Here is a 144,179-nt window from a genome sequence, read left to right as displayed (position 1 = left end):
CATATCCCTAATACTCTACTAATTTGTTTTCTGTCCTATTTCGTTCTTGTTGTTCAAATGGAGATTCACTTCTATTTGATCCTCAGATTCTGACTCTTTCCCCAGGCCTCTATGCTATGCTCTCTAGTGAATAAGTTGAGATTTTTCTTTCTCAGCTCGTGCAAGTTTTAGTTTAAAATTTTCCATTTGATTCTTCCTTATCACTTCAGGGGGGGGGGGTTGAGATTTTGCATTTTCTTAATTTGTTTCAAGCATTTTTGCAGCTGTTTCCCGGTGTGCATTTTTTTTTTTTTTCTCGAAGTCTGCTTCCAAGTTCTTGTCTACCAGGGTGAATTGTCTCTTCTCGTTCTGCTTGATAGCTCCCTGGTTCTTACTAGATGAACTTCTTTTCTCTCTTTTTTTGTTTCTTTCTTTCTTTCTTTTCTTTTTGCTTTTTCTTTCTTTCTTTTTTTTGTTTGTTTGTATTATAAACAGGACGTTTTGAGGAACGCATTTACAAGATTCCAAATGCTATTTGAATCTTACGTTTTAGCTCGCCTCTGCTGATCCTACAGGGGACCTGTAGACATTGCCTTGCTACTGCCAAAGGAAGGTCAAAGTCCAAGTTCTCCACTCAGCTTTTGTTGACTCTTGTGTGCATGCGCTGGGCTGACTCTGTGGATTGAACGTGCTTCATTATTGCCTCCACTGACGCCATAACAGGAGGTGACCTTATTACTGGGGAGCAAATGTCAAAGTTCGAGCTCTTCAGGTCTCATCTGACACCACCTGTGGGACGAGGGGGAGGAGCACCTGTTTCTGCCTGGCTGAAGAGGAAGCCTGATTTCAATTGACACAGGAGTGGGCACTTCTGCCTGTTCATTCCACTTTTCCCCATTGCACTTGGGTTCAGAGAAGTGTGTGTGTGTGTGTGTGTGTGTGTGTGTGTGTGTGTGTGTGTGTGTGTGTGTGTGTGTGTGTGTGTGTGTGTGTGGCTGGAGTAGAGCAATTATTCTCTAAAAGTTTTCTGGCTTTCTAGAGTGTCCTCTTCCTGGTTCTTTGGCTAAAACAAGTTGGCTTTTCTTGGAGGTTTGGTATTCTTTGGTTTTGTTTTTATTTGATTTTTTTTTTTAAGCAAATTTTACAAATAGAGAAGGAGAGGCAGAGATGTTTTCCATCTGTTGATTCACTCCCTAAATGGCTGAAACAGTCAATATGGAGGCAATGTGGAACCAGAGCTAGGAGATTCTTCTAGTCTCCCACGTGGATGCAGGGTCCCAAGGCTTTGGACCATCCTCCTCTGCTTTCCCAGGCCACGAGTCAGGAGCAGGATGGGAAGTGGAGCAGCTGGCTTCAGATCAGCGCAACCAAGGACACAAACTAGCAGCCCTATGGAGCGCCAGTGTTACACTGAGGAGTAGCCTACTTCCCCATGTCCCAGCCCTAGTGTCTGTTTCTTTTTCGCTTTGGGTTGTGCTTGTTGATGTGCCCTGTTTAGCTGGCTTCACAACTACCCAGTCTGAAAGGTAAGTTACAAATTAACACAGCCATGTTGTTCCTCACATCCCCTAACTGCCAAAGAACCTGCTTTTTTCTTTTCCCCCTTTCAAAATTTCCTTTGGCTTACTTTACCTATGAAATTTAGGATTTTCAGCTGTACTTGGCAGAAGGAATGTGGGACAGTATACTTATTCAATCCATCTTGCCAAATACCAAATAAGGCTACCATTTGATATTTCACTAAGGTCAAGAAAATGTTATTCCAAGCTCCACAGCTCTGTCTTAGGTTGGGTGGGCTTTTTCCAATGCAAAAGAAACTTTGTTTGAAAGAGGAATAGCCTGAGAAGATTAACTGTTAGGTTAAAAAAAAAAAACATGAAAATTCCTACATAAATTTTTCAGTTTCCCTGCTGGCAATATTGTGTAGGACATGGTACAGGCACCTGGCATAGCAGTTAAAATATTGTGGGGCACTCGGGGAGGTGATCCCATGGCATAGTAGGCTACATTTCTGCCTGTGGTACCAGAAATCCATATGGGCATTGGTTTAAGTTCTGGCTGCTCCATTTCCAGTTGACCTTCCTGTTTGCCCCTGGCCCAGTCCTAGAAGATACAGACATTTGGATAGTGAACCAGAGGGTTGTAAAAGCTCTCTCTGTGTCCATCTATGTTTCTCTATACCTTTCAAATAAAATGAAAATCATTCAAAAAATTTTGTAAATATTTTTTTTGGCCTAACCCAGTGTCTTATTTCCCTGTCTCTTTGTATGAGAAGTTATGTTTGACTGAATGGCAGACATTTTAAGTTTTACCTTGCTGTTTGCTGGATGCTTTTGTATTCCTATATTTTTTTTTAAAAAAAAATGTTTTTCTTTGAGGGAAAAACAAAAAGAGAGAGAGCACTTATATCTGTTGATTCATTCCACAAGTGCTTACAATAGCCAGAGCCATCGCTTCGGCAGCTGGAGCCCAGTTAGACGGGGCATCATTGCTACTTCCCGGAACCTGCGTTAGTAAGTAGCTGGAGTCTGGAGCCGAAGCCACGTATTGAATTCAGGTGTTCTGCTATAGGACATGCGCTCTTAACTACTAGTTTACATGCCTTCTCCTTATGGAATCTCTGATGTGGTGAGATATCAATCTATCATTTATTTTTGTGTTCTTTTTATTGTAAAGACAGATTTACAGGGCCCGGCACGGTGGCCAAGCAGCTAAAGTCCTCACCTTGAATTCACTGGGATCCTATGTGGGCATCGGTTCTAATCCCATCAACTCCACTTCCTATCCAGCTCCCTGTTTGTGACCTGGAAAAGTAGTCAAGGACAGCCCAAAGCCTTGGGACCCTGCACCTGTGTGGGAGACCCTGAAGAAGCTCCTGGCTCCTGGGTTCAAATCAGCTCAGCTCTGGCTATTGTGGTCGCTTGGGGAATGAATCATTAGATAGAAGATCTTCCTTTCTGTCTCTCCTCCTCTCTATATATCTGACTTTGCAATAAAAATTAAAAAAACCTTTAAAAAAAACAGAATAATAGAGACTACCATATTCAGATGTGGGGATACAATGCAATATGCATTCCTGCTTCTAAATCAAAGATGGACTCCCAATGAAACTGTTGGAAATGTGTAGACAATGGCATGCTGGATTGTTTGACATTGTACCAGCAACACAGGGACACACTTAAATAACAGACTGATGGAATCATGACTCCTTATGAAGGACTATACTATTGTAGCAACATGAAGAAAATCTGTTGGGGGGTGGAAATTTGGGGGGAATCCCAGTCTATATGAAATTGTACCATAAAAATAAAAAATTCAAAATAGAAATTTAATAACTACAAAAAAAAAAACATTTACAGGTAAAGAAGGAGAAACAGAGAGAAAGGCCTTCTATCTGCTGGTTCACTCTCCAAGGCCACGATGACCTGAGCAGAGTCGATCTGAACCCAAGACCCAAAAGCTTCTCCCAGGTTTCTTACAAGGGTGCAGAGGCCCAGCGCTTTGGGCAATCTTCCTCTGCTTTCCCAGGCCAGCATGCAGCTAGATGGAAAGTGGGGCAGTTGGAACACGCACCTGTGCCCATATGGGATGCAGTGCTTTCAAGGTGAGGATTTAACCATTGAGCCGTTGTGCTGGGCCCTTGTTGTTTGTATTTTATTTGTCTTATCTGCTCCATTCACTTGTTCCCCTTTTTCTGCTTTTGTTTTTAGAGGGTAGGCATGGGATCTGCATCAAGCAGTTTATATGATTCCATTTTATGAGTTAGTTGGTTAATAGCTAAAAAGGAAGTAACAGACTCAGTGCACAGGAAGGATGCAATATATTGTTGATAACTTGGATGCTAGGTACCACGTGTCAAGGGATGTGAGTAGCCTTTAGATACTGAGAGGGGTCCCAAATGGGCAAATCATAAAGGAAGTACATTTAAAGCTGGGTTTGACAAACACAGGAAATGACGTCTGTCAACAAGAAGCGGATTTTTCCTCAGAGCTGCCAGACAAGAACCCTGTGTCGCAAACGGCTTGATTTTAGCCTTGTCACACCCCTAAGCTGAAAACCTAATGTACCATGAATTTATGAACTAACAACTGAGTATTGTTTGAAGCTGTTGAGTAGATAGCAATTTGTCATGCAGCAGTGCATAAAAATACAGTTTTTAAATGAAATTTTAGTGGTTGTTGTAGGGTTTATAATAAGCTGGATAAAATTAAACCACCCTCAAGTAATATTCCATCACTTCACTTAGAGTAAACATGTGCTGTTCTCCCCTTGGCCCTTATTCCAATGTTGTCATCCACTTCACTTTTATATATGTAAGAATAAGGATACATTTTATATATTTTGTATATGTAAGATTAATAAAATATAGCTATTGTAAACATTGTGATTGTTTTTCATTTCAATAGTCAACTAGCTGTGCTGGAATTTACATAATGAGTCTTTATCCCTTTGTGTGGCTGCAGGTTCCCATTTGGTGTCACCTTCCTTCTGTCCGAAGGACTTCCTTTAATATTTCTTGTGGTGCAGGTGTGTTGATGATGATGATGGATACTTCCAACTTTCATATTTTGGAAAATGTCTTTATGTTGTCTTATTTTAAAAAAGAGAGATGTATGTATTTTTATTGCAAAGTCAGATATACAGAGAAGGAGAGACAGAGAGGAAGATCCATTGATTTACTCCCCAAGTGGCTATAACAGCTGGAGCTGAGCTGATCTGAAGCCAGGAGCCAGGAGCCTCTTCCAGGTCTCCCACACAGGTGCAAGGTTCTGAGGCTTTGCGCCGTCCTTGTCTGCCTTCCCAGGCCCTCAAGGAGCTGGATGGGAAGCAACGTTGCTGGGATTAGAACTGGTGCCCATATGGGATCCCAGTGCTTGCAAGGTCTGGACTTTAACCTCTAGGCTACAGTGCCGGGCCCTGTGTTACCGTCTTATATGGGAGCCATATTTCCCAGCTTCAGAATTCTCATTTTATTCTTGCTTCTTGTGGTTGGAGTTTGGTGAATTTCTAGGATCGATGGGTTTCTCATTTTTATCAAGTGTGTGATATTGGCTGCTGACATCTTCAAATGTTGTTTCTGTCCTCTGTGCCCCTTTCGGGGTTCCTACTATCATAGAATAACCACGCGAGGCTGTCAAACATCTCTCGGATGCTCTAATGTTTTTTAAATGACTTTTTATCTTTCTTTGAAATATGTATTTATTTCTTTCAGAAATGTATCTATAGAAAGGCAGAGAGAAAGAGGGGGCAAGGAGCCCTAGCTTGCTGGACCGAGCCAGGTGGAAGCCAAGCTTTGGGAATTTAATCCTGGGCTCCCATGTGGGTGGCAATAGTTCAGTGACTTGAGTCTGCACCACTGTCTCCCGTAGTCTGCCCTGGCAGGTAGCTGGAGCCAGGAGCCAAAGCCTACGGTGCACGTGGATATGCATGCACTGGAGTTGTGAGCTAAGTGTTGACCCCTACGTGCTGCGTCTCTGTGTTTTTAATTTTGGATACCTCCTGCTACTGGTTCTTCCAGTTCACTAATTGTTTTTCTTCTCCAAAATGATCAAAGATACCTGCAAGAAACTGATAGATTACAGTATAGGTGATGGTGAAAGACTGAACATTTTCTCCTTGAAATCAGGAAAAGGCAAAAATATTCATTCTTCCACAGTGTAAAGAGTTTTATTAATTTTAATTTTATTTTCACTCTTTTTACATATTTGAGAGGAAAGCACACCCATGTGGGTCTCTGATTAGGATAGGACGGTCAAGATATGCAGGAAGATGGATGGCACAGGCATTTAAATAATTTTTTTTCCCTCCTGTGTCTACGGTGAGGCAATGGGAGGGGCTCAATCCTTGTCATCAAACTACCCCAGTAATGGAGGATGGGGGACAGTCCTTTGGTGACAACTGAGAGACCCCGATGCGGAGAGGCGTTCTCTTCACTTTTGGTTAATCTTATACTAGAAGTCTTAGCTGGTGAAACAAGGCAAGACACACAGAGTATCAAAGAAATAATAAAAAGTCATGATTTGCAAGTACAATGGTTATTTGCTAAGAAAACAAACATTAGAGATTATACTCAACAACTGTTATGTTTTTTCAAAGCCACAGAACTCAAAATTCATGGTTGAAAAACTCAGATATATAGCTGTATGTATATATTTTAAAATATTTATTTATTTTTATTGGAAAGTAAGATTTAGAGAGAGGAGAGACAAAGAGAAAGATCTTCCATCCACTGATTCACTCCCCAAATGGCCTCAATGGTTGGAGCTAAGCTGAGTCGAAGCCAGGAGCCAGGAGCTTCTTGCGGGTCTCCCACGTGGGTGCAGCATCCCAAGGCTTTGGGCTGTCCTCAACTGAAAATGTAAAGTAAAATCTGCAATGAGTGCAAAAAAGAACAAAATTTGAGAGCTTACATGAACTAACTTCAAGAATTTTAAAAAACTGTGATCATCAAGATTATTTGTTTATAAGTTGATAAAGCAGAATGCTCAAAATAGACCCATGTGCACATAATCATTTGATTTTGACAAAAGCACCAAAGCAACCCATTGGGGAAAAGGCAATTTTTTAAAGACTTATTTTATTTTTTATTGGGAAGTCAGATATGGAGAAAGGAAGGGAGACAGAGAGGAAGATCTTCCGTCGATGGTTCACTCCCCAAGTGACTGCAATGGCTGGAGCTGAGCCAATCTGAAGCCAGGAGCCTAGAGCCTCTTCTGGGTCTCCCACATGGGTGCAGGGTCCCAAGGCTTAGGGTCATCCTCAACTGCTTTCCTAGGCCACAAGCAGGGAGCTGGAAGGGAAGCAGGGCCGCCGGGATTAGAAGCAGCTCCCATATGGGATCCCAGCAGGTGTGGGAAAGAATTTTAATCACTAGGCTACTGTGCCAGACCCGGGGAAAAGACTATTTCATGCAACAAATAATGTCTTTACAATTGGATATTGTAATGGAAAAGTATGAATTTCAGTCTTTATCTCATGCCATTCACAAAATTAATTTGAGATCAATCATAGACCTATATCTTATTGGTAAAAACCATGTATATATTTAGAGGAATCCTCAGAAGAATATCTTGTTCATGATTTGAAATAGGCAAGTTTCCTTAGCAGGTCCCAGAAAGCAGTGCAAATAAAGGAAAGCATCAGTTGGAATTCATCAAGGTTAAATTTTCTCCTCATGAAAAGGCACCATTAAGAATAGTGAGAGATAAGTCACAGTCTGGGCCAAATATTCACAGAACATATATTTGACAAAGTGCTGCTATTCAGGAAATATAAAAAAGTGTATAGCTCAGAAATAAAGACAAATAACCTGACTTCAAATTGGCAAAAGATTTCAACAAACACCTCCTGAAAGAAAACCGACAAATGGATACTAAGCACTTGAGAAAGTGACCAAGGTCATTAGTCATTATAGGATTAACACCATAATGAGACGCTGCTATTAGAATAGCTAAATTTAAATGAGAAACCTAAAGTAGGTGAGGAGACACAGCAAATGGAACTGTCAAGCCCTGGTGATGAGAAGGCGTAATTTTACCACTACTTCGGAAACCTATTTGACAGTTTCCTGTAAAATTTAGCATTTACTTCCCAGTGACTCGGCAATTCCATTTCTAGGTAATTACTCAAAAGGAGTAAAAAGCATTTGTGTTCATGAAGACTTGTGTATTAATTCTCTTTGTAGCTTTTTTTCATACTAGCCAACACCAGGAAACAGCCCACGTATTCATTAAAAAGACACTAAATAGACAAACTTTCATAAATTCGTATTGTAGAGGAGATAAAGCTTTACCTCTCTCCTCTTTGGATCTCTAGCTATACCAGAAAATTAATTGTGCAAAAGATAGATTAACACGGGTCCAGCACTGTAGCCTAGTGGCTACAGTCCTTGCCTTGCATGCACCTTGATCCCATAAGGGCACTGGTTTGTATCCACGCTGCTCCACTTTCAAATCCAGCTCTTGCTTGTGGCCTGTGAAAGCAGTAGAGGACGGCCCAAAGCCTTCAGACCCTGCACCCACGTGGGACACCTAGAGGAAGCTCCAGGCTCCTGGCTTTGGTTTGGCGCAGCTCTGGTTGTTGCAGCTGCTTGGAGAGTAAATCATTGGACAGAAGATCTTCCTCTCCATCTCTCTTCCTCTCTGTATATCTGAGTTTCCAATAAAAATAAAAATAAATCTTTAAAAAATATTTGTAGTTGTAGTAAAACGCAGGTCACATTCAAAGTGCCATGTAAGCGAATGTATTTAATGTACATTTTTGGTGACAATGGAAACTCCATGGTAGTTTAATCACGATTCCAAGAACTGACAAAGCCTAAATATTTTTAACTGGGTAGAACAAAAAAAGTAACTAAGAAGAGGAAGAAGTAAGGGGAAGAAAAGTAACTAAAACATAGGGAAAATTTGAGGAGAATAAAAATTACTTGAGCAGGACTGTTTGTATAGAATTTTCTGTTTCAATTTCCCATCCTAGATGGTAAGAGTTTTTCTGTATTTTTTAGACAAGGAGACTTTGATGTCAAAAGCTGAACAAACCAGACGGTAGGAGAGAGAGAGTCTTCTTTTTGCTGCCTCACTCACCAAATACCCGTAAGAGCCACGTCTAGTTCAGGTGGAAGACCAGAGCCCGGAAGTGTGGGCAGCAGAGATCCAAGTACTTGGGCCATCATCTGTTGCCTCCCGGGTGTGTTGGTAAGAAGCTAGGTCAGAAGCAGAGCATGAACTTCATTCCATTTGGCAAGTGGGCATCCCAAACAGAAACTTAACCTGCTGTGCCACAATGTCCAGCAAGTGTGTTTTTCTGTCAATATAGCAGAGGCGGTTGTCATGCAGAAATTTCATCCAATATTTTTTTTTTATTAAAGATTGATTGATTGGAATGATCAATTTACAGAGAACAGAAGAGACAGAGAGAAAGATATTCCATTCACTGGTTCAGTTCTAAAGTGGCTACAAGGCTGGAGCTGAGGCGATCGGAAGCCAGTTACATAGGTGTAGGGTTCCGGGCTTTTGGCTGTCCTCTACTGCCTTCCCTGGACACAAGCAGGGAGCTCAAAGGGAAGTGGATTAGCAAGGACAGGAACCAGTGCCCACATGGATGCTGGTGCATTCAAAGCAAGGACATAGGCACTGAGCTATCACAGCAGGACCTGTTTATATTTTTACAGTTTGCACTTTTTATGACTTATTTAAGAAAATTTCCCCTATAATAAGATCATAAACCTATTCTTTTTATATTATCATCTAAAATGATTCCCAGATAAGTTTGTGCAGATCCATAATCTGTATCCTAAGGAAACAAAATGACATCATGTAGACTGTTTTATAACCTGTTGTTTTGTCATGTAGCAATATATTTTCAACATCTTTTCATTTGAATAAAAGGATCAGAAGTGTTGTGGGTGGAGTTTCCCAGGAAACAGACTGTGAGACAGAGATTTGTGTGCTGGGAAGCTTATCAAGGAGTGCTTTCAGGATCAACATTTGTGGGGGGAAGGGGACCAAGTAGAATGAGACCAGAGGAAAAGTCGCGCAAGTTTGCAATAGCATCAAGGGTTCCTGCTTTGTGTCATGGAGGGGCCCTGCCAGGAGACTGCTGCACTGTTTGATAAGGGCTGCCCCAAGGGGAAGAGGTGGGTGTGACAATGGGCAAGGCAGCTGACTTGAACTTTCTTGCCGTTTCCATTTCCTGAGACAGCTGACAGAGGAAGGCTGTCCTAAGCCCGAAGTTCTCAGAAGGGGGAAATCACAGAATTCATCCGAGTTGGGGACTCTGTTGACTGCCAACAGCAGAAAACCTCCCGATCCCTGTTTAACAAGGGAGTTAGGCTCAGCAGGTCTCTGGTAGGCCATGGTTGCATTAATGCTTCTATCCCCTCAGCCAGGAAAGAACAACCTTTCTAACAAATCACCTGTAGATTTTTCCTGACACCTTATGGAGCAGAACAAAGGCACCCAGCCCTAGGTACAAGGGAAGCTCAGAGACAGAGATCAGCATTGTCATTCCTGTGTGCCTGCAATAGTGAAAGGTTTTTGCCTGAACAAACTTCTGGGTTCTAATAACCTGGAAGGGCTTAAGGATGTACCATCTCAACAGAAACCGAATTTTATATCGGTGATTTCAAGCTGAAACCACTAACGAGTTGTGACTTCATACAGGGCCACTTGGTCTCTTCTGCGTGCCACAAGCTGTAAGGATTCTTCAGGATTGGGGCTGCTTGATGGCTCAACTGGCTAATTTTTTGCCTATAAGAACCAGCATCCCCTATGTACTTCTGTTCATGTCCCGGCTGCTCCACTTCCCTTCCAGCTCCCTGCCTGTGTCTTGAGAAACCAGTAGAGGATGGCCCAAGGCCTTGTGATCCTGTACCCACAACAGCGGATGAAAGAGCTTTTTCTCTGTTTCTCTTTTCTCTCTATAGCCCTGCCTTTCCAATAAAAATGAATAGATCTCTTTTTAAAGATTTTTTTTTTTATTGGAAAGGCAGATCAGATTTACGGAGAAAAGGAGAGACAGATCTGCTGTTGTTTTTCTCCCCAAAGACCACAATGGCTAGAGCTGAGCCAGGAGCTAGGAGTTTCTTCTGGGTCTCCTACGCAGGTGCAGGCATCCCAAAGCTTTGGGCCGTCCTCCACTGCTCTCGCAGGCCACAAGCAGGGAGCTGGATGGGAAGTGACGCAAACAGGACATGGTACCAGAGTCTGTGTATGTTATCCCGGTGCTTGTAAAGTGGGAATTTGGCCTTTGAGCCATTGTGCCAGGCCCTAAATAGATCTTTATTTAAGGGGGAAAAAAAATTCTGTCGGCTGGCTGTCTTTTGCCTGCCAAGGCCAGAAAATAGCCTTGACCACCAGACTGCTAATCGCTGCTGCAGGGACCTTGAGTAAACAAACCTGTTGTAACAACCTTTGTCTTCCCTGGGCTTCCACATCCCAGCCCTCCCCGCCATCTCTTAGAGTAATCCCTAGAATTTTCTGCCCTAGCCCAGAGATGCATTTCACTAACAATCCTTTTATAAACTTTACTGTTCTTGGAGTAAAAAGTTATAGAAGTGGGCTTGGCGCCATAGTCTAGTGGCTAAAGTCCTCGCCTTGCATGCTCCAGGATCCCATATGGATGCCAGTTCATGTTCTGGCAGCTCTGTTTCTCATCCAGCTCCCTGTTTGTGGTCTGGGAAAGGAGCAGAGGATGAGAAAAAGCTTTGGGATCCTGCACCCACGTGGGAGACCCGGGAAGAAGCTCCTGGCTCCTGGCTTCCGGTCAGCTCAGCTCTGGCCCTTGTGGTCACTTGGGGAGAGAATCATGAAACAGCAGATCTTCCTCTTTGTCTCTCCTCCTCTCTGCATATCTGACTTTCCAAGAAAAGAATAAATAAATCTTGGGGGAAAAAAAGTGATTTGTTGGGACCGATGCAATGGCATAGGTGCTAATCTTCCACCTGTGGTGCTGACGTCCTAGTGTGAGCTCCCGCCTCTCCAATTGCAATCCAAGTCCCTGCTTATGGCCTGGTAAGGGCAGAGGAACATGGCCTAAGTGCTTGGGTCCCTACATCCACATGAGAGACTCAGAAGCAGCTCTTAGCTGTTGGCTTTAGTTTAGCCAGCAGGCTGTGTGCCATGCTATTTAGCCCAGCCCAGGTCTCCTACATTGGTAGGTGTCTTGGTCTGACCCAGACATGCCCTCCAGCTTCCCTTCATTAAGCCACCTGTTCTCAACTCCCTTGCCTAACTGTGAGTGCAGTGGCCTGGTCTTTGGACGCCCCTAGAAGTCATTCCTCCCCTGTCAAATATGCACCCAGCTGCTCCGATTCCAGTAGGTCCCCAGATTGCCTTCACTGGGCAATCTGCAGTTCCCCCTGCCTGGTGGCCAGTGTGACATATCTCTCACCTTGCCCACATATCTCAAAAGGTAACTAAGCTGGCACATCTGTGTAGTTAACATAAATTTGGCATTAACCAGGCCCAGGATGCCCACCTGGATGCTTTTCTCCCAGCAGTGGAACACTTGCCTAGGTACAAGCTAATGTAGGAAGTTGCCTTCAACTGAGGTGGATATTTTCTTTGTCTTCTTTTTTCTTTTGCATCATTTATATATTTATTTATTGTAAAAGTTACTTATTTTTATTGGAAAAGCAGATACACAGAAAGAAGGAGAGACTGAGAGAAAGCTCTTCCATCTGCTGGTTCACTCCCCAAGTGGGTGCAACAGCCGGGAGCCAGGAACTTTTTCTGGGTCTCCCACACAGGTGCAGGGTCCCAAGGTTTTGGATCATCCTGCACCGCCTTCCCAGGCCACAAGCAGGGAGCTGGATGAGAAGTAGAGCAGCTGGGACCCAAACTTGCACCCAGGTGCTATCTTGGGCATAGGAGGAGAGGATTCAGCCACTGGACCATTGCACTGGGCCCAGGGGTGGTTAGTTTCTACGTAGCATGCCCTACCCCCACCGTCAGAGGGATCTGCTCTTGAGCCTTGCAGGGTTTCAGGAAAACAGCTCGGTGTTAAGAATACCTAAATATATATTCACAATTAGTATTCACAAATAACTGCAGCAGATAGATGAAAAAATACTTTGTTATATGAATAAGTGTTTTATGGCCTAAAATTTGTATCTGTATACCTAGCAAATGTCTGAAATATTTTTTAAATATCACACAATAAGGTAGAAGGGGAAAGATGTGCTAACTAAAGGCAGAATGATGACACTTGAGCCTGAAAAAGACATACCACACCTATCGGGATGGGAAACATTGTTTCCAAAGCAGTGCCATTTCAAAAACATTACTGCATATGCACTTCACAAAAAAGCTCCATTTTATATTTTCTCAGGAAAAAAAAAATTAACAGGTATTATCCTAGCCAAACAAACCCATAATGCTTCAAATTTGACAAAATACCATGAATAGGTATTGGCCTTATATGCATTGGAATTCCATATCGGTGCCAGTTCGTATCCTGGCAGCTCCACTTCCTTACCAGCTTCCTGCTTGTGGCCTGGGAAAGCAGTCAAGGATGGCCCAAAGCCTTGGGACCCCGCACCCGTGTGGGAGACCCGGAAGAGGTTCCTGGCTCATGGCTTCGGATTGGCACAGCACCGGCTGTTATGGCCACTTGGGGAGTGAACCAAAGGATCGAAGATCTTTCTGTCTCTTTTCTCTGTATATCTGACTTTCTAATAAGAACGAATGAATCTTTCCAAAAAATATCTTGAATATATTATTCTTTCTAAATATATGACAGTATTATATGAAAATTGCTGGAATAAATTTTTTGCAAAAAATTATTGGTTATATAATCATTGTTGAACTTTACAATTTGTACAGATTTTATAGTCCTGCATGTGAGCACTGACTGGCATTTACTAGCTGACAAAAGTATTCTGCAAGTTCCCATGCACTTTGCCAAACATATAGAAAAATAAAACCGTCAAGAGTGGGATTTGTCATACATAATATAGTTTCTAACATAAGTTGTTACTGAACCAGTCACAAAATTACTACTACACTATGATGTGAAAATATACTAAAGGTGTTCAAAAGTTCATGAAAATGTATACCAGGATAGTACTAAATATTTGTTTAGTTTACTTGGAATGTCAGATTTACAGAGAGTAGGAGAGACAGATTTTCCATCTGCTGGTTCGCTCCACAGGTAGCCTCAACGACCAGAGCTGAGCCGATTCTAAGTAAGGAGTCAGGAGTTTCTTTTGGGGTGCAGGGTCCCAAATCTTTGTGCTTTCTTCCACTGCTTTCCCAGAGCACAAGCAGGGAGCTAGAAGGGACTTGGAGCAGCTGGGATACGAACTGGTGCCCATATGGGGTCCCGGCACCTGCAAACCCAGGATTCAGCTTCTAGGGCATTGCACTGTGCCCTGCGTCTGTGGCTGCAGTAAGGTGGATTTAGTGGGCCCATAGACCTTCAAAAGATTTTGCTCAGTTCTGCTGCAAGGAAGCTGACAATGTCTGAGAACTACCAAAACCGCTCAAGAAACTCTCAGGGCATTCTGCCCCTCGTGAGGAGCTCTAAGGTGTCATCAAATGACTGTCCCCTTTTCTTGGAGTTGATGTAGTTTGACACAATGGAGCAACCAGCTCCTTCCTCCTCCAGCAGATAGGGAGAAAAAAAACAACAACCTGTACACTTCATCCCACCCACCTTGCTCCTTATCTGACCCTGCCCGCCCTAATCAGAAGCCCAGGTAGGTGTATATCCCTTTTAGCTATGTAAACAATATTATAAGTAAAAAAAAAATTTTTTTAAACATGCAAACTGGGGCCCGGCGCGGTGGCGCAAGTGGTTAAGGTCCTCACCTAGCACGCCCGGGATCCCATATGGGCGCCGGTTCTAATCCCGGCAGCCCCGCTTCCCTTCCAGCTCCCTGCCTGTGGCCTGGGAAAGCAGTCGAGGACGGCCCAAAGCTTTGGGAACCTGCACCCGCGTGGGAGACCCGGAAGAGGCTCCTGGCTTCGGATCGGCATAGTATCGGCCCGTTGCGCTCACTTGGGGAGTGAATCATCGGACGGAAGATCTTCCTCTCTGTCTCTCCTCTCTGTATATCTGCCTTTCCAATGAAAAAATAATAAAAAAATAAATCTTTAAACATGCAAACTGAAACGAAATAATTCTAATTCTATGTCTTGTGGGCGGCTAAGCTACACAGATAATAATTATTTCAAGTGTCTTAAAAGCACAGTCTTTTTACTCTATGTCTCTAGTGGGCTAGATTTTAAGGACAAAAATAGCTGTGAATAAATCCTAAAAGGCATTCAGTGATCTAATTGTTATTAATAACCTTGGTATTATCATCTTGAAACTATTCTAATTATATGATGGAATAAAGCAGGTATTAATAATAATATCATTAAGAAACAAGATTTTTTACACATGAGAGAATACACATGTAGAACCATGAAAATAAATAAAAACCTTTCAGTCTTCAATTTAGATTGCAAATAGCAGTACTTATTCATAACTTCCTTTTCTTCTTCTGAAAAAAAGTCTGTCCTAGCTCTGTGTTCTCAAAAGAGCTGAGAGAAATGACAACATCAAAACAACATATTCCAAGCATCCAAACTGTGGTAATTTAATATAATTTAAAACAAACAGAGATCCTTAGGGAAATGGTACATCCCAATTAGGAGGCTGGAAATGCAAAAGTTGAACCTGAGGTATCCTTTGGTATTTGAAATTTGGGGAGAAATTCAAATCTATAAAGGTTACATTAAAAGGTTAGGGAAACAATTTTTTTTTAAGATTTATTTTTATTATTTTTTTTTTTATTGGAAAGGCGGATATACAGAGAGGAAGATCTTCCATCCGATGATGATTCACTCCCCAAGTGAGCGCAATGGCCGATACTATGCCGATCCGAAGCCAGGAGCCTCTTCCGGGTCTCCCACGTGGGTGCAGGGTCTTGGGCCGTCCTCGACTGCTTTCCCGGGCCACAGGCAGGGAGCTGGAAGGGAAGAGGGGCTGCCGGGATTAGAACCGGCGCCCATATGGCTGGTGCTGAGCACATCTTAAGCCAGGAGCCAGGAGCTTCTGCTGGGTCTCCCGCACAGGTGGATGGTCCAAGGCTTTGGGCGGTCCTCTGTTGCCTTCCCCAGGCCACAAGCAGGAGCTGGATGGGAAGTGGAGTAGCCGGGACATGAACCAGCGCCCATATGAATTGCTGGCATTTTGCAGGAAGAGGGTTCGTCAGTTAAACCATCCTTCCAGTTTCAACTGTTACATAGTGGTACCCACTTTTGATTGGGGGGTGGTTAGTTCTTTCCATCCACATTTCTACTTAGGCAGTGGCTTCCTCTTAGGGTCCGCCTGACAGGCAGGGGGCGACAGAGAAGAGAGACCACTAGACTGTTCGAACTGGGCGTGGTCCTTCTTGATTCCTTCCGGTTGCCGTACCCCTGGAACCTTTTTCACATCCCACGCCACCGGAGGCGTGGGCAGCGGAATCCAGTGGGCAGAAACTGCCTACAAGGGTTCACTGGCAAACAGCGGCCTTGAGGTGAGCACCCCTCTTCGGTTCTCAGAAGCACCTGTCTGAAGGCCCTTCTGAAAGTGTTGAAAGGGCTCCCCATCCCACCCTTTTGCCTTTACCTCAGTACTGGGCTCGGATGTCATTTTTTGGCGCTACTATCGCCATGTTGCTTTACGGTTCTTTTGTTATCCTTCGAGGTGATTTAACTTTATCCCTAGTTAACATTTTTGATATGAGATGTTGTTTTCGTAACCCTTGTGTCTTCCTTCTGGCTAGGCCGCCATTGCTAGCCTTAGCGACGCCATTTTGTCGTGGTGTGGGCCACTTCCGGTGGCCTGTGGCGGCGGCGTGGGGGAGGGGCGGCGTCTGTTCTGAAACGGTTCCAGTCTGTCCGGCCCACTGGGGACGAGACCACGGCGCCGTGGCACAGCAGGCTGGGTCTTTCCTCCACTTCCAAACCTGCCACCAAGCAGATGTGAGCTCCATGTTTTTATCTTTGTTTCTCTTCCTCTGCCTTTCAAATGAAATAAATATAAATGGAATACATGATAAAGTAACACTTTATCCTTAGGCCTGAGGTAAAGTTCATCTCCATCACAGTTCCAATCCTCATTCCTTCCCCAGAAATAGTCATCATTAGCTGTTATCACTAACTTATGTCTTTTAACATAGGAATACGCATTGAAACATGTCGTAATTTTGTAGGTTTGGGGCTGTATTTCGTGGAAGATGTTTAGTTTTGCTTTGTTCAGTAAATATGTCTTGGGAATTCATTTCATAATGTGACCTAGATGCCCCTCATTCTGTTTAACTGCTTCATAATTTTCTGAGTATACACATACCATGGTTTATTTCAGTGTTGCCATGTGTTCACTACTGTGTTTGTACCTGTTTAGCAATAGAAACTGTAGTAGAAATTGCATTAAATGCTTAAAATGTCCTTTGAGATCTTGTTCCAATTTTCGGTGTGCTAATTTGAGTGCCCATGCCCTCCTCACTGTACGATTTGGTAGCACTACCTTAGCCTACAGCCATCGCTTTGGGCAGTAGTGGCTTTGTTGATGCCATGTAAAATCACAGGCTTATCCCAAGCCTGGCATGATGGCTCAGTGGCTAATCCTAGCGTTGCAAGCACTGGAACCCCATTTGGGTACCAGTTTATGTCCTGGCTGCTCTACTTCCCATCCACCCCCTTGCTAAAAGCCTGGGAAAGTAGAGGAGGGCCCTGTGTGGCTCCTGCTTCGGACCAGCTCTGCTCCGGCCGGCCGTTGTGACCACCTGAACAGTAAACCAACAGATGGAAGATCTTTGTCTCTGTCTCTCTTTTTTTGTAAATCTGCCTTTCCCATATAAGCAAATTCTTTAAAAAGGTAAATAACTGTTTTAAAAAAAGAAGATTTTACTGTTAGCAGGTAATGCCACCAGGTAACATGAGGTTACCTGGTATATTACTTTATAAGATCAAGCTAAGCCATAACTTATGATGTCAGCTCCTCCTATCTCTAGTCTAATGGGATGACCTTGAACCTCGAGGAGTTGAAAGACCAACCACCTTAAAGCTAATCTCTTCACTGTGTTGTAAAGAAGCCAGTGCTAAAGTAGACTACCCCCAGAAGGCTCTAGTGTGCACCTGCTGCGAAGGAGTTGGAACCAGGGAGGGAGATGTCTCAGAAGTGGCCTTGTGACTGTCTGCCACAAGATTGGAACAGGAAAATACCTCAAACCAGTGCTTGTCCTTATCATAGCTTGCCGTAGGAGGAATGACAGGGCATAGGCCAGCTTTGGGTCGGACTGCATTCAAGCTTTGGTCATGTGGCCTTCATGAAGATGTGCAAGGTCACCAGCCTGCCACAAAGGAGCTATTCACCTGACTTGGTGAAAGAAAGCCTTTCTTCAGTCCATTCCCTTCCTTCCTGATTTGGGATACAGAAGCAGTCTGCTTTTCTAACCTTGTTTTTCATAATTTCCCAACGCTTACTGATTTTCATTTTTGCTCTTGCAGCGACCAAATCTTGCCTGGGCCTTTTCTCTTGCTTGTGATGCCTTGCTAAACCTAGCATGGAACTGCTAATGCAGATCTTACGTTGCTTTCCATTCTGTTTGCCTGAAATTACAGGCTTAGGAGTCACTTGGTCTGACTTCTCATTGATCACAGGTGACATTTTAATCAAGAACTTTGTTACTTTTTTGTTTAAAGATTTATTGGAAAGGCAGATATGAAATGGCACACATGTGGCATGCCAGCGTTGCAGGCAGAAGCTTTACGTGCTATGCTGCAGCAACAGCCCACATCCAATTATTATTATTATTTTAAAAGATTTAGTTTTTTTTGGAAAGGCAGATTTACAGAGAGAAGGAGAGACAGAGATTCTCCATTCGCTGAATCATTCCCCAAGCGGCCACAACAGTCAGAGCAGAGCTGATCTGAAGCCAGGAGCTTCTTTTGAGACTCCCATGTGGGTCCATGTAGGCTTTGGCCCATCCTCTACTGCCTTCCCAGGCCACAAGCAGGGAGCTGAATTGGAAAGTGAAGTCACCAGGACACAAACCTGGGCTGATGCATGATCCCGCACCCAGAGGAGGAGGATTAGCCAGTTGAGCCATTGCATGGGACCCTGCTTCTTTTCAATGTGAATTTTCATGTTTCTATCCTCCAATATTGATTTCCTCAGGGCTCACTGAGTTAAGCACAGGAATTACGTTATTGCTGATTTTGTAGTGCTGAGCGAGGGAAGCAGGTCAATGGGAAGTCCTCCTCCATGCAGTCATTCAGGGACACAGGCCAATAGAGGCTGTGCTAGTGGTGACACGGAGCCACCACCGGCATCCTCAGGGGCAAGGTGCACCTTCCTCTGTTGCGACAATGAGTGTCCGAGGTAGAGGAAAGCATATAGGGTTGTGTTTGGGAGTTCTATAGGAACAAGCTGAAAGATAGTGTGTGAAATTTATTCTCACATTGCTTTTTGATGATTTGGGTTGTAACTGTATGGGCAGTTGGGAAATGTGTGTCCAGGAAGAATCGAAAATCAGGGGAGTAGCCTGCGGTCGCAGCCCCGGGGGCTGAGGAACAGCACACTGTACTAGGGGCAGGGAGAGGCGGCCATGTTTTGAATTTATCTTGACGGTACAAATGTCAGCATTTATTGACCCAAGATTTTTCACCTTTAATAATTAGGAGAGTAGAATTGCCATATGCCAAGATAGCAAAGACTATTCAGAAAAATCTAGAGGAGCACAGACAGTGGGGACTGGTAGCTTAGGTCTGTGTTCTGGCTCTGGCCTTTCTAATCGTGTTTCTCTAGCTAAATGCTGAACTTTTCTGGGCCATAGTTTCCTCATGTCACCTGGGTTACTAGTACTATCTCATTTATAAGTTTATGGGAACGATGAAAAGAATGACTGCATGTAAATTAAAAGTGCTCAAATTGTTTCATGTCAAGGCTGTTAAAATATGGGAAAAACATAGATGGGTGAAACAATTCATTGTGGTATGCTCTTTAGTGCTTTTTGTTACCATGCTTGTGTTTTAGAGATTGTATTCTGAGAAAAAGAGATTGTCTCCTAAATAATGACAAAAGAAAAAGAACGTGCACGGTGATACCCCTTGGAACAGTTTTCTGAAATTATTATCGTTTATTCCAGCTTTATTTTTCTAACAGTTTTCACTGGCACATAAAAATTGTACATATTTATGAAAACATTCAAAATCCTTTATTTGAGCTTTTTTTTAAAGAAAAATATATAGTGCCTTAACATTATCCTTAGCTACCCTACTGTGCAATAGTTTGGGTTTTCTTCATTAGTATTTGCCATGGAATATTTTACTCCATGCCTTTAATCTGTGTCTGTACTTGAAATGGATTTCTTACAGACAACAAGTGTTTTTTTAAATTCCTTTTAACAATTTCCATCTTTTGTTTGGTGCATTTAGACCATTGATTTGTAACGTGAATAGATAGCTGTTCCTGTTGTCTACTTAGTCCTTGCTGGTTGATCTGTCCTTTCCTTTCCTCCCCTCACTCCTACCTGTCTCCCTTCTCGTTTTTCTGCCTTCCTGGGTTTTAATTGAGCATTTTGTAGGGTTCCATTTTCTCTTCTTCATATATTAGTTGTACTTCTAGAGGTCTCAATATACATTTACTAGTAGTTAAAGTTCACTTTCAAACAGCAATGTACCACTTCATGGGTAGTGCAGGTGCTTCATAACAGATAATTCTGAATTCCTCTCTTCTGTTTCTAATAGCATTCTTTTTTTTTTTAAAGACTTATTTATTCATTGGAAAGTCAGATATACAGAGAGGAGCAGAGACAGAGAGAAAGATCTTCCGTCTGATGATTCACTCCCCAAGTGAGTGCAACAGCCGATGCTATGCCGATCCCAAGCCAGAAGCCAGGAACTTCTTCTGGGTCTCCCACATGGGTGCAGGGTCCCAAGGCTTTGGGCCGTCCAGGCCACAAGCAGGGAGCTGGATGGGAAGTGGAGCTGCCAGGATTAGAACCGGCACCCATATGGGATCCCAGCGTGTTCAAGGCAAGGACTTTAGCTGCTAGGCCACGCCGCCAGGCCCTCTAATAACATTCTTGCTACTCATATTAGTTATCCACAAGCTATAACCACTGACTGCATTGTTGCTAGTGTTATTATGTTGAACAAACTCTTTTGTTAGGTTCATTATAATATTTTAGTTTCATTCATTTCTTTTCCTGAATTTTAATGGAGACCTGAGTTTCTGATCTATATAATTTCTTTTTTCTCTGAAGCATTTTACTAAAGCAAAAAAAGAAAAAATTCTTCCAATATTTCAAAGCAGCTTTACTAGAACAAATTCTGGTCAATATTTGTTTCTGCAAGTTTTTATTTGCCTTTTATATTTGAAGAATAATTTGGTAGGATACAGAATTCTATGCTGTTTTTTTTTTCAATACTTGAAATATTCCACTCTGCTGTTCTGGTTTTCCTAGACACTGAAGAAAAGGATGATGTAATGCTTGCCCTTGCTTCTTCAGAGTTAATATTTTTCCCTTTATGGCTTCTTTCGAGACTTTTCTCTGTCATTGTTTCTGCATTGTGAATGAGGTGCTGTGCTTGGGTATCCTTTTTTCAGGGGTGGGTGTTGGGTTGGGGTTGTTCTACCATTCCTAATGTGTTCTGAGCTGCCTTATCTATAGTTTGGTGTCGTGTTGAAAAATTCTTCACCGTTTTACTTCAACTGGTTTTTTCCTGTTCCTTTATCCATTTCTTCTTTTTTAGTATTCTCATTATGTGTAAGTTATAACTTCTGTAATTATCCCACAGGTCTTGATTGATCTGTTCAGTTTATTTCATTCTCTATATTTTTCTATTTTTGAAAGATTTGTTTTATTTGTTTGATAGGCAGAGAGGGAGGGACAGAAGGAATCTTCCATCTGCAGGTTCACACACCAAGTAGCTAAGGCTGGGCCAGGCTGAATCCAGGAGCCTCCACTGCTTCCACATCTCCCACATGAATGGCAGGGATCTAGCTGCTGCTGCTTGGACCACTTGCTGTTGCTTTGCCAAGTTCATTACAGGGATATGGATCAGAAACACTGGCAGTTGAGATTCAAACCAGCTGCCAAGTTGCAAGTCGCAGCTTAACCTATTGTGATGCCTGCGCATTAAAAAAAAATCTATTTTGTTTTCTGTTTGTATTAAAGCTTTCAACATATCTGTTGGCTTATCTTCCATTTTTTTCCCCCTTGATCACATACAGGCTACTAATAAGACATTCTTCATTTCTGATACAGTTTTCTTTTCTAGCTTTCTTTTGTGTTTTTTCACTTGCATGCTGATATTATTTAGTTTTCACTAGAACCTTAGCAAATTAAGCAGAATTCCTTTGGGCTTAGATAATCGCTCGATTATTACCCCACTTCAAGCATCGGAATCCCATATGGGCACTGGTTTGTGTCCCGGCAGCCCCACTTCCCTTCCAGCTCCCTGCTTGTGGCCTGGGAAAGCAGTTGAGGACGGCCCAAAGCCTTGGGATGCTGCATGCGCATGGGAGACCCGGAAGAAGCTCCTGGCTCCTAGCTTCAGATCAGCTCAACTCTCGTTGAGGCCATTTGGGGAGTGAACCAGGGGAAGTAGGATCTTTTTCTGTCTCTCCCCTTTGTAGATCTGCCTTTCCAATGAAGATTTTTTTTTTTTAAGATTTATTTATTTATTGGAAAGGCGGATATACAGAGAGGTGGAGAGACAGAGAGGAAGATCTTCCGTCCGATGATTCACTTCCCAAGTGAGCACAACGGCCAATGCTATGCCGATCTGAAGCCAGGAGCCAGGAACTTCTGGGTATTCCACACACGTGCAGGGTCCCAAAGCTTTGGGCAGTCCTCGACTGCTTTCCCAGGCCACAAGCAGGGAGCTGGAAGGGAAGTGGAGCTGCCAGGATTAGAACCAGTGCCCATATGGGATCCTGGGCGCATTCAAAGCAAGGACTTTAGCTGCTAGGCCATGGCACCAGGCCCTCAATGAAGATTTTAAAAAAAAAATTTAAACTGCTGGTCTGTTATTTCCGACATCTGTACCATATCTGAGCCTCATCCTGGTGCCTATTCAGTCTCTTCAACCTTTTTTTTCCCCTCTCAGTATGCCTTTTAATTTTTATTGAAAAGTGGACACAGTATCAGTAATAGGAACCGCAGCAGCTAGTCATTTAAGGGGAGTAGGGAGGGGTTGAGGGGAGAGGTGCTAATGTGGTGGGAAGGAGAGGCAGTTTCTAGTCCTAGCAATTAAATATTTTTTTCTTAAGATTTATTTGTTTTTATTGCAAAGTCAGATATACAGAGAGGAGGAGAGACAGAAAAATCTCCCATCTGATGATTCACTCCCCAAGTGACTGCAACAGCCGGTGCTTCACCGATCCAGAGCCAGGATCCAGGAACTTCTTCCCGGTGTCCCACATGGGTGCAGAGTCCCAAGGCTTTGGGCTGTCCTCCACTGCTTTCCCAGACCACAAGCAGGGAGCTGGATGGGAAGTGGAGCTGCTAGGATCAGGTCCGGTGCCCAAATGGGATCCCGGAGCAGTCAAGGCGAGGACTTTAGCTGCTAGGCCACGGCGCCGGGCCCCTAGTAATTAAATCTTAATCTTGCAGTGGCCTATGCAACTAGCTGAGCCAGTGGACTTCACTGGGGCTTCTCGTCCTTTAGGGGGCTAGAGGGGGCTGAGGATGGGCATTTTCCTTTCTGGAAGGCTAGAGAATCCCCCCAACCCCTCTGCTGCCTACAAGTTCCTTTCACCCAAGTAAAAAGCCTTCCCTAGACGGGGCATGTTTTAAGAATACTCTGGGTACATTTCAAAATGATTACTTCTCTCCTCCCAAGGAGAGATTATTTCTCTTGTCTACTTCCTGAGAACCAAGTAGGCGCCTGTACATAAAACTCACAAGACTGTAGCACCGGGCTGGCACAGTAGCCTAGTGGCTAAAATCCTCATCTTTCAGGTGCCAGCATCCCATACGGGCTCCGGTTCTAATCCCGGCAGCCCCACTTCCCATCCAGCTCCCTGCTTGTGCCCTGAGAAGACAGCTGAGGACAGCCCAAAGCCTTGGAACCCTGCACCTGCATGTGGGATACCCAGAATAAGTTCCTGGCTCCTGGCTTGGGATTGGCACAGCAGCAGCCATTGCGGCTACTTAGGGAATGAATCACTGGATGGAAGATCTTCCTCTCTGTCTCTCATCTTTGTATATCTGACTTTCCAATAAAAATAAATAAATATATATATATTTTAAAAAGACTGTTGCACCTTCTAGGTGTGGGGCTCTCGGGAGTTTTTACTCTGTCCATGTTAGTTTCATTCATTAATTACAATCTGCCTTTTCTGCTCTGGTACAGGTTCCAGCTGGAGGCGTCTGTTCCACGTCATGTGAGCTGGTAAGCTAGGCTTTGTTAGTATTCACCTGTGTCTCTGATTGCGGGGTACATTACCCTGTGACCTTGTATTTCTATATCTGAGAGGAGCTGTTGACTTTGAATTGGGTCAGCTTCTTGTTGTTCTTATTGTTGTTCTGAGGTCTGGAGTGATGACTTCCACGTTCCTTAGTTGTCAGCCCAGAAACCGCAAGTCAGTACTTAGAATAGCAAAAGATTAAGACATTCAAATGTATATCACTATAGGACTGGCTCTCTATGGTACACTGCATGCACCCAATGCTATACTATGCAGTCAAACATGTTGGTTCTAAATGTCATGATGTAGAATGATCTGAAATATAATTTAAGTGGAAAAAGTGAAAGATGAAAGGAATAAGAGCATGCTGGTATTTCCTGGATGTTCCCTGAAGTGATGAACGTTTCTTTTGAATAAGGATATGTCTATCCACCTGTTATTCTTCCGAATCAAAGAAGTAAAATTGAAAAAACGTAATGGGAAATACATCCAAATTGTAGGAATTACATTTTTTAGCTTGGTACAGTACATTTTCCTTTATTTCTTAATTTTCCAAAGTTCCTCCTCAAGTCTGTTACATTATTTTTGTAGTAATTTTTTTGTGTGTGTCAGGATGGTTTTTAAAGATAAACTTGGAAGAATACATACAAAAATGATACTGGCCATTGGTTTTGTTGGTACAATTAAGGACAGTTTCTCCTGAGTGCCAGAAATTATACAATGCCATCATGTTTACAATGCTGTATTTTTGTGTATGCCACATATGGAGGCTTTGTTTGGCTAAACCCCTGATGTCCAGATTAAGTAAAGTAAGTGAAAAGTTCTTTTATCCTGTGGTGCTTGAGTCAGGCTGTTTCTGTTTAGTTAAACCACCTGTTCCATTACCGTTTCTTGCACACGTTTAAAAGCCATCTTACATAGCTATTTCAACATGCAATCCCATGTTTGCTGGAGGACTTGAGTAAGCAGAAAAGACTGACTGGGTTGGAAACTGTCGTTTTTTTCTCCTGTCCTTAAACAAAGTGTGAGAGCACGGTGCAGCCATAAACAGCAGCACCTTCTGGAATCAGCCTCTTGAGTCAGCAAACCCAAGACAGGAGCTGCCATGTCCTGCACTAGCCAGGTCCTTTCCTCAAAGAGGTAAGATGCTTTGCAGTGAACTCAAAAAAATATGACAAAGGAGAGTGGAGCCTAGATGGTTGACAAATCCTTGTTTAATTTTTCTAAAAAGAAAACATTTAACCTTTTTAAAGGTGGTAGAAGGGAATATGCCTAAGATCCAAGAAGGAATTGCTATTTCAAAAAAGGCAATGTTTAGAATACAAAATTTAGCAAAACTCTTCAAATCTCATCAGCTTCAGTTGAAAGCTAGCCTTTTGGAAAAGTTTGCAGCTCAGAGTATCTTTTGAGAAATTACACTTTGTTGCTCTGTGCACGCATGTGTCTCTCCATCTATGCTTTTAGGCAAGGAATGCTGTTTTAGCAGTCCAAAAGGAAATACATTTCAATTTTTGGTAACCTGCAACAGACTCACCCAGGGGTCTCCTCTGACTTGGATCTTGTCCCAGTTCTCTGGAAAGATCTGTGTGAAAACAGAGCCTTTAGGTCATTGCTATGCTGAATCCAGACTCTGTAGAGAAGTAACTTTAATTACTACGAATGATGTGTGAGTTTAGTATTGTAACAGATTTCTCTGAACTATTCTAAGCAGCTGTGTTGAGACGAAAGTGTCAATAATTCTTTTATGGTTTTGCTTGTGCTGTTGATTTGAATAATACCTTCTTTTATTGTTCTTTTTGCCAATGGTGGGGCAAGCGTAAAATTCAAGACGGTTTCTATCTAGAGAACCATGTTTTAATTTAGTGAGATTGAAATTAGTGATGGTGTACTACAGGCATTGATATTAAATAAGCGTATTTATTTGTGAGTTTGAAAGTGTGCACTTTTTTCTGGGATATGGAATAATATTTCCAAAGAGAGTAGGTTTGGAAGAATCTCTAATGAAAGGAAAAGATGGTTGAACGTGTCTTTTACAAAACTGACAGGCTGGCCAAGAAAGAAAAACAGTGTGTACTTACAGCAGAAAGCAAGATGGAGGTGAAGCTTTCCAGGTTGTAGTGATATCCGGAGAGAATGTAGCAGAAATTTGACTTGATGTCTGACTTGAGTTACCGACTGTGTGGTCTGAGGGGCTGCAGGGCAGTTTTCATTGTGAGAATGGTTGGAAAATCAGGGTGTTTGCTGTATATGTTTAAATCATGCAGCTTATAGTTTAATGACGGCTACCTGAACCATTCGGGGGCCCTCCAGACATGTCCATGAGCAGAAACTGAGCTATCCCACTGTTCAGGGGCATTGAGTTTACCAAAACTAGCATAGGGTCAGGAGTCAGGCATGGTTTGTGTCACAAACAGGAGCTATCTCCTACTGGGAAGATACATATTTCTTAGGCCTAGACAAAATAAGCAAGACTGTGCTAGTAAAAACAGCAGAATCAAATGATTTTTTGCTGTGATGGAGTACACAGAATACAACTGTTCACATTTTAAACAAAACCCAAGAGATCCCCAAATTCCAAAGTTGAAAAGAAGTTCAGGGCCTGGCGCAGTAGCATAGTGGTTAAAGTCCTCGCCTTGCACGTACCTGGATCCCATATGGTCGCCAGTTCTAATCTCGGCAGCTCCACTTCCCATCCAGCTCCTTGCTTATGGCCTGGGAAGGCAGCCGAGGATGGCCCAAAGCCTTGGGACTCTGCATCCATGTGGGAGACCCAGAAGAAGCTCCTGGCTTGGGATTGGCTCAGCTCCAGCCGTTGTGGTCACTTGGGGAGTGAATCATGGGACGGAATATATTTCTGTCTCTCCTCATCTCTGTATATCTGCCTTTGCAATAAAAATAAATAAAATCTTTAAAAAAAGAAAAGAAGTTCAATAATACCTAAAATGCTGGCTGATATACTCATTGGTGACATAAAATGCTCATTGGTGACATATTACCAGTGTCACTTCTTGGGATAATGTGGAGGGGGGAGGATGGATGCTGAGAAATCACTTGGCTGGAAGTCAGCTCTGTGGTTCATCCAGCATTTTTCACATCTCCTTCCTCAAATCTTTAATACCCAGATATGACCAGCATCTAGTGATAACCTTGTATTAGCAGGTTGCAGGTGAGCCTTACAGACTGCTCACAATTGGAATGTGTTGATTTTCATTGGAGTCCCACTATTCCACAGCATCCACATTTTGGAATGCCAGTTGTAGTGGAATCACCATCCATCCGCTTGGGTGGCAGCCTGTAAGCATCCTCACTGTCTGGTCCTGTCTTTGTATATGTGACCTGTCTTGTCCCCTTCTCTGTGTCTTTGGAATTCCTGTAGGGCCATTCAGTTGGATACCCAAGCCCTTTGGGGCTTATCTTCTACTTCACAGGGCTCCCAGGGTTCTTTTAAAAATCAGAATAAAAAATGATTTTATCATCTGTCTTAATAGAGCAGACCTGGGTTTGGTAAAGCCTGACACTTAGAACAATCTGGGGAATCTACCTTAACAAAAACATTTTAGAATTACAAATGTAAAATTAGGTACAATTAGATCAAATATTTATGACGAGAAAAGAAATCATCACTAATTACAAGTTTTTAAAAGGTGACAGGTTAAAGAGTACAACATCCAAAATACCATCATGATTGAACACAGTTGCTTTTTAAGAAAAAAGAATTAATAATCTGGAACTTTCTTTGCAGCTTCACAACTTGCTAGTACTAAGAAGTACATGTTTAAGATTATCATCAAATATATGACCTGCAAGTTCCCAAGTGTAGTTATTAAGAGCAAATTTGAGGGTTCTGTAAAAAGCATATGGAAAATATAAAGTATATGTTTATTTTGCTGTAAGAGTATTTTGAAGTCCATGTGTAGCTTTTTTATTATTTGCATTTTCATGAAGGTTTTGAACCTCTTGCATGTGCATGGATAAAAAATGTCAAAACCAAAATAAATTAATCTTTTAATCCCATGTTTCTGAAGCACTTTTGCATTCTTTGACTTGATAGCGTTAAGTGACTTGTCCTTGATGCTCTGCTTGTTGTCCTGGCATTGCAGTTGGTCAGTAACCACGCATAGTATGCTGACTACCAAGCACATGATTCCCTTCGAGGGGGGCTGTTAGAACACTTTTGCTACAGGCCCCTTTATGTTTGTGGCACAGAGGGATGATTCAAGCTTGGGGTTACTTCTGATGTCCTTGAAGGACTTCACATTCAATTCCTTAGCTGGGAATAAGTCATTTTCAGGAGGGTTCCACAGGGCTTGAGGGACACACTGTTTCTAAGCATTCTGTTGGGTCCTAGTGTCTGAAGTTCAGTGGATCTCCAAGCACAGTAGCTGTGATCTTTCATATTGTCTCATTCGCCCTAGCTATGGTTTCTTCCTTTTGTCATGAAGGATGATGAGAATGGGACCTCCTACTTGGTTACTGCATTTTTATATTAAAAATAGTGAGTGTTGCAAACTTTCCTTATTTCATTTACTCACAAAACCTTTTGTTGGGGACAGAGTGTTCAGATTCCTCCCCTCTTTTATTTTAGTTTTTCCATTCTCCCAGAAGGCATTCCCGCAGGTATCAAGCTGCTTGTTCTTTGCTTACAGAATTGCCTTGCAGTTTGCAGCCCTGAAAGTATTCAATACTGTCAGTTTGTCTAGGGAATTCTGTGTATTCTTTACATGTCGTAGCACACAGTGAGTGTGCTACATATGAAATATTTCAGGGGCAGGAGAAGGAAGAGAGAGTGTAACAGGAAATTTTATGAGGAAATGTGACATAATAAGGTTTTGACCCTACGAGGCAGAAGCCGGAAAGAAAAGGTTGTACTTTTAAAGCTAAGGGACTGTTGTTAGGAGAGAGAAACCAAAACAAAGGAAGGATAATTTGTGGACTATACGAATTTTGATTTAAGTACGGTGCTGCAAGCAACGTAGGACTAAGTGTATGGTGAGCTTCACTTGAAACTGTAACCAGAACTGCTATGGACTAAGCTACGTAACATTGCCAATAATTTGGCTGGATTTTTTTCTCTCTAGTTTTTGAGTGTGCTAAAATGTGCATAACACCAAATTTATAAGCATGCCATTCAATGGTAGTGTTGTTGAGCCACTGTTTTTTTTCCCCCATTCCACAATTATTCATCATCCCGGACAATAACTCTGCATCGGTTAAACAAGATTGCCCCAACTTCTTTCCCCCCAAACCCTCATAGCCTCTGTGCTTCGTCTCCAGGAGTTTAACTATCTTAGGTGTGTGTGATCTCTCGTGGCTGGCTTCTTTCACTTAGAAGAATGTTTTCAAGGTTCATCTGCTTGACAGAATTCATTCCTTTTTAGGGCTGAATAACATTCCGCTGTGAGTCTATACCTCGCTTTTGTTTATCCACTTACTTCTTGGTGCATATTTGAGTTGGTTTATACGTTTTGACTACTATGAATAATGCTGTTTTGAAACTTGGTGTTCAAGTATTTGTTAGTGCTCCTGCTTCCAATTCTTTCGGGTATATAGGTGCTCCTGAAAGATGATTTATAAAGGTGTTATGTCCCAGTATGCCCAACATCAATTAAGACTATCCTGCAAGTGGAGAATGTGTGGAATGCCCTAATCCTGGGCATATTTCAGCTCAGCTCAGCTCAGCAGCACCCTGTGCTGCAGTGGTTGCTCCTGCTCATGACTGCACACACTGCTGCTGCCCAGTCGTAGCAGACACGAGCAGACCACCCAGCGGTAACCCAGAAAAGAACAAAATGCAATGCTGGAAGTGAATTTCTGCTAATGATGATCACTTTCCCACCATTGTAAAGTCAAGAAATCCTAGGGAGGACCATCTCAAGGGATTGTACTCCTACAAGTGGAATTGCTGGGGCATATGATAATGTTATGTTTATTTTAGTAATCTTATATTTTTGAGGGACTGCCACACTGTTGACCACAGAGAGGCTGTGCAGTTTTATATTCTCAACAGCTGTGTGTGAGCGTTCCAATGTCTCCACATCCTGGCTGACATTATGATTTTCCTTTTTGATAATAGCCTTCTAATGGGCGTGAAGTGGTATCTCATCGTTGTTTTGATGTACATTTCCCTAATGACTAGTGATTTGAAACATCTTTCCATGTGCTTATTGCTTTTTGCTCATTTGTGTGTCATCTTTGGAGGAGTTTGTTCTAATCCTTTACCTGTTTTTTTTTTTTAAGATTTATTTATTTTTATTGGAAAGGCAGAAATACAGAGAGGAGGAGAAACAGAGGGGAAGATGTTCCATTTGCTGGTTTACCCCCCAGGTGGCCACAGTGGCCTGAGCTGAGCCGATCTGAAGCCAGGAGCCAGGAAAGCTTCTGCCTTGTCTCCTATGCAGATGCAGGGTCCCAAGGCTTTGGGTTGTCCCTTTTCAAAATCATGATGTAGGAGCCATTCAACTTTTTTCTCCTTTTTCAATATTGTTTTGGCTATTCGGTGGGCTCTTGATTATTTATATGAGCATGAATTTGGTCATCATCTTGTCCATTTATGCTAAAATTTTCTGCTGGTATCTTGATAATGCATAGGAGTATTGTTATCTTAACACTATTACTCTTTTAATCCTTCCATATGGGCTACTTTTTCATTTATTTTGATGTTTAAGTTTTTGATGATACTACTTTTAGCATATAAATGTTGTACTTGTTAAATTTATTCTTGCGCTATTTTGATTCAATTGTAAATGGAATTTCTTTTGTTTTCAGATTGCTTATTGCTAGTGAATAAAAGTATAATTGAATTTTTGCATCAAAGTTAGATCTTGCAACATTGGTAAATCCATTTATTAGTTTTCAGAACTTCATATATTTGATTCCTATTTTCTGTTTGTAAGATCATGGCATGTGCAAGTAAAGATAGGTTTGTTTTCTTTTCCTAACGCCTTGCATTTCTTTTTCTTGCATTGACTATAACCTCAAGTTCAGTGTTGGGAAGAATTGGACATTCTTGTTAAAGGTGCACTTTCGATAGTATTAAAAGACCTGTATTTAAATGTGTTTGGTAGTCAGGGGCAAATCATTTCCCCCTTTTGTTTCCTTATGTACAGCAAAGCTACCTCAGAAGGTTCTGAGGAGGAAATCAAGCGGTATGTACTTAACAAATTTGTAGTCTCCGTGGGTGGCAGTGTCTATTCTTTTTGAATCCGTAAGATAGTGGAGAAAGCAAACCATTCACAGAAATAATTATAAAAATAAGATTACACAGGCTAAGAGTTACTAAGCAACGAATGATGTGTCTTGGACACCTCATTAGATAATTTTCTGAGGTGAAAAATGTAGACGATTTAGTGCTGTACAGAATAATGGTTTCAGAATTTATGATAGCAGTAATATTCTGGCACCGTGTCACCTAGTTTGGATTCTGTTTTAACATTCTTACTGTACATTAGTGTAATTACAACACACCGAAAGCTTGCTTACACAAAATGTCAAATTTTGTATGGTTTTAGTGTGGTTTTGTGAGCAGTTAGTGTCCACATGCATTTTTAAGTCAAAGGAGACTAGTCTTTTAGTTAGTACATGTTACTTCTGATTCATTTGAGCATCTCAGGTGCATTACATAGAATTATCACATGTTCCCATTTAGTTGAGATGAATCTGATGAGTTTTTTTCCCACGCAGTTCCCATTTTGGAATAGAAACATAAAAAATAGTCCATGATATAGCGGATGGGTTTATAAGGCCCTTCTGGGTTTTCACACCAAAATCGTGCTGGCGCTGTAGCCACAGGCTTATTTTGTACGTTTATTATTGCAAGAATGTCGTTATGCTGTCCTGGACAGCTTGCAATGCTTGGCTTTGTTGGTGTGTTTTAAGGGCGCCGTGGCCACAGACGAGAAGCTCTCGGGTTCTGATGCTGCCGCACCGTGTGAATGAGATTCTCACAGCGCCTCCCTCATAGGCTGGGGAGAGTGCCCCACTTCCCACTGCCCCTCCTCCCGCGGCTGGAGCTAGCCACACCTTCCCCCTATCGGCGAGAGCAGGTGGCCGGGCCCGGGAGACCTCGCGCCGCCGCCCCTAGTCGCGCATCACGTGACGCGGGTCAGCTGCGCCGCCGCGACCCCCCGCGCCTTGGCGGCGGGCGCCCGACGACGCCGGGTCTCAGGACCTCAGCTTTTCCCCCGCCCTTCCCCCACCATCCCGGAAAAGGGGAGGTTGGTGACGTCATCATCCGGGTACTCGCCGGCCGGGCCACGGTTCACAATGGAACAAAAACAAGCGGCCCGAGTCACACTCTGAAGGAGGCGGCGTGAAGCCCCGGCGGTTAACCCTCTGCTCGCCGGATTCCCTGCCGCTCTCCCCAGCCCGGCCCCTTCTCTTGCTTGGTAGGTTCCTTCTCACGCCTCCTGCCTCCCTCGGGCTCGTCCTCTGGCCACTTCAGCCCTCGCCCCGCTCCCGAGCCCAAGGCTCGGGCGCCTAGGTGCCGGAACGTGACCCGGCCGAGAGCCACCGGGTCCGCCTGAGGAGAACTCTTTACCGCATTGTCTGCCCCTCCCCCCAGCTCTCGGGGCTCCTGCCGTCTCACGCCTAGCCCTGCCTCCCGACGGCGCGCTGCGCCCCTCCGGGCTGAGGGGGGCCGGGGGGCGGGCCGCAGGGGGCGGGGCCGCAGGGGGCGGGGCCGCAGGCGCCTTTGGGCGGGACTCGGGGTAGTGGGAGTCTGCGCCGCCGCCGCCGCCGCCGCCGCTGCTGCCGCGGGCACCGCCGCGTCCGCCGCCGCCACTGGCCGAGCGGTTTTTTTTTTTTTTTTTTTTGCTCTGTGTATGTGTGTGTGTGTGTGTGTGTGTGAGTGTGAGCGTGTCTGTCGGATCCGCCATATTGACGAGGACGGGCATCCGCGGCTGCGGAAGCTAGTCTCCGCCGCGGCCGGAGCCGCAGCCTCTGCACCCGGCCCCTTCGGGCCGCTGCCGAGCCCCTCCCCGCCGTGTACAGCTCACAATCGTCGCGGGAGCCCGCTCTTGCCGCCCCCTGTCTCTGCCCCTCTCTGCCCCTCTCCCTCACTGTCTGTCCGTCTGTCTCTCTCGTGAAGCGGTCGCCTCAGCGCCCGGTGCTCGTGTCAGCGCCGGCAGCGCGGAGGCAGCCGCCGCTAAAGCGGCGAAGTCCCGAAGCGGGGGGACTGAGGCGGCGACTTAGGGGAAGGTGAAGTCGCCGCTGCAGGAGGAGGAGGAGCAGGAGGAGGTGACGCAGGAGAAAGCGCACCAGCCGGAGCCCGTGAGAGCCCCAGCTTGCGGGGAGAAGGGGGGAAGCGGGCCGTCGGCGGCCGGGGAGGAGGAGGAGGCGGCCGCGGGCAGCGGCGCTGCAGGGCGGGTGCGGGGAGGAGCGAGTCCGGCGCCCGGGTGCAGCCCGTCCGTTTTCACGCTTGCAGCTCGGAGCCCGGCGGCCGCAGCTTGGAGACAGACTTTGTCTCCCGGTCCCCGTCCCTCCCCCGGGCCGGCCTGGGATGCACCCCGGCTAGACGCCGTGGCCCCCAGCCTCGTGCCGCTGCCCGCCTCCGCGTGTCCCGGTTCTGAGGAGAAGCCCGTGTCGCGCGGTGAGTAGCCGCCCGCGGCCGCGCTGGGGCGACGCGCCTTTCCGGGACTGGCGGGCGGGCGGCAGGGGTTAAGGGAGGGGGCAACAGCTGCTTCGGAGGGCAGTAGGTGTGCGGGCGCGTGCGGGGCCTGAGGCGGGGGGAGGGGGCTCCCCGCTGCCAAGCGCTCGGTGGCGCGGGGCTGCGCCGGGCACCGCGTCGGGGTCCCGAGAGCGTGTCTGTGTGTTTTGGACTGTAAGGGAAAATGGCTGACGGCTCCGTCCCTCCCCCTCCTCCCCCTTCTCGTCCTGTCTGGGGCCCCGAAAGGAGGAGGAGGAGGAGGAGGATGGAGGCTCCGGGCGGGGTGTGCGGCGCCCTGCCCCCCCTCCCCGGTGCCCCCTCCCCCCCGCCCCGGGGGGCCGGGTCAGCGCGGGGCTCGGGGCGCCCCCCGCCGGAGCCGCCGCCGGCGCTCGGCCAAGTCGGGGCCGCCCGCCTCCCCGGGCTCGTTCCACTTGACACCGAACGCCATTGCTGAGGTGGAACGATTGGGAACGGCCGAGCTAGGCCCTGGCGCGGCGGGGCGCTCGGGCCCGACGCCGGGGCCCCCGTCCCCGCCCCCCGCGCGCCCCCGCTCCCCCGCAGCTCCTCGGCGGCCCCGCGGTCCGCGAGGCGAGGCCGGGTGCTCGGCCGGCTCCGCCCCCCGCCCCCGCCCGCTCCCGCCCCCGGCCCCGCCACTCGCCCGAGCCCGAGGCCGCCCCAGACGTTGGGATGCCGAGCGCCCTTCCAAGGCAGCTCGGACGTGCCACCCTCCTGTTTTTAACTATTTCTGCAGAAATCTAAGGCTGTGTGAGTTTCTTGATGTGAGGTCCTTCAGATACTCGGGATCTGGGGTTGGAGGCTTGAAAAACGGCTGCCTTTTCATTCATTCTGAAATACACGGAGTTAATAGAGAAGGCGGATCTTTGGAATTTTGTAGGGGCTGCAACCTTCATGGGCGTTTGTGACATCTTTTATCGAAGCTGTTTAAATGAAGCGTATTCTTTTCGAGAAGTTGCGTAGTTCTAGTATAAATTGAATTTTCCACAGTTCACAGGTGTGTTCAGTTGCTTCCGACCGAGGTTTGCTAGATGACTTGAGCTTTAAGCTGACTAGCCATACTTGATGGGGTGGGGAGAAATATTGATGGTATTCTTTAATCTACAAACCTACGGATTTTCTGTGTTTTCTTTATGTACTTTTCACTATTGAGGAAGAATAATTTTCGGTGCTTTGTTTAGGAAACTTTTCAGCAGGTATTTAATCATCACTTCCAGCTCATTATCTACTGTTAAGATAAGGACTCAACTAAAACCAGCTTGGCTTTCTTAACCTGTTCGTGTGAACTTAAAGAACGTAAACTCTTCTTGCACTGGTGTACTGATTTCAGTGGGTTGCCATTTTGGTTTCAGCAGACGCCTTCCAGATTCTTGGAAGATTGATATATTAAATGTACAAAGATGTCTGAGATTGTAAACTCAAATGCTTTGTCATACTTTATTTTAGCCCTTTAAATCTTACTGTTCCTGTGTTTAGAGGGGAAGCCTTAAGTGTTGAAATTGGTCTTCCCAGGGCGATCTCAAGAGGATTTTTATATTTTAGTTCTTTTGTTTTTCTCTAATTGGTGAAGAAGTCAGTTGGACTGTTTGGATTATCTTCTCTCTACCGTCTTTATTGTGTTTTTGCTCAACTGCATTTCTTAATGTTCTCCTGCTGTTTTCGTTTTTTGGGGGTGGCGGGTTTGTTTTTGTTTTTTTTCTGACCTTGATAATTCCTGAGAAGATTTCTGGAGGGAATATGTACCTTTGGAAACATCCTGTGCAAGTGATATATTCTTCAGAAAGTAGCTTTGAAGGGCAGAATTCTCTTTTTCAGCAGATTATTTCAATTTCTGATGTTAGATTCTCCTGTAAGTGCAGTGCCCGGATAGGATTTACTCTGCATCTTTTTTTTTTTTTCAGGATCTTGAGATTCAATTTGTGATACCTCAAGAGGATACAGGATTTTGTGGATAGCTCCTTATATAATTTCTCTTTATAACATGGTAATTAATACTGCTTATACTTTGGAAATCATGTGTTTTTCTGGAACTTGCCAGGCATCTAATTGTTCACTAATTGGATACATGCAAGCATTCGTTCAATCTTTTTACTTTATCAATTTTTAGTGTTTTTCATGCTTTCAGAATTTTGATATCAGACCAATCTTTAAAGCAGGTTAAAGTTGCTTGAAATTTACAGGGATATACATTAAAGATTTAGTCCTCTTGTAAGACTTCTGGCAGTAATCGGAGGAGGGGAAATCCCACCCTTGCGGGTATGGAATTAGTTGGTTTTTATTCTAAAGGAATATTTTCATAATTGCATTGTGTTGTCTCCCCTGCCTGGTTATACCTTCTGAATATTAAAATGTTGTGTTTTTTTTCTTTGCTTTTTAAATTTGTTTTTAAAAGAAAAAAATCTGAGAGATGTGATTTTAGTTTCCATTTGGTTCTTTTAGGAGCTATGTCTTTGAAAGTCATTTTTATTGCTGTGTTTCTGCATTTTAACCCAGAGACTAATGAGAAGTTAGTGCCTTGGACAGCAACTCTGATTGCATATTGGAATCACTTGGGAGAATTTAAAAAAAATACACTCATCTCTGTGTTTCAGCCCCAGGGACTGATTGTACTGTTCTGATAAATGAAGCATGGGTAAAGGTATATTTTTAAAGCAATGTGGATTATTCTTACATGGAGTCAAAAGTTGAAAACCACTAGCTAACTAGCTATTGTTCTAAGTTTGTTATAGAACTTTCAAATGGATAAATAAGGTGATTTTTCCTCAAGTATTTTCAGTTAGCATATTTTCAGTTAGTGATTAAATATGTCATAATTGATAACCATTTTCCAGTATTACCTTATATAGGTAGTATTATTACCATTACAAATTACTGAGAGCTGTTAATCAACTAGTGATGCCTCAACTATTGTGCCTTATTAGTGAAATGACAATGATTGTTCTTTTTATAAACCAGGTAGGATTTTTTTGTCTGCTGCACTGTTCTTTATAAGAATATTGAAATTGTTTGCAATTTGAGGAATACCTGGATTGGCCAAGGGCTGTATTAAAGCTTTACAGTAAACAGGTTTATCGCCTTTCACATTTTTTCCAATCTTTTCAGGCTGATAGTTTAGTTGCTTAGTTTGTTTAGAATTAAAAGTAATGTTAGGCAACTTAATATTCATTAAGGATATTTATAAAAAATAAGTATCTCCAGTTTAAGTCATCGATAAAGGAATAGTTGATTTCACATGAAATCGTTATTGAGATAATTTGGGATTTCTGAATTTTGGTTAAAAAAATCAGCTTAATTTTCCCAAAAACTTTCCAAAACTAAGTTTGATTTTGCATTTTGTAGTGTTATTTGGCAACTTTATTGGTTGAGAATTGTTTTTGCAATGGACAAAATAACAAACAATTTGTTGGTCCATTGTGCTAAGTTCTGTGTAAAGAGTGGAAATCTGAGCATTTTTAATGTGATATCAAATTCCTAAAGATGTTTCTGTACAATTTCATTCTAGAAAATAGGACTTCAGTGATCATTAAAGTTTATGCTCTTGAAATTATGGCACATAGTATCTTGGGGCTTGATTTATTCATTACTGTTTATAACATAATTACGTGATGTACTTTTAAGGAAAAAGGTGCTAAAAGACACATTCTTAGGATGAGATACTGTATGTAAGGTTTTTCAAACCTGCCTCTGCTATATTCTGTGAGCTTCAAAGGATTTGCACACACCCCCTGTATACCCTATGCATACATCCATCAGCAAATGGGTTTCCAGTGTTGCTCAGTAATTCCCTGAAGGTGATGTTATCAGAATCTTTGGTTCTGCTTTTTCAAAATATTTGCCTAGGTGTTACGCTTCTGACATTGTAATTGAGTACATTTGTGACTGGAACTGGGCCCTAAAAACCCCACACAACAGGGGCTGTGTGTCGCAAGGTTTTTTTTGTTTTGTTTTCAAGTTCATTTTGGGATAAGGGAAGATTTGAGCTCCCTTTGTCTTCAATGTCTATGCATAGTTTTTTTTTTTTAATATACATTTTCATGAACATTTTTGAAAAGATTTATTTATTTGAAAGGACAGATGGAGAGTTTCCAATTTGCTGGTTTATACCCCAGATACGGCCAGTGCTGGGCGAGGCTAAAGCCTAAAATTTCATCTGGGTCTCTTACATGGGTGGCGGGAGCTCAAACATTTGGGCCATACGCTGCTGCTTTTCCCAATTAGCAGGGAGCTGAGTGGCAGGTGGAGCAACGGGCACAAACTGACACCCACTTGATGCTGGCATTGCCATGGGTTGTTTTTGCTTGCTATTCTGTAACATCAGTCCTTCCTTAAACTTTTTGAAGACCTCTTATGCATGAACTTCAACTTCATTTTACAGCAAAATAAAATTAGCTTTAAATCCCATTTTCCTTGAACCGTTTGAGATACTCTGATGTATGTACTTTATGGGAAACCGAACATTTTAAGAAGTATTTCTTGTGCTACCACATAAGCCAGTGGAATTTCTCTGCTACCTCTTTTTAGTAGTAGAATTTCATTCTTAATTGTAGTGAGCCCAAAGTCAAGTTTAGGAGGAATAGTATCTTAATTTGGGGGGCAGAAATGGCATATTCTGCTACTTTTGCCATTCGTTTTCTGTATTGACGCTGCTATGAGTAAAGTTGCTCCAATGAAGTAATTTGGCCAACGTAGCATGTATAGACTGTCTTCTTCATGAAATGATTTCTGTGGCTAACATCGTATTAATGGTTAAATTATTCTAGCCATTACCTTTGTAGGACTCAAAATTTGCAGTAAATTCGCTAGTTGGCGTAATAATAATGCCAGGAAGGGATGCTGTCCTTTACCTTTGTGTACTGTAAACTAGTATTCTAGACTAATACTGTTCAGAAAAAATGGCGAAATCTCTGGTTTTGTGTATATATATAGTACTTTGAACTGTTCATGTAGAATTGGTCCATCTTTTTTTTTGAAGATTTTATTTTTATTATTGTTTTATTGGAAAGGCAGATATACAGAGAGGAGAGACAGAGAGGAAGATCTTCCATCTGATGATTCACTCCCCAAGTGAGCGCAACGGCCGATACTATGCCGGTCCGAAGCCAGGAGACTCTTCCAGGTCTCCCACGTGGGTGCAGGGTCCCAAAGCTTTGGGCCATCCTCTGCTGCTTTCCCGGGCCACAGGCAGGGAGCTGGAAGGGAAGTGGGGCCGCAGGAATAGAACCGGCGCCCATATGGGATCCCTGGCGTGCAAGGCGAGGACCTTAACCACTGCACCACCGCCTGGCCCGTAGAATTGGTCCATCTTATGATATCTTGCAGTTTATCCATTCTGAAATTGAGCTGGAACCTGTTAGACCCATGTTAGGAACTGTTTCCAAAGGAATTATTTTCTTTAGGATGATTTTGAACTGTAGACTTGGATATTTGGTCCCATCTATCATCTGAATTGGGAAGGCGAAGGGGGAGTAGGAAAAGGCTGTCTGTATATCCTGTAGAGCCATCTCCTTCTTGGCGAGTTTTGTAGCCATTGAAAGTTTTAAGTTCAGGTTGTCAGTTACATCTCTCTTTCTGGTCTTGTCTCTGAACTACTTAGTTTTTTCCTTTCAACTACTTAACACCTTTTCTTCTTTTTTGTAAGATTTATTTACTTGAAAGGCAGAGATCTTTTATCGCCTGGTTACAGTTCAGAAGGCCTCATCTGGTGGGGCTGGGCCAGGCAACCAGCTCACTCTGTGGGTGCGTTGGGCCATCCTTTGCTGCTTTCTCAGATGCATTAGCAGGAAACTGGATCAAAACTGCAGCAGCTGAGAAGCGAAGCAGCACTCTGGGATTGCAGGTGTTGCAATGCCAGCCCCTGCTTAAAACTTCTGAGTGAGCACAGAAGATGCCATGTTGTCAGACCTGTGTTCTACCTAATAGTATTTTGTCTGGTACAAGATAGTGCAGAAAGATTTAATTACTCTGCTCGGTAACATCTCCAAAGATCAGAAAGCTAACTTTTGTAAAGGGCCAGATAATATTTTGAACTTTGCTGGGAAAAGAGACAAAAATGAGGACATGGGACAAAGTTGTTTTTTTTTTTTAAATCAAATTAATGATATAATGACAGTTGAGTTAAATTATATAACTCAAGTCTAATGAGACAGTTTGGTATGTGCGTGTGGATGATACAGTTGTTTTGCTTAATTAGGATTTAAAGTTAGTATTGATTGCAAATGCTTCTGTGTGAAATCCTTCGTTAGCTATGGCTATCCATAAACAGTAGGCTGCATTTAGTCCAAGACCTATTTGGCAGGCATTGTTTATACTATCTGTTCTCAAACCTAGAGGACCTGTTAAAACATTGCTGGGGCCTTCTCCCAGAGTTTTAGTGGAACCCTTGAATTTCTAATAAGTTTCTTAGCTGGGGACCACTAGAATTGATGATTAATTTTTAGTTGGGTTTTATGATGCAACCAGTTAAGCTACCTGTTTGGATGTCTGCATAGCATATTAGGAGTTTGAATCGTTTACCACCTCCAATTCAACTTTCTGCTAATGTGTCCTGAGAGGCAGTAACTTAATGGCGCAAGAGCCTGTCCCTGCAACCCATGTGGGATAGCCGGATAGAGTTCTGGACCCCAGCCTCGCCGTTGGGAGTATTTGGGGAATGAACCAGAAGCTGAAATACCTGATTGTGTGTTGCCCTCCATTTACAGTAGATGGAAAATCTGTTTTTAAAAGTTTTCAGCACCTCCTGCTTTTCTTCAGGTTTATTGCTTTGATAATGTCTTGAATCTATATTTCATTTTAAGTGCAATAACTACGTTTTAAAAGGCTCACTGTGTGCTATATTGTATACAAGGTAACTGAATACAAGGTAAGTGAGATAGAATGGCTCATACGATACACAGCTTGAAGTAGTTTAAAAAATAGGCATCGGAGCTGATGTGGCACCTGTGTTAAGCTACCACCTGTGACGCTAGCCCCTCGTGGAAAGTTTCCTAAAGATACATCTTAGAGTTTTTAAGATCTGGTTATTAAGTTACTCTGTTGTTTAAGATGTTTGATGGAGCTGACATCATAGCACAACTGTTTAAGCTGTCATGATGCTGACAACCAGTGCTGTCCTCTACTTCCTATCCAACTCCCTGCTAATGAACCTGGGGAAGGCTGTGGAGGATGGCCCACGTATTTGGGCCCTTCTTAACCACATAGGAGAACTCAGATGCAGTATCAGACTCCTGGTTTCAGCCTGGAGCAGTCCCCTTCCTTCCTCTCCTTTGCTATGGGGTAGCAGATATCCTTTTTTTTTTTAAAGAAGTTTTTTTGAATTATGTGGTACAATTTCGTGTAGACTGGGATTCCCCCCCAAACTCCCACCCCCAACAGATTTTCCCCATTTTGCTACAAGGTAGCAGGTACCCTAAGTGGCTGCTTCAGCCACTGTGCTGTAACACCTGCTCCAGCTTTTTGGAATTAGCTTTTTTCCCCTAAGATTTTCACTGTGATTTGTTTTCGTTGTTGTAATTTGTGGTTCTAGTTTGTGTTTTCTCTCTTCCTTCTAATGTGTTGTGGCTTGGAAAATGAGATGACAGTGCATGTGTTACAGTTTGTGTGTAGTTACGTACAGTAGAGTCTATTTTAAGAATTTTGTAATTAGCTCTGCTTTCTGTTTCTTTACTTTTTTCCTACTATAAATATTAACTAGTCTTCTCTGAGGTGTATTTGAATTTTGTGGTCTCTTTCATGTGTTATAATAATATAGTACTAATCTTTGCCTCCCTTAAGTCAGTCTCGGGCTTCTGTGCATTAACTGACTGAAGGGTTTTTTTTTTTTTTTTATTGCAAGATGATAAATGCCTGTTGGAGAACAATTTGGTTTTTGCAGCCTCACTAAATTTTTGCATCACTATCTTACATATTTATTTTCCATTTTGTATGTAGTTGTATATAAAAGTAAAAGAAAAAAGTAAAAATGCATCCTCTGAAGGTCTTAAATACTTGATTTAGAACTGATAAGGGATGTGAATCTTTAATCTTACTAGGTTAGGTTTTGCTTGTTAACCTTGTTCAGTGGTGGACAAAATATTTAGAGTAAAATAGGAAATTACAGCAAATAATATAAAGCCTGTGTTTGAAAAGTGACGGTAGTCAGGAATTTTATAATGCTGTTTTGTGCTCTGAGAATGGGACAATCTTTTAAAAACTTGACTCTGGCTTTGAAATATTTGTCACATCTTCACAAAGGCATTGTGTTTTGAAGGAGGATGCTATACTGTATATACCATCTAGATTTTTATGGGAATAACTAGAGAAAATACTTATATGTATTGTTTCCTTTGTAGATATTTATTATCCCAAATTCTTGCAGCTTACTCAGTTTTGAGGCAGGAGGAATTTTGTGGTCAGATGAAGGGTTACAGGAAGAACCTAACATAGTACCTAAAGTTGTATTCTTTGTTTGATTTCAGTACATGTCATTATCTGAGCTATATAAATGTCAGCCGAGGATTTCTTTAGTTATTCTCAGTGCATCATCAGAAAGGGAATCATGTCAGTTAAAAAATCATGGGAAGATATTTTGGCTGCGTTTCAACTATACAAGCACAGAATCATGTTCCTGGGCCTGGCATGATGGCTCCGTGATTAAAATCTTCACCTTGCCACTGCTGCAGTTTCATGTCCCAGTTGCTCCACTTCCTATCCAAATCCCTGCCTCTGGCCTGGGAAAGCAATAAAGGATGGTCCAAAAGCGTTGGGACCCTGCACCCACATGGGAGACCTGCAAGAAGCTCCTAGCCCCTGGATTTGGATAGACCAGGCTGAAGCCAGGAATTGGGAACGTAGTGCAGGCTTCCTGTATGGGTTCCTAGGGATCTGACTGCTTGAGTCATCACCTTGCTTCCCAGGGCCCACATTAAGAAGGAAGCTACAATCAGCAGCTGGAGGCAGGGATTGAATCCTAACTCTGATATAGCATATGGGTGTATTCTGTGGTGTCCATCATAGGCCTGAAATGAGGTCATTTTGATGTGGTTTTCTTTTTCTTTTTTTCTTTTTTTTTAGTTTATTTTGACAGTCTTAACATAGTTGATTAGGGCACAAAAGGGTCCAGGGCTACAGGAAAGTGGGTAAGACTATTGTTTCCACTTATTTGTCTGTGTCTGGGGTAAAGGGGGAGAAAAAGGGAGAAGCCCCACCCAGCCTCCCACCCATCCCAGGTCCCTGATGTGGGGCATTCTCCGAGGGTCTTGCTCAAGTGGTTTCGATAATTCAACAGTTAGAATTGCTCCCAATCTTGCCAATCCAAGCACGATGAAATCGCTGCAGAATCCACTAGTTGACATAGTCCACTTACAGTCTCCGTTTGCCCAGATTTTGACTGCCAACACATGGTTGGGGTAGTTGATTGATTTGTTCTGTCCTCTATCCTCTGTTGTGGTGCCAGGTGTCCTCTGCAGGTTCTGATAGACTGCCATAGTCCTCCATGTGCACCTGGATATGCTGTCCACTGCTCCATCTGAGCGTCTGCGGAGGGTCAGCTCTGGCACTTGCACTCCATGGTCAGACCATGGAACCTGCACTTCATGGTTGGGGTTCTGAGTCCGGCAGTTCGATTGGGGAGATCCTCAAAGAAACTTTGTCTGAGGTGATCTCAGACCAGATTCTTGTGTGTGCTTGCCAGTACAGGGCCTGACACAGTCCATCACTCCAATCAGGTAGTGGTTGCAATTGCTGGGTCAATTCTGATGTAGTTTTCTTACATTATTTTTTATTCTTATACCCAAACTGTCCATAATTGATATCAGTGCTGAAGCTTTTTACATCTCAATGGCTTTTTTTTCCCTTGAAGCTCCTTTTCTGCCTTGTCTGTGGTCTAATGTTTAGCTCACATACTGTCTTCATGAAATATTTTCCAATTCTTTCCAGTTGGAAATGCTAATTCTTTTCCTGATTTTTATTAGCAAGGGATTTTTAAAGATATTTTATAGGGAAGGCAGGTTTTACTGAGAGGAGAGACAAAGATGTTCCATCTGCTAGTTCACTCCCCAAGTGGCTACAATAGCCAAAGCTAAGCTGGTCCAAAGCCAAGAGCTTCCTCTGAATTTCCCACACAGGTTCAGGGTTCCAAGGCTTTGGTCCATCCTCTACTGCATTTCTGGGCCACAAGTAGGGAGCTGAGAGGTAAGTTGGGCAGTTGGGATACGAACTAGTGCCCATACACAATCCCGGTAGATACAAGGTGAGGATTTAGTCACTGAGCTGTTGTGCTGGGCTGGGCCAGATCAGAGCTAGGAGCTGTTAACTCGATCTGGGTCTTGTAAATGGATGGCAGGATCCTAATTACCTTAGCTGACAACTGCTGAGGGTGCACTGTAACAGGAAACTGGAATTAGAAGCAGAGTCAGGACTGGAACTCAGGTATCCTGATGTGGGTATCCACTTAACTACAACTGTGGTGTGAAATTCCTGCCCCACATTCTGTTTCTTTGTGTTTCTTCAGAAACAATCCCTGAGAAGATGACTCTGGGAAATTTCCTGAGACTTACCTTGTCTACATCTGAACTATCCTTTGTTGATGACCACAACTTCTCTCAGCCCGGTTGAGTGTAGTGGGTAATAGTAAAAAGCCCTGATCTCAGTTAGAAGGCTTGGTTCTAGTTGTAACTATCTTACCAGCAGGAAACTAAAACAAAGCATATGGGCTGGATTAATTGCTGTCTTATTCTAACAATTAAATAATTGGATTGATTACTTTAATGCTATCTTAGGCACAGTGATATATAAAGATGATTAACCTCTGTTTTGAAGACTATAAGGTTTAGTGTGCCAGACAGTTAATTATTCCGTGTAATAAGAGCTGTATTAAATAGGGAAATGTAAAGTTCAGTGGTCAAAAGAGATGAAGAAAGCAGTTGAGTAAGATTTGTTGGTTTGGAGAGTTGTACCATTTTGATGGCCTTATGAATTAGAGCAAGAGTTTTCAGGCAAATGGAACAATTTGAGGTTACGCTGGTTTTCCTAACCTTGAAACTACTGACAGTTTCGGCCAGATTATTTTTTTCTTGTGGGATGCTATCCTAATCATCTTTGAAGTCTCTGCCCTGTAGGTGTCACTAATGTACCCTCTGTCCCCAGTGGAGACAACTAAAAATGTCTTCCGACATTGCCATATGTGCCCTGGAGGAAAAACTGAGGGTCATTACTTATAAATGGATGCCTGAAAGTATAGTGTTTTAGAGGAAGAACTAGTAGAATATGGAACTAACATTGGAGATTGGGATAGGACATATTGTGGAAGAAACTAGAGAATTTGAGTTTGTCTAACACCACAAGGAGGAACGTAGTGCCATTTTAGGGGACTTGGGTTTAAGTTTTATGTTTGCTTATTTGCATCGTATTTGAAAAGCAGAGAGGGACCTGTACTGTGGTGTAGTAGGCTAAGCCTCCACCTGCAGCATCAGCATCCATATGGGCACCCATTCGAATCCTGGTTGCTTAATTTCTTTTTTTTTTTAAGATTTATTTATTTGTTACAAAGTCAGATATACAGGGAGGAGGACAGAGAAGAAGATCTTCCATCCAATGATTCACTCCCCAAGTGAGTGCAACGGCCGATGCTATGCCAATCCCAAGCCAGGAGCCAGGAACTTCTTCTGGGTCTCCCACATGGGTGCAGGGTCCCAAAACTTTGGGCCGTCCTCGACTGCTTTCCCAGACCACAAGCAGGGAGCTGGATGGGAAGTGGAGCTGCCGGGATTAGAACCGGCGCCTATATGGGGTCCTGGTGCGTTCAAGTCGAGGACTCTAGCCGCTAGGCCATGCCGCCGGGCCCTTAATTTCTGATCTGACAGCCTGCTAATGACCTGGGAAGGAAGCAGAGGATGGCCAAAGTGCTTGGGCTCTTGCAGTCGTATGGAGACCTGGAAATAAGCTTCTGGCTCCTGGCTTTGACCTGGTTTAGCCCTGGAGGTTGCAGTAATGGGAAGTCAAGCAGCACATGGAAGGTCTTTCTCTTTGTAATTCTTCCTTTTTAAATATAAGTAAGTAAATCTTTAATAAAGAAAAGCAGAGTTCTTTCATCCATTGATTCATTCCCAAATGCTCATAACTGCCAGACCTGGGTCAGGACAAAGCTAGGGAGTCATTCTAGGTTTCCCATGATCATTGCTTCCTCTACCTCCCAAATGTGCAGGGACCTGGAGTCAAGTAGATGTCAAACTTGGGCTCAGAATTTTGATGTAAAATACAGGCCCCTCAGGTGGTTGATATAAGTGTCATGAGTTAAGTTTTGGAAGATAATTGTGCTAGGTTTGTTGGAAGAGATTTGGATAGTATGGGAATTGAGACTGCAACAGTATTTTACCAGTTGTGTTGAGAAATGGTAAGAGATAGTGGTGTAGGGAATAAAAGAATGGTATTAATGGAGCTCTCATGTGAGGGGGTGCTGCTGTTTTTGACTTGGGCTTCTTGTCACTGAATGGAGTACTAAGTTAAAAGTGAAACACCTCTGTTGTCTTTGAGCACTCTCCCAACCTCAGTTCCTTCATCTCACAGACAGCTGCTGTCTGTCGATATCTGTTGAAAGGTCATGGAGAAATGGAAACTGGGTTATAGAAGGACTGTACTCTCCCAGTGTGCCAGTGTGGTTTCTTTTGCTTAAGCAGTGGGATATCAAAGCATGTCTGTTTTTGCATAACCCTTGCCTCCACTCCCAAATGTACATGATAGAATCTGGCATCCTGAGATTATTACTATAGTTTGGTTGTATTTCTCTAATTTTTTGAAAGGCAGAAACACTGAGAGATCTCTTGCTGGTTCACTTTCCCAGTGCCTGCAGTAGCCAGGTCTGAGCCAGGCTGAAACTAGGGGACTGAAAATCAGTTCAGGTTTTTCACGTGGATGATGTGAACCTGACTACCTGAAACATCACTACTGCCTCCCAGGTTGTCTACTACTAGGAAGCTAGACTCGGGACTTGAGCTGATTTCAAACCTCTAGTATGGGATACAGCCGTCCAAGGGACGTCTTAGCTGCTGAGCCAACCATCTGCCCTTGTTTTTAAAATAGCTTGATACAAAGGTAGATAATTTTTATTGTTTAAATAGTTCCTTCAATTTTTTTTTCCTTTTTAAAAGATTTGCCCGTTTTTATGTGAAAGGCAGATCTACCAACAGGAGAGACAGTTTCGCTCTTCAAATGGCCATAATGGCCCGAGCCAAACTGATCTGAAGCCAGGAGCTTCTTCTGGGTCTCCCACGCGTGTACAGCGTCCAAATGCTTTCCCTAGCAGGGAGGTGGATGCAAAGTAGAGCAATTGGGACTAGAACCAAAGCCCATATGGGATGCCAGCATTAGGTGGAGGAGATGAGCTTGTTTAGCCATGACAGCCTGATAATAGAATTTTTCTTAATGTCCTTTCTATTTTTGTTACCACTCTCATCCAACTCGAGAGTTTTTTTTTTAAACATTTGTTTTTATTGGAAAGGAAGATATACAGAGAGAAAGATACTTCATCCGCTGGTTCATTGCCCAAGTGGCCACAAGGGCCAGAGCAGAGCTGATCTGAAGCCAGGAACTTCTCCTGGGTCTCCCACGAGGGTGCAGGGTCCCCAGGCTTTGGACCATCTCTACTGCTTTCCCAGACCACAAGCAGGGAGCTGGAAGGGAAGGGAAGTGGAACATCCACTTCCACATGAGATACCATCTCCTAAGTTTATGACTTTTATTATACTATTCGACATGAACACATTATTTTGAACTACTTGGATGTTTGCCTAATTATAAACAACAGTCACATCATTTCAATATTTTAGTTACTTTTCAATTGGAATGTCTTGGTGTTCAGTTGTACTATTTAATTTGTGACCTATTAAGAGCAACAGGGGTGGGCTTAGCATGTGAGTGCTATGTTTGATGTCAGGGGCAAGTGTGTAGAGTGGTAGGTCCAGTGATTCAAGTAGAAGAAAGCTGATTCTCCCATATGGCATATGATTGCAGTAGTATAGTGATACAAAACTCAAAGGAACTCATGCTTCAGGAGCTGACAGTTTTCCATCTATCACATTATATTAACATTAATATGTTTATTTGTGTTTAGTTTATAATTTTTGGTTTGCAGTTATGTAATAACTATGTATAAAGAATTTGATCCTGGTTTACTTGATAATTAAAGCAACATTAAATTAGAAAGGGTTTTAGAAATTTTGTTAGGGTAGGACTGGGATTAGCAAGCTTGTCAGCTTAATATTAGTAGAGACCTGGCACTTGGAATCAAGTGACTTTCTCTAATTATTAAATGATAGAGGTATTTCTACCTAAAAGTGTTCATCCTTTTACCCAACAGATAATTAGTAAGTTTTATAGTACTGCATAATTTTGGTGTTATTTATTAATGGTTTCCTGAATCTCCCTATTGTCGCATTTTCTTTAGAGCAAGTACAAAATATCTTATATACGGTGAGTTATCTTGGGCTTGAAACTTAACTTTTTTTTTAATTCTGTGAAATTCAGGAGAGTGGGAGAGAGAGAGAGTGCATCTGCTGGTTTACTTCCCAGATGGCCGCAAGAGCCAGGGCTGGGCCAAGGCAAAGCCAGGAGCTTCCCAGGCCTTTAGCAGGGATCTGCACTGGAAGCAGAGCAAGCCCTCATTCAAACTGTCCCCCTGTGGAATTCTGGCATCGAAGGCAGCAGATTTTTACCTGTTACATTATGATACTGTCCCTGAAACTTGCTTTTTTTTTTTTTAAGTATGAAATGTGCTTTTTCATATGAATATTTTTTTAAAGTTAAAGCACTATTGTAAAAAAAAAAAAAAGTGATGTTTCACCAATATTTCATTCTATTCTTAATGCAGAGGTCATGCCAATCTATTAATCCAGTTCACCTATTTGCTGCTAGAGCAGGCACATAAAATTTTGGTTTTTGGTAATAGGGTAATAAATGGATTCAAACTATTGAAGTTGTTCCTGTCTTTAAAAAAATCAAGGCAATTATGTATATCAGGAGCAGAAAATCCTCATAATCATTGTTGGAAGAATAATTTTTCCCTGGCTGATCTAGATACAATATTCCATGGGGAACCTCTGAAAGCTCAAAAATGAGAGTTCTCTAGAGTGAATGACAATCATCAGTTTCAGGAGCTTGATTGCTAACACTTGCTAAAATGCTTTCCGTTTATTGTGTGCCTTCTCTGTACTTGGGACTTTATATACATTTTCTTACTGAAGATTTCCAGTAGTCTGGAGATAACAGTTTCAACCTATATCATCTTAAGATAGAGAAGATGATATTTGGAGATTATGTATCAGTAAATTGGCTTGTTATATTGCAACATATGCGCTGCTTCAAAACTTGGTAGTTTCAAATTGTGCACCAGAAAGTAATGTGATTAAGCATAAAATTGATTGGGGCCAGTTCTGTTGCACTGTGGGTTGTGCCATCGCTTGTGACGGTGGCATTCCGTATTTGACTACTGGTTTGAGTCATAGCTGTTGCACTTACCACTGCGGATGTGTCTAGGAAGGCTGCAGAAGATAGTTGTAGCCCTGCAGCCCAAAAGGGAGAGCTGAATGGCATTCCTGATGGATTCAACCTTCTCTACCATTTGGCTAGTGACTCAGCTTATGGAAGATTCTTTTTTGTCTCTCCTTGTCTCTGCAACTCTTCAAAATAGTCTTTTTTTATATATGTATAACTTTTTAAAAAGATTTATTTTTATTGAAAGGCAGATTTAGAGAGGGAAGAAGACAAAAAGATCTTTTGTCAGCTGGTTTATTCTCCGAGTGGGGACAACGGCCGCCGGAGCTGAGCTAATCCAAAGCCAGGAGCCAAGCACTTCTTCTGGGGCTCCCAATGCAGGTACAGGGTCCCAAGGCTTTGGGCCGTCTGCTTTCCCAGGACACAAGCAGGGAGCTGGATGGGAAGTGGAGTAACTGATATATGAACTGGCACCAGTATGGGATCCTGGTGCTAGCAAGGCGAGGACTTAGCTGCTAGGCTATTGTGCAGAGCCTGTGAAGTCTTTTTAAAAAGAAAAACAAAACTGCTCATTATTTTGCAAATAGGAGCATCAGCGAAACACTACAAATTGTAATATGTAGCACAGTTGAAAAGATCGCAAATTGCTGATAGGTTACAACTAACGCAGTACTTTTTTTTTAATTTTTAATTTTTATTTTGACATTCTTTACATAGTTAATTAGGGTAAGAAGGTTCAAGGGCTACATGAAAGTGGATAAGACTAGTATGTTTTCCATATTGTTACCTTCATGTTTAAAGAGGGGTATGAAGGGAAAAGGCCCACCCGTTTTCCCACCCTCCCCAGGTCCCGGATGTAGGGCATGCTCTGAGGTTCTTGCTCAAGTGGTTTTGGTATTGCAACAGTTATGAATCGCTGTCAATCTTGCCACTCCAAGCACTATGAGGTCTTTGAAAAATCCACTGATTGACATAGTCCATCCTAGCTGAGATGGTTGGTTGACCTGTTCTGGCTTCTCTTTTTTCTTCGTTAGGGTTCTGAGTCCAGCATTTAGATTAGGAAGATCTCCAAAGAAACTTCTTGTATGTGCTAACAAGTACAGGGCCTGGCACCGTCCATCGCTCCAATTAATGCAGCACTTTTGAAAAAGTAAACTGATGGAAGGAGAACATGTGTCAGGAAATAATGTGAGGTGATGGTCCCCACTCATGCTGCATTCAGATTGTTACTTGCAAGTACACAATCTTACTGTTTTGGAAAAAAAAAATTAGCAATCACCATTCTGTTGTCCAGGATTTTTTTCTTTTGTTGATTTATTTTAGTCATTCATACAGGAAAACAGGTAGAAACCAAGTTTTTTAAAAAAGATTTATTTGTTTTTATTGGAAAGTCAGATACCGTGAGAAGGAGAGACAGAAAGATCTTCAATTTGCTGGTTCACTCCCCATGTAGCCACAGTGGCTGGAGCTCAGCCGATCTGATGCTCCTGTGTCTGCCAGGCAGTGCAGGGTCCAGCTTATTATTTATTATTATAGTAATTCTCATAGGTGTAAAGTGGTATCTCAGTAATTTTACTCTTCTGAGAAAGAAAGCCCTTGTCTGCTGGTTCGCTTCTGGGCTGGAACCAAAAGCCAGGAGCCAGGAACTCATTGACTGTCTGGCAGGTTGTTGGCAGCAACACCGTCACATGAGCCATCATAGCTTTTGCCCGGGTTCTGCATTGGCAGGAAGTCATGGTTAGTCTGAGTTGGGAATTGGACTCTAGTTCTCAGATATGGGCTGCAGGCATATTTAACTGCTAGACTTGATTCCTGCATGTATCGTTGTGGCTTTGATTTGGAGTTCCCTGATAGATAATAACTGTGTGCTTATTAGCTGTTGGTATATCTTTTGAGAAATGTCTGCTTGGATCTTTTGTCCATTTTTCTATTTTGTTTTCTACCTGCGTTGTGTGATGCTTTTATATTTTTTGGATACATGCTTTTTTTTTAAAAAGATTTATTCATTTTTATTGGAAAGTCAGCTTTACAGAGCAAAGGAGATGGAAAGATCTTCCATCTGCTGATTCACTCCCCAGGTGGCCACAATGGCCAGAGCTGAGCGAATCTGAAGCCAAGAGCCAGTTTTCTTCCAGGTCTCCCACGTGGGTGCAGGGTCCTAAGGCTTTGGGCTGACCTTGATTGTTTTCCCAGTCTGCTGGAAGGGAAGTAGCGCAGTTGGGATACAAACAGGCACCTATATGGGAACCTGACACATGCATGGTGAAGATTTTAGCCACTAGGCTACCGCAATGGGCCTTGGATATGTGATTTGTAAGTTTTCCACCTTCTGAGGGTTTTTTTTGTTTTCTTTTTTAACTGCCTTTATGTTGTCCTTTGAAGCACAAGTCTTTAATTTTGTTGAATTCTGATGTAAGTTGTACTCCTGTTTTTAGTGTTATATCTATAAGAATATATCGTCAGGGATTGGTCTTGCAGCATAACTCGTTAAGCTGCCACTTGCAACACTGGCATCCATGCAGGCGCCTGTGTGTGCCCCACTTCCCATACAGCTCCCTGCTGATGACTTGAGAGAAATGGAAAGTGGCTTGAATGTTTGGGCCTCTGTCACAGGTGTGAGGCGAATGTTGTCCTGGCTTTAGGCAGTCCGGGCCAGCCCTGCTCAGCCCTGGCCATTGTGGCCTTCTTGGGAGTGAACTAGCAAACGGAAGATGTCTTTCTCTTTGTTACTTTCTAGTAAATAAACAATCTAAAAATAATTGTAACGACACACTGCCAAATCCTATGTCATTAACATCTCCTATGTTTGATTCTCAGGGTTCTATAGTTTTTGATCTTATATTTAGATCTTTGATTTATTTTGAATTTGTTAATGACTGTGGGTGGAAATATTTGTATATGCGATAGACACTGTTTTTATAATTTTGTAATTGGAATCAATAGTGCCCAATGCTTGGGACTTTACTAAAGCTCTCCGTGCTGTCATGCTGGAAGCTCATCTTTTACTTGCTTTTTGAAAGAAGTTTAAGTTTCCTTTCAAAACTTTAAATATGCCATCTTCTTGCCTTCTGACCTGTGTTCTCTTATGAGAAATTGTTGATCTTACGATAGATTCTTTGTTCCAAGGATACACCCGTTTGCTTCTTGCTATCATGCATTGGAAATGTGAGTAAGGCAGACATGTTTGGCGGTAACGAGGAGCACAGGCTCCATTCCTCTCGTGGATGTGAGAACGTCAACCAGGGGCAACACAGTTGTGTTACTGGCTCTACTTGCCCAGAATGCCACAGGCTGTTCTTAGATATGCTTGGTTTTCTTGAATAAATGTATCTTCATGTTCCTATATCCCCCTTAGAGCAGTTTCTAGATACTTTACATTTAAAAAAATGATTCTGCCAGTTAAGGGTTTATTTATTTATTTTTTAACTGGTATGAGAGTTCATAGAGCTGCTTCTGTTGTTATTCCAGAATCATTTTCATGTTGTTACTCAAAATGAATACAGCCAGTTCAGAATTTTAGATTTCCTTGTAAAGGATGCCAAAGTTTACCAAAACTTGTATGTACATATTAAAGCTTCCACTACCCTAATCATGTACATATGACTTGATGGAAACTGTATGAAGCTTTAAATAAGAATAACCAAGTATTTTTAAGTGAATGACATTCTGTTGCCATGAAAAATTTCAAATACAAGGTATAGATTTATTGTGATAGCTTCTAGGAAGTATCCATGGGTATACATGGTGATTGAGTAACAAAAATCAGTGATTTGTGTTGTGTTTTTTGGTGGCTTTGAAAATAAGCTACAGTCAGCCCAGCACAGTAGCATAGTGGTTAAAGCCCTTGCCTTGAATGCACCAGGATCCCATATGGACGCTGGTTCTAATCCCTGCAGCCCTGCTTCCCATCCAGCTCCCTACTTGTGGCCTGAGAAAGCAGTCAAGGACGGCCCAAAGCCTTGGGCCCCTGCACCCACGTGGGAGACCTGGAAGATGCCCCTGGCTTCGGATTAGCCCCAGCTCCAGCTGTTGCTGCCGCTTGGGGAGTGAACCATCCGATGGAAATCTTCCTCTCTGTATATCTGACTTTCCAATAAAAATAAATACATCTTTAAAAAAGAATAAGCTACAGGTATTTAAGGGGTGGATTTCTTTTATTTGCCTTTTCTCCCCTCTTAGTTTCCCCTACTCACATTTAAAGAAACAGCATTATTTTGAGAGCTATACAGAGCCTTCATAATATAATGGATACACGAAGGACCTTGGAGTATTAAGAAATGTTACTCTGATTTTGCATAAGTCTGTATTATTCTCTTAGCTTCTGTTTATCTGTTGGGTTGAACTGATGACTGTGTGGGATAGGTACGACGATTAAATGTGTTTACAGATAAAGCACCTACTGTAGTGACTGATACACAGCTTTTCTAGAGTAATGTGGAAATTAAGGAAGAACTGGAAAGGAGCCACTGCAGAGAGCATTTGAATGGTATGGAATCAACAAATCCACAAAAGAAAAATTCCTTAGGTAGTGTAAATACTAAAATGTGTTTTTCCTTGCTTTCAGTGTCTGAATAATAATCAATTATAATGTTTGTCATAAGCAATAAAATCAAATTTTTCCCCTAAAATAATTATTTTGAATTATTTTTCAGATTTTGCTAGCACAAGAAAACATTCTGTAGCTCCAAATTGTTGTGCAAATAATCAATTGCCTAAAACTATTAACATTTACAATTTTTAATTTTGTGATTACTTCATACAGTTTTGATTATTGACAATTTCTCTGTGCTCCAAAGGTGTGTGAAGTTTGCAGTGCCCTGTGAGTGTCCTTTCTGACATTGTAGAAAAGCTGTTGTTGTATATGATACTTTTTTTCTAGATAAGTTTATAACCAGGTTACCTTTAAAGGCATATTGACTGTGTCATAGCAATAAAAACTTAGTTTGAAATTTAGTAAAGTCTGTATTCTTGAAAAATAAGTGTTTTAAGTCCTAAAATTGTAGTCATTTTGAAGAGGCTTAGTTGCTTGAAAAATTTAAATTGGATTTTGATAATGTTTATTCATTGTGTGTTTAAATTTGTTTCCTCCATATGATATATTCATTATAAAATAATTTATAAACATCTTGCTAAGGAAGTTGTAATTATAGTTTTAAAAATTAGTTGGAAATCTAGTACCTCATGAGGGCAAAGTACTGTTCATGTTGTATGGCTATCTAGTGAATCAAATATTTTATGAATAGAAATACAAGAGTTGTGACTGTCAGCTAAACAAAATCCATTTGAAAAAAGACAACTAATTGTTTTCTCCCTTTGATTTTTTTTTAACAGAATAGCTAAAATTCATGAGTTAAAATAAGTTCCAGATATGAACTTAAGGGCAATGTTCCAAATTGTTAAAAAAAAATTTCATGTTACTTTGTCCAGTAAAGGAATGATTTTATGAAATATTGGAGCTTCTCTTGTTTTTCTCAGTCTGTATGTAATGTTAGTCCCACAAGAGCAGAAATATTTGAGGTACTGAGCACTGCTATATCTACCCTTTTTTTTTTTCAACTTACTTATTTTTATTGGAAAATCAGATTTTTACAGAGTGAAGGTAGGGACAGAGAGAAAGATCTTCCATCTGCTGGTTCACTCCCCAAGTGGCTGCAGTGGGTGGCGCTTGGGCCACCTGCAGCTTTCCCAGGTGATATAGCAGGGAAATGGCCTGCTGTATGCGATGCCAGTGCCTGTATGGGATGTTATTGCAGCAGGTGGAAGCTCCCTGCCACAGTGTTGGTCCCCTCCTCTATGTGAATGATGTGTGGCCCATTGAAGATGTTCAATGAGTATTTCCTGGATGACTGGGAACATTGTCCAGCTGTTAGGTAAAGATGATGCTTCTGCCGTTATGGAAAATGCTGGGACGCTATGTTGGAATATGGGGAAAAAAGTATCTAAAAAGGCAGTCTAAGATTACCATTTTATTGTATCTTGTAGAAAATTCAAGATGCATTGTATTTATACATTCCTTTCTTTGTGAAATACTTGAACCTTCATGTCATAAAATTTCACTGCATTATTTATTGAGGATTCCTATTGGAAATGATTGTTACTGTGTCATTTTAAGTGATTTGACTAATTGTTAATTTTGTCATTTGTTTGAAGGGTTACTGCTGCTTAGACTTTGTATTAAGACTGCTTTTAGCCCTGCTATATACCTAAATTTGTGATGCTGAAAATAAGCCCTGCCAGAGCCATGAGATGGCTCCTGGAAATGAAGTGAAGCAGTGTGATGTCCACCTATTTGCCCAGCTTGGGCTGAATGAGGTTTATTAAGAAAAGTGTAGTGGTAATTCACCTTCCCCAAGCCTTTCCAAATTGTGTCTGCAAACAGTTATTTTCAAATTTACTCATCAATTACACAAGAATATCAACCAGTAAATTATAGAAAGAGAAGGAAAAAATCACATTTTAGAATTACTTTGTGGTTTTTATTTGTGAGACAACCTTTTATTAAATAATTTTCATTCCATTTTTGCGAGTAAGGGCATCTGAGTTTTAAGGACTTTTGGGGAAAAAAAATAAGAGGCATTGTTACTTTGATTCTGGCAGATAGTGAATGACCGAGGTAGGGGTTTGAATGAGTTGTGTTTGAATGCTGAAATTATTTTTAATTGCTCCAAATCTCTTTATTAGTGTTTAACTCACAACCTCACATAGTTAGGGAAAGATGTTAAGTTCTCATATGGTAGTAGAACAAGATGGCTATTCAGAAGCAGAAAACAGCAGCAGAGTGTGTGATGTTGAGACCTGGCATGCTTGCCTACCTATACTGGAAATGTAGAAATGAGGACAATTTGACAAAAGTAGAACAGAGATACAAAGGTGAAATTTTGCAAGGGATAGCAAACAGTCTGAGACTGCTGATTGACTCTCTTGCAGGAAGTAAAGTGATTTAGAATTTTTCCATTTACTTTAAAGTTCCTTTTTTCAAAGGGATAGTCTTGTATTTATCCACATAATGCTCTTCTCTGGAATAAATCTTCCCTAGGCTTTTGCCATATGGGCTTTTTTTTTTTTTTGGAAGGGGGGAGATAAGATTTTATTTTTGATATTTACATAGTTGAGAAGGATGCATGCCCATGTGAACCACTGATTAGGGTGGGAAGGGTTGAGAAAAGGGAAAAGGGCATACGACCATTGTTTCCAATTTACTTTTTTTTCTTTCTGTATCTGGGGGTAGAGGCAAGAAAAAAGAAGCTATACCCAGCACCCTAACCGCATCAGTACCTGGGAATGTGGGATAGCCACTCTATGTTATACCAGGGTTCCTGATGGAGCATACTCCGAGGGTACTGCTCAAGTGGTTTTGATAGTTGTGAAATGCAATTTATATAGTTTTGATTTTTCTGTAGATGGAAGGCTGCTGTAATACATATAGGTGGAAGAAAATTGTTCTTAAGCTGAATAATACAAGGGAGATTACGAGGCAAGGGAGCAGTTTCTGACATGTTTGTAATTTTATAATGGCAAAATATATAGATAAAATAAAATTTTCTATTTAACCATGTTTAAGTGTGCTGTTCAATGACATTAAGTCTGTTCACGTACAACTGTCAGCATCAGCCGTTTCAGAACCTTTTCATCTTGTCACACTGAAACTGTCCATTAAACAGAAACTCCCCATTCTGCCTCCCCCACTGCCTGGGAAATACCATTCATTCTGCTTTAGCTCTGTGATTTGGACTATTTATTAGGTACTCAAATGGAATTATGCAAAATTTGTCTTTTGCCTTTGCTTACGTTATTTAACAAGTCCTCCAGGTTCATCCATGTTGTAATGTATCAACATGTTTTTCTTTTTAATATGGAATAATCCTTTATACATCACAGCATTTTGTTTATTCATTCATCCATGGATAAATAATTGGGTTGCTTCCTGGAAGAGATGAGGTGATGACTTAGTTGACATGGTGGTAGAATGAATTCTGTGTGTATACTTTTCTAATTCTGTCAAGTGACTTCTTAGAGCAGCCTCCATTTTTTAATTTATGGAAAAAATGCTATTGAAGAAATAAATGGTAAAAATTATTACTTTAGTTTTGGTGTGGCTTAGCTCCTACCCTATGGTGACTTTGATACATACCTGGAAATACATACATTGCTGCTTCTACCATCTTCCAAACTGACTCTTTGTCTCAAAGATGATAAAGGATAAAGGGTAGAGATTGTTTTGAAAAAGCAGACTCCCAGCTGATGCTAAAAAAAAAAAAAAAACAAAACTATTATTTGTCAGCATTTTATGCGTAATTAACTCAAAATTTTCCAAGTTTTGCTGAATTCCAAACTTGTGAAGTTAACTAGTGTATTATTTCGTTTTAATTGTTGAAAACTACCTCACTACCTCACCATGTACATCACTGTCTGCCACCCACAACTTTTCCTTTTGAAAAGCCACCATCCCATATGGGTGTCAATGTTAAGTCCTAGCTGTACACTTTGAATGTAGCTCTCTGCTAATGGCCTGGACAAAGGCAGTGGAAAATGGCTCAAGTGTTTGGGCCTCTGCCACTCATGTGAGAGAGATGAAAGAAGCTTCTGGCTTCAGCCTGGCCTTTCCATGGCCATTGTGGCCATCTGGGGAGTGAACCAAGAGATGGAAAATTCTGCCTCTCCAACTCAAATTTTCAAATTTTTAATTAAAAAAAAAATTCTTTTCATCGGAAGGGCTGATATTGAGAGAGAGGGAGAGAGAGAGAAAGAGAAAGAAAGAAATCTTCCATCTGCTGGTTCAGTGCCCGAGTAGCTTCAATGGCCAGAGCTGAGCTGATCAGTAACCATTGTTTCTTCCTGATCTCCCATATGAGTGCAGGGTCCCAAGGCTTTTAGGCCACCCTCTACTGCTTTCCCAGGCCACATGCAGGGAGCTGGATGGGAAGTGAAGCAGCCAAGACAGAAACTGGCACTCATATGGGATCCAGTGCTTGCGAGGCGAAGATTTAGCTACTATCCTATTTTACTGCACCCATATATATATATTTATTTTTTAAATAGGAAAGAAGGTCTGAGGTAGCCTTGTGGCTAAATCCTCTCCTTGTATACCTGGGATCCCTTGTCAGTGTTGATTCAGGTCCTGGCTGCCTGAGAAAGCAGTAAAAGGATGGCCTAGGGCCTTGATATGCTGCACTTATATGGGTGACTTGGAAGAAGCCCACTCCTGGCTTCTGACTTCGGATCGAATCAGCTCAGCTCTTGCTGTTGGGTCCACTTAGGGAATGAACCAGTGGACCTGGAATCTAAGATTAGAAAAGCATGATAGCTTAGTAGCAGCCAGTTGTGTAAAGAAACCAAACAGGATGGTGCATACTGAAATGAAGTCCTTTGATGTGCTCATTAACAGACCAAACCTTCACATCCTTCCTCCACTACACATACACAGCTCTACCTAATTTTACTATTTATGTATGTCACACCCATCTGTTTAATACAGTTTTGCTATATTGGTCACAATAAAAAGAATTGGAGGAGTGGAGGCAGAGATGTGATTTTATTATTAAAAACTGGAGGTATAAGAGATTGATAATTTGCAGAGGCATCCAAAAGACTGAAGGGATGGTGCTGATTAAATACCATTCATTGGAGAGGGTATGTATTCATGAAATTTTATGAGTTTAGGTTGGATCCAGAGGAGGAAATTGAAGCAAGTTAGTAGAGAAGAATGAAATTGAATTTGTTAGATGATGTTTCCAGTGGCAGGAAAGAAGATTGGTCAAATAATTGGTCAGAATGGCCAAGATTTGGTTAAGGAAAATGATATACAAGTTTTTCCAGGCCTCTCAGATTGTCTACTTAGGATATTCTTTTTGCAATGTAAGATGTATAAAATGGAAAACAAAGTGAGACTGCTTTATATCTTTGTATATCTCTCCTGTGTATGTTAGACCCACGAGGCTAATATCAATTATCAATCTAAAGCATTTTTTGTTTTGCAAATTTAGTAAGTGAAATAAAATATTTGCATTTTTTACAGTTAGAAGATTGAGAGGTGAAGTAGTTCAGCACCTAAGAACTGTGGGCTCCTAGGCTTAGAATCTCATTTTGCAACCACATACCGATACAGGTGATTTACTTTCACTGTCAATACAGGTTATTTCACTGTCGCAGCCTTCTTTTTTCTTACCCAGGGAAAGAGAGATGATAATAGTGTCCACTGAATAAATTTGTGAGCCGTAAAATGTTTCAACTGGTGTGTAATATGAAGAAAGCTTTTAAAATTAGGTATTTTCTTTCAGTTCCACTTAAGTAGAAAGTACCTTTACAGAAGTACTCTTTGTTTTGAATATGATTGGGAACTTGAAGAGGAGGAAGAAGTGATCTGAATTAGAGTCGGCTCTGTATAACTTGGACAAGCCCCTGCAGCTCTTAACTTTTTGACTCCGTGAAATACAAATTATAATGCCCTGCCTTCTGTACTAAATAGACTGAGTGTGAGAATCAAATTACAGTCTTGGTGAGGCACTCAGTAACCTCTTGTATTTTGTAAATGGGATGTTTTGCTCTTTGTAGTATCTGGTAATTAATATTACTAAAGCAAATGATCCCTGGGTATGTATTATATACAGAGTTAAAAATTTCATCATTAAGTCTTAAACCAGGTTATCAGTGGAAACCTTGGGGATGAAACATTTTTTTGGTCTCTTGAGTTGGTAAATTACAACTTGTCTGTAAGCTATAATATTTAATTTTAGCTAAACTTGGACTATTCTGAGAAAAAATATGGGAGATTGGTGGGTTAAGTATTTGGTTCTAAGTAGGGCAATCAACTAATGTCTTGATTCGCTGGCATTTTAGAATCAATAGAGATATTTTTTGGGAAGCACTTAAGTTTGGGCTTCACTTCCAAATATTACACCTTACTCTACCTGGAGAAGAATCTGCATGGTGGTGCTCTTAAAAGCAGCTCTGGTGATTTTACTATAGTGTAATTAAAGGTGATGCTTACTGGTCTAATATAGAACTGAAGGTTTTGTGACATTTTTACTTTGACTAGTCAGAGTGCAGAATTGTAACAGTGCTGTTGTGTAACTCTGGTATGGCTCCACAGAGTGCCTGTGGCCAAAACCTTGCCTAACCTGGAAAGTTGAGATCACTTGAGAAATTCAGATGTATTTGTATTCCTAGTATATGGTTTTACTTCTGCAGTGAAAATTTCTCCCCATAAAAATTTGTTTTGTAATTCTGGGATTTTGACTTAGAGATGTTGCTTAAACAACAGCAAACTGGTCACAGTTCTTGGAGCTGGAACTTCAGTGTCAAGCTGTTAGATTTGACTTTGCTGAGGCCTGTCTTTGGCTTGCAGGTGGCTGCCCCCCCCCCCTTTTTTTTTTCTCCTAAAATTTCATAGTCTCAATGTTGTATGGTTGTGTTCCGGGAGTTTGACCCTAGAGTGTATGTTAAAACCTTGTCTAAGCTTGTTTCATTTATTGATTTGAAAGAGTTAGGGGAAGAGACACTAACATCTTTCAGACACTGGGCTGGCTCACTAAATGACCACAACGGCCAAATCTGAGTCTGGTCCAAAACACTTGGGCCATTCTCTGCTGTTTTCCCAGGTGCGCCAGTGAGGGAGCTGGATCCCAAGCACAGGAGCCAGGACTTGAGCTGTTTCCCACTTGGGATACTGGTCCTGCAGGCTGTGACTTTCCCCCCCTGGGCCACAATGGCTTTCGTGTAAGCTTGGTTCTTTTTTTTCCCCCGTTTTATGACAGTTTCGTGGGCTCTGGGATTCCCCCATTCCTTCCCCCGTGGTGGATTCTTCCACATTGTTGCAGTAGTACATTTCAAATCCAGTCATGGTTCTTTCATTGCAAGCATATACCATGTATAGAGTCCAGCATCTTATTGTCCAAATAAATTCAACAGTTTCCTTGGGAGACCATCCCTGGTCTGAAAGTAGAGCTGGAAGAATATCATCCCGTCCAATGAAAAGCCATAACATAACAACAACAACAATTTTCTTGTGAGCTTGTTTTACAAGCACTTACTATGCCCTAGTATCCCTGTGTGTTAGCTGTGCAGTCTTTTTTTTTTTTTAAGATTTATTTATTTTTATTGGAAAGTCAGAAATAGAGAGAGGAGAGACAGGAAGATCTTCTGTGAATCAACAGACAGAAGATTCACTCCCCAAGCAGCCAGAACAGCAGGAGCTGAGCTGATCCAAAGCCTGGAGCCTGGAGCCTGGAGCTGCTTCTGGGTCTCCCACATGGGTGCAGGGTCCTAAGGCTTTGGGCAATCCTCGACTGCCTTCCGAGACTATAAGCAGGGAGCTGGATGGGAACCAGGGCCACGCTGACATGTACCTGTGCCCATATGGGATCCTGGCATGGGCAAGGCAAGGACTTTAGCCACTAGGCTATTACGCTCAGCCCTTGATGTATAGTCTTACCTGAAATGTTTTGTTTCGAGAAATTTAAGCAACTGCAACCTACTGTTCCTCAAAAACCCATCCCTACCCAAATGTTAAGTTCCTGTATGTATTGAACATAAACATTTTTACTACATATTTAGGTTGTCAGCAAATCATAAATAGCTTAATCAGATTCCAGGCAAGCATTCAGTGGTGTCTTTGGAGCCAGTTTCGGAAGAAAACAAATTTTATGTAATAAAACTATGGTTCTGTCTTTTCTTGGTATAATGTTTGATATGTTGTTACCAGTGTATTTAATTGAATGTTATATTAATGGAATGTCAGCTTTTCACTTTACCCTTTGACTTATGTAGCTACCTTCTAATTATATTCAATTGTTTTAATAAATTTGAAGTTGTTGAACAAATGTACTTTCCCTTCCCTTTTACTTGTAGGTTATGCAATGGTCTCTGCAACATGGTTTATTCTTGAATTGGAGCTTTTTAAGACTGACAAATGCTGGTACTTCATCTTCTATAAGTGGAATATAATTTCTTTTCTCAAGACAACTACATAAGCAGACAAAATTGCAAAAATCTGCCCTGTGTCGAGTATGACAGCCACGACTCGTGGCTCTCCAGTCGGAGGGAATGACAGCCAGGGCCAGGCTCCTGACGGACAGTCTCAGCCCCCCCTCCAGCAGAATCAGGTGGGACATTGAAAATGCCAGTTAAAGCTACCATTGATGCCTGCTTTGAGAAGTTATTTGACGGAGCATGTTCTGCATAATTTGACACAAATGTAAAACAGGTGCATTCCTGGCACCTGGCTTTGGCCTGGCTCAGTCCTGACATTTGTGGACACTGGGAAGTGACTTGCAGATGTGAGCTTTGTCTCTTAAATAAAAATTGTATTTGTTTGAAACAAAGAGACAGAGGAAGTGACTGAAGCTTTCCATATGTTAGTTCACGCCCCAAATGACTGCAGCAGCAAGGGCTGGACCAGACCAAACCTAGGAGCTTCTTTTGAATCTCCCACATTGGTATGTGGTGGGACCCAAGAATTTGGGCCATCCTCTGCTCCTTTTTTAGGTATGTTAGCAGGATGCTGCATTGGAAGTGGAGCAACCATACTCTGAACAGCTGCCCAATATGGGATCCTGGGGCTTTATGTACGTTTATCATACATAAGGGAGAAGCTTAGCCCACTGTGCCTCAATACTGCCACTGTCCTCAAATTTTTAATTATTTACAATAAAAATAATTAAAACTTGAGATTTCCGGGAAATAAGGCCATTAGCAGTTTATCTGTTGGTATGTTATTAAAGGCTTTGCCTTTATGTTTTCTGTGAGCATGAGTACAATAAATAAAGGAGAAATGCCTTTTTTTTTTTTTTTTTTTTTTTGCTTCTTCCTGTAAAATTATCTGAGAGACAAAACAAAATGCCAATTGCTAGATCATTCCTCAAATGGCCACAATTAGACTGGGCTGAAAAAACAGGAGCTATGAATTCAGTCCAGTTCTTCAATGTGGCAGGAACCCAGACACTTGGGCTGCTTTGCTTCAGGATCTGATTTAGAAAGCTGGAATCGGAGTTTGGATCCAGGAATTTTTTTTTTTTTTATTGTAGAGTCAGATATACAGAGAAGAGGAGAGACAGAGAGATAGATCTTCCATCCGATGATTTACTCCTCAAGTGAGCCGCAATGGACGATGCTATGCCGATCCGAACCCGGGAACCAGGAACCTCTTCTGGGTCTCCCACGTGGGTGCAGGGTCCCAAGGATTTGGGCTGTCTGTGACTGCTTTCCCAGGCCAAAAGCAGGGAGCTGGATGGGAAGTGGAACTGCCGGATTAGAACCGGCACCCATATTGGATCCCAGTGCGTTCAAGGCGAGGACTTTAGCCGCTAGGCCACGCTGCCGGGCCACGAATCCAGGAATTTTAACCCAGGCACTTTGCTATAGGTCTTGGACCTTTCCTAGCTGTCGTTTTAATGCTAGACCTAGTATACTTGCCACAAGCTTAAAGAATAAGAGCCTAGGACATTGATATGGGCCTTAAGACATTGTAAGGCCTAAGAGTCCAGCCTGATGGCTCAATGGCTAAATTCTCAACTTGGAAGCACCTAGGTCCAGTATGGGTGCCAGTTCCTGTTCTGGCTGCTCCACTCCCTGCTTATGGCCTATGAAAGTAGTGCAGGATGTTCCAAAGCTTTGGGACCCTGCACCCACTGCCTCCTGGCTTCTTATCCGCTTAGCCCTGGCCCTTGGGGCTATTTACTGAGAGAACCAGTGGGTAGAAGATTTTAATCTGTCTTAAATCTGATCTGCCTTTCTGATAAAACTAAATAAATCTTTAAAAAATTTTTTTCTAAGAAAACAACTTTAAAAGTTCAATGCCCAGCATGATGGCCTCATGGCTAAATCTTCCCCTTGCATGCACTGGGATCCCATATGGGTGCTGGTTTGTGTCCTGGCTGCTCCACTTCCCATCCAGCTCCCTGCTTGTGGCCTGGGAAAGCAGTTGAGGATGGCCCAAGGCCTTGGGACCCTGCATCCATATGGGAGACCCAAAAGAAGCTCCTAGATCTTGACTTTGGGTCTGATCAGCTCTGGCCATTGTGGCCACCTTGGTATTAAAGCAGCAGACGGAAGATCTTCCATCAGCTGGTGTGATCGTTGCTTCCAAATTTTCTGTTTCTTCTTCCTGTCTCTGGGGAGAAGAGGGAGATAAGGGGAGAAGCCATATCCATCCTCCCTACTGCCCTAGTGCCCAAGGATTGGGATTGGCTGCCTGATACCAACTCAGGGTTCTGATGTGGCGCATGCTCTGAGGGTTCTGCCTATGTCATTTCAATAGTTCTGAAATGCTGTCAGTCTCACTGATCCAAGGATGAGGGACACCCCCCCCCTTCAGTCTCCTTTGGCTGACATTGTCAACCTCAGAGTCTTCATTCACCCAGGTATTTGCTGTCTGAGTTTATTTTCTCATCTCATAAATGGCAGTAAAATACTTAAGACTGTTGAAGATTAAATAAAATTTTTTTAAAGCACTGTGTCACAGAGGACCTGATCAGTAATGATACCTTTTGTGAAGATTTAGTTAGATTTTTAGACTAATTTGTATTACCTAGATATTGTATGTATGTTATAGAAACTTAAGTCTGGAATATTTAATTTTGTATTCAGACCTCATCACCTGATTCTTCAAATGAAAATTCCCCGGCAACTCCTCCGGATGAACAAGGTCAAGGTGATGCCCCACCACAGATTGAAGATGAGGAACCTGCATTCCCACATACTGATCTGGCAAAGTTGGATGATATGATCAACAGGTGGGTTTTGTTTCTCTGTGAATGTATGTTTTACGATTTTTGTTATATTTTGAAATGCAGATTTTATAGAAATAGAGAATGAAAGATCTTCAGTATACCGGCTCACTCCGCAGCTAACTGCGATGGCTGGAGCTGAGCTACTGTGAAGATAGTAGCCTCCTTTGGCTCTCCCATGTAGTTGCAGGGGTCCAAGGACTTGAACCTTCAAAGCTTGCCCTGTGAGAACCATTGAGAAGTCTGAGACATTTAACCATTGTAGCTATTAGTTTTATTGATGTTCGATTCAGGGAACAGTAGCTCAGAGTATAAATTTTTCATTGAGAATACAAACAAATCTCCTCATCCACACATACTTTGATTATGCTGGGGAAGTCTCCAAGAGAGTAAAGATTTAAGGTTTAAACTTCTGTGCAAGGGGAAAAAAGATTTTAAGAGGATAAGGGAAGAAGAGCATGCCAAAAAATCCCATGTAATTGTGGTATTCATTGGGGAGATATGACACATTCTCTTTGTCCCCAAAAGAAAAGTAACAAAAACGTGCATTTTATAGGCACTTGTGTTGCCTTACTTTGTCTTTTGTTATATTTTCCTTTCTAAAAAGTAGTTAACACTGTTAATGAGTAGTGTTGGGGGAAAGTAGAAATCCTTTGCATTAACAATATGAACACATACGTAAGTAATTAGATACTCATATTTAAAACTGAATTTATTACATAAAATTTTTGTTTCCCCTTTGTTCACACGTCCCAGTCAGAATTACTATTAATAATCAAAACATTCTTCCAGATTGTCTTTGTGTTTAGTATCACTTGTATGTAGTGATTGTTTTATTTTTTTTTACAACTATAGGAATCTTTTATTTATATAACTTCCTGAGTTCATTTATCCTTCATTACTGACTGACTATTTAACTGTGTTTTTACTGATATATTTGAAAGAACACATGGTGATTCTGTCAGATGCCTACAGTGATGGTATACAATAAATTACAGTTGAAGAAAAATTGTGGTCCTGACCTTTCTATTTCACAGAGGCAGAACAAAAAGTTGGATTGCCTTTGATTTAGTCTGGTTAGCGATTATTATTACTTTCCATGCATGTTAGAAGACTGAGTTGTGTATTAGCTAGTCTTATTGGGAAAACAATACAAAGCTTTCTTAATATAAATTTAAAAAATAGGAAAGGTAGTACATATTTGTTTGTAATTGTCTGTTAATGGAATGGCTTTGATCTCAACAAAGTATTTCCAAATTTGCCAGCTGTTTGCACAGTCATTAAGGGATCGATGATAGGAAACTGATGGCTAGATTGCCTGTGGGACCATAGAAAAAATGCTGCTGGTTGCACCCTTTGCAAACAAAGCACCTGAGAAGATACGCAGACTCATGAGTAACTCTCAAAAGAATGAATTTGAATGAATCAAGACAAAATCAGTCTTTTGCATCCTTTATTATTATTGATAGGGAAATGCTTCTCTAACTTGAATCAGAAGAACCCTTTCCTTTGAACTTTTAACACTAGGTATCAATGATTCCTAATTGATACTTGATTATTGCTACAATATTAAGCTCTATTGAAGTTAGTTTTCTCTTAATGCTGTATCATTTGACAGTACCATCTAAAAAGTGTCCAATCAACAGATGATACTGATTCGTAGCATATTTTCTTCCAGGCTTTTTAAAAATTTAAAGTATAGTAATATTAAATATTTAATAGTGTAATGGAATTTAACTAGAATTAGTAACTTGTTTGTAGTACCATGCCTCTCAGTATGTAACTAGTAAGCATCTTTTTATTTTGTGAAACACATTTAGGCCTCGATGGGTGGTTCCAGTATTGCCAAAAGGGGAATTGGAAGTGCTTTTAGAAGCTGCTATTGATCTTAGTAAAAAAGGTAAGTCTAAATACGTGTTTTGTAATTTTACTTCACTTCCAAACACTTTGTTTTTCCTCTATTGTGAGCACTTTGCTACAGCCTAAGAGCAAAGAATCAAAACTTCTGGATGGTCTTCAAAGGTGTTTATAAACTTTCTAAAATTAAAAAACCGTAGATTTTACATATCTTGAATTCTGATGACTGGATTTGTCTAGATCTGCAAAGGATCACGGGTTAAAAAGCATTCTAAACCCCGTGACTTATTTTTTAATGGGAAATAATTACACATACATACAAACATTTTGAAAGAACCATTCCAAAAGTAATCAGTTAGGATATATTTGGACTTGAGATTACATCTACTTTGCTTGCTTGTTTTGGTATTTCTCTTGCCATTTCTGCTGTCATGTATTGTATAAATCTAGAGATGTTTTATACTTAACTGTTTCTCTGATATGTTAAAGTTTGTAAGGATCTTTCTACTGAGAATCTTTTCTGACAGTTTTTCATGAAAATTGCCATTTCATTAATATTGTGTTTCTATAACTACCTTGCTAGTTTGTAATACACAGCAAAAAACGTTTTCCTGAAGAAATTACTTGAATCATAAGTTCTATATTTGCAAAAACCAATGAAAAGAAAGTGTTGTTCAGCTGTCCAAAAGTATAAATTATTTTTTTTTTAACAATTTGTACTTCAGGTACATTTGATCTCATCAGCCTACTATATTCATTTTTTAAAAAATCTGTATTGAAAGATTTTAAGTTGTTAATAGTGAAACTGGCTTTCCTGGGTATTGGTTGTAAAATGTTTTAAGATTAAATCCTATTCTTTATATAAGTTGGCTTTTACTACCTTATGTTGTAAAATAACCAACCTCCCAAGTCATAATAGTCTGACATCAACAAAGGTTTCATTATTCATTCACGGTATGAAAGTACTTCAAAAAGTGTGTAGAAAGATAAAAGTATGAGTTAATTTTATGCAAAAACAGTTTTTTGCATTTAAAATTTTATATTTGATGTTTACATAGTTGACAAAGATGTATGCCCTTGTAAACTACTGATTGGGGGTTGGAAGGGTCAAGGAATAGGGAAAAGTGGAAGAAGACGTTGTTTCCAATTTATTTTTTCTTCTTCCTGTGTCTGGGGGGAGAGGCGCAGGAAGGGGAAAAGTTCACCCAGCATCCTAACCGCAGCAGTGTACGGTACACACTGTCATGTGCAGGAAATAGGGCTTAGGGGCGTGCCTGGTCGGGGTAATTGGGAGTTGTTGTGATTGGGCTGCAGTTCCCTCTGGTGTCTATGAGGACCAAGTGTGTGGTGGGCAGCGTGGGGCCAGGGCACCTCATCCTTTTGAAGATTTATTGATTTTCCCCTGAGTCTCAAAGAGAGCTTCCATCCGCTTATTCACTTCCCAAATGACCGCAACAGCTATATCAGAGCTAATCTTGAAACTGGAAGCCAGAAGCTTCTTTCTGGGCTCCCACATGGTTATAGGTTATCCTCTGCTACTTTGCCAAATCATAGGATTGGGGTTGGAAATGGAGCAGCCCCGACTCAAACTAATGTCCATATGGATTGTAGGTCCTGGCTGGCTGTTGCATTTTCTTAAATAGGAAGTATTGCAACTACCAACAGGCACTATCACAGTTGGAACATTTCATTTATCTTTGAAGAATTACTCTTTCTTTTTTGGGAATGTACCTTTATGCCTTATTGATAATTGATAATTATTTGTAAAAATTTAATATGCTATGAAAATTATTTTCCTTTGCTCACATTTCATTTGTTCACTTAAACATTTACTTGTCAATTTAGCACATTTTTTAGGACTTATGAGTCAGTCATATTTCTAAGTACTGATTATAAAATAGATAAAAATGGGTGGTGATATTTCATCTAACAGTATTGATATTCAGAGAATATGTATCCCTCCCTCTTCTGTATTTCTTGTGTCACAGTTTGTTTTAGACAATGTATAAAATTTTCAGTTTAGTTATTATTCATTGTATTAGTGAAACAAATATTCCGTAAATATTGAATAAATTATTATCAGTTAAGAGTTTGTTCTTGGCATATGACTCTAGCTTTTCTGAAATTGGATGAAATTAAAGATATAGATGGATAAGTTGAGCAATCAAGCAATCTAAGAATGACAAGATAGACCTTATTTTTTGTTAAACACTCTTAAGAATATTGATATTGACTCGGTTTTTCAACAGAAAAGATGTTAGACATCGTAAAATGTTAGTTTTTTTTCAATCTTGGAAAACAAAATGCTGCAGAGTACATCTGATTCCCTATTACATCATACTAATAACCATTATGTGTGTTTAAAGTTGTCATAATTTTCATAATTTGTAGCATTTTCAATTACTATTATAAATAGCTATGATTAGTATTTTTTTTTACACTTAATCGTTTTCTAAGTTTTATCTCTTAGGATAATACATTAAGGTTTTCTTCAGAGCTACTTGGCAGTGAACAGTTGCTAGTTATTCTTTATCTTGCAAAATCAGACATTGTAAAAACAAAGGTAATTACTTACATTATAATTAATAACAATTGGCTTTTCTCTCCTTTTTTTAGGCCTTGATATAAAAAGTGAAGCATGTCAGCGATTTTTTCGAGATGGCCTAACAATATCATTCACTAAAATCCTTACAGATGAAGCAGTGAGTGGCTGGAAGTTTGAGATTCATGTAAGTCTTTGTTTGACTTTCAGCACATAGATTTACATCATGATGCCTTTGGTTAGGAAAGAATGTTGGTGTTAGTATATGTGAATTCAATTTGGTTTTATGTTTGGTATATTAATGGAACTAAAGGTTCTAAAATCAAAGTTATGAAATAACCTTCAGAAGTTGTGTTTTTTATCTGAAGGCAAGCATGGTCATTTAGAATTAGCATGAAATATAAACTTTGATTTAATCTCTTGGGTTCTCAAGTGCTTATGAATTTGGGCAAGTTATCAAATTTAATTGAAAAGATTGGTTTTTTTTTTTTCCAATTTTAAGAGCACACTTTTATATACCTTTAAGGAATCAAAACGTCCAAGATTAGAACTTTTAGCCAAGTCTGGGAGTCCAAAGGGTTATTGTAAATGTAAATGAGCTGAGCTTGCCTTGCAGGAAAAGGACTACAAAGAAATATGCATGTTTCAGCCTGGTGGAGGGCAGCATAAAAAACCATCTGCTGTAAATTTAAACCACAAGGCACTATGCAGTTTTGTGATCTGAATTCAAATTGTAGTCATGGGAAGTGCAAAATTTCGCATGTCATCAAGGGAAGTCAAGATCTGTATTGTCTTTGAGTTGGAAGAGACAAATATAAATCTCCTTTACAAACATCTTTAGTGTAGGAACATAGTAACATTGAGTATAGGATTTAATTAGATTGAGGCCTAAAATTAAAAAAATATACCTTAGCCTGAAATAAAAATGCTGTGTATTACTACAATTTTTTGTTCTTTGTTTATGCTGTGACCATGGTTGTAACATAAAATACAGTATTTTTGTGGTATATGAACAATTTCCCAAATACAGCCATCACATAAAACTCCATATTCGTTTGTATATAATATATAAATTTAGATATGGAAACTTTGCAAATGGTGTCAGACTTCATGCTGAGGTTTAGATAGTAAATCTCCATTTTAGATAATTGATTATTGTTTAAATTTTAGGATTGTTGCCTCTGGTTTACAAATTCTAAAGAGAAAACAAAATATCTTCAGTCTTTTGTTTGTGAATATAATAGCAGGAAATTTAGATACCTCGTTCATTTTATATTGCCATAATGAATGATTTTAGAATGTAGATACCATGTAAGTTATGAAATAGGGGCTGATTTGTTTTGATTATTTCTGATACTAATGAAATTAAATGAAGCTCAAATTAGTATAAAAATGGAACAGTCATTAAAATTAGTAGATAACTTTTGTTTGCAATTGCATTTTTTTTATCTTCTAAATCACCTTTTGCTCTCTATATAACAGAGATGTATTATTAATAATACTCATCGACTGGTGGAGTTGTGTGTGGCCAAGTTGTCCCAAGACTGGTTTCCACTTCTAGAACTTCTTGCCATGGCCTTAAATCCTCATTGCAAATTCCATATCTACAATGGCACCCGTTCATGTGAACCCGTTTCCTCAAGTGTTCAGTTGCCTGAAGATGAACTCTTTGCTCGTTCTCCGGACCCTCGATCACCAAAGGTGTGTTGGTTTATTAATTTCAAAATGAAATATTAGTCATTTAGTTATTTTACAGAACTCATTTTAATATGAAAAGTAACTTCATATTATTAAAGGAATTCTGAGTTAATTGTGTATTAGATGCTTTGTTTTATACCAAGGCTATTTTTGTTTCTGTGGCTGTTAACTTTTTCAGTGATTAAACACTTCACGTGTGAGGCTCAAATTGTGACTCTAAAAACACACAGAACCGTGAGCCCTGTTCATAGCAGCTGGCATCCTAGTTCACTGCTAATGGGTCTCCTTTTCTTGCTTTTCCCAGGCATAAGTCAGTCCTTATTTTCTTTTGCCTTTTGTTTTTGGAAATAGTCATACTTTGCTTTGGTTTCAGGCCATATTTTCCTTTGAAATAAACTATGTATTTTAGGATTTTTGACTCAAAAAGTAAGTGTTCTGTATCAGCGTAAACATGCTCTACATTTTAAAACATGTATCCTTCAACTATGCTGCCTTAAATACTAAAATGACACTGTACAGTTTTTAGATTTTGATGTTAGACATACCTTCATCTACTGGTTTACTAGACGAAAATGAATGCCTCTTAACAGCCAGGGTTGAGCTAGCATGAAGCCAGGAGCTGGGAATTGAATCCACGCCTTTCATGTGGGTGATAGCTACACAAATATGTGCTTTTCCGGTGCCCCCTAGTGGGAAGCGGTGGTGGAGGGCTGAGCTAGTATCAGACACACTGATACTGGGTGCAGGCATCCCAAGTGGCAAAGGCCTGCCACAGGAGAGACATTCTTAGTGTTGTGAGTCTTACAGCAATTTTCTTGTTCCAAACCAGACAAAAATCTGAAGTAGAGTGCTTGTCTTACTCTGTTAAAAGCACAAATCATCAAAATGTGTTGACGTCAGACTTGAGATTTTCTGATCTAGCTAAGCTAGTTCATATTGTTGCCACTAGGTGGCATATTTTTGCTTAAGTAGCACATATTATATCTAAATCATGACAGCCTTCAAGATCAAAATTTTTGTCTACACCAGCATTTTCTTTTATTTTTTATTTTGTGAGTCAATAATCTGTAGTCTGACAGGAAATAACTACTCAGTTTACCATAGATAAATAAAGGTTTGGATGTCTTCTGGTCAAAGATGTTTTCATATCGTTGAAGCCTTATTTTCACTATTAAGCTTATAGCAACTATTAGGATAATTAACCTTTCATAACCTTTAAGAATATAATTTATGGGTCTGGCATGTTGGATCTACGGGTAAATCCTCGCCTTGCACATGCCAGGATCCCATATGGACACTTGTTCGGTGTCCTGGCGACCCCACTTCCCATCCAGCTCCCTGCTTGTGGCCTGGGAAAGCAGTCGAGGGCAGCCCAAAGCCTTGGGACCCTGCACCCACGTGGGGAAACCCGATAGAAAGAAGCTCCTGGCTCCTGGCTTCGGATCAGTTCAGCTCTGGCCATTGTGGCCACTTGGGGAGTGAACAGCAAACAAAACATCTTTCTGTCTCTTCCTCTCTATCTGCTTTTCTAATAAAGATGAAAATAAATTGAAAAGCATATTTATGTGTTACAAGTCTTCTGTTTGCAGTTGTTAACACTAATACAGTTCTCAATTTGAAGAGCTCTCAGTATTACTAAATATTTTTTATTGATAAGCATGCGTTTCAGGTAAAGAAACATGGAAAGATTAGCTTTAGACTGTTTCCTGTCTTGATTATTTAACCTTTTAGTATCCAATGACAAGGAAGATAACCATGAAGAATTTGAATTGCATAGTTATATTGGATTTACTTAATTACAATTCTTTTAAAACTGTTAGAAGACTACCATTTGCATTCCTATTTTCTTTGTAAAACAAACATTACAAAGTTTTATTTGGCATTTTCTGTTTTTCTGAAACTTTAAAAGTAGGTAATAGAAATTGTATTTGCTTTAGGTAGAGAGATTGCCTCTTTACCCTTTACTTTTCTTCTTAGTAGCTTTGAAAATGTGTCCTTTTAGAATAAGTAGAAAATACTGTTTTAAGTATGTTACCTTTTAGATAATATTTTACTTCATAACTATATAACCTTTTAATTCACTTCAAGATTTTAAATAATAGCCATACTTTACTAGCTACCCAGGTGTTTTTTTGTTTTTTTTTTTAAGATTTTTCAGCCAGTATGGTGCCTAAAGAGGCTAATCCTGTGCCTGGCAGCACCAGCATCCCATGAATTACAAATCAGTGTGCTGGATTACCAAGTGATTTGGGTTTTTTGCAGATGCTTTTTAATCTGTATTAAATTACTTTATTCTGTAGTATTTTTAAATGATTAGAAGGTGTTCATGCTCTGTGACATGGTTTCTGAAAAAGTGCTTGCTTTAAATTCTGATGTGTGTGCTCTGTACTTTATACTGTTGCTGAGAGATGAGACTGTTATGAACAAGGTGTGATATTCTAGTTTACAAAAATGATGTGACATGATTTGTTTTACTGAGTTTAATGTTTTGGTCAAGTTACCACTCTGTTTACCTAAAAGCAAGTAGTTAACTGTGTTTCATTAATATTGCAGGGTTGGCTAGTGGATCTCCTCAACAAATTTGGTACTTTAAATGGGTTCCAGATTTTGCATGATCGTTTTATTAATGGATCAGCATTAAATGTTCAAATAATTGCAGCTCTTATTAAGTAAGTTACATTTTTTAAATATTCAGTATCTTGTAGAACAGATTGTAGTTATTCAGTTGTGATTCCCATTTATTACTTAGATTTTTCTTTTTCAGTTTGAGGGATCAGTGGAGGCAGAGGGCATCCGTACCATCCATAGACTCGTTGCTGTCAATCTAGCTCTTCCACATGGGTGGTAGGAGCCCAGTTACTTAAGCCATAATCTAGTCTTCTAGGGCTTGTTAACAGGAAAGTAGGGTTGAAAACCTGAGTTGGAAATCAAACCCAGACACTCCCAGGTCGAATGGCAGACATTTAGCTACTGTGCCAAATGCCCACTCCTGGATTTTATTTTATTTTTTTTAGATGAGTGTTTAGTCCTAATTGATGTTAAGTAATTGAGTACTAAAGTAGCTTGTGTATTTTTGTATTTGTTTCAGACCATTTGGACAATGCTATGAGTTTCTTACTCTTCATACAGTGAAAAAGTACTTTCTTCCGATAATAGAAATGGTTCCACAGTTTTTAGAAAACTTGACTGATGAAGAACTGAAAAAAGAAGCAAAGAATGAAGCCAAAAATGATGCCCTTTCCATGATTATTAAATCTTTGAAGAATTTAGCATCAAGGGTTCCAGGACAAGAAGAAACTGTAAAAAATTTAGAAATATTTAGACTAAAAATGATACTTAGGTAAGCTACTTATACCTAAAAATGAAACTTAGATAAGCTACCCATTTAAAAGGATTTTACATTTTTAGCATCATACTGACTACTGAATTTCTTTCATAGGTTATTGCAAATTTCTTCTTTCAATGGAAAGATGAATGCACTGAATGAAGTTAATAAGGTGATATCTAGTGTATCGTACTATACTCATCGCCATGGTAACCCAGAGGAGGAAGAGTGGCTTACAGCTGAAAGAATGGCAGTATGTTCTTTTTATTCTGCTATTCGGAACAAGAATGTACTTTAAAATAATTATTAGAAAAACTATACCTAAAATGATAATAAGCATTTTCAAATAAATCCTGATTGGGGAACATTTTGATTTTAATTCCATTAATGTTGGTGAATTTTTTCTGGTGGTAACATAGTTTATTATTTGGTAGTTTTATTGGTAACTTAGTAAGTCTTTAATAAACTTATTGTTGAATGTCATTTTCTTAAGTATTTACTAGTGTGGAGTTGGTTGAAATAGATTCACTAGAGGTGATCTCTTGAATTAAATTGGTAGCTTCTGGCATCTTATGAATGAAGTGGCCTATTATTCATCTGATCAATTCTTGTGACAATTTTTAAATAGAAAATAGAATTATAAAATAAGGTTTATGTGGAATTTTTATAATTTTGAAAATTTCATTTTTGAGGCACTTAACATTTTGATATTGAATGTTTAAGAAACATTCATTGTATTTTATGCATACTATTGTTTTAAAATGAAGCCATATATGTTATAGGTCAATGTGTTTTTGTTTGTTTGTTTGCTTTTTGGGTTTTTTTTTTTGTGACAATACTAGGAATACAATTCTTTGCCTTCAAAGATTCCTTAAGTTTAGTAGGGGGAAGAGATTAGAATGTGGGTAAAGATACGTGGAGAACGCTTAGACACAGGCCCTGTGGCAAGGCGACAGTCTGCTGGTAAGATGTCTGGCTTTATAGGCAGGGTGTGCCTTTCTGTCTAGTGTAAAATTGAGCAGAGCTACTGAAATGGTGCTAGTCCTAGGTAGGACAGAAAAGCATTGAGTGCCTAAAGAATTTTGAAGCCATTTATCATTGTCACTTTTTTCTGTATTTTACAAGATTATTAGTAGAAGTTAAAAAGCTCATCCTTTACCAGGTGAGAAAGTGCACTTGTGTAGCACATGTTAGATTTTTGTTTTCAAACTCAATACTGTAAAAATCAGACTGGATTCTACCTTTTTGTATGAGCAGTTAGTGAATTCTGCTGTGGATATTAAATAAATGCAGGTCTAGCACTGTTAGTAAAGTTAATTCTGTGCAAACTTGCTGACTTGAGATTTTAGATGTAGCTCCTGTTTATTTTCTGTAGTAGTATAATTTGTTACTGGGATTATTCAGAAGATTTGAGAACTAATGAATAACCAGGAATAATATATCTGCTGCTTCGTAATCAGTTAATAAAAATAAAAGAAAAAAAATGCCTTTTCACCTAAGATCTTAAACATAATTCTGAGATAAAAACCATATGAAGGGTCTGAACATGTGAAAATTGGCCCTGTGCTACCCTATCTAAACTGTGGTAACTGTAGAGGTTTTTTTTTTTTTTTTTTTTTTTTTTTTTGTTAAATGATTTCAGTGTTTCTCACTGATGTGAGCATTTCTATTTGTGCAATATTATGTCCTTTGAAATTATTGTGTTTTTTTTTTTTTCGTAATTTTCTGTTGCATTTTTGTACACTTGCCAATGTTTTTGGCATCCAACTTAGATTGCTTGTTAAATGTAGAGAGTTATTACATATTTTAAAAAAAGTTTCTGTGTTTTAGTTTCTGCTTTGAACCAATTCTTTGAATTTTGTTTAGGAATGGATACAGCAGAACAACATCTTATCCATAGTCTTGCGAGATAGTCTTCATCAACCTCAGTACGTAGAAAAGCTAGAGAAGATACTTCGTTTTGTCATCAAAGAAAAAGCTCTGACTTTACAGGATCTTGACAACATTTGGGCAGCACAGGTAAGGAATTTAAGGTGATGCTTATTTTTTTAAAAGAATGGTGGTACTTGAGTAAAGCAATAAGTGAAAATAATCTGTCAACTGTATTTGGTAAAAGTTGGCTATTTATACATTAAAATAAGAGTGTAAAGTTGCCTAATTGGTTCCCTTCATAGACTTAAGGGAAGAACTTGGGATGTCAGGAAATTTATTTTTTTTTTAAAGATTTATTTATTTTTATTACAAAGTCAGATATACAGGGAGAAGGAGAGATAGAGAGGAAGATCTTCCGTCCGATGATTCACTCCCCGCTGGTCCGAAGCCAGGATCCAGGAACAACTTCTAGGTCTCCCACTTGGGTGCAGGATCCCAAAGCATTGGACCATCCTTGACTGCTTTCCCAGGCCACAAGCAGGGAGCTGGATGGAAAGTGGAGCAACCGGGATTAGAACCGGTGCCCATATGGGATCCCGGCACTTTCCAGGCGAGGACTTTAGCTGGTAGGCCATGGCGCCGAACCCAGAATATCAGGAAATTTACATCACTTGTTTAGAGACTTACAATGACTAATCTTAAAAGATTTATAGGTTTTCAAAAGTACTGCTAACTTTGACATAAGGGCTGAAAACTTGAGTTATTGTAATGATATACTTCACTCATGAATCACTTAGATTACAAAGCTTGCCCTTTTTTTTTTCGTCTATACAAACCAGAAAAATAGTTTTATCTTACAGTGATTAGTTTCCAGTTTGTGAAGAAAGCATTGGTGTGCCTTAGTTTTTTCCTAGTTGCAGTGTTAAAATTCAAATGTGTTATTACATGAATTACCTATGTACATATTTACATTCGTAGATCAAGAAATTGAGGCTGTTTTGCCTAATGTTTAGTTTGTCCGTATCATGTATTAGAATGCTTGGGTTTGAATTCCTGCCCTTCAACTTCCGGCTAAGGTAGATCCTGAGAGGTAGCAGTATGTGGGAGGATGTCATTGCAGGCTGTTGGGAAGTAAACCAATAGATGGGCACTCTGTCTCTCTGCCTCTAATTTTTTTTTTAAATGAAATTGATAGTTTTTAGAGCACAATTGTAATGCACTTATATAGTTAGGAATTTTCTTGCATTGCTTGGTTAAATTAAGGAAACATGCTTATCAGCAAGTAGTATACACTAAACTGATGATCAAATTCTAATGTACTATGATACTTGTTTTTGTTTCTTTTTCAATAGGCGGGGAAACATGAGGCCATTGTGAAAAATGTACATGATCTTCTGGCAAAATTGGCCTGGGATTTTTCTCCTGAACAACTTGATCATCTTTTTGATTGTTTTAAGGTAAAGTTACCTTTTATTTTAAATGTAACTAATTCATTAAATATATGATTTTTGTTACCTAATAAAAACTTAATAGAAATCTCAGCCTTCTCTGGTAGGAAGGAATTTGACCATAGCTAAATCAATGATGATTTAACAAGGAATGGGTGTTCATAGGTTTCTTCTATGTGATCACCTTCTTTTTAGGCCAGTTGGACAAATGCAAGTAAAAAGCAACGTGAAAAGCTACTTGAACTGATCCGTCGTCTTGCAGAAGATGATAAAGATGGCGTAATGGCACATAAAGTGTTGAACCTTTTATGGAATCTGGCCCACAGTGATGATGTGCCTGTTGATATCATGGACCTGGCTCTCAGTGCCCACATAAAAATACTGGATTATAGTTGCTCCCAAGTAAGCAACTGCTGCTTTTTTCACTTGTGACATATCTCCTTCACAGTTAGAATGGCTCCATTACAAGGCAGTTCCAGGCTATTCAATATTTTTTAAATGATGTGTGAGAATTTACAGGCCTTATTCATACAAGTCTGCTTTTCTTTATGTAGATCTCTGCATCAGGGCTTTACAAATCATCTAAAAAACATCTTTACTCTTCTTGAGTGAAGAGTGTCAGCTCAGGTTATTTAATGGTGGTATGTCAAATGTATGGTACTGAGATACATTATAAAATAGTAAAGCTGATAGGCGATATTCAGAAATGAGAAGTTAGGTTTTCTTTGCTCATAGGGAAATGGGGGGGGGGACGGGGGCGGGAAGGTCAGTTGGCTTTCCCAAACAATGAAACCTTTAGTTGATATGTTAAATGTTAATGCTAGATTCTAAGAGAATCTTAGAAGTCAGTGTTTAATTCTGGCCAACATTTAAAACCAAACTGTGAATTTGCCAAATATTTTTGGATAGGTATATTTGGGTCCCTGTCATGCAGAACTTTTACGTAGTGCTGTCTGGTTTGAAGTTTTGATAGTAAACATAAGACTAACATGTACTTAAAGCTCTTTTTCATTACTGAATTGTAATACAGGAATGTGATGCTAAAATAAAAGCTTTTATTGTATTTTCAAAATAATGATAGTAAAATTCTCACTGCTGGCCTATATTAAACATTAAAATTGTATGTTTCAGGATCGTGACACACAAAAGATCCAGTGGATTGACCGTTTTATAGAAGAACTTCGCACAAATGACAAATGGGTTATTCCTGCACTGAAGCAAATCAGAGAAATTTGTAGTTTGTTTGGTGAAGCACCTCAAAATTTAAGGTAGTGTATTTAATCCCGGGACATGTAAAATCTTTCTGCCAGTGTTTTTGAAAGAAACACCAAAATTTGCAGAAGCAAATTTAAAAGAAAATTAGTGAGGTGATAGAAGACAAAAACATTAGATTTTTTTTTGTTGTTTGTTTTTTGAAAGATTTCTTAGGGCCCGGTGCTTTGGCTTTTGGTACAAAGAAGTTTTGAAATCTTTGCCTAATTTTTTCATAATAAGCATTTTCATGTCTATATGTAGATTTAAAACTATGTTGACATCAGCGTGTGCTCTTCCCCTTTTTTCCCACAAAATTTTCAACATTTAATGGGATACATTTGTCCCAAGGCTGAGTAGAAACAATGTGAAATTGCAGACATTTATCTTAATTACATTTGGGCAAATATTTTGATATATTTGACCTGCTATTAACGTTGATCTTTTAGGCAATGTGAAATTTTTTTTAATTTAAGGTTTATTTATTTTCACATGATAAGAGTTACAGAGGAGAGTCTGGAATCTGCTGGCTCAGACTCCAAATTACCACAATGGCCAGAGCTGAGCCAGTCTGAAATTGGGAGCCAGGAGTTTCCTTTGGGCGTCTCATGTGGATACATGGAGCCATAGGCTGCTGCGCTCTCAGCTCGCCAGTGGAGAGCTAGATTAAAAGTTTTAACAGGATCAACACCCATATGTGATGCCAGTTGCCACAGGCACATAATCAGCCAGTATGCCTTTGTGCCTACTCCAGCCATTTCTGAAATCTTTTTTGCGGGTAAACCTTCCACACACACTGCAAAAAAGTGGCCTAATATTCACTATTAATAGTCACATCTGTAAAAGTTGATAAATTTCAATGAGAATGACAGATCCAAAGGGCTGTAGACCTTTTTGTTGTGAAAGGAGCCTACTTATCTAGAAACTAAGTACCTGCGAATGCACCTTGAATACCAGTCTTTGAAGTAAGCTTCCCTGGGGCAGAGTTGGAGACAACATGTAAAATAAGGATAATGACTTGTTTTTTCAATCACTCAGTATTTTGTTGATGCATTGTTTTGATGTCATTGAAGTCATTGGACAGATGTGTAAATTTTTTAGGTTTTAAAATTAGTAGCTGAGATCTTAAGTAGTATAAGCTCTTTTGATTAAAACAGAATTTAATTGCCTAATTATATTGTTAAGTTCTTCTCGTTTCAGTCAAACTCAGCGAAGCCCCCATGTATTTTATCGCCATGATTTAATCAATCAACTTCAGCACAATCATGCCCTAGTTACTTTGGTAGCAGAGAACCTTGCAACTTACATGGAAAGCATGAGATTGTATGCCAGAGGTATGAATTATGGGAAACAATAAGTGATGATTTTTTTTGTGTGTGTTTTTTTGCTAACTGCTTGTCTTTGTCATACTTCTTGTTAAACTGTTTCTCATTCAGTATCTGAGAAGCTCTGCCTGCTTATTTTAAACCTGCTTTTACATAAGGAATAATGGTGTGGCAGCTTGCAGCTTTACCTGTTCTTCCACAATGCTGGCTGATAGGGCTATTTTCTTTTTTTAAAGATTTATTTATTTCTAGTGAAAAGGCAGATTTACTGAGAAAGATCAGAGAGAAAGATACAGAGAGAAAGGTCATCTGTCAGTTCACAATGACCTAAGCTGAACCAATCCAAATCTAAGAATTTTGAGCTTCTTCTGGGTCTCCCAAGTGAATTCGTAGTCCCAAGGATTTAGACTATCCTCCCCTGCTTTGCCAGGCCACAAGCAGGGGGCTGGCTGGGAAGTGGAGCAGTGAGGATATGAACTGGTACCTATATGGGATCCTAGTACATGCAAAACATGTGGAACAGCTGGGTCAAGAACTGGTGCCTATATGGGATCCCAGCACTTGGAAGTGGAGGATTAGCTAGTTGAGGCATCATGCCAGGCCCTGTTTTTTATTTGGTTATGTATTTTATTGACTTGTCTAAGTCTTTTGAGTATTTATTACAGGTTTTTCATAATCCTAAATTCATACTTTGTAAGAGCTTCAAGGACTGTGGATTAAAAATTTTGAAGATTATACAAGGGGCTATAAGAATTTTGAAGTTTATCTTGTATTAAAAATGTGAAATTGTTTAAGCACATGTGGGTATATCAACAAACGATTCTTAAGTGCCTGTTATCTGGAGTTCTGTACTGGATATTGGATTTTCTTTTGAATAAACCTTTTTCCTTTAAAAGATTTGTTTATTTGTAAGAGTTACAGATTGATTTTCCATCTGCTAGCTCCTTCCCGAAATGGCTGCAGTGGCAGATCTGGGGTAGTCTCAAACAGGAACTCCTTCCACGTCTCCCACATGAATGGCAGGGGCCCAAGACTTTGGTTCCTTCTTGACTGCTTTCCCAGGCCAGAAGCAGGGAGCTTGGTGGGAAGTGGAGCAGCCAGGATCTGAACTGACACCTGTATGGAATGCTGGCACATGCAAGGATTTAGCCACTAGACTGTCACATACCAGGCGCAAGATATCAGAACTCTTTATGGGGGTTCTTTGTGATTTAAAGAATTAGTTAATTTTACTCATTTTTATGAAGTTTCTATCTGAAGAAATAATAGATGGAAGTTGTAAAACAGTTTTTAAAGATTTACTTATTTATTTAGGAAAATCAGAGTTATAGTGAGTTGGAGAAACAGAGAGAAAGATCTTCCACTATTGGTTCACTCCCCAAGTGGCTACAACGGCCAGAGTTGAACTGATCCAGAGTCAGGAGCCAGGAACTTCCTCCAGGTCTCCCACGCGTGTGCAAGATCCCAAGTCTTTGGGCCATCCTCAACTGCTTTCCCAGGCCACAGACAGGGAGCTGGATGGGAAGTGGAGCAGCCAACATACGAACTGTTGCCCATATGGGTTCCTGGGGCATGCAGGGCTTTGACTTTTAGCCACTAGGCTACTGTACCAGGTCCAAAATGGAATTCTTTAAAATAATTTTATTTTGGTGACAGTGCTTCAGAATTATGAAAATGCATATTATTTTTTAGAATGTTTGTTTTAATGTTCCTGTTACATTTTCCCACGGGCTTTTTGCAGTGCTCTTGCAGATCTTTATAGCCTTGAGACAGGAAACGCACGAGATCATTAAACATCTTACTCCGCAGAGATCTTATGTTGTGATGTGGAAAACACACAGGTGTTAGCTTTCTTTCTTAGCTTAATTATGTCAAAATAAATGATGAAAGTAATTGCACCTGTTGAGTACATCAGTTTTCGAGTTAGAGTAAACTACTTAGGAACCTTATATTTTGTTTGTTTTTTGCAAGGTTTGTTTTGTTTGTTTCAAAGGCAGAGTTGAAAGGAGAGAGCGGGCTTCGTGGGCTGGTTCCTACCCCATAGTGACTTGTGCGCATTAGGCAGGAATCAGGAGCCTAGAAAACTCCATCTGGGTTGCCCATGTGGATAGCAAGGTCCCAAGTGCTTAAAAGCCGTTTTCTACTTCCCCACATTCATTAAATTGTCTGATATTTTCCTGAGAAGATAGGGCAAAAATATATATATTTTTAAAAAGGCATGGGATGGGGAAAGCATTTATGCAATATCATCTTAATTGTCAGACAAAAAGTAAGAATTTGAATCTTTGAGCCACAGCTATTTCTCAGCTGCAGCTTTTAGAAATACTGCTTACTGCAGCTGTGAGTAAGTAGAAGGGTTTTCCTAGCTGCTACTTTCAAAGACTACTACTACTACATTGTCTTTCTCTGTACTGTGTTTCAAAAGGTCTGTTCCAGTAGGCATGGCTAAGAGGACTAAGACAGGCTGAGAACACTGGGCTGTTTACAATACGCCAACCAAACTTGCCGCTAAAGTGGATGCTGTTTATCAGGAAGGCAATCTAGAAAATGAGATGCTTCTGTACCCAATTTCTAGCACATAATCATAATGTACAGGAATATTTTTCTGGTAGAAGGTGGCACTATCTGGCCTCTTGCTGCTGCTCAGTGGGTACAGATGTTCTTCCAGAGGAAGAGAGAAAATGTGAAGGCCAAAAGCTTACCGTCTGTACTTGGAGTGGCTTCATTCCCAGTGCATGCTGTGCCTGAAGATGGTATCCATATTAGAGATTTTGGTGTAGAACACTTTAAAAGGGTGCCCATAGCTCCCCTGTACTGATATATGGAACACCGAAACACCCAGAAGATGTAGTCAAAGAGAAAGACAAGAGAGGCTCCCTTGGAGGTCAGGAATGCTGTGTTATATTCATTAGGCTGCATCCACTCAAAAACAAGAGTGGAACAGAGTCAAACTGAAAACTGCACATAGATCCATAAGCAAGGGCTAAAACATGACCAGTGGGCCCGGCAGTGTGGCCTAGCGACTAAAGTCCTCGCCTTGAATGCCCCAGAATCCCATATGGGCGCCGGTTCTAATTCCAGCAGCTCCACTTCCCATCCAGCTCCCTGCTTGTGGCCTGGGAAAGCAGTGCAGGATGGCCCAAAGACTTGGAACCCTGCATCTGTGTGGGAGACCCAGAAGAGGTTCCTGGTTTCCGGCTTCAGATCGGCACAACACCGATTGTTGCACTCACTTGGGGAGTGAATCATCGGATGGAAGATCTTCCTCTGTCTCTCCTCCTCTCTGTATATCTGACTTTGTAATAAAAATAAATAAATCTTTAAAAAAAAAAACTTGACCAGCATAGATAGGGTCCCAAGATTCAGTTTCTAACCAAATAAAACTAGGTGAGCAATAAACTACCTTGATTCAGGGCCAACTCCTTGGAAGCCAGGGTGAAAAATTGGATGTATTCCTGGCAGTATGTGTATATACACAATTTCCTCATGTCTGGAATGATTGAAAAGGGATCATGCATTCTGCTAATCTCTGAATCCAGTGCATATATGTATGTAAAGGGTTAAAATGTAACTAGATAAGAGAATTGAAGTAGCCTTTGACCAGTAAGAAACTTGTATTTAATCAGGAGGCAACTCCTAATTAGCCAAGATAAAAGATAAAAATGAGGACAGAGTTGCCATAAGTTGTATAGGGTAGGATGAATAAGCTTCATAAAGTTTATTCTGCCCAGTCATTAAACAACGAAGCAAATACCTTTAACTGGAAGGAGTGGGATCAAAATCCAAATAGCTGTTACGTGTCTACAATGTCCTGGTATGAAGAACATGTAGGCACCAACAGAAAGATTTGACCCATACTGCAATTGCCTTTGAAAGGAGTCCAGATAGGCTTGGCGGACATGAAAGCTGTTATAAATGTCCTTCAAGAACTGAGTAAAATGATGCTGTAATTAAAGTAGGATGAGAGTGTTTACATATCAGTGAACATGTAGAAATTAATTTTGAAGAAGAACCACTTTAAAGTATACTAATCCAAATGAAAATTGACTAAATGATCTCATGGTTAGATTTGAATTGATAAAAGAATCTGTAAACAGGGCCTGGTGTGGTGGCCTAGTGACTAAAGTCTTCACCTTGCATGCTTCGGGATCCCATATGGGCGCTGGTTCTAATCCCGGCGACCCCACTTCCCATCCAGCTCCCTGCTTTGTGGCCTGGGAAAGCAGTTGAGGACAGCCCAAAGCCTTGGGACCCTGCACCTGCATGCGAGACCCAGTGGAAGCTCCTGGCTCAGCTCCAGCCGTTGCAGCCACTTGGGGAGTGAATCAACAGATGGAAGATCTTCCTCTGTCTCTCCTCCTCTCTGTATATCTTTCTAATAAAAATAAATAAATCTTTTTTTAATCAGTAAACAACAGAGAAACAAGGGTGAAGGAAGAGCACCAGAATTTCAGGGAAATATGGGGAACTATTAAGCATTCTGATCTATATAATGATACACACACACACATACACACACACACATTGCATCACGGTAAACCTAACAAATTTCAAGAGCTGGCTTCTATAGATTATTGGAGGTCGGTGGATAATAGTACAACACATTTATAGAGTTGGAGTCAGTGGGAGGACTGATCTGACAACCAAGACTTTTGCTTGTAAAGATCTGCCAAAACAAGACAGACACCTCCAATGTAATTAAAAGTTTATTACTATCAGATTGACCTCGCAAGAAATCTAAAAGGAGATAAATAGGCTACAGATCAAGTGGCAGCAGTGACTGGATTCTGAACAAAGACAAAAGACCGGAACAGAACCAACCTCTAAGGTGTAACAGACATCTGTAGAATTCTTCGCTCACCAGTTGTTGAAACTACTAAAACTACATGATCATCTCAGTAGATAGGGAAATAGCATTCAAAAGTGCTTCGCATTGTCATAAAAATGCTCAGCAGGCTAGAAATTGAAAGCTTTTTCATCTTGATCAAAGGTATTGGCAAAACAACAAAGAAAACCACTGGAATGTAATGATGAAAAATAAGTCAGGAATGAGAGAAACCACTTCTAATTTTTGTTGTTAAACATTAATTTATTTGTTTGAATAGCAAAGTGAGGGGGAGACAGAGGTCTTTAATGCACTATTAAATCCACTCCTCAAATAGCTTTATTGGCCATTGCTGGACCTGTCTAAATCTACAAGCCTGGAGCTCCCATTTGGTTTCCCATGTGGGTGGCAGATGCCCAAGCACTCATCAATCCATCTTTCACTGCTTTTCCCAGTGATTAACGGAGAAATGAATCTGAATTACAACAGTGACAATTTTAAGCAGTGCTGGTATGGGATACCACCTTCAAACAGCAGGCTAGTCTCAACCACTTGTGTTTGAATGTTATACTCCAGATTCTAGTGTGGGTAAATAGGCAAGAAAAAGAACTAAAAGGCATCCACATTGGAAAGAAAATCAAACTAAATTTACTGTTAATAGAAAATATGAGGAGTTTACTACAATGTTAAGTTGAAGTGTTTACAAGTAGCATCATAAAGTACCAAATAGGGATAAACAGTCGACACAGTGGTTATGACACTGCATGAGATGCTTAGATCCCCTGTTGTTGGTGTACCTGGGCTTGAGTCCTGGCTCCCCTTCTGATTTCAGCTTCCTGGTAATGTGCATCTTGGGAGGCGGCAGTGATGACTTAAGTTAGGTCCCAGCTACCCACATGAAATACCGTGATTGAATCCCAGGCCCCTGGATTTGGTCTAATCCAGCCTGGCTGTTGAAGGCATTTAGGGAGTAAATCAACCAGTGGGATCCCAGCTCTTGTGCTGTATCCCTTCTCCCCCATTTATATCTTCCTCCTTTTCTTCTCCCTTAACAATTGTTTGGAAAAAAGGTAAATAACATACTTGGTTGTAACTGTTAGACAACATTGGAATTTGTATCCCCCAAAATTTGTGTGTTAGAAACTTAATCACCAGTGTGATTGTATTAGCAGTTGGAGTCTGAAGGAAGGTGCTTCATTCATTAGGGGTATGTTCTCATGGATAGATTAGTTATGTTAGGGATTATAATAAGTTCAGCCACTTCTTGCTTTTACCCCGTGTCTCCTTTCTGCCTTTCATGGAATGATGATACTTCAAGAAAGTTTTCATCAGATGCAGGCCCCTCAAATTTGAATTTGCCTGCATCTAGAACTGTAAGGAATAAGTGTGTTATTTATAAAATACCCAGTCTGGTTTTGTGTTATGGTAGCACAAATGGGCTTAAGGAGATAATGCGCCCTGAGTGGCTTTGGAGATTCAGTACAGTCCTGTAAAAATCCTTGCTTGTGCTTTTCTTCTTTCTTCCTTGCAGAAATTCGCAAAGCTAACCCTAAAATTCATAGACCATGGACTCAAACTACTTATATCTAAAAATATTCTTTCAAATCAATAATTAAAATACTAAGCAATGGATGAAGGATCTGAGTAAAGGTTTTTCCAAAGATGGGCAATATGGCCAATAAGCACTTAGAGGAAAAAATGCTCTATATCAGTAGTTATTCAGGGAAGTGAAATCAGAACCATAGTAAGATATACTAGTGCATACTAGGATGGCATGACAGTGGTCTCATTGAGAATATGAGGGATCATAAAATTGTACAACCATCTTTATAAATAAGCAGTTTCTTAAGATGAATTTACCATGTGAGTTTACCATATGTCCCTTTCCTAGTTACATTTCCAAATGGAATGGAAATATGTGTATGAATATTCATCGCAGTGTTAATGGGAAATAAGTAGAAATAATTCAAATGTCCATCACTTTATAAATGAACAAAATTTGATATAGCCATACAAAGAAAATACCAGTCAACAATTTATAAATACATGTGTTATGACATGTGAGCCTTGAGAATTTTATGCTAGGTAGATAAAAGCTTGGTTAGAAAAAAACATGCTGACTTTATTATCTCATTTGAAAAATCTCAAACTAAGGGCTGGGTGAGAAGGCAAATGAGAAAAGAGAGTTTGTCCAATATGTTAAGATTGTGTTTTATAAGTGTGTGAAAGATGGTTTTTTTGGGCTGCCACGATGCTACAGAACTAACGACTTTTTAACTGAATTCATTCGATTGAAATCAACATTGATACAAATATCTGTGTATATAATGCATATTTTTCTTGATTTATAGACCATGAAGATTATGACCCACAAACTGTGAGGCTGGGAAGTAGATACAGTCATGTTCAAGAAGTCCAAGAACGGCTTAACTTCCTCAGGTTTGTTTTATGTAGTTGGCGTTGTTTGGGACACCTTAAGATACAGATTAAGGAGTGCACAGTTAATGGGTTGGATAGCTAAATCTTTTCCCCTTGCCACCATAAAGTTGCCTGATGTTTCCAATCACTGAAAACTTACAAAATTACTGTCTGAATTTTAATGTTCTTTTTTGTAATCTTTGATGAGAATACATTTTAAACATCTAGGTAGCCTTCAAATTTTTGTGTTTGTTCATGTTAGAAATCATTACTCTGATTGATTGTTGCTTGTTTGAAAGGCAGCACAGCGGAGAGGGAGAGACACATATCCCATCTGATAGTTTACTCCCCAGATTGATGCAACAGCCAGGACTGAGCCAGAAATCAGGAATTCCATCTAGGTGCCCTACATGGGTGGCAAAGGGTCCAAGTATTTGTGCCATGATCCACTACCTTGCTAGGGACATTAATAGGAAGCTGGATCAAAAGTAGAGTAGCTGCAACTTGGACTGGCACTTTCATATGACAAAATTGTGTTTCATAGAAGTTTTATCAGATTTAGAATCTGAAAAAAGTAAACTGTCTTTGACATGTGGTAGACTTAGGCTTATGGAATGAACAAATTGGTCCTAAACCCATTTGCCATGTTAACATTTGGAATCAGACTTAATTGTAATCCTATTCTTAGTACTTATTTATGTGACCTATGTGTATTAGGCTTGTGTTAAATACTATGTATACTCCTCGTAGCAACATATTGAGACAGGTCCATTTGTGCCAGTGTGTGACAGATGCACTCACCCAGGTTACAGCTTTTCCTTTTAGACTAGACCAATAATTTCAGAAATCAACCTAAGAGCTTTTGTGCTTCTGAATAGGTGCTTGGATGATTTCTGGATAAGCAGTGGAAAGTTTCATTCATATTTTTTTCTTCCAGCTGAAGTAGTTCTGCTGTCATAAGGGTACTTCAAAATGTGGAGAAATGCAATTAAAAATGTTTGTTTTGGTGCAAAATATTTTTAAAAATAATATAAATAACAAATCTTCAAAAAATTGTCCATGAATTTTTTTATAGTACCCTTGTATTTTTATATCTTATTTTCAAAATATTTAGTCTTATTTGAATGGCAGACTTAGAGGAGAGACAGGGAAAGATCTTTTCATCTGCTGATTCACTCCCCCAGATGGCTACATGGCTGGAACTGAGCGAATCCAAATCCAGGAACCAGGAGCTTCTGGGTCTCTTAAATAGGTGCAGGGGCCCAAGGACCTGACCCATTCTCCACTGCCTTCCCAGGCAGTAAGCAGGCAGCTGGATCAGAAGTGGAGCAGCTGGGACATAAAGTATTGCTTGCATGTGAAAGATTAGCCTTTTGAACCACCAATACCAGCCCCTGGTACCCTTGTATTTTATTTTTTTTTAAGATTTATTGTATTTATTGGAAAGTCAGATATACAGAGAGGAGGAGAGACAGAGAGGAAGACCTTCCGTCCAAAGATTCGCTCCCCAAGTGACCATAACAGCCGTGCTGTGCTGATCCGAAGCCAGGAACCAGGAGCTCTTCCAGGTCTGCCATGAGGGTGCAGGCTCCCAAGGCTTTGGGCCGTCCTCAACTGCTTTCCCAGGCCACAAGCAGGGAGCTGGATGGGAAGTGGGGCTGCCGGGATTAGAACCGGCGCCCATATGGGATCCCGGGGCGTTCAAGGCGAGGACTTTAGCAGCTAGGCCACACTGCTGGGCCCCGAATACTTCATTTTTCTTATGATGTTGTATGAGCAGGATGTAAAGTCTCTTAAATTCAAAACCCCTATTAGAAATACTTTGAATAAGGGAGGTTCCAAGTTCAAACTTTTTGGGGAATAAATATTTTATTTGTAATCACATAGCAGAATTCTGGGTGCATCGTACCTAGCATATGCTAATTGAATTAAATTTTTTGGTGGTGCCACAAGAAGGTTGAGAAATGGGTCTTTTTCAAAGAACTTATTTTTATCTGTGGTTAACATATGATTGTGAGTGCATTGTGTACATTCAGATGACCTTTCTGCTTAAAAATTGTATCAATCTAATTGTTTTGTTTTCCAAGATTTCTCTTGAAGGATGGCCAACTGTGGCTGTGTGCGCCCCAGGCAAAACAGATCTGGAAATGTTTAGCTGAAAATGCAGTTTATCTTTGTGATCGTGAAGCCTGTTTTAAGTGGTATTCCAAATTGATGGGAGATGAACCAGACTTAGATCCTGATATTAATAAGGACTTCTTTGAAAGCAATGTGCTTCAGCTTGATCCTTCTCTGTTAACTGAAAATGGAATGAAATGTTTTGAGAGATTCTTCAAAGCTGTGAATTGTCGGGAAGGAAAACTTGTAGCGAAAAGGAGAGCTTATATGATGGATGACTTGGAGTTGATAGGATTAGATTACCTTTGGAGGGTAAGTAAAATGCAAGAACCGTGTTAACTTTTATCTGATTTGATGTTTTGCAAATATTTATTCTGCTCTGCTAATTGTACTAGGAATTTGAAGGAAGCAATTGTTTGTTTCTATCTTACTGTGTCACAGCCAGTGAGCTTTCCTTTCCCTTATTCCTTACCTGCTGCTGCTGTTATTGTTAACTTAGCATCTGAGTGTTCAGATATGTTTCGAATTTAACCATAATAATCTCATATATAACCAATGGAAGTTAGTGGTCCCCTCTCATTCATTCATTCAGTGTAGAACTGTTTCATCCCCTTCAGTGTTAACTTGGTTTACATTTAACACTAACATAACAGAGGACAAAGACCATTTACGATGGATTGTGAATGTGAATTTGTTGGTGCCTTCTAAGGATATTTTTGAGTACTTGCATGAGTAAATATCATCTGTATGGCTAATATTTCCATCTGTATAACAAAATGCTTTTTTAAACAGAAAACTCCTTTGTTATTTTGTTATTTTGTGTTACTTAAACAAACTGCAGAATAGAAGCCCTTGTTGAAGATAGGATAGCTGTGTTTTTATGCTCAGCCTTTCCGTATTTCTCACCCTTCCTCCTCCCCAAGCCTGTTGTCAGTCTTGATAAGTGTTTAGACATAGTTTTAAAACTATTACTACAATTGCATGAATGGTAAAGATTCATAAAAACTGGAGGTAAAAAAAAAACCAGCCCTTTTATGCTGAGTCATTTGATATAATATTTCCTTTCAGCTAATTTTACGTTGATTTTTGGAAGCTTCACAACTTGGTTATGAGTGCATTAAATTATATTTGTCAAAGCTTATTTTATCCTTAGTAAAGGATATCTCATTCCTAAGTTGCTTTATTGTACAGATTTGGCATTTAGCATTTATTATTTTGTTTCATTCATTTTTACTTCAAGCTTACCTTTAAATAATTGAATGTGTTTAAAAATAACTGTTGGTATGTTTTGGATTTAAATGCCAATCTTAAATATTCCTTGGGACTGAAATTGCTGCACAGCAAGTTAGGCTCCCACTTCCAACTTCCTACACTGCTCCCTACTAATTCCATTGGGAAATCAGCAGGGTGCTTAGCACCCACATGCCTAGACCCCTGCTGTGCATGTAGGAGACCTTGAGAAAGTTTCTGGGTCCCTGCTTTGGCTTATCCCATTCCTACCCACTGAAGTTGTTTGGGGAATGAACCAGTGGATAAAAGAGCTCTTTCTATAACTCTTTAAAACAAATCTTTAAAAAATAAATAGAGCCCAGCACGATAGCCTAGTGGATAAATCCTTGCCTTGCACATGCTGGGATCCCATATGGGCGTTGGTTTGTGTTCCTTTTGCTCCACTTCCCATCCAGCTCCCTGCCTGTATCCTAGGAAGGCAGTAAAGGACAGCCCCCAAAGCCTTGGAACCCTGCGCCTATGAGGGAAACCTGGAAGAAGCTCCTGCCTCCTGGTGATGGATTGGCTTAGCTCGGGCTGTTGGGGCCACTTGGGGTAGTGAACGATCAGATGGAAGCTCTTTCTCTATATATCTCTCTGTGTAAAATCTGACTTTCCAATAAAAATAAATCTTTAAAAAATAAAGTATTTCTTGACAAGAATTAACACTTCAATCTTCTTGAACTTAGGTGGTTATTCAAAGTAATGATGATATTGCCAGCAGAGCTATCGATCTTCTTAAAGAGATATACACAAACCTTGGTCCAAGGCTACAGGTCAATCAGGTGAGACTTCGCATTGAAACTTCTACTATTAGACTTTCAGTAGAACTCTATTGCTTTAAAGAGTTTTTGTTTTAAGCTCTGGATGAACTGGAAATTGTTTCAATTTCTGCCTAAGTATATGTAGAGTAGTCTATTTTTCTTGTACAAAATACAACATAGGTTGATTGGGTTTATTTGAATTTAATTATTTATGTTAATGGTAAAACGACTGTACTGAAGTTACATTGATACTAACAGCCAGTTTTCAAGAGGATTTTTTAAATTACCTTAATACTGGTTTCTTTTTTAAAAACTGACTTGTCTTATCAGCATTATCCTAAGTTGAGGACAGTCTTTAAATTAGCTTATTCCCATCTTTAATTGAATTAATGCTTTATGTTTCCTTGTTCTGTTTTGTAACAACTTGAACAGTCTTATTTGGCCCATTACTTGTAGGTGGTGATCCATGAGGATTTCATTCAGTCCTGTTTTGATCGCTTGAAAGCTTCCTATGACACTTTGTGTGTTTTGGATGGTGACAAAGATAGCATTAATTGTGCAAGACAGGAAGCTGTCCGAATGGTTCGAGTATTAACTGTTTTAAGAGAGTATATAAATGAATGTGACAGTGATTACCATGAAGAGAGAACAATTCTACCTATGTCAAGGTTTGTGAATAACTGATATGTTAGTGTTTATTCTGAATATAGTCTTTTCCTAGCCATTTCATAAAAAATAAGAAATGTTGCATACAGATAAGGAGAGTGAAGAAAATGTTAGTGTCTTGCCCATTAAAACTTATCATTTGATTTTTTTTTTTTTAACATTTTATTTCTTTCACTTGAAAGTGTTTCAGGGAGGGAGGGAGAAGAAGTAGAGTCTGTCTACTGGTTCACTCCCCACATGGCCACAGTGGCCAGAGCTGGCCAGCCCAAAGCTGGGAGCCAGGGGTGTCTTTAAGGTCTACCATGTTGCTGAGGGATTCCAAGGCATTGGACCATCCTCCACGGCTTTTTTAGACTATTAGCAAGAAGCTGGATGGGAAATAAGGTAGGCAGGGCTTGTACCAGTGCCTGAGTACACCCACATAGAATGCTGACACCCACATAGAATGCACATGGGGAGGGTTAAGCTAGTGTGACACCACACTTGACCCTACATCATTTGCATCCTACAGAATCTTTGTAGCCTACAGTCTACTTTTTAGTTTGGTTTGTTTTTTTGGAAGGTATTTTCATTGAGTCCCATTTCTTTGCATTTCTTGTGGATTTTTGTTTTTCCCATTGATATTGCTTCCCATTAAATGCAGCAGTGATAGTTTGCAGTTGAAGTGTCTTTGTTTTGATGTCATTCATTTAAATTTTTTAAGATAAAAGGCATAGTAAGGCTAGAAAGTAATTTAAGAAGAAATCTTAAAAAGATGCCTTGATTTTAGATGATTTAGTAACATTTTTGTTTAGATACCACTTGTAATTTAAGTGACATTTGTAGTGTAGATATCTTCATGAGTTTTTCTCTTAAGGACTCTTTGTTAATCAAACAATTATCTATAAAGCTGTTCCTGGAATCCAATAATCCATTATTTACTAACAATCATATATAGAATGAATTTCGTATTAAGAATTTCTCAATAAATCCATATTTTACTGTTGATGTTTTCAAACTGAATTTTATCTTTAACAGTAGTTTTAATTGGAATGTGATAGTGTAAAAATAAAGTGTTACTCATGTCACTGTTTTAATTTTGTGTAGTTGGATACTTCATATGTTTAACTCACTTGTTTAATAAACATGCTATGTGGAATTTTTCTCAGATTAATATTTTTGGGAGCAAGATTTTTAAAGTCTACTGAATATGATGATTTCATGCCTTTTTCCCTCCTTTTCCCCCAGGGCTTTCCGTGGTAAACACCTCTCTTTCATAGTTCGATTTCCAAACCAAGGCAGACAGGTTGATGACTTGGAGGTATGGTCTCATACAAATGATACAATTGGTTCAGTTCGACGATGTATTCTCAATCGTATTAAAGCCAATGTAGCCCATACGAAAATTGAACTCTTTGTGGGCGGTGAGCTGATAGATCCTGGAGATGATAGAAAATTGATTGGACAATTAAACCTAAAAGATAAATCGGTAAGTATATATAGTTGCCAAGTTTCAGCAAAATCAAATCTGAGACTTTATTTAAGAAATGCTAGGTCTAATTTTATGGCACCCAGTTCAGCTGCTGCTTTACATGTCTACATGGAGTGCCTATTTTGAGTCCTGCTACTCACCTTCTGATTCATCTTGCTGCTGGTGCACCTGAGATTGCAGTAGATGATAGCTCAAATACATATGGAGCATGGATGGCATTATGGGCTCCGGGCTTCTGTCTGGTCCATCTCCATTGACTGCAGGCAATTGTTGAATAACCCAGAGGATGGAGTATCTGTGTGTCTCTCCCTCTTTCCCTTTCCTTTTCTCTTTACCTTTCTTTTTTTGATGTGAATTTAGGATTTGTTATAATGCGCTGTTTGGGGGCATTTAGATTATAACCCTAAATAGACATAATGACCCCCAACAATAAAGGAAAAGTTTTCTAAAACCGTAACAAGTTGTTTTAAGAGATAGTTCTTTTTTTCAAGTGTATTTCTAAATATGAAGCGTGTTTTTTTGGATTTTTAGGTTGGTGTATCACTAAGTTCTTTGTTTCATGGTTTTTTTCCCTAGTGTTTAATATTAACATAATATGTTATTTTCAGCTCATTACAGCTAAACTTACACAAATAAGTTCCAATATGCCTTCAAGCCCTGATAGCTCTTCTGATTCCTCAACTGGGTCTCCTGGAAACCATGGTAATCATTACAGTGATGGTCCCAATCCAGAAGTGGAAAGCTGTTTACCCGGAGTGGTGAGTAGAGAAAGTTTGGAACTACTACATTTAGCGCATTTTATTAGTGTCTGAGAATAAAGAACTTACATAGAATAGTTTTGTTTTATTTTGTTTTTTTCTTCAGGAGCTTGCAATTTATGAGGCAAAGTATCAGTTAACCATCAGCTTTAGAATGATTTCCTCTAATGTGACAGCAGTTGTGGTATAGCGAGTTAAGCAGCCATTTGGGACACCATTATCTGGTGTAAGAATGCATAGATTTGAGTACTTTCTATGCTTCCAGTCTAGCTGATTACTGTTGCATATCTTGGGAGGCAACAGATTATGGCTCAAGTACTAGGGTTTTATGCAACTTATGTGAGATTCAGATGGAGCTGGCTTGAGCTTTGCCCAGGCTGTGCTGTTTAGTCTTTTGGAGAGGGAACCAACAGATAGAAGACCCCTCTAAAAGATGAAACAAAATTTCTTTATAGATACAGTGTTGTTGTAAATGTAGAATTAATCTGTTGTAGAGAATTATAACATTGAATATATACATTTAGAAAAATTATACTCTTGCATTTATACTATGAAATATGTCCTTCCTTTAAAACTTTTTTATGTGTGGAAACACCTGCAGTCTTTCTCAGATCATTTATACATTTTATAAGCGAGGAAACCCAAAGAGACCAATGATTAAAAAGGATTTTTTTTAATGGATATGCTGTAAAGAGAGATCATTACTGATTTGTTCCTTAAATGGCTGTAACAGCCAGGACTGTAGCTTGGAGCTTCATCCTGTTCTCGCACAACGGGTACAGGATCCCAAATACTTCCACTGCTTTCTGGGCACATTCCCAGAGAACTGGGTTTGATGTGGAGTACCTGGGACTGGAACCAGATGTAAGCATCTCACCAGTGACTTAACTCACTGGACTGCATCACTGACCCCTCTCCACAAGAATTTTATTAGCCAAAGTAACTAGCTACTCCAGTATCAAGAATGTGGCTCCTCAAAATTGGATTAGGTATTTAGTATTTTGCCTGGCCACATTTTATATGTCAAGCTGCATGTGTGACAGCTATAATTTAATAGAACAATGAAAGAACTGTCACAAATAGCTAGAGGTGATTCGGATGGCATATTATTCATCATGAAGGAAAGACATGTCTCATAACTGTCCGATTTTTATTGTTTCTAAATAAAACATACCATTTGAAAAAGAATGAGGGAAAGCAGACCATTTCAGAGAGTACAAATGGTATAAGCAGGGGCCGGCATCCAATGTGAGTACATATTTGGGTCCAGACTGTTCTAACTTCTGATCATACTGCTTGCTGATGTGAATGGGAAAGAAGTAGATAGCTTTCTGAGTGCTTGAGCCCTAGCCCCGGACATGGGTCACCTGGATGGAGTTCCAGGCTCTTGGCTTTGGCCTAACCCAGCCTCATACATTGCAGCCATTGGAGGAGTGAATAGAGAATAAGCAAAATTGTGAAGATTAACAAATAGAGACTTTTTGGAGCATTTTGTGTGTGACTAATTTTTAGGTAATTACTGTTTTTATTTTATATTCCAGATAATGTCACTACATCCCAGATACATCTCTTTCCTTTGGCAAGTTGCAGACTTAGGTAGCAGCCTAAATATGCCACCTCTTAGAGATGGAGCGAGAGTACTTATGAAGCTTATGCCACCGGGTAAGCATTTAAAATGTGATAAAGTACAAGCTGGACAAAAAAGGGATATATTTTCAAACTCTGTTTCCTGATGTATCATGCTTTGTGGCATAGACTGCAATAAGACTTGGCAAACTACAACCCCATACTTTGACACGTGGTATTTGTGAAAAAATATATAAATTTTAAGGTCCATAATTAAAGTTTATTAGTACATATCAATACTCAACTTGTTAACATATTGTCACAACTTATGTTGTCTTAAAATAGCAGAATCTAGTAGTTGTGGCAGAGCCCATACGGTTTTTATGCCAATAATACTTAGATACTTACCGTGGAGTATAGTATGAGTCATTTGTGTCATCCAAAGTGTTGCTTTTGTTCTTAGAAACAACCTCTTGCAAATTTTAGCTTTTATTCTTAACATCTGTATATTCCATTATATTTACCAATAGCATCCTGTTACAAGTGTGTTTACTTTTTCAGTAATTTCTATATATCCTCTTGTAATCTCTACATAGTTTTCATCCTTTGCATTATACAGTCTGTCAGTTTCACTGTTATTCTGGAACTTCCCCCAGAGGTGTCTACTACACCTCTGACATTTGGGAACTTCTTTCAAGAATTTTCTGGTGTCAGATCTGTATTTAGTGGCTCCTGTGTCTGGGCCTATGCTTGGTACCTTCAAATTCTGTTGAAATATAGCCTCGTTAGAAAGATATGGGATTGGGCCCGGCACCGTAGCCTAGTGCTAAAGTCCTCACCGTGAATGTGCCAGGATCCCATATAGGTGCCGTTCTAATCCTGGCGGCCCCACTTCCCATCCAGCTCCCTGCTTGTTGCCTGGGAAAGCAGTTGAGGGTGGCCCAAAGCCTTGGGACCCTGCACCCTCATGGCAGACCTGAAAGAGGCTCCTGGCTCATGGCTTCGGATCAGCACAGCTCCGGCCATTCATTGGATAGAAGATCTTTCTCTCTCTCTCTCTCTCTCTCTCAATATATATATATATCTGACTTTGCAATAAAGAAATAAATAAAGCTTTAAAACAACAAAAAGAGACATGGATTGCTTTTATTATTTTCTTCTTTGAGATGAATGTCCTTTGAATGCAGCCCACTGCTCATGTTTCATTTGTAGTTTAGATACAGGATTCAAGATCGAAACTATATACCTCCTAGCTGGTAGTGTACTGGTGAGAAGACCAAAGCCCTCCTGGTTTCTGTTTCTTTGCAAGTGAAATTTGGGGTCTCTTTGAGTTTTGAAATTTCATGGTAATATGCATTGAGATCGGTCTGTTAGTGGTGGATACATAGTGGACTTAAAGATTCCACACTTGTGAGAGAATTGTATTCTTGATACTTACATTGTCAGTATTTTGCTTTTTTGTCCTTGAAAAGTCTAAGTATGGTGTTGAATCTAGTAGATTGTATCATCTTGCCTTTTTTCTCTCATGAACCATATTCTACCTTTGAACTAAAGTCTTCAATGTTACTGACTTTTCTGTCCAGATGTTTTAATGTTAAATTTTTAAGATCTCTGTCTACATAATCCTTTTTCATAGGATTGTTTTTATGAGTACATTCTTCAGCATTTCTGTTCTGACACGTATATTCCTCTCAAACCTAATAATCCACACAGTATGCACTACAAGTAACAGAACTTGAGGAGGAAAATTGATACAGATCATTCAGTTCTGTGCAGCCTGTAAAAAACTTGATAAACCTTATAGGGTGGGGGGTTAGGGCGGGGCACAGCATGTAGTACAGCAAATTATGCTGCTACTTTGGGTATCAGCATCTCATGCCTTAGTGTCCTGCTGGCTCCCAGTTTCCTGCTGATGTGCTTGGGAAACACAGGTATTCAGGAAAGTGGCCCAGTGAAGGGGAAGATTGTTCTCTTTTTCCCTCTGTTCTCTCCCTTGTTTTCCCCTCTTCCATCACTCTACATTTAAATAAATAAATACAATTAGAAAATTGGCAGTAGCCATTATTTTATTATGTATTTCCTACAAGCTGATATGTGTTTGACCAAAATTGCAGAAAGTTAAGGTTGATTCATGGCTATCATCTAAATAACAGACTCCGCGCCACCCCCCCCCCCAGTCTCTTAAATACTGTGCTTAGTTGACAACCTTGTGTCTGTTCAAGATTACACACACGTTTATATGGAAAATATCCTTCATTTTACACTTGTCTATTTTATCATAGTGCCTCTTGTGCAGTGTTGGCAGGACTACCACACAAATGATACTGTTTTCATTGTGTCCTCTGGTGGTATGCAGTATTTGTTTTTCTTTTATTGACAATTGTCATTGAATTTTTTGCCTGGTTACTTCATTGTAAGTTTTTATTTTTTCCTTTTGTAATTTAGGATTTTGTGTAAAGGTACTGGGAAATTGCCCAACTGTACTGTTCTTTACTAGATTTTTCATTCATTTGTCTGTATTTGTGGTAGACTTTTGATTTCTTGTTATATTCAAAATGTTGTGATGTTGCTTTCATTTGTTTTGGTGTTGGAATTAGCTAATCAACCAGCTCGAGCTCCTTCAGGCAGTTATTTTCTTTACGTTCATATGTTCCCCTTATTCTTTGAGAACTTTCGTTCAAGGTTCCAGGATAGTATCTCATATTTTCTAAAATTTCTTTGAATTGGCCGTTAGGAACTCTAATTCCTTGAACTGGAGAATGGTGTTTAAACGATCTGGACACTGCTATTTGCTATTGATGTATTGTTCCGAGGCTAAGTAGAAAGAACTATGGAATGTATGTGTGTTCTGTGCTTACATTTATCATTACTTGCTCCCATGTATACATGAGTGCATTTAAAAATTGTAGAAACATCAGTTCCTCCTAGTTCTGTCTGTTATACATTCCTTCTTGTTGTCTCCGTTTTTGTGTTTATAATTTCCTTCCTTCCTGGCTCCCACCCTCCTTTAAAATATTTTCCTGTTTAATGGATCCTCTTTGCTAATCAGTTATCTGTGCCATCCACCCACCTTTCTGTGTGTAAGACTCCAGCACTGAGTTCTGAGCCTTACTCCAACCCAGGAACATTGCCCTTATTTGCTGGAATTGAATCTTTTTTTTTCTTTTTTAAGATTTATTTAATTTTTTTTTGTTGGAAAGGCAGATATACAGAGAGGAGAGACAGAGGAAAATCTTCTGTCTGATGGGTCACTCCCCAAGCGGCCGCATCGGCTGGTACTGTGCCAATCTAAAGCCAGGAACCTCCTCCAGGTCTCCCACACGGGTGCAGGGTCCCAAGACTTTGGGCTGTCCTCGACTGTTTTCCCAGGGGGTCACAGGCAGGGAGCTGGATGGGAAGCGGGGCTGCCGGGATTATTACCGGCGCCCATATGGGATCCCGGGCGTGCAAGGCAAGGACCTTAACCACTGCGCCACCGCGCCGGGCCCAATAAATAAATCTTAAGAGACTTATTTTTTTTTAAAGGCAGATTGCAAAGAGAGAAGAAAAAGATCTTTCATCCTCTGGTTCACTTCTCAAATGACCACAATGACCAAAACTGAGCTGATCCAAAGCCAGGAACCAGGAGTTTTTTTGGGGTCTCTCGCATGAGAGCAGGGTCCTAAGGCCTTGGGGCTTTCCTGCACCTCCTCCCCTGTTTCCCAGGCACATTAGCAGGGAGCTATGTAAGTAGAGCACCCAGGATTCAAACAAGCCCATATGGGATGCCAGCACCACGGAGTTAGCCTATTATACTACAATGCTGGATCCTGCATAAATTTTTTTAAGGAAAAAACAAACATGACTGGAATAGGGCACTGAGTTCGTGGTTTGTAGACCCAGTTACTTGAGCAAACACCACTGCCTCCAAAGTTCTGCATTAGGAAAGTAGAATCGGTAGCTAGAGTGTTGGACATGGGCACTTTAATCACTCAGCTAAACACTCAGGTGTCCACTGAACTTTGATACTCCAAGATGTGGTCACTGGAAGCACTGAATACAGACTGTACCCAACGCCTTTTTAAAAATACAGTTTCATTTTCCCCCAAGCACTTTGTCTTTCTTAAGCAAATGTTTAAACTTGTCTAGGTATTTCTCATTTTTCTCAACCATTTCTCATTTTGGTGAAGGAGGGAAAGTGAAAGTAAAAATCTGATGGCTAACTTAAATTAATCCTGGGATGCTGTTTTTGTTCAGTAAAGTGAGAAACCTTCGACCTTCTTGGCTTCATCAATCTGTTGGCGGGGTAGAAACTTGCTTGTTAATCAGACTTCAGTCTCTGTTTTTAGTCCTTGGAGTTGTCTGTTCCTTCTCAAGTGCTTGTAATTTTCAGATGTCATCTTTTCTATGGTACAGTGGGGTGCTACGTTACAGGATGCCCTCTCCTCTTCTTTACCTCCAAAAGCATTTCGTGGTTCGAGTAAACCTATCTTCTAACCTGTCTGTACCATTGTGAACTTGGTCACACCTCTTTGTTGTTGCGCCCCCTCTTTTGTGTCCTTTTGATTTTCTGTTTTTATATTTTACTTTAAATTTTAGTATGGCTTTAAGGATGCATTCCTGATAAAATACAGCTTGTTGCAGCATTTTTGGGGAAGGTTTATTTTTATTTGAAAGGCAGAACAGAAGAGGTCTTTCATCTTCTGGTTCACTCCCCAAATGGCCTCAACAGCCAGAGCTAAGCTGGTATGAAGAAGCCAGGAACCAAAAGCTTGTTCCAGATCTCCCATGTGGATGAAGAGTTCCTAGGACTTGGCCCATCCTCTGCTGCTTTCCCAGGCTGTAAATAGCAGGTTGGATCAGAAGTGGAATAGCCAGAACAGGAACTAATACCCATATTGGATGCTGTCACTGTGATTGGAGGTTTAAGATGAGACAATGCTGTACTTGTCCGTGACAGTATATTTTATAGGTTTAGATAATTCTCTTTTTTTAAAGATTTATTTATATTGGAAAGTCAGACATAAAGAGAAAAGATACAGACAGCGCTTCCATCCACTGGTTCACTCCTTAAGTGGCCACAACAGCTGGAGCTGAGTGATCCAAAGCCAGGAGCCTGGAGCTTCTTCTGAGTCTCCTATGTGGGTACAGGGTTCCAAGGCTTTCAGTTTTCCTCAACTGCTTTCCTAGGCTACAGACAGGGAGCTTGATAGAAAGTGAAGCAGCCAGGACACGAACTGGCATCCAAATGGGATCCTGACACGTGCACGGTGAAGACTTTAGTCACTAGGCTACCATGCCTGGTCTTTAAATGATTCTTAAAACCTTGCGATTCTGTTATTTCCTTCTTCCAAAGTAAGCATCTTGTTAGCCATTTTCATCTTGTTTTCTCATTCCTATGAACAGAACCCGTTTACATATTAGATTCTGGATCCTCTCATTTCACTAATGCTTGTCTGTTATACTATTTAGAATTTACATATTACTATTGTTTCAATTTACTTAGTGACAATAGTTACTTCATGTGTATTCAGTTTTCGCCCTCACAGCATACTTTAAAACAAAACCCACTGTTTGGAATTTAGTACCACTAGATGGCAGGAGTTAGCTCATTGCCGGCAGCTGAGTTAGAAAACCTGCCAGTCTTTTTTTCTGCATTTTGTATAATCAGGTAGCTTCGTTTGAAACATTCGGCCTTTGGAAAAGACTGATGAATTCAACTTTGAATTCAGATAAACTTGAATACAAATTCTGATCATTGTGGTTGTTACTCTGTAACCCTAGATGTAAATTTTCTTAGCTCTTCAGAACTTTCTTGCCTATAGAAGTGGGCTGATATGTTGTTAAAGTAGATGAATATGGGACCTCTCGCCCTAGTGACTGACACTTTTAAAATGCTAACCCACTCTTGCTGATTCATAGGACAGCTATGCAAAAGGAGACAGGCGCTCTTCGAAAAAATAGTTATGGATTTTGTACTAATTAAATATATGTGAATTGTTTTGTTTTTAGGGAATAATCTGGCAACATGTCACATCTTCAACTTTACATTGAATTTTTTAAGCTTGTATTTTTTCAAAGCTTTATTTATTTTTATTGGAAATGCAGATTTTACAGAAGAGGAGACAGAGAAAGATCTCCCATCCATTGGTTTACTCCCCATGTGGCCACAATAGCCAGCGCTGAGCAGATCCAAAGCCAGAAGCCAAGAGGTTCTTCTGGGTCTGCCATGCGAGTACAGAGTCCCAAGGACTTGGACCATCCTCTCCTGCTTTCCCAGGCCACATGCAGGGAGCTGGAAGGGAACTAGAACAGCCAGGACACAAACCGGCATTTTCAAGGCGAGAATTTAGCCACTTGAGCTATTATGTTGGACCCTGCTTACAGTATTTTTTATGGTAAAACAATTGTAAGGATATAGTTTCTAGAATCTTCAGTTAAAAAAAAACCGGGGCTGATGATGTGGTACCATGATTAAAAGCCACTGTGTATATATTTGGGTGCCAGTTCTAGTCTGTTTTGTTTCAGAAGATCTGTACAGGTTTGGTTATGTCTTAAGAACTTGGAGCCTATAGATCAAACTCACACTCTATTTGAGAAGTCTAAATTATATCAAAATTGAAATGTTCTGAACAAACAAAATTACTTTTTATTTCATGCCATGTCTCTTTTTCTTACAGATAGCACAACAATTGAAAAATTAAGAGCTATTTGTTTGGACCACGCCAAACTTGGAGAAAGTAGCCTTAGCCCATCTCTTGATTCACTTTTCTTTGGTCCTTCAGCCTCACAAGTGCTATACCTAACAGAGGTTGGTTTTTTACTTTTGAATCTATTCCACTTGTGCATGAAATCAAAATATTTTTGTTAGTGATGATGGGAAGGAAAACAAAGGAAATTGTTAAATTAGTTTTTAGAAATCTTGTAATACAACATGCCTCTCCCTTTTTTCTGCTTTTTCCAGGTAGTCTATGCTTTGTTAATGCCTGCTGGTGCACCTCTGGCTGATGACTCCTCTGATTTTCAGTTTCACTTCTTGAAAAGTGGTGGTCTGCCCCTTGTCCTGAGTATGCTAACCAGAAATAACTTCCTACCAAATGCAGATATGGAAACTCGAAGGGGTGCCTACCTCAATGCTCTTAAAATAGCCAAACTCTTGCTAACTGCCATTGGTTATGGCCACGTTCGAGCTGTGGCAGAAGCATGTCAGCCAGGTGTTGAAGGCGTGAATCCCCTGACATCGGTAATACACACTTTTAAAAAAATCTTTTTATTATAATAGATAATTTTTTAAGTCAGGTTTCTCAGCAGCTCCACAGTCCAAGATTGACTTAGAGTGTTATAAGTTTGTTTCTAGAGTTTAAAGATTTTCCTTTGCTCTATTTGTGATATAGCAACATTCTTCATTTGGCTGTGCTATTGATTTGAGAAAATGTTTTCTTTCTTCCCACTTAAATCCTCCTTCACCTTTCAGCAACCCGAAAACCTTTTCATATAACTCACCAGCTTGAGTAAGGCAGATGTATAAAGATACAAATAGTAATTAAGACATATCATTGATTGAGCCCATTGCCAAGCTTCCCTTCTACTTTAGTGGACTGAACTTCCAAGTCTGAGCTTATTTTGACCTCACCTTTGCCTTGGTGGAACCCTTGATTCGTGTCACCAGACATTCTCAAATACATATAACAGAATTTGATGCTTCTCTATTAGAGGTCAAACTATGCGAGTAACTATAACTGAAATCTTAGCTCTTTTGTAAATGTCATAAATGATGGTTTTACCCAGTTCTTGGTAGAAGATAAAAGTTTCAGTAATAAAGATTTTCTTTAGAATAGCTTTGGTCTTGAGGCGATTGCAATGTTGATAATTACAATTGTCACATATAATTGTTTAAACAATGGCTGAAGTATTTCCAGGTGGAATTATAATAGGATTTACTTGAACAGTTCTGAAGTTAGGGAAGGGAATAGGTGAAACAGTTTTGATCCATTGGTAATAGTAGTAGAAGCTGAACGATGGTTACATAGAAGTTTATTATACTATTATTGCTCTGTTTTCATATTTAGAAATTAGGAAGTGAAATGTTATATTGTTTTGCATTGTTGGTGTCTTTGTTAGCTTTTTTTTTTTTTTTTAAGATTTATTTTATTGGAAAGTCACATTTACACAGAGAAGGAGAGGCAGAGAAAGATCTTCATCCACTGGTTCACTCCCCAAGTAGCCACAGTGGCCAGGTCTGAGCCCCGTCTGAAGTCAGGATCCAGGAGCTTCTTCTGGGTCTTCTGTGTGGGGGCAGGGTCCCAAGGCTCCGCTGCTTTCCCAGGCCACAAGCAAGGAAGCTGGATGGGAAGTGGAGCAGCCAGTGTGGGATCCCAGCCAGTAGGCTGCCATTCCAGTATGGGATTTAGCCACTGGGCTGCTACTCCAGGCCCAGCATTTTTTCTAAAACTATTGTTATTAGGTTATAATAAGATTCTTGTTAGGAATAAAAAGATTTGATCCCTGAGAGTGGTGCTTTAATGAAGTATACAGAAAATATTTACCTTTCTCCAGTGTTGATTCTAAGATTGTGCCATGCTGAGTAAAAGGTACATAATAGCCTTTAATCTCATGGAGCTCACAGTAGGGAGTTAAATGTAAAATTACTAGTATAGCAATGTCTTAAATAACGTTTTACATAAATTTACAATATATAGGAAAGGAGTTACAACTTGAAAGTAATCAGAATTGCTTGGCTACTAGCTACTTGATAGAATTCCTCTTTTTTTTTAAGATTTATTTATTTTTATTGGAAAGGCAGATATACAGACAGAAGGAAAGACAGAGAGGAAGATCTTCCATCCAATGATTCATTCCCCAAATGACCGCAACAGCCAGTGCTGCGCTGATCCGAAGCCAGGATCCAGGATCTTCCTCCAGGTCTCCCACACAGGTGCAGGGCCCCAAGGCGTGGACTATCCCTGACTGCTTTCCCAAGCCACAGACAGGGAACTGGATGAAAAATGGAGCCACTGGAATTAGAACCTTAGGCACTAGGCCAACATGCCAGGCCCAGAATTCGTCTTTTTCTTTATCCTTCCTTCCTTCCTTCCTTCCTTCCTTCCTTCCTTCCTTCTTTCTTCCTTCCTTCCTTCCTTTTTTCTATTAAATTTTTATTTATTTATTTATTTTTGAATTCATCTTTCTTTCATGGCCTTGAGCTTAGTTGGGAGCCCATTTTGTGGTAATGGCTCACATCGTATATCGAGTACTATTTCAGGTTCCAGCTGCTTTTGTATCCCATCTAGCTCCCTGCTAATGTGCCTGGGAGAAGAACAGCAGAGGATAGCCCAATTGCTTGGGTCCTCGCCACCCGCATGGGAGACTCAGGTGGAATTCCAGGCTTCTTCAGAGTTTTCAGGCCATTGCAGCCATTTGGGAAGTGAAGCAGCAGATGACAGAGACCTCTCTCTCTCCCTGCTTTTCGAATAAATTATTTTAAGACTTAATTACACCATTAAGCTAAAGCACTGGTACTTTTTATATACTGCTCCTGTTAAGAACTTAATAATAATGAGGAATTCAAGCCTCTTCTGTCTAGCCGTATGTATGTAAAAGATGTATGATGGCTTTTCTGAATTTTAGCTGAGGTTGGAACCATTAAGTTCATTTTCTCCTTTATCTCTTACAATTTAAACAGAGGCTGGATGCAGAAATGTAAGTTGGATTGCTCTATATTGGAGGTTTGCAGAGACATGTGGCATTCCAGTGTAATAGAGAAAGAAAGCCCACTCTTGCGGCTGCTTCAAATGCTTTCTGTAAAAGTCACCACAGATTCTAGAATGTGTATATGGAAGGTGATCATCCTGAAGGAGTGTTGATGGATGAGAAGCAAATTACTTAATCTGTTTATATGGAAATTATTTACTCTAAATAAAATGGTTAACTTTTTCAGGTCAACCAAGTTACTCATGATCAGGCCGTGGTGCTTCAAAATGCTCTTCAGAGCATTCCTAATCCATCATCTGAATGCATGCTTAGAAATGTGTCAGTTCGTCTTGCTCAGCAGATATCTGATGAGGTTAGTATTATAAAGTATTTTATTACATCTTATAAATTACAAAGTATTATGTGTGTCAGGTTTATTGTGTTGTATGTTATAAAAGTTATAAGGACACTTGAATTCTTCTAGATCCATTTATCTATCACTCCGATCTGAATGTCAGTTTTATCCATTAATATCAGTACTTTGTTCTTAATCAACTTGATGTGCAATAAACAGAGTCCCTTTAAAGCACACAGGTCAGTGAATTTTGGACAAATAAAATGTGTAAAACTGCTGTCACAGTCAAGACAAGAGTCTTGCCATCACTCTTGATGCCCCTTTGCAGTCTTTTTTTCCCCCTTCATTTATAACCCCAGAGAACCATTGGTCTTTTTTTGGCCCTATGGGGTAATTTTCATTTTCTACAATTTTAAATGAATTCTATGGTGTGAAATTTTTGTGTATGACTTTTAAGAAAAATAATACAATTAACTATTTTCTGTGAGTTAGGTCTTTTTTGTTTAATTGGTGGTATCATAGTGAATATTCCACACTTTGTCCATATATTTAAGGAAGAATGCTTGAATGTTTTCTCCTTCGTTTTATCTGAATAAAGCTGCTGTGAGCATTCTGAACAAATATTTTTGTGGACACAGTGAAATGTCACCTTTGTGGTGTTTTCTTTTTTAGAACTTAAGAAAATAGTGCAGGACCAGATACTAAATGGAAAACCATTGCTGCTTTTTTTGCCTTTTTGTTTCTATTGGAAAGTCAGATTTGCAAAGAGAGGGAGAGACAGAAAGATCTTGAGTCCACTGGTTCACTCCCCAACTGAGTTGATCCAAAGCCAGGAGCTGCTTCTGGGTCTCCTCTAGAGGTGCAAGGTCCCAAGGCTTTGTGCCATTCTCTATTGCTTTTCTGGACATAAGCAGGGAGCTGGAAGGAAAGTGTTTAGCAGACGGGATAGGACACATGCAGGGCGAGGATGTTAGCCACTAGACTACCCCTGTTTTTGTTTTCTTTTTGGGGGGTTATTGTGTTATTTTTGTTTTTGTTAATGTTTACATAGTTGATGAGGGTGGGAAGGGTTGAGGATCAGGGGAAAGTGGGTGAGACCATTGTTTGCACATTTTTTCTTCCTGTATATGGGAATGTTTTTGTTTTCAATGGGAAAATTCAGTTAGGGAAACCAGAGACCATGTTACTCATTCATAGCAGTTCCAGTTTCCTTTATAAGAAAAAATGATTTTTATTTTTGTGGTGATTATTGTACTCCTATATTTTAACAGCAGTTTTGAATTCTGTTTTGCAGGCTTCAAGGTATATGCCTGATATCTGTGTGATTAGAGCCATACAGAAAATTATTTGGGCATCAGGGTGTGGGACATTGCAGCTAGTATTTAGCCCAAATGAAGAAATCACTAAAATTTATGAGAAGGTAAGAAATATCACAGAAATATATTCCTTTTAAATAATGTATCTTAGAAATAGTTCAAAATTAACTGGTAGGTGTATTCAAAAATTTAGTAAAATCTTATTTTGAAAATAACTTAAATTTCTTGCCATGTAACTGCTTTTTAAATGAAAATGCCATTTTGTGCTTCTTACTAGCATTGTAGATAACTAATACTAAATTTTTTAAAATAAATTTTAAAAAAATTTTTTAATAGGAAGATTGTTTCTCTCATTCTTTATTCTTGCATTATCTTTCTGTCCTGTGTAAATATTGGTCCAGTCACCTGTAAGTTGGTGTCATGGAATTTTTTAAACTTGTTTTCTTAAAGCAGTCTGAAAGTGGGAAGGGTGCCAGCCATTTAGGTATCATCCATGGCATTCTCTTAGATCACCTAATTTGCAGAAGTGAAGCTGTGCTTGGTTCATTGATTTCCTGTCATATGTACCTAGCCCTGATAGCCGCTACTCCAATATTTAGAAGAAATTGAGTCACGTTTCTTCTGAAAATCTTGATTTGCCCACAATACATATTGATACCCATTATAACCTTTGTTGTACAGCCTTGGGTATTCAGTCCACAAATGAATGAATGAATGTTTCATGTACTAGAGTTAATACATATTTTTAGCTTTAAAAATCTTTCAGAATCTTGTCCATGTCATTTAATTTTGAATAAACTGACTCTAAAAGCAAGCTAGATAATGAAGTAGTCAAAAAGTACCTAACCAGTAGGCCAGAGTAGTTCTTGAGAAATAATGATCATTGATGGAGACGTACACAACTAGGACAAAATAGCTGGTGCGCTCATTGACTTCCTTCAGTCTTTCTTCAAATGCAGCACAATATTAGAATTACACTTAATGTATTTGCCATCTTATTGCAGTAATCCTTACCTTTGCCCGTGGGAACACATTCAAGACCCCTAGTGGGTGCTTAGGGATATTACTAAACCCCATATACACTGTGTTTCTCTTCATATATAGGTTTAGTCTATAGGTACAGTGAGAAACATAAAAGTAACCTTATTATGAAATAGGCCAGTTTCATCAAAAATTATGTGAATATGATTTCTCAAATTATCTATTATACTAATTCTTCTTGAATATGAGATGGTATGGTCCCTACACAAGATGAAGGCTGGTGAATAGTGGACTTACTATTGTGATACTATTAGGCTAGCTGCTTAAAATTTGTTTGAGCACAGCACTGCCATACAATAGTCAATCTGATAACCAAGACAGCTAGCTGTAATTATTAAATAATAGTAACATTCACAGTGGGAATTTGCTGGACAAAGGAGGGGAAGTTCACATCTAGTGGGACAGAATGGGATGGTTAGTGATTTTTATTCTGATTATTACACAATTTTAAATTTATGGATCACTTATTTCGAGGTGTTTTCCCTTTAATACTTTGGAACCATGATTAATGACAGGTAGTATAACAACCATAGAATACAAGCATGCAGATAAGGAAGGGCACTGTGATTACTATATAATCATTTCCAAACCGGTCCAAAGAAGGACCTCAGGAGTTGCAGTAAACCAACTGAAGCCAAGTGGTCCATATGAATAACTTTTAAGCAGTAGCCAGAAATTGTCTGAAATTTTTCTTAAGTGCTTTTCGAGATGATTTATTCCCAATTAAAATTTCACAGACTAATGTAGGCAATGAACTGGACTTGGAAGATGAGCAGGTTTGCTGTGAAGCATTGGAAGTGATGACCCTGTGTTTCGCCTTGATTCCGACAGCCTTAGATGCTCTTAGTAAAGAAAAGGCTTGGCAGACATTCATTATCGACTTACTGTTGCACTGTCATAGCAAGTAAGTACCTCCTTTAAATATAAACAGACTGAAGAGTAAGCGGAAGTATTTCATGTTGGCATAATGCATTCCAGAAATGGAGTATTTTTCTCTGTAGCATGTTGATTCTAAAGAAAATATTATTTAACAATTTTTTTGCTAATTGTATATTTGTTTGGCTTTCGTCTTTGCAGAATGCCAGCATATTCTCAAAGTACTTAGAATTCTAGTTTCCAAATTTGGTTTACAAGATTTTATTAATATGTCATTGGTTGCCTATCTTGAATTTCTAAACTGCAGGGTTTTTTAATTAAACTTAATTTGTAGTGGAATCCATGAGCCTAGAATATTGTGAGAACTTTTGCAGTATCAAAATCTTCATTTCCATTTCAGAGACATTTAATCAATGACACTAATTTTGCTTCCAGCTTGGTTTTCGTATAAATTAGATGTACAGATATATAAATAGATAAATTTGCATAGTCATAGTTTTGACCCTCATGTGTATTTAAGACAACTTGGATTCTAGTTACTATCTTCATTGTAATTAATCTCTCTTGTATTCATTTTGTGAAAGAATATTTACTTTAGTGTTCTGCCACATGCCATTCACCCACGAATTCAATAAAGAAGGGTTAGTGTTAAGTCAATATAAGCAGTTTGCAAACGTGAACACTAGTGATTAATAAGTAATGTCCCCCAAAGACATTTGACTTGCTACTCCTGGCATGTTACTTTCAGAACAAAACATTCCGATTTCATGCATACATCAGTGAAGGATAAAAGGGTGAAAGGAGGTTCATGGAAGTCAGGTCAACAGCCAGAGGCTATGAGATGGGCTATTAGACTAAATGTGTAACATCAAGTTCTTTTTATTTGAACTATAAAATTGGATTCTGAACTTCCTTAGAGCTAGCAGAAATGCCCCAGATGTAGTTTGTGATGGCAGTAAGACACATGTCCACTTATTTTCTAGAAAGTTTATTCTTTTATGGAAACAGGCCACCATCTTACAAATAATGCAGTATGTGGCCCTCTTCCCCAGTGTTTGTTTCACCTGGCCTGAGGTAGAAACTGAAAATAGGCATCTCTAACAGGTTTGCAAATAATGGTCATCTAGAGACCGGGCTTTTGAAACTACTAGTATAGTACAAGATACATTTATAGCAAAATGCTCAATCTGATTGTAACACAATTCCCACAGATCAGTTCCAAAGTACCATGAAATGGAAATTCTGTAAACAGCTAAAAGGATGTGTGAAGATTACTCTAGAGCATTTTGTATATAAAGGAACATTTCTAGCCTATTGTGAAAGAAGCTTTATTAGGGCCCAGTGCGATGCCTCAGTGGCTAAATCCTCCCCTTGCAAGTACCAGGATCCCATTCTGGTCACCAGTTTGTGTCCTAGCTGTTCCACTTCCCATCCAGCTCCCTGCTTGTGGCCTGGGAAAGCAATAGAGGATGGCTGTGGCTCTGATCCAATCCCAGTGCCTGCTCTTGCAGGCATTCACCCTGAAACAGCCAACAGGAACATTTATACAAATTTTTCTCTTCCCAACTCCTCCCCTCCCTTCCCTACCTTAAAAAAAAAAATGTGTTGAGGCCAGCACCGTGGCATAGCAAATTAAGTTGCCACCTGCAATGGCAGCATCCCGTATCAGAGTACACGTGTCCTAGCTACTCTACTTCCAGCTCAACCTCTTGCTAATTTCCCTGGGAAGGCAGTGGATAATGATCTGAGTGCTTGAGTCCTTGCCACTCAAATGGAATACCCAGATGGAGTTTAGATAGGACAATCCCCAACTGCTGTGACCATTTGGAGAAGGACCCAGTAGATGGATGAAAAATATATTTCTCTCTCTTTTTTTTTTTTTTTTTTTTTCTCCCCTCTCTCCTCTCTCTGAGCCTTTCAAATAATTAAGTGAACTTAAAACAAAAACTAAATGAAGTGTTTTTCTTACAGGACTGTTCGTCAGGTGGCACAGGAACAGTTCTTTTTAATGTGCACCAGATGTTGCATGGGACACAGGCCTCTAATTTTCTTCATTACTCTGCTCTTTACCGTTTTGGGGGTGAGACTTTTAAAATACGCTTATCAGTATGATCTGTATCCTTAGAATAACACTCAGGAACTAATTGTTCTGTTTGCATTGAAATTAGATCAGTCTTTGTTTAATAAGATAATTTCTCAACGTTATTTTAGCCTTCTGTTGTTAACTGTGGGTTTCTTAAAGGTTGATTGTATCCATGACCTTATAAATCTGTGTTGATTTGATTGCTTTCAGAGCACAGCCAGAGAACGAGCTAAACATTCAGGCGACTACTTCACTCTTTTAAGGCATCTTCTTAATTATGCTTACAACAGTAATATTAACGTACCCAATGCTGAGGTTCTCCTCAACAATGAAATTGATTGGCTTAAAAGAATTAGGGTAAGTTGTCATTATACTGTTGATCGTATTATTCATATTTGCTGTTTGATTATTAGGTGGTTCATGGTTTTGTTAAATAGAAAAAATAAAACCGACAAGAAAATAGTCTTCAATGTTGAATACATGATCTCCAAAGTAAATGCTTTAATTGTACATAAAATGTTTTGCTTGCTTATGACTTGGAGTACTGATGTTCAGTTTCCTCCATTGTAGTATTTTAACCCTTTTGTAAATTCTCATCTTTTTTTAGAAATACTTTAAATTTTTTTTGATCAAAAATGAGTAAGATGACTTAGAATTTTTTTGATCCTCAGCTGCACACTTACTCTTGGGTATAATTATTACAAGAATTAATTAATTGATTTTTGCATCATTCAGCCTTTAATGTCCAAAAGAGGCAAGAATGCAGAGCTTAGATGTGGCAGGGTGTTGGCCCTGCTCCAGAAATGAGGGAGATGAACACAAACCAGACACTTCCGAACAAAGATTTGGACATTCATTAAAAAATAAAACCTAAAGTCAAGCATTCAAATCTTGTTCCCACTGAGGGGTTTGATAGCACCACCCCAGTGTCCACCCTCCCTTGCTAGCATCACAGAGAAAACTCAGCACAACCTAGTTAGGGGAGGGCGCATTCTCTGGCTTCCCCTCCAGCCCCAAGAATGGACTGGGAAAATTAAGAATGAGCTGGATCTGGGCCCGGCGCGGTGGCGCAAGTGGTTAAAGGTCCTCGCCTTGCACGCCCGGGATCCCATATGGGCGCCGGTTCTAATCCCGGCAGCCCCGCTTCCCTTCCAGCTCCCTGCCTGTGGCCCGGGAAAGCAGCAGAGGACGGCCCAAAGCTTTGGGAACCTGCACCCGCGTGGGAGACCTGGAAGAGTCTCCTGGCTTCGGATCGGCATAGTATCGACCCGTTGCGCTCACTTGGGGAGTGAATCATCGGACGGAAGATCTTCCTCTCTGTCTCTCCTCTCTGTATATCCGCCTTTCCAATAAAACAATAATAAAAATAAATCTTTTAAAAAAAAAAAAAAGAATGAGCTGGATCCCCACCCCACCCCCAATGTCAACCCTACGTACGAGTTTTGAATGTCTTAAGAATTGGCAATTCAATCAGCAGTGATTATCCCGAACCCCACCCCATCAACAGACATGAATTCCCTTGCGTGTTGCTTGGAATCTCTTCCCATGCACAACCCTGTACTAGTGTCTGCCGTCACCACTCCAAGACTGACCTTCCTTCCAAAGTTCCCTTTCTCTGTCCACTCTGTTTTTGAATTCCATCTTCCATCCCCACCTCCCAGAGGCTGTAATGACTGAGACAAGCTCCAGGGCAGATGGGGTGTGGCCAGTTCTCTGGGGGTCCCCCTAAAGCCTTTCCAGGAATCAGTTGGCCATACAGGCAAAGTGTTGGGCTACATGACTGAGGGAAGGGGCGACACTCATCTTTACCCCCAACCATCTCCAGAGGTTCCTAACCATATGCCTTTGAGATTCTATACTGTCCTGCCCCCTCCCTCCTCTTTATCCCAAACCCACGCACACATGTGCACACACACACACAAACACATGTACACACAGGATGATCAAGGGAACCACTGATTTGATTTGATTGCTAAGAGCTAACTAAGAACTAGTGACCAGAATTCCCTTGCTAGCCAACTAACAACAGGGGCTGCTCAAAGAGCACTCCAGAGGAATGAGAAAACTGAGGGCTAAGCAGGGAACAGACGGAAGGCAAGAAGAAAAGAATGTAAAGGGAAAATGTCGAACAAATCTGAACCCCCAACATGTTCCTAGCATCATCTCTAGTAGGAAGAACTGAAGACACTCCACGAAGACGCTCAGCCCTTACTTATAAATTCTGACAGACAAATTCTGCAAAAAAAAAAAAAAATTGTAGTTTTTTTTTGCTTTCGGATAAGCACTTCTTTATTCATTTGTAAAGCCTACTTTTAGAACGATTCTGAAGAAAAATTTGCTTGAATAGAAGGGTTTGGAGGAATTTTCTCATATCCCTCAGCTCTGACTCCTTCCTCCTTTTCAACATCCCTTAAAAGAAACTATTTGATGAGCCCAGTGTGATGTTTTAGAAGCTAAATCTTTGGCTTGCACGACACACTAGGATCCTGTCTGGGCAACAGTTTGTGTCTCAGCTGCACCATTTCCCATCCAGCTCCCTGCTCATGGCCTGGGAGAGCAGCAGAGGATGACCCAAAGCCTTGGGACCGTGCACCCGCATGGGAGACCTGGAAGAAGCTCCTGGCTTTGGATCATCTCAGCTCTGGCCATTGCAACCACTTGGGGAGTGAACCAGTGGATCTTTGTCTCGTTTCCTCTGTAAATCTGCCCCTCTGATAAAAATAAATTTTTAAAAAGTTATGTTTCTTTGACAGGATGATGTTAAAAGAACAGGCGATACAGGTGTTGAGGAGACCATCCTGGAAGGCCACCTTGGGGTAACAAAAGAACTATTAGCCTTTCAAACTCCTGAGAAAAAATTTCATATTGGTTGTGAAAAAGGAGGTGCTAATCTAATTAAAGTAAGTTCTGTGTTCCTAGCCCAGAAAAATCATAAAACCTTAAATACTTGTCATCTAATTTATATGATTAGTTTATAGTATCATATATTTCTGTTGTCTTGACCTTTTTTGTTAAGTGCTATAGTTCTTTCTTAGTATGTATTTTTTTTAATCCTGGGGAATTGAATATATTTGAGTAAGGTATGTTTTGAAATAAAATCTTAAGTTCTGTGCAGTAATGTAAAAACCATTGCCTTCTAAGACATTTCTTTCTTTGCCTGAAAGTATGTATCTTTGCTAACGTGTAATTCTTTTTTCAACTCCAGGAATTAATTGATGATTTCATCTTTCCTGCATCTAATGTTTATCTGCAATATATGAGAAATGGAGAGCTCCCAGCTGAACAGGCTATTCCAGTCTGTAGTTCACCAGCTACAATTAATGCTGGTTTTGAATTACTTGTAGCATTAGCTGTTGGCTGTGTGAGGAATCTCAAACAGATAGTTGATTCCTTGACTGAAATGTATTACATTGGTACAGCAATAACTAGTAAGTATTTCACAATGTAATAAATGATTAGTAATTCTGTTATTTCAAATTCTTTTCTCATTCTTATAAACGTGCTTTTGTTTCATCAGTTAAACTATTTTTTACAAGTCAGTATATAACCAACCATTATAAGCAAGAGAGCCTGTATTAAGTTAATTTTTCAAATTCATTAAATGTTTTCTTGTCAGTAACACAAATATTTGGCAAAGTAAACATCATTCTGTTAAGTCTTAATTAAAACCCAAACTCCAGAATAATAAGCAGCCAAATTCCCGAGTTCTAATTAGAAAGCTTATTTATGCTTGCTTTGAAAAGGTCCCCACTCAGAAAGTCTTCAAACATTGTTTTCTTGTGAGTTCTACGAATATCTGAATCTGAAAGATTAGAATGTATGCTTTATGTTCTCAGGTAATAACAATAACAAGCTCCTGAAATAGAGCACAACACAGATGCTAGACCTTTCATGTAAGGCACTTAACGCTCACGAGCGTTAAGGACAGGGAATCAGAAAAAGAAATGAACACAAAAGCGAAGCAGTTTTGTTTGTTTGTTTGTTTTTGTTTTCTTTAAAGATTTATTTATTTTTGTTGGAAAGTCAGATATCCAGAGAGGAAATTGTGGCCACCGGACCCAAGCTGAACTGAAGCCATATGGGAGCCAGAAGCTTCTTCTGGGTCTCCCACACGGGTGCAGGGTCCCAAGGCTTTGGGACGTCCTCGACTGCTTTCCCAGGCCACAAGCAGGGAGCTGGATGGGAAGTGGGACTGCCAGGATTAGAACCGGCGCCTATATGGAAATCCCAGCACATTCAAGGCGAGGACTTTAGCAGCTAGACTACCACACCGGGCCCAGAGCAGTTTTTAAGAGAAAACCACAATCTATAGCACAAGAATGTAATTGATTACAGTGGGCTTTAGAAGATCAGATTATTTTTTATATTTCAGAATATATTTCAGAATATAAGAAAGTTTACAGTAACCTCTTGGGAGCTTCTGATTAAACTGCTTAAAAGTTTAAAGATTTATTCTGTCAAGTCTGTAGTGATAGGGGTCTTTTGTTTTAAGTAGTGTGTTTCTATGGTAAAACATTTCAATTACTAAAGAGTATACAGTACGAAGTATTCCTGCCCATTTGTTCCTTCAATTACCTTTGATATCTAAAACCACTGTCAGCAGTTACAGGTCTCATGGGCACAGGGGCCAAGCCTTGGGCCATTCTCTGTTGCTTTCCCAACCCATTACAGGGACTTGGATTGGAACTGGAAAGCAACATAGGCAGAGGATTAGTGGACCACGCCAACATGCTGGCCACCTCACTGAATCTTGGCTTTGTTTTTTTTAACCACGGATTGGTATATTAGCACCACACAATGTTCTTTGTCTTTGTTTTCTGCCAGTGATGTATCTGTCATTATTCCCCATCAGCCTGTTAATGATTGGCCACACATTTTTCAGTTTAATGTAATTAGGTCCTACACAGTGACGTTATTTACACTGTTTCTAGACTTATATTATACTAGAAAGAGATGGAGAAGTGAGATTTATACTTCTAACAGAACTTTCAAATCCACTATCTCAATTGCTTCTCAAAATAGCACTATCAATATGGGCAAAACAAGCATTACTGCCACATTTACTGAGAGAAACAAGCTCACCTGAAGGTAAAAGAAAAAAGTCTAAGTCAGAATGAAGATGTAAACCTAGGTGGTCTTAGAGTTATTTAAAACTGAGAACCTTATGTGTTTTGGTGTATTTATATTTCATGCTCTGATATGTGTAAGGACATTCTTAAAGCATGCAGAAGTATAGAATATTAAGGCAGTTATTAAGCAAAGATAAATTAAAATTAGCACATTGAAGTAGTTAACACACATTGATGTCAGAGTGCCACAGAGTGAAGTCATCAGGTAAAACATAATTTGTTGGTACTTGGGTAAGACTCTGCAGTAGTGGTTGTTGCTGCATATCTCCGATTTGAAGGAGAAAACAAACAGTACACTGCTTCTGTTCATATGACAAAAATGTGTTCTTCTCTCAGCTTGTGAAGCACTCACTGAGTGGGAATACCTGCCACCTGTTGGACCTCGCCCCCCAAAAGGATTTGTGGGGCTGAAAAATGCTGGTGCTACTTGTTACATGAATTCTGTGATTCAGCAACTCTACATGATTCCCTCCATCAGGAACGGTATTCTTGCAATTGAAGGCACAGGTAGTGATGTAGATGATGATATGTCTGGGGATGAAAAGCAGGACAATGAGGTAAATGTTCATTATTGTTTGTTTTCTTTGTTCAAAGTTTTGATCTCAGATGTTGTTTCTTTAAGAGAACTATTGTACTTCCTTTTATTATTACTTTAAGATTATTTGTTTATTTGAGCAACAAAATTACGGAGAGGTTGCCTTCAGCTGCTTCATTCCCAAATGACTACAACAGCCAGGACTGGGCCAGGTGGAAGCCAGGAGTCTAGAACTCCGTTCAGGTCTCCCACATGTGTGGCAGGGACTCTAGTGCTTGGGCTGTCTTCACTGCTTTCCCAGGCTTACTAGCTGTATCTGAAGTGGAGCAACCTGAACTTGAAACCTCCACCCGTACAGGATGCTAGCATCCTGGGTAGCAACTTTCCGCTTATCTCATACAGTGCTTTCAGCAAGCCTGTTAGCTGTGTTTTAGAGGTAGGAGCTCACTATCTACCAAGCTTTAAATTGAAGTTACGATCATTTGATCATTTGTCTACATGTCTTTAAAGCAGTAACTAATTTGCTAATCTGTTTTCAGTAGAATTTAGGATTTGTGTAATGATAAGACTTGTTAATAGTTGAAATTATATTCACTTTTCCATTTCATGAAGTTTGTTATGTGCCCACTAATTTTTGTGAAGTTATAGGATTTTTTTTTGCTCAATTTTTTTGTCAATATTTGATATTTTAGGTTACTTTTTTGTTTCCTTTTAGATCATAGTTCCAATTGCTTTGGAAACTTCTTGCTTAGCATTACATGGTCTTATGGCAAAATCCAGGCTGCCTCTGGAGTATCTTTACTTCAGAGTAGTGAACACATTAGGTTGTACTTGCAGAGCAGAGTTGACCTAAGAATCATGTGGTTCCTCAAAAAAGAGACTGTGGCAAAATTTATGCTGTGATCATGTTATACTCTTTTGTTTTTTATTTTTACCTTTTTCTGTTCCTAGTGCGCTAGATGCAGAAATGAGTTCCAGGTGTCATAAATATTTTTAGCAGTTTCTTTTCCCCCTCTTCCTGTCAATCAAAAGAACTGGTTTTCCTCTGTAGAAGTGGCTTATCACTAGCAGGGCTTTTGAACCTTTCCTAAAACTCTTCCCCAAAACTTCAGGATCAGAATTTGAGGTCTGAGCATCTTCATTTTGTTTTAAAAGCTTCTTGGGGCAGGGAAGCGCATATGCTTATGCCCATACCTGGTTGAGAATCACTGCTCTGAGGGAAAAATTGGAATTCAAAATAATCTGAATGTTTAGTTAAACACAAATGCAGCTAGCTGTACTAGCAAGAAATAAGTGAGGCACAAAGAATATAGAATTTCATTAAGATACCTGTCCTTCACTTCTATGCTACCTTCTTGCTTTGTGTTGTCCTAGCACCTCGCTGTCCGGTGAGTTTTTTTCTTATGTTTTTGTTTCTCATCCTAGACAATAAGTTTTCTAATGGACAGGGAGTAGTTACTGTCTATTTGTATAGCAGAGGTTTGGGATATATAGTTCCAAGAATACAGAAAGACATTCAGATAACTGTAAAAACAGCTAAATTCTGCAACTGCCACGGTTACAGATAAAATACCCAGAAAAATTACTGTCTTAACCATTCTGAAATTGGTTCAATTTTACTGAGTGCATTCATAATGTTGTGCACTATCACCACTGCCTATCTCCAGAATTATTTCCATATTGAAACTGTATACCAATTCTGCAACTCCCTGTTCCCCCAGAACCCCAACCCCTGGCAACCACCTTCCTGTCTTGATACTCTTCTACATACCTCATATAAATGAAATGATGCCTTTTCATGAAATGTGCCTTTTTATAAGTGGCTTATTTCATTTAGCATGATATTGTCAAGGTTCATCCATGATGCATGTGAAAGAATTTCCTCTCTTTTAAGGCTGAGTAACCCTCATTTGTATATACAGGTCTAGTATCTCTTAGATAAATGGACCACAAATGTTTGAAATGTTCAGTTCCTGATGGTCATCTGAACATTCTGCGTTTTTGTATTAGTGGTGCTTGATCTGTACCCCATTTGCTCATGTGTTCATTCGTTGTATACTTGGGTTGCGTCTCTGTTTTAGCAATTGTGAATAAGGCTGCTGTGAACATGGGTGTATAGATACTTCTTCAGGACCATTTTTTGGGGGGTGCCTGTCCAGATGGAGAAGCATTAAGTCATACGGTGATTCTGCTTATTTTATTGAGGAACTGTTTTAACACTGATCATGATTTTACATTCCCATCAACAGTGCACAGATACTCATCAAAATTTGCTAAATTTTTATTGTAACCATCCTAATTGGTTATAAGGCAGTATTTCATTGCTTACATTTCCTTAATCATTAGTAATGTTGAACATATTTTTCTGTGCTTACTATTTGTCATTTTGTATGTCTTTGGGAGAAAAATCTCAAATGATTTTCTTTTTTCCTGTTGTTAGTTGCCTTTTTATTCTGTTGATAATATCTTTGCACATGAAGTTTCATTTGTGTTTTCCTTATTGCTCGTGTCTTTAATGTTTCCTCCAAGAAATCACCTGCCAAAGCTAATGTCTTGAGCCTTTTACCCTGTTTTTACTGGGAATGTTGTAATTTTGGCTGTTAAGATTAGGACTTTGATCAATTTTAAGTCAGTTTTTTAATATAATGCCACATAAGGGTGCAACTTCATTTTTTCCTTTGTATATCCAATTTTTCCAACACCATTTAAGAATACTAATATTAATATCAGTACTTTATTGAATTTTTCAAGCACTTGATATATGTTCTAATTGGTGGGAGCCAGGAGCCTGCTTTTGTTTCCAGTTCAGTCTAGCTTAATCACTACACTAATTTCACTGTATTAAACTATAATTATCTATATCGCTAAAATACATGGTCAGGGTTGTTAGGTGTGATAACTTATGTGAAATGCTGAGGACAAACACTGATATTATAGATTATAAAATTGAAAGCTACATTTGGTGAAAATAGGGAAGTTGATAAAAAGTATAAATCATTTTCTGTTTTGGCATTTGTCAGAACATGCTTATTCTGGATTTGTTCATTCACTGTTTTATATTTTTGCTTTTTCTAGAGCAATGTTGATCCCAGGGATGATGTATTTGGATATCCTCAACAATTTGAAGACAAACCAGCATTAAGTAAAACAGAAGATAGGAAGGAATACAACATTGGTGTCCTGAGACACCTTCAGGTCATCTTTGGTCATTTAGCTGCTTCTCGACTACAATACTATGTGCCCAGAGGATTTTGGAAACAGTTCAGGTAACTATGATTGGATACTAATAACATTACTTCTTAAAACTTGAGAAACATCTCAATATTCCAATGATTAACGTCTCAAATATATGTTGGGAGCCATTTTTAGGTTTAATGTTTAAGTGGTCATAATATTGGAGTTGTCCTTAAGTTTTCTTCCCTCATTGTCTCCATGGGAGTTAGGAAACTGTCCTGTTTAAGGAGGAGCAGCACTTTTTTTCCCATCTTAAAATTTTCAGTAATGAGCTTATCATATTTTAATAGCATAATCTTCATAATTTCCAATGGTATACATTCAGTGCTCTGTTGATAGACACTTTGGTTTTTTGTTGTTGTTAAAGGGACAGCATTCTTTAGTAAGTTTTTTATTATGAAAACATCATAATAGATGCAGGAATAGCGAGAATAGTGTGATCCCTTTCAGCATTTAGGCACTAGATCCCATGTGGGCACTAGTTCGTTCCTTGGCTGCTCCACTTCTCCTTTCCTGCTTGTGGCCTGGGAAAGTAGTGGAGGATGAGCCAAAGCCATGGAACCCTGCACCTGAATGGGAGACCCAGAAGAGGCTACTGGTTCCTGGCTTCGAATCAACTCAGCTCTGGCTGTTGTGGCCACTTGGAGAGTGAACCAATAGAAGGAAGATCTTTCTCTCTGACTCTCCTCTGTCAATTTCTCTTTCAAATAAAAAAGTAGACCTTTATGGGTATTGCATTTGCTGGTTCACTTCCTAAATGTGCAAAATAGCTGGGACTGGGCCAGACCCAAACCAGAAGCCAGGAACTCCTATCTGTGTTTCCCAAGTAAGTGAAGGGATCCAAAGATTTGGGCATTATCTGCTGCCTTCACAAGTGCGTTAGTAGAAAGATGAATTAAAGACAGAGGAGCTATTATTACTCCATCTAGGATGTGGGCATCCCGTGGCAGCTTAACTTGCTGGACCAGCATGCCACCCATCCATTCTGTTTTGAAGCAAATTTTGGATATTGTTTCATCCATTAATATTCCAGTGTGTATGTTTAATGTTAATTTTAAAACAGCATTCTATCATCATATCTTTTAAAAGATCACTCATGTCTGTCAAGTGTTTGATTTTACCCAGTTATCTGATAGTTGTTAATTGGTATTTTTAAGGTTAAGATAACACATGGTTGATAATGACTCTTCAGTCTCTTACCCCAGCCCCCCCTGCCCTATCCCTCTTTACAATTATTTATTGGGGGAAAGACTAAAAGCAGAAAGTTTGTCTTATAAATTTTTTCACAGTTTGCATTTTGTTGATGAGATAGGTGCCCATCCTGTTTTAATATTTTTTGTTTTCATCAATCCCCTATTAATGACTACTGAGATCTGCAAGCGTTGATCAGGCTGAGGTGTTATTTTTCTTTATTTGGATAAGCAAGACTGTGTGCTGATGTTTACCTCTTTCGGAAGTGGCACATCTGTTTATATCCTTTTTGGGTTAATTACCATGAATCACCAGTGTCTTAATAGTGCTTCACCAGGATCACAAAATAGCATTCTAGTTTTATTTGTTTGTTAACTGGAATAACTTTTTCTCAACAACTATTTGGCTACTCTAATAGTAAAGTGAGTATAAGAAGGGAAGGACTAATTTTTGTTTTTGCATCAGTGCCAATTATGTATCGTTTGCTGTGCCAAAATGGACTATTAAATACCGTATAACTCTTTACTGTGTATAGAAAAGTTTATATACAATCTTTCATAGCAGTGATTTCAAAATATTTTAAGGTACCTCCCAAACTGGAGAGAGGAAGGGAGGGGAGTGTCATCCAGCACCGACAGTGCTCTCCATTTCCCCTGCTTTTGGCAGAGCTCCTCCCTTTACCTGAAAGGATAGTACTTGAGATTTAATTTGAAATTCTTGCTTTTATAGTACAATAGCACATACATTCCCAACTTCTCGTTTCGGTTCTTTATTATTGTGTCTGAACCCCCTATTTAATCTACCAGGTCTTGCAGGCATCTCCTTCCTCCTAGCTGTGCTTTTGGCTTTTCAGTCATTTAACTCCAGCTCTTTTTTTTTTTTTCTCTCTCTCTCTCTCACTTAACACTATCTCTGATATAAGACTTTTCTAAATAGCCCAGCGCGATAGCATAGTGGTTAAAGTCCTTACCTTGCACGTGCCAGGATCCCATATGGGCACCGGTAATAATCCTGGCAGCCCTGCTTCCCATTCAGCTCCCTGCTTGTGGCCTGGGAAAGCAGTCGAGGATGGCCCAAAGCCTTGGGACCCTGCTCCCGCATGGGAGATCCGGAAGAGCTCCTGGCTCCTGGCTTTGAATTAGCTCAGCTCCAGCTGTTGCGGCCGCTTGGGAGTGAACCAGTGGATGGAAGATCTTCTTCTCTGTCTTTTCCTTCTCTCTGTATATCCACCTTTCCAATAAAAATAAGACTTTTCTAAATTGCTGTCAAACTTTTTGAGCTTTTATCTTAAAATTGATCACCCACTTTATAATTTTATCTTTTAATGCCTTTAATTTTTTTTTAATTTCCTATTCTAGTATAGCTCAGTATTTTTTTTTAAGATAGCACTTTGGAAACACTGCACTGCAGACACATAATCTAATCTACTCCTGATCCATATGGGTTACTTAACCATACTGCCTCCACTCCTCTGATTTTTGTTTTTTAAAATTCCAGACCTTAAATAAGGTTTAAAAGTAACATGATTGTCACCATAACACACACATATATATATATATATATATTTCTGTTTTTATTGAAAAGGTAGATGTACAGAGAGGGGGGCAGGGGGAAAAGATCTTCTGTCTACTGGTTCACTTCCCAGGCAGCCACAATGGCCAGAGCTGAGCTGATCTGAAGCCAGAGGCCAGGATCCAGGAGCTTCCTCTGAGTCTCCCACGTGGGTGCAGAATCCCAGAGCCTGTGTCATCCTCGACTGCTTTCCCAGGCCACATGCAGGGAGCAGGATGGGAAATAGAGCAGTCAGGACATGAGCCAGTGCCCATATGGGATCCCGGTACATGTCAGGCGAGAGTATATCACTGACCCATCACACCAGACCCAGTCACCTAAACTCTTTATCCAGATTTACCATCTGTTAACATTTTACCATATTTGGTTATGTACACATTTTACCATATTTGGTTACTTATATTTCGTTTAGTTTTTTTTCAAACCTAATTGAAAGGTGATACTTAAACCTGAGTTTTGACATATATCTTTTGATAATGCTGTGTATATAATAAAATTATTACAGCAAAAAAGTTAAGCTTGATTTAATGGTCTATAATATTCATTGGCATACTGATTTTATTATAAAATTATAGTCTTAGATTTTTTTCCTTATCCTAGTTTGACATTCAGGAAGCAATCACAATAATCTGGTTCTTACTTTGCTCATCTTTTAATATAAAATTTCTCTTGCGACTTTCATGGCATTGAATTTCTAAGAAGAAAAAATTCTGCCTTGGTTTGATTGCATTCATGCTTAAACTTTGGGGAGGACGGCAAGAAAATCCAATAAAGTTTGTTACATGCTTCTTACTATGCTGTTTCTGATGGATCATTGGGTATCAACCTCTCATTGTAAAGGGTATCATTTTCCTGTGTTAAATCATTGACTGTATGTTTGAAAGTAAAGACCTGATGTCATTTCCAGTGATAAAAGAGTGATTTTAACAATGATGTATATGATTTTAAGCTTACTATGTACAAATGTCATGTCTATAACTAAGATGACATTATTTACTACATAGAAGTGTTATCCAAAAAATTCTGACAATTTTTCATTTTATTTGAGACATACATGCACACGCACCCCTCTCATCTACTGGTTCACTTCCCAAATGTGTGCTACAGCTAAAACTAGGCTAGGCTGAAGCCTGGAGCCCACATCTCAATCCTTGTATGTCACATGATAGGCAAGAACCTGTCAGTCGTCTGCCCTCCCATGTATGCATTAGCAGGAAACAAATGGTGCCTAGAGTTGGAACTTGAATCTAGGCTCTCTGATATAGGCTTCAGATATCCAAACAGCATCTAACCTTTCTCATTTTACTTGAAAAAATCGGTGTAAGAATTAATTTTATGTTATTACTGTCTATTCCAAAAATGTAAACAAAATGAAAGAAAATTCCAATTCCTACATTGGAGTAATATCTAGCAACTCAGTTTTACTTGAAAGGCAAAGATTACAAAAAATAAAGATCTCCCATCCACTGACTGACTTCCAAAATGGCCACAATGTCTTGGACTAGGCAAATTCAAAGCCAGGAACCTAGAACTCCCATTCAGTTATCCTGTGTGGGTGGCAAGGGCCCAAATACTTGGACCATCTTCATTGCTTTTCCAGGCACATTGGCAGAGAGCTGAATTAGAAATGGAGCAACCAGGACTTAAACTGGGGCTCTCACTGGCTACTGCCTGTGCTGACAACAGCCCATTTTACTTGCATTATCAATTGGAATAAAAACCTGTTGGCCTGAGATTAAAATGCCAGTTTAGAGACCCACATCCCATGTCAAGATCCTTGTTTTGTTTTTAGATTCTGACTCATTCCAGCTTCTTACTACTGCATACCCTTGGTGCCAGCAGTAATATGTCAAATAATTGGGTCGCTGCCACCCATGACTGGCTTCAGCCTTAATAGAGGCTTGTTGTGCTCATTTGGGGGAGTGAACCAGAGGATGCAGGTTCTTTCTATTGTCTTTTCAAATAACCTTTTCTAAAAGCCTACGTGGGGCAGGCATTTCTAAGAGTATGTATTGAGAAAGTCATTTGCAATGTTTCATTCATTTTTAGGCTTTGGGGTGAGCCTGTTAATCTACGTGAGCAACATGATGCTTTAGAATTTTTTAATTCATTGGTGGATAGTTTAGATGAAGCTTTAAAAGCCTTGGGGCATCCAGCTATGCTAAGTAAAGTCTTAGGAGGTTCCTTTGCTGATCAGAAAATTTGCCAAGGCTGCCCACACAGGTAAGCAGTAATGACTTGTTGAAAGTTTGTGTTCTCTCTCTGTGTGTCTGTTTAAACAAAAATAAATTTTAGTGAACTAAAGTAGAGAATAACACTAAATACTTAAAAGCTTATACTGAATGAATTACATTGCGTATACCTTACTACTAGCAAGCTTTTCTTTTTTCTAGATAACTTAGATTCTTTATTTTACCTAACCATTTAATATTTCATACGGTTTTATGTGAGATTGTTCTTGAGGGAATAATGTTATTTTGCATATGATTATGTGTTACTTATACATTTGCCTTTTGTCATAGGATAGAAGAATTGTTGCATTAGTATAAACATTAAATGTAGAAGATAAATTATCTGAAGAAGTATATCCTATACAAATGGAAAAATGGCTTGAAATGAGCACTAATCATTATTATTCTTTTGATATATTTGTATAGAAAATATTTATGGCAGGAGTTGGCAAAATTTTGTTAAATTATTTAAGGACTCCAGTTGAAAATTAAAAAATCAGTCCATCTGTAACAAACATTTTATGCTTATTAGAGAATTAATACTTTTAGAACTTGTGTTATTAGTAATATACTGTTTTGTATCCCTTTTTACCAAATATGCATAGCGATTTTTTACAAACCAAAGTGTGTGTGTGTGTGTGTGTCATTATTTTTTCACAGTACAGAAATGTTTGGAGGAAAAGTAATTCAAGGAACTTTAGAAAACTCATAGACAGAACATATTACAAAAGAAGAGTATGTGTAAGTCAGCAAACTAGATCATGAGCCAGACCATCTAAAGTTTCATTGAAACATACCCCACTCATATGCATACTATGTGGCTTGCATTAATGGTAAAAATTGAGGATTTGCCACAGAGACCAAACTGCCTACAAAACCTAAAATACTTACCATTTGGCCCTATACAGGAAAGATGCTGACCTCTGGTTTTAGAATGTTCTACTTTGGGGCATTGTGGCAAAACAGGTTATGATGCCACATGTGCCACCAACATCCTGTGTCCAAATACCAATCCTGCTCAGTTTCTTAGTAATGTGCATGGGAATACAACAGATGATGATCCAAGAACTTGGACCCCTGCTACCTGTATGAGAGATCTCCATGGAGTTCTGTCTCCTGGCTCAGTTTGTTCTAGGGCTGGCTCTTGCTGCCATTTGGGCAATGAACCAGCTGATGTAAGCTTTTTGCGGGGGGGAGGGGGTAGGTAAGAGTTACTCATTTTTAATTGGAAAGTCAGATTTACAGAAAGGAGAGAAAGAGATCTTCTATCTGCTGGTTCACTCTCCAAGTGGCTACAGCAGCTGGAGCTGAGCTAATCCAAAGCCTGGAGCTAGGAGCTTCTTCCAGCTCTCCCATGTGGGTGCAGGGTCCCAAGGCCTTGGGCCGTCCTCTACTGCTTTCCCAGGCAACAAGCAGGGAAGCTGGAAGAGAAATGGAGTAGTCAGGATACAAACTGACACGTATGTGGGATCCCGGCCTGTGCAAGGTAAGAACTTAGCCCCTGTGCTACTGCACCGGACCTTAGCATTTCTGTTGCATGCTCTGTCTTGCACATGAAAAACTTTAAGAAAATCCCATTTTTGGGAGCAGACATTTCGCTTAACATTTAAGACACCATGTTCTGGACTCAGTGCAATTGCCTAGCAGCTGAGGTCCTTGCCTTGCACGTTCCAGGATCCCATATGGGTGCCAATTTTAATTCCAGTGGCCCTGCTTCCCATCCAGCTCCTTGCTTATGGCCTAGGGAACTCTGTGTGTGTCTCAAGTAAATAAAAAATGTTTTTAAATCCCTGCCTAGAACTTTATAAATTTGTGCTTTGGCTGTGACATGAATTACAGCCAAATTATAGTAAAGTTATTGTGATACCAGGTAGACCTCGCTTTTAGAATTTTGCTTAGCAGTCTTGACTAATTCTAAATGCCAGTTACCTCATCTCTGTTGCAAGTATAATATTTTTTGCAATAGATTTGTTGTAAAGATAACCTAATACCCATAATATTAGACAATATATTGCCCAGCACAGAGTAAGGAACCAATAAACATTAGCCATCATTTATGATTTATTGATTTGGTGTTACATAATAAGTATTCCAAATGTAAATATCTGTAAATTTAGTAAACTAAAGGAATAATCCTTTTTGATCATTTTAGGTACGAATGTGAAGAATCTTTTACGACTTTGAATGTAGACATCAGGAACCACCAAAATCTTCTTGATTCTCTGGAACAATATGTCAAAGGAGATTTATTAGAAGGTGCAAATGCATATCATTGTGAAAAATGCAATAAAAAGGTAAGGGTTGTGAAGTTTTATTTAAAGTAATTATGAACAAAGTTGGCTATTCATCCTCAAAATCTGCCCCCTATTTCTGTTTACTGCTTTGTTATAGAGCTAGCAGGGATTGTGAAGATGATGTGTCAGGGAAATGCTGACAGTGTTACAGGAACTAGGGAAGATAAGCAGATAAAGGTGAATGATTTTAGAAATCATACCTTAAAAATTTCACTGCCATGTGAGTTGTACATACTTTTAATCTGTTAAACCCATCAAACCTACAGAACTGTATAGAGATAAACATTCCCTGGTATTTATGGTCACTCATCAAAACAAATTTACTGAAACTTAATTAGCATGTGAAGTTTCTTTTATTGTGTTTTTAAGCCATTTTAATCAGATTTCTAGGCCAGTCTGATTTTTTCAATCTGTTGGAACTTAGCTCTTTGAGAGAATTCACACATGGGTGTATGGGTACTTCAAAAAGTTTGTGAAAAACTGAATTTAAAATGTGGGCTTATTTTGATGTAAAAAGTTCTTTTCATATGTTAAAATGCATATTAGGAAAAATTACTCTGTGGACTTGATTTGTTTTTGTGCCAGAAATAACTCATAACACTAAATTCTATTTTTCCATGAATTTTTGAAGTATCCTTGTATGATGAATTGCGTGTACCTTTTGAGGTTTCCAGACTCTCTAATTTCCAAGTCTTCTGTGTTGTTTTGATGTTGCACACTACTTAGACAAGATCAGGCGCATTCAGGGTGGTAAGACTGAGGTTATGGGTTTTAAAGCCATACAGCCTGCCACCCACAGCTCAGACTTAAGTCAGGTTACTTAACTTCTCTCTGTCTGTTAACCCTCATCCTTTAAAATTCAGTAGTACTCTGATAAAAAGGATTGTAAGTAATGTTATTTGTTCTGCAGCCTACCGTGTTACCTGGCATCCAATTGCTCAATAAATATTAGTTGCTTGTTATAGTGTTTGTTCAGTTATTTTCACAGCAAACCATCTACAGTAAACAGAGTAAACATCAAGTAAGAATATTCAAATAGCAGTGACACTCTAGAAACCAGACCACAAATGTCCCTGTGGCCAATTTTTGCAGTTTGTAACAAATGGCATAGGCTGTTTACATATTATTAATTTTAGCTAATGTCATGTGCTTATTTGCACTTACAGATTCAGGTAAGTATTACAGGAATGTAATTCCATTTAAAAGGTTAATATTTAAGCATATGCTTGGAGGAGGTATATGCTAAGATTCACACTTCTCACATTGGAGTACCTTCATTCATTTCCTGGCTCTAGCTCCTGGCTGTAGCTTTCTGCTAATGTCCCTGCAAATGCTGGAAGGCAGCAGTGATGTTTGAGTAGTTGAGTTTTTTCTGTCCTTGTTGGTGATCTGAATTAGGTTTCTGACTTCAGGCCATTGCAGCTAGACCTTTGTGAACTAGCTGATGAGTACAAGTGTTCTCTGTGTGTGTGTAACTCTTTAAAGGATTTTTTTTTTTCAAAGTTTGGGAGTTTTTATTGTTGAGTTTGCATGTTTGCAGTGGATTATAATCAGAATGCTCATCCAACCACCTTCTTTGTTTATTTCAGGTTGATACTGTAAAACGCTTACTAATCAAAAAATTACCTCCTGTTCTTGCTATTCAACTAAAACGATTTGACTATGACTGGGAAAGAGAATGTGCAATCAAGTTCAATGATTATTTTGAGTTTCCCCGTGAGCTGGACATGGAACCTTATACAGTTGCAGGTGTCGCAAAGCTAGAAGGAGATAATGTAAATCCAGAGAGTCAACTGATACAGCAGAATGAGCAGTCTGAAAGTGAGACAGCAGGAAGTACAAAATACAGACTTGTAGGTGTGCTTGTGCACAGTGGTCAAGCAAGTGGGGGACATTATTACTCTTACATCATTCAGAGAAATGGTGGAGATGGTGAGAAAAATCGCTGGTACAAATTTGATGATGGGGATGTAACAGAATGTAAAATGGATGATGATGAAGAAATGAAAAACCAGTGTTTCGGTGGAGAGTACATGGGAGAAGTGTTTGATCATATGATGAAGCGCATGTCATACCGGCGCCAGAAAAGATGGTGGAATGCTTATATACTTTTTTATGAACGGATGGACACAATAGACCAAGATGATGAGTTGATAAGATATATCTCAGAGCTTGCCGTCACTACAAGACCCCATCAGATTGTTATGCCATCTGCCATTGAGAGAAGTGTACGCAAGCAAAATGTGCAGTTCATGCATAACCGAATGCAGTACAGTTTGGAATATTTTCAGTTTATGAAAAAGCTGCTTACTTGTAATGGGGTTTACTTAAACCCTCCTCCAGGTAAGTAATGGTACTAAAGAACAGTGTTGCATTTCTTAAGTTTGTAAAATTAATATTTTCATCGGATAAGTTCAAATATTTGTTTTTTGTTGTTATAGAAGTTACATTTGAGATGACTCTTAACCTTTGAGAAGTACACATATTGGCTTCTTGTTTGGAAATAGAAACTTATTTTTAACAGTCCTGATTTTTGTCTTGTAATGGTTTGAAATATGTACTTAAGTAAGCTACTAAAGAATAAAAAGAGTGATCTTAGAAGTGACCTAAGAAAGGTTTTTAGCAACTTTGGAATTCTCAAAATTAGTGAAAATGCACATTTGTTTGAGAAATAGGGCTTGACAATAGTGGTTTGTTTAATTGTTTTTAATGTTTTTTTTTTATTTTTAATAGGACAAGATCACCTATTGCCTGAAGCAGAAGAAATAACTATGATTAGTATTCAACTAGCTGCTAGGTTCCTGTTTACTACAGGATTTCACACAAAGAAAATAGTCCGTGGTTCCGCCAGTGACTGGTACATTGTTTTGATTTAACATACTTAGACTAAACTTTCTTTTTAGACTTATTTATTTTTACTGGAAAGACAGATCAGGTTTTCTGGAGAAGAGAGACAAAACTTCGATCTGCTGGTTCACTCTCCAAAAGGCGGCAGTGGTTAGAGCTGAGCACATCCTAAGCCAAGAGCTCAGAATTTCTTCAGGTCTCCCACACAGATGCAGTGTGGTGCAGTATCCAAGGCTTTAGGCCATCTTCTACTGCTTTCCCAGGCCACAATAGAGAGCTGGATGGGAAGTGGAGTAGCTGGAACATGAACTAGTGCCCATGGGATCCCAGCACTGACAAGGGAAGGATTAGCCAGTTGAGCCATTGTACCAGACCCTAAAATTTTGTGTCGTTCTTTTATAGACTACTTTGTATTTTCCAAATCACAAGACTTGCTTCAGATTTGAAATGAATAAAAAATTCACTTCGTAGTGGATGGTGGGAGGAATCATTTCAACACTTAAATCTAGACATAGCTTTTTTTTTATCAGAAGCTAACTGTGCTTCTGTTAACCTTGCATCCTATTTTTGCCATCCTTTATAAAATGTTCAGAAGAGACTGAAAAAAATCTAAGTTATTTGATCATGAAAGTAATTTAGCTTCCCCAGATTAAACTCTGCTATAAAGTAAAAGGATGACACTTGGCAATGATTTTGGAATGGATGTTTGGCCATAGCAGTTAAGATACCACCTGAGACACCTACATCCCATATCTGGATCTCTGGGTTCAATCCCCCCCCCCCCTTCTGAACTAGTTTCCTGCTAATAGGCACCCTGGAGGGTAGCCGATGATTGTTTAACTCAGGGTTGAGGAATCTTTTCTTCAAAGGGCTGTTTAGATATTTGTATCATTTGAAGACATACAAGATTATCAACTTAGAAATTAAGCTGCTATAGATTTTTTGAATTTTGAGTAGTGCCCACAGTTACCTTGGCAGAGCCAAACATTCCCTATTCCTGACTTAAGTAGCTGGGTCGCTGCCATCTGTGTGGAAAACTTACATGGAGTTTTTGACTTCTGCTTAGGGGCTAATAAGCCAATGGAAATCGGTGTGTATGTGTGTCTGCTGCACCCCTCAAGTGTGAAGTCAAAATGGTTTTCTCAAGCCTAATTGTGCAAGTATAGAGGCTGTTAGGATACCTTGGTTTAACAATTTTTGCTTGCTCATCCAGAAGTAAAATATTAACAGAAAGAGAGGGGTATTTTCTGATTAGTTAAAAAAAAAAAATTTGGTAGCAGGGTTTTAGAAAACAGTACACACGTCCACCAGTTTTTCACTATCAGTTGGCCGAGTCATAGTGTGTTCATCTAGGAGCAGGAGCACCCGTTGCAGATTCTCGCCACAGCAGTAGATGTCTTTCATGGGCTTGTTTATTTCTTTTAGGTATGATGCATTGTGTATTCTCCTTCGTCACAGCAAGAATGTGCGTTTTTGGTTTGCTCACAATGTCCTTTTCAATGTTTCAAATCGCTTCTCTGAATACCTTTTGGAGTGTCCTAGTGCAGAAGTAAGGGGTGCATTTGCAAAACTTATAGTTTTTATTGCACATTTTTCATTGCAAGATGGACCATGTCCTTCACCTTTTGCATCTCCTGGACCTTCTAGTCAGGTAACTTGTAGTTTTCTTATGAATTAAATGTTTGCCAAAAAAAATGTTCTGTGAAAGTCAAAATCACAAACATACATGTTTATTTATTAAGTATGTTTACCAAGCTAATATATACATGCCAATCCTCTGAGTTTAGTTGAAATTACAGCATTGCATGAAGGAAATTTCTCAAAAACTGACACTGAAAGATTTATGGTAAAGTCTACCTCAGGTGTTAATTCACTCTCTGAAGAAGAAACTCTTTAATGGATTTTGTGATCAGTTCTCCTAGAAATTGTTTGTATTCAACATGTGTATGTTAATGTCTTTAAACACATATAGAATTATATCTTTACCTTATCCTTTCCTTGACATCCTTGAAAAATGTTTTATACTTCACAGGCTTACGACAACTTAAGTTTAAGTGATCATTTACTAAGAGCAGTCCTGAATCTGTTGAGAAGGGAAGTTTCAGAGCATGGACGTCATTTGCAGCAGTATTTCAATCTGTTTGTAATGTATGCCAATTTAGGTAAGATTGAAATTTTCATAATTCTCCTATTTTGATGTTTTATATTAACCCATTTAGATCAAGTGACAAAATATGACTAATATGGTCTAAATTAGAAATACTTTTCCAACCTGTTATTCTTTCTGAGCATGACGCTTTTTGCCTTGTGCTTTGTAATTGTGTATGTTTCTTAACTGCTAAGGCATCGGTACCAAATCCAGCTTCATTTTAAAATAGTAATTCCCAGGCACCATTCCATTGAATCAAAATTTCTTTCTAAAACTTATGCAAGAAATCCATATTTCAACAGGTTCCCATTTGGTCGTCATTCTCACCATGTTAAGTAAAAATGTGTACATGAACATAATGCAGGATAATAATACCCATTTACTAGGTCATTTAAATTACCCTGTTGTTGATAATGTTTCATCTGACTACTCTCCTCATTTCCTTTCAATGATTGCTAATACTTAGCTAAAACTTAGGCAGTAGTGTCTTACACTGCTGTGTTTTGACAGCATTCAGGTTATTCTATATCCTCCCCAACTGGATTTCCACAATGAAAGCTTTGTACAAATGATAGTAAATGTTTGTTGAGTGGCTAGATAGGTGGATAGCTAAGAAGATCAGAAATCCTTCCATTGTCATTTGAGTGGAATTTCTCTAATTGCCGGGGTGGGAGGCCAAGGTGTAAATTTATTTGAAAATCCAAGTTTGAGAGAAAGAGATCTTCATCTGCTAATTCACTCTTCAAATGGCTATAGCCAGGCTACAGCCACCGAAGCTTGGCCAGTCCAGAGCCAATGGCTGGTGCTGGGTTCCCCACATGGGTGTGGAGACCCAAGGGCTTGGGACGACAGCCTGGCCTGAGACTTACAGGAACCTTTAGTCTATCTGGGTCATAGAAAGTGTTTATCCCAGTATGATTGAAATGTCATGGTCAGCTGTTTAACAAATACTTTAATTTATGCTCAGTGAATGTTGTTATGGTATAGTAATTCTCTAAATATTCTTTATACTATAGACAAGTGTTTTAGAAAGCTACTTTATTATTCATGGGGCATGAAGCTCTTGACATCCTAATTTTTTCCTCTCATATTTTTCTCCCTCTTTTCCTGCTTCTCTCTCCATTGTAGGTGTGGCAGAGAAGACACAGCTTCTGAAATTGAGTGTGCCTGCTACTTTTATGCTTGTATCTTTAGACGAAGGTCCCGGTCCTCCAATCAAATATCAATATGCTGAATTAGGAAAATTGTATTCAGTAGTGTCACAGCTGATTCGCTGTTGCAACGTCTCATCAAGAATGCAGTCTTCAATCAATGGTAAAGTACAGTTCTTTTTAATCATTTTGAAATACTACCCGGTATATATAGTACTTGATTAATTGTAATTCTAAAGAAAGAATCAGTATTTGGAGTATTTGATGCTATTTTGGAGTCCTCTGTCTTTTTCATATGTTTTGATTAGGAAACTTAATTTAAAATACTTTTCTAAGAAAAAAAAATCCACAGGTGAACGTATGTTGTACAGTTATTGTGGAGAGAAGTGTACTAGTTTTTCATTGATTACCAATCTGTATTCTAGGTAATCCTCCCCTACCCAATCCTTTTGGTGATTCTAATTTATCACAACCCATAATGCCAATTCAGCAGAATGTGGCTGACATTTTATTTGTGAGAACAAGTTATGTCAAGAAAATCATTGAAGACTGCAGTAACTCGGAGGAAACAGTCAAATTACTTCGCTTCTGCTGCTGGGAGAATCCTCAGTTTTCATCAACTGTCCTCAGTGAACTTCTCTGGCAGGTTAAAGAAAAATAAATATTCATATGATTCTATAATTTGATTTGTTACTCCTGTAGATTATTCACCATATCTTGTTTTCAGGTTGCATATTCCTACACCTATGAACTCCGACCATATTTGGATCTGCTTTTACAAATATTACTGATTGAGGACTCTTGGCAGACTCACAGGTGGGTACTCTTTCTGTTACGGAATCATTAGATGGCCAGGTGTTACACATAACTGAACGTGCTAGTCAGGAAGACATTGGTCTTAACATTGACAATATTGAAGGTAAACCAACTTTAAGGGGGTCAGTATTATGGCTAAACTTCTGCCTGCAGTGCCAGGATCCCATGTGGGCACTAGTTCATTTCCTGGTGGCTCCACTTCTGACCAAGCTCCCTGTTAATGACCTGAGAAGGAGAAACTGAGAAGTCTTTCATCTGCTGTTTCTCTTCCCCAAATGGCCGGAGCTGAGTCAATCTGAAGTTGGGAGCCAGGAGCCCCCTCTGTGTCCCCCATATAGCTGCAGGGTCCCAAGGCTTTGGGCCGTCCTTCATTGTTTTCCCAGACCACAAGCAAGGAGCTGGATGGGAAGTGGGGCAGCCAGAACAGGAACCGGTTCCCATATGGTATATCGGCACTTGCAGGTGAAGGAGTAGCCTTAATAGACCACTACAGCAGCCCCAAAATTAATAAATCTTTTTAAAAAATATTTTTTATTAAGTAGTGTTTCAGTTTAGACATCATGAAGCCCTAGATGTGGTGGTTTTGTCTAAATTCTTAAGCTTTGTAAAATTTCTGACCTCAGAAATGCAGTTTTATAAAAGGAACAAATGAGCTATTCTCAACTGCAGCAGCCATACAATTAATTAATTAATGTTTTTTTTTTAAGATTTATTTTATTGGAAAGGCAGATGTAGAGAGAGGAGGAGAGACAGAGAGGAAGAAATTCCGTCCTATGGTTCACTCCCCAAGTGAGCGCAATGGCTGGAGCTGAGTCAGTCCGAAGCCAGGAGCTTCTGGGTCTCCCACACGGGTGCAGGGCCCCAAGGTTTTGGGCCGTCCTCGACTGCTTTCCTAGGCCAAAGCAGGGAGCTGCCAGGATTAGAACCAGCAGCCATATGGGGTCCAGGCGCGTTCAAGGTGAGGACCTTAAGCATTACACTATCACGCCGGGCCCAATTAATGTTTCTAAAGATTACATTACTCATTAAAAATTAAAAGTTCTTTTAAAAACAAAAGAAAATGGAAAGATTACCTCATTTTCTGATCTTTTCACAGGTTTCGTATTCCCTCTTGTTTAGGGTTAGATTAAATGACGAAAGTGGGATATTCAGTGAGTAGCATGTTGTACACAGGATACATGTTAGATTTTAGTTTTTGTTTTATCTCATTGTCTTTCAGAATTCATAATGCACTTAAAGGAATTCCAGATGACCGAGATGGGCTGTTTGATACAATCCAGCGCTCTAAGAATCACTATCAGAAACGAGCCTACCAGTGTATAAAATGTATGGTAGCTCTCTTTAGCAATTGTCCTGTTGCTTACCAAATCCTGCAGGTAAGGATTCTTTTGAGGAGAATCATGATGATTTACAGTTGTCATTTAAAACTTTAAAATATTCTAAACCTAAACTATGGCTTTATTTTCCTTTTGAAGGGCAATGGAGATCTTAAAAGAAAGTGGACCTGGGCAGTAGAATGGCTTGGGGATGAACTTGAAAGAAGACCATACACTGGCAATCCTCAGTATACTTACAACAATTGGTCTCCCCCAGTTCAAAGCAATGAAACATCCAATGGTTATTTCTTGGAGAGATCACATAGCGCTAGGATGACACTTGCAAAAGCTTGTGAACTCTGTCCAGAGGAGGTAAAAAAAGCCACCAGTGTGCAGCAGATAGAAATGGAAGAAATCAAAGTAATTGTTTACTTTATAGGCCAGTGTTTATGTATTATAGTGTGGGGATAAGATTTTATTTGCTCTATTGTTTGTCATTCTGTGTTAATGAGGGAGCCTTCTCTGTAAATTACCTAAAATATGTACTATTTCTAAAAGAATCCAAAGCAGGGTTTATTATTTCAATGGCTTTATCTGCAGTTTTTGTAGATTTTTAAAAACTTATGTCAAATAGAGAAGGTTACAAATGAGCTTGAATTTGCCTGCATTAATTCTCTGTCTTTAAAATTAGGAGCCAGATGACCAAGATGCCCCAGATGAACATGAGTCACCTCCACCTGAAGATGCGCCGTTGTACCCCCATTCACCTGGTTCTCAATATCAACAGGTAAGTAAGCATCGGCTTAAGGATGGCTATTTTGTGTGTGACTGTGAGAGGGTTTACTTATACTAACTTTGGTGTATGTGATCAGAGAGAGGAATGGTAGTTCTGGTATTGTAGCACAGCACGTGAAGCTACCTCCTACATTGCTGACACCCATACTGGGGTGCTGATTGGAGTCTGCTCCCCTGCTTTCCAGTCCAGCTCCCTGCTGATGTGTCTAGGGAAAGCAGCAGATGACCAAAGTGGGGTGATGCTGCACCATTTTAGAATTTTTCCCCAATTAGTTATAGTTTGCCATCAGTGTGAAATGATAATCATTGTCTAGCACAGAGAATTATGATATTTCCTGTTAAGATGCGTCTGTAGAGGCATTACGGCAGTGAAGTGTGAGAAGTCCTTGGCCCCAGATTGTAGTGACAGTGAGGATGACAGAAAATAGTTCTCTGGGCAATAAGCTAAAAAGTCATAAGTAGGTTGAAAGGACTTGGAGCGCCTTGGCGAGACTGCAGTCCTGAGTGTCCAATTCTTTGGGTGTGCATGGGGCCAGGGACTGTACACACCTTGAGAGACATTGTTTGTTCTAGTTCAGGGAACAATTAAAAGCATACTGAGTAGTTAACGCATATTCATCATGTTTACCAGAGTGTAAAGCTTAAAATCATGGCTTGACTGGTGGGGAGGTACAGAACAACACAACACTTACAGGAGTCGGGTCTTTAATGAACATTGTGCTATATATTTTTTTAAGATTTATTTTTATTGGAAATCTTCCATCCACTAATTCACCCCCCAAGTGGCCATAACGACCAGAGCCAGGAGCTCCTTCTGAGTCTCCCACGCGGGTGCAGGGCCCCAAGGCTTTGGGCCGTCCTCTACGGCTTTCCCAGGCCACAAGCAGGGAGCTGGATGGGAAGTGAGGTAGCTGGGACATGACCTGGGATCTGTATGGGATCCTGGCTCATGCAAGGTGAGGATTTTGAAACTACGCTACCATGCCGGGCCCATGTGCTATATTCTTGACTATTGCTTCTGCAAGATATCCTTAGTCCATTAGCTTTTAGCCTAGGACAGAGTCGGAATAGACCTGTTACTGTTTACATGTCCACAAACTTTAGCCTTTGATTTTAAAGTTTTCTTTACTGTGTGAGCAGTTTTACATGGAGATGTCTTCTCTCACAGAATAACCATGTGCATGGACAGCCATATACAGGCCCCGCGGCACATCACATGAACAACCCTCAGAGAACTGGCCAACGAGCACAAGAAAGTTATGAAGGCAGTGAAGAAGTGTCCCCGCCTCAGAGCAAGGACCAGTGAAATGCGCGCAACGAACTGGCTCCACCAAGACTGTGCACCCAGGCCTTACAGTCCAACCTTTTTCTGTGTCTGGCTAATATTTAAAACTAGAAAAACTATTCCTAATCAACATGGAGTGGAGAGTTTATTCACTGTCTTACCTGCAGAAATTTGCTGTCAATATATAACCCGCCTGCAGTGGAAAGTGTATAGTGTTTTGTAATAAATGGCCTGATGCTAATGTGTAAATGGCAAAGGTGTATATAGTATATTAATGTTTGACTGTTAATTCTTAAGCAAGAAACTTTTTTCTTGATGAGACACAAATCTACAAAATCTACAAAAGTTAGTTTTCTTGTTACACCCACTGCATTCTGCAACCAGTGTTGCCTGCCTCGTGGCAGGTGGATCGACTTTATAAAAACAAAATAAACCAACAGCAACAGAACAGCCCATCCATGTCCTCTACACCGGTAATCTCATGTTAGTTCTTTGCCACTGAAGTCAGTTTTATTAAGAGCAATGTTAAGGCTGGTAACCTTTAAATTATTTGGTTGATGTGGAAAATTGGTGATGTACCATTATTTCTAGATCTTTTTTGTTGCCTTTTTATTCTGATATTAGGTTAATCACTTTGAAGCTATAGTTATGCTGTAACATTTAGCATGGCTTCACACCAAGTTAGTGTAGCCAGTGAGGAAAAAAAAGTACCATGACAGCAGTTGTCTCAAACTGACAGCTGTATTGCTCAGAGCTTTTCATTCTTACACCTAGACTATAAAAAATAAATGAGGGGAAAAACGTGACAAACAGGCGTTTTCAGTTACACCTATGTTCCTTACAATGTTCGACAGTTCAGTCTCTGGGTGGGATAAGGAACACTTAAGTATCACTAATGAGAATTTTAAACGTTTTAAAAACAAATATGCAAAAAAATTGCTATGCCAGGATGCTGGAGCATAATAGAAGACTGTATTTGGTGTGCTTGTTTTGTTTCTTTGGTAGCGCTTATTAGGTGAAACTTGTGAAACTTTCCTCCTGCCGGACGCCAGGGACGTGGAGGTCGTCAGTCCCATCCCCCACCAAGACGCCTGGCTGATTTTCTGCTCAGTCACAATTTTACTTGAAAGCAAGAATTGTCCAAGCTCCTTTTCCATTATTCCAAAAATCTTAACCTTCAAAGCAGGGTCTAATTAAACTACTGGCTAGTTAATATAACTGAGATATCACAATTTCAGAATAACATTTGATTAAAGATAAGGAACTCATCGGTTAATACTGTACTTAAAAGAGAATTGATAACTTGAATGTGTAATTTTTTGGAACATGTCTAAAAACCAAATACCCCTGCAAACAGATACAACCCACCCTATTCTATTTAAATATTTTGCTGTTTTATTTTATAGAAATTATTTTGCTGAATTCACAAATAGAATTTGATTTAAGAAGAACTTTTTGTCCTGTGGTGTGTTTCTGGTGGTTTTTTTGTTTTTTGTTTTTGTTTTTTGGTTTTTTTTGTTTGTTTTTTTGGTTACCCATTTTGTCCTATTATTATTTTTTTTTTCAGGCCCACATATTAAAATTCTGTGCATAGCGTGCCGCAGCCTGACACTGAATTCAGGATTTCAGTTACATTGAGTTTTTGCACAGAAAGAGTTGACCTTTGGCCTTTTACTAAAGATTTAGAGAAAACAGGATGTTGACACTGTAAAACTTTCCTAACATAATCTTGTAATTTTTGTATGTTTTTTATATACATGTGTATTTAATGAGCATAAGCTTGGTTGTATTTTTTACAATTCAGTTAACAGGAAAATGTGTTGTCAAAAGGCTGTGGTTGGAACTGAACGAAACAGAAACAAAACTGAGCATTTGCGTTATTTTGTGATTAAAGGAGGCAGGTGTTTAAGATAAAGCATTGGGCATCTTATTTGCAATACAACATAGTCAATCTTTGCTTCTAAGTTTGCTGTAATGTTAGGAAGTGTTGACACCAGATAGGTTCTGTTTTTATGTTGAGTGTATTACGTTGCTTTTTTTTTTAATAGTTTACGTAGCAATCATACAAACTCGGCGTCTGAGTCCAGTCGGTAGCTCCTTGATTACAAGCCAGCTCAGTGAGTGAAGTTACCTTGATTTGAACAAGTTGCGGTTGTTGAATACACCACTCACCATTGGAGAGGTGATTTTACACTTCCTGCTCCTTAACAGGAGTAATTTCCTTAACTTAAAAGTGTCCGTGGCTCTTTAGATAAGAAAAACTTGACATTTTAAAAGGCTGTGAATTTTTCCCACTGGAGGGAAATGCCAACTTTGATCACTTTCAATGTACCATCTATTGCTAAGTGAGGACTTGTCATTTTTTCCCTCCATTTGGGGAAGAACGGTCTTTTTAACAAGGAGCAAGAGAAAGTGAATAGTTACTTTTATTTGTGCAAATTGTTTTCTACGTTTAATTCTTAAGCAATTGCATTTACCTGGAAGTTGGAAGATGCATGTTACAAGTCTTTTCTGAATGTAAATGGCACATTTTAAATTTCAAGTCTTCAATTTTCCTCTGAAGATCATTCTCCCTTAACTGATTTTTTGAGCTTCACAGTTCCTAATTTAAATATTTGTTGCAGAATTACTAGTCTCCCTTTGAAAAAAAAATGCTCCCAGATTTCTGAATGACATCGTTAGTACTCTGTAGAAATGGGAAAAAAAATATCTAGTAAAATGTGTGAATTACGGCTTTTCCCCATTGGAGCAACTTGGCAAACCCTGGTGCTGTTCCTGAAGGCCCCGCTGGCCAGGCGCCCATGCTTAGTACCTGGCGGTGTCAAGGCAGAGGATACGCATGCTTAGCGCCTGGCGGTGTCAAGGCAGAGGATACGCATGTTTGGAGGGTTTTTTCTGTTGTGACTTTTCTGTCAGTGGCAGTGTCTTTTAGCTACTGTGTATACAAATTTAGAATTATTAAAATGTTTTCTAATTTTTTCATGATTAACTGTTCTCAGTAGATAATGAAGTTACCTAAGTCCTGGTGTTGGTTTAAGACATGAGGGTACTGTTTGAATCACATTTGTAAATGAAAGTAATGAACTGCATATTCAGATGAGTAGTTCTCAGTTTTTTAGGACCTTTCCAACTTACACACCCAGGAGCTATTTTACTGGCTGGATTTTCTAGTTCATTTGGTATAAATCATTCCCTGTTTAGAATCATAAATGCCCAGCTCAGATATCTGATTTGAAGGCCCTGTCCCTAAAAGGACACACTGCTGCCCCTCCCCAGTTTTTCTGTTACCAAGAACAAAACCGTTCAGCACCACATAGGGCTTAGCCAGAAGTGGCTCTCACCAATACAGCTTAATATTTGCAGATAATGTTTTGCTAAGTACATTAAGAACCTGCTACCCACTGACCGTATGACAGTGACAGCTACTGTGTGTGCACAAAGGTGGCACTTTTCTGATAGATTTGTAGATACAGGAAAAACAGGAAATTGTGCCACATTTTCAAGACGCAAACGAGTGAAAATTTTTTGAAATCCAGATTCTCAATTCACCGCCCAAACACACTTCTTAGGTTTTTGCAAGCCTACAGATTATCCACAATTGTTGATTTAGCACATAGCCGAGAATATAACATTAAATTATGGTTTTTCCTTTTTAAAGATTTCTCTGCAGAGAAGTAAGGTGATTGATACATCTGAAGGAAACGTAAAGGAATTGTCCTTCCAAGGAAATGAATTTGGCTATCATGTTGTATATCCAAGCTATTTTCATATGAAGGTGATTAAGAGGTCTTCCATCCACGCTTTCACCCTGCAAAATGGCTACACTGGGCAGGGCTGGGCTAGTCCAAGAACAGAGACTTCAGGGTCTCGCACATGCGTTCAAGAGCCTCAACACCCAGGCTAGCTTTTGCTGCTTCCCTAGGCACTTAAGCGGGGAACTGGATGGGAAGTGTAGCAGCCAGGACTCAAGCTAGACTGCAGACGGCTTAATCCTCTGTGCCACAGTGCTGGCCTCTCAAAGCTTAATCTGAGATGAAATGGGTCATATTTGGAGGAAAATCATTAAAGATTCAGTTTCATTCTCTGGCATGCTCCATTTGCTGTTTTTTAATATGAAAACTTGCCACTTACGTTCTAAGGAAATAGGACTTGGATTACTGCTTCAGAAATCTCAAAATTTTCATTTGAAATTTTTTTAAAATTTATTTTTATTGCAAATGCACATATGCAGAGAGGAGGGGAGCCAGGAAGACCTTCTGTCCAATGATTCACTCCCCAAGTGACCACAACAGCTGGAGCTGAGCCAGTCCGAAGGCAGGAGCCAGGAACTTCCTCGGGGGTCTCCCACATGGGTGCAGGGTCTCAAGGCTTTGGGCCATCAACTGCTGTCCCAGGTCACAAGCAGGGAGCTGGATGAGAAGCGAGGCCCCCGTGGGATCCAGGCACATTCAAGGTGAGGACTTCAGCTGTTAGGCTACTGCGCTGGGCCTTTTTTTGTTTCATTTTGTTTTTGTTTTAATGTGAAAGATCTTCCATCTTGAGCCAGGCCAAAGCAAGGAGCCTGGAACTTCAGTCTGGACTTCTCCCAGGGTGGCAGGGCCCGAGTACTTGCGCTGGCTGCTGCTGCTGCTTTCCCAGATGCCTTAAAGGGGCAGCTGAGACTCGAAATGCTGCCCTGGGAGATGGCAGTGACAACCTGCTATGCCTCAACCCCAGCCCTTGAAGTTGGATTTTAAGTACAGCTCTGAGTGTTTGTTTTGTTTTGTTTGTTTTTCTTTATTTAGCTTTGAGTGTTTAAAGCTGAAATATTTTGGACCAGGCCCTGTACAGTGGCTCCGTTGACTGCAACGCCATCACATAGAATTTTCCACCTGTGTAGGTTTGCTGGTTCAAGTTTTGGGTGTGGAGGCTTTTCAGGTTAGGGATGTTGGTATCATCTTACCTATGACAATATGTGTAACAAAGTACATACAGCACCAACCTAAGATTGTGTTTTACAGAGAAGGAAAGAAAGATCTTTGATCTGCTGATCATTCCCCCAAATCAGCTGGAGCTGCGCTCATCAGAAGCCAGGAGCTTCCTTCAGATCTCACGTGGGTGCAGGGTCCCAAGTTGGGCCGTCCTCTGCTGCTTTACTTTTAGCTCAGTCTCAATCTCTTGAGGTTCTCGTGTTTTCCCTTGGAACATGAAATCTAAAAAATATTCCGCGGCGGGTGGCCCTGAGTCAGGCCTGCCTAGTTGGGGACCTCTCACCTGCCCTCTGCGCAGCACACTCTGGGGACTTGGGGGTGAGGGCTTCCAGGGGATCTGGGGGATGGCACAGGTGGGGCTGAGCAGGGAGCTGAGGAACACTACTGAGGGACTTCCATAGACAAGGCCATTGTACTGGCAGGTAAGCAAGAGGGCTGAGACCAAGAGGTTTGGAGGGGCGAACAGGAGGACCTTTAAGGGTCAGACCGAAGTTCCAGCACACATGCGAGACCTGGGCTGGGGTAGTAAAGCACACACTGGCGCACACCAAAACTAGGGCCAGGGGCCTACCTGACAAGGTTGGATCACAGTACCCAACAGTGAGAATTGTGACAGGAGACATGTAATGTTAGGCTGGGCTGTGACACTAACCAGCACATGAGGGAATCCGGTTTGGGAGCAGATCCGGGAGGTGGGGGCATTTGGGCTCACCCCTGTGGAACTGCAATTCCATTGACAAGATGGTTGGGAATAGGCCTGGATGGGCAGGACATGGCTGCAGTCTCCCTCGGCATTGGTGTGGACTGGGTCTGGAGAGTGCCAGACTGGGCTAGACTCCAGCACCCATTGGTGCTTATGAGAGGCAGGATGGGTGTAGAACGAACTGGGCTAGGTCTTGGTTCCTGCTGAACAGCATGAGAGTTGTGGGTGGATGTGGACCAGGCATGACTGGGCTGTAACACCCAACAGTAAGAACAGGAATGGGTGTGGGTCATTTGGGCAGGGATACTGTTCCTGCTGGAACAAGAGGTGGACCCACTGGTGTACGCGAGATCTGCCACTGGGGGGAGACCTGATAGAGGAGTTTGGGGAACTTCTCTGTCAGGATGCAGTCCCTGTGGATGAACACAGGAACCGAGTCTGGGAGCAGCCCAGACAGAGCAGGCCGGGTTACAGTACCCACCAGCATACATGTGGGTCAGGTCTTGGAGCAGACCAGATCCAAGAACCAGGATGGGTAGGGTCAGGCCACAATACCAGCCAATTCACATTATGGCTGGAACTGGGGCTGGTTGGGTTGGGCTAGGCTGTGGCACCCACTAGCAAGAGTTGGAGCTCGGAGCAGGCTGGACCGAGCCAGGCTGCAGCACCTGCTGGTGGATGCCAAGGTAAGGCAAGCCATGCCAGTTGGGGCAGTGGATGCTGGGTCCATGAGCC

At 40.0% G+C, this 144,179-nt stretch overlaps 1 protein-coding gene across 12 annotated transcripts; it reads left to right on the top strand.

The window, feature by feature from the left end:
* Positions 1–32,028: 32,028 nt before the first annotated feature.
* On the top strand, positions 32,029–139,680 carry USP9X (ubiquitin specific peptidase 9 X-linked). Of its 12 annotated transcripts, XM_040999787.1 has the most exons (47): positions 32,678–33,138; positions 33,293–33,457; positions 35,431–35,513; positions 61,838–62,091; positions 64,574–64,719; positions 66,534–66,613; positions 69,187–69,299; positions 70,595–70,813; positions 73,364–73,479; positions 73,899–74,150; positions 74,250–74,388; positions 76,002–76,154; positions 77,360–77,464; positions 77,651–77,857; positions 78,587–78,723; positions 79,892–80,040; positions 87,208–87,295; positions 89,362–89,704; positions 91,351–91,446; positions 91,882–92,093; positions 93,319–93,559; positions 94,171–94,320; positions 95,862–95,982; positions 102,546–102,676; positions 102,830–103,108; positions 105,803–105,928; positions 107,205–107,330; positions 109,005–109,171; positions 111,115–111,223; positions 111,437–111,583; positions 113,980–114,126; positions 114,432–114,654; positions 116,692–116,912; positions 119,966–120,156; positions 124,937–125,110; positions 127,271–127,412; positions 129,002–129,755; positions 130,146–130,269; positions 131,685–131,910; positions 132,292–132,421; positions 133,537–133,722; positions 133,985–134,205; positions 134,287–134,375; positions 135,595–135,751; positions 135,851–136,111; positions 136,383–136,478; positions 137,655–139,680. In XM_040999787.1, the coding sequence occupies exons 4-47, from the start codon at positions 61,996–61,998 to the stop codon at positions 137,790–137,792; spliced, it is 7,728 nt and encodes a 2,575-aa protein (XP_040855721.1). In that variant the 5' UTR covers positions 32,678–33,138; positions 33,293–33,457; positions 35,431–35,513; positions 61,838–61,995; the 3' UTR covers positions 137,793–139,680. The 12 variants fall into 12 exon arrangements, with proteins under 12 accessions (XP_040855765.1, XP_040855721.1, XP_040855728.1 ...); XM_040999794.1 differs by lacking the exon at positions 35,431–35,513; XM_040999831.1 differs by lacking the exons at positions 32,678–33,138; positions 33,293–33,457; positions 35,431–35,513 and adding an exon at positions 32,029–32,255.
* The last annotated feature ends 4,499 nt before the right edge of the window (positions 139,681–144,179 follow it).

This window comes from Ochotona curzoniae, unplaced genomic scaffold (genome assembly GCF_017591425.1).
Source record: "Ochotona curzoniae isolate NIBS_2020 unplaced genomic scaffold, NIBS_Ocur_1.0 contig_1274, whole genome shotgun sequence".
NCBI classification, from domain to species: Eukaryota; Metazoa; Chordata; class Mammalia; order Lagomorpha; family Ochotonidae; genus Ochotona; species Ochotona curzoniae.
This window is presented reverse-complemented; position numbering and strand designations above follow the sequence as displayed.

Bases quoted from the DNA above. Each gene is read 5' to 3' on its own strand.
- USP9X (XM_040999831.1), top strand. From the start codon at position 61,996: ATGACAGCCACGACTCGTGGCTCTCCAGTCGGAGGGAATGACAGCCAG. The intron at 78,724-79,891 runs GTAGTGTATTTA...TATATTGTTAAG, and splicing joins GAAGCACCTCAAAATTTAAG to TTCTTCTCGTTTCAGTCAAA. The intron at 111,224-111,436 runs GTGAGACTTTTA...GATTGCTTTCAG, and splicing joins TGCTCTTTACCGTTTTGGGG to AGCACAGCCAGAGAACGAGC.